At 44.0% G+C, this 144,179-nt stretch overlaps 2 protein-coding genes across 2 annotated transcripts; both read left to right on the plus strand.

Moving 5' to 3' along the window:
- The first annotated feature begins 11,401 nt into the window (after positions 1 to 11,401).
- On the plus strand, positions 11,402 to 89,078 carry LOC103161642 (protein phosphatase 1 regulatory subunit 14C). The gene is made up of 4 exons (XM_027400991.2): positions 11,402 to 11,704; positions 60,223 to 60,306; positions 62,017 to 62,049; positions 89,004 to 89,078. The coding sequence occupies exons 1-4, from the start codon at positions 11,402 to 11,404 to the stop codon at positions 89,076 to 89,078; spliced, it is 495 nt and encodes a 164-aa protein (XP_027256792.1).
- A 51,025-nt stretch (positions 89,079 to 140,103) lies between these two features.
- Sdhaf1 (succinate dehydrogenase complex assembly factor 1) lies at positions 140,104 to 140,434 on the plus strand. Its single transcript, XM_035440036.1, is given in 3 exon segments — positions 140,104 to 140,179; positions 140,182 to 140,313; positions 140,316 to 140,434. Coding segments are annotated over 3 exon segments (327 nt in total).
- The last annotated feature ends 3,745 nt before the right edge of the window (positions 140,435 to 144,179 follow it).

The raw sequence follows: 144,179 nt of genomic DNA on the forward strand, positions 1-144,179 counted from the left end.
CTCTTTTCCAGCAGTATGTATTTGACATATTACAATAGTTTTTATTTTCCCTGCTACCTCAAGTGTGAACAACAGAAGTATCGTTATGTTATTTACTTAAAAAAAAACATAGTATGATTTCTAATACCAGTGGAATTCTCTACACATGCTTATGACAGACTATATTCTTAAGCTTAAAATTTTTTAGAGAATTTCATTCATGCATGCAATGTATTTTGATCAAATCTACCTCCTTTGCTCTTCCACCCAACTCCTCCCCTTATCCCACCATTTTCCTTCCAAAGTTCATAGTTAATTTTTCCCTCCCAAGTTCTACCTTCTCTACATCAATCCCCTGCTTCCACTTAATGCTGCCTGTATGTGCATGCGTGTTGGACCACCTACTAGACCAAATATAAACTCTCAGGGACCACATCTCTGACACAACAACAACAACAAAAACCAAAAACCAACCAACCAACCAAACAAACAAACAAACAAAAAACTGACCTGCCAATAGCTCCTTAGCTATGCACTGTTTATTTTGAGACACAGTTTCTCTGTGTATCCTTGGCTGTCCTGGAACTCACCTTGTAGACTAGGCTGGCTTCAAATTCAGAGATCTGCCTGCCTCTGCCTCCCAAGTGCTGGGATCAAAGGTGTGCACCACCACTGCCAGGCACTAAGTTTGTCTTTTAAGATATGACTACATCTGAATACTTGACTGACTGATAATCTAGATGTTTATACCTTTCTGTAAAATTCACTCAAAGGCTAGATAGGTATCTTAGTGGGAGAAGGTATTAGTTTTTCAATCTTGACCACCTTGGTTTGACCTCTGGAATCCATGTAAAGAGCAGATTCATGGTGTACATCTGTAATCCCAGCACTCCATTGGGGCATGGGAGACAGATCCAGGAGGGTCATACTGAAGCTCTAGGGCCAGTTAGCCCGGAAGACACAGCGCAGCAGCAGGGACAAGAAAAACCCTGTTCGCAAGGTAGAAGGTGAGAACCAACTCCTGAAAGTTGTCCTCTGACCTCTGCATGTAATTTGTGGCATGCTTAGCCATGGGCACAACTGGATAAAGACTTATAGGGAGATGGCAGTGGTGGCAGAGATGCTGATTCAGTTTTCTGTAGAGCAAAGACAGAGAAGAGAGTGTCTTTAGGAGAGGGAAGGAAGGCAGGAAGGCTGAGAAATTAGAGTAATATTTGGATAATGTAGTTGTCACCCAAAAGATGGTCCCTGGTGGTCTAGGACACTGGTTCCCAATCCTAGGTGCACAGTAGAATAATCCAAGAATTTTCAAATGACACCAGTGCCAAGGCTAAACACCAGAGACTTTGTCTTGTCTGTCTGGGCTGGGTCCAGCATCAGATTTGTATTCTACTCATCAAGGAGCAGGGGGCTGCTGGCTAGCTGCTGTAAGTTAAGAATGTAGCCATTCAGAACACAAAGAAGGAGGAAGAAAACCCACTTTTATTAAGGACAATTGGTGACTCCACATTTGGAGCTCTGATTGCAATCCCTGAGAGGGTCGTGTGCTTGTTTCTCTGAGGCTGGTTGTCCCCAAAAGATTTTCTCAGGAAGACTGCAGACTTGACCAATCCAATCTAGAATTGGAGAAAATTGGTCCCATGTGGCCATAACCCTGAGATTCCAGCCCAATGGACAACATTGCCCTAAAGACCACTGAGGGGATGGGAACATTCCAGCAGGATCTTATAGATTACGGGATCAGCAGATGAAAAATACAGTCCCAATTAAACCTCAGTGTAGGGGATTGTTTAGCTTCTGGTAGCTGCTCCCCTACCTCTCTCAATATATGGTCTCACTATGTACCTCTGGCATTATAGATTACAGACATGATTTTTTTTTTCCCTTGGCAGGGGAGAAGAGTGTATTGGGTTGAACCTGGGACCAGGCATATGACAGGCAAGTGAGTTCTCTATTATTAAGTTATATTCCCAGCACCAAATAAATGCTCTATTTCTTTTGCTCCCTCCCTCCCTTCCTCCTTCCTTTTCTCCTCAGTATCCCTCTTTTTCTGAGGATCAAACCCAGGGCCTTGCATATACTAAGCACGAGTTCTACTACAGAGCCACACTCTCAGTCCTCCTTATCTTCCAGCAAACCAGCCTTGAGGGTGTGCATCCAGGGTGTAACATCTGAATGTGTTAGAAATTGGATCCTCAGGGCAGCAGTGTTGATAAGTGGGATCTCTGAGAGGTCAAGAAGGCTCTGTAATCAAGACTGGGCTGTAGTAGCATCTTGTCTTCCAAAAACAATGTTCTATCTGTTAGCTTGTCATTAATCTTAGACATGGAAGATTTTTTTGTTAGTAGTTTAATATCATGTTCCATTACCCACAGATGGCCAGCCACGTGGGCTGATCGTGGGAATTTAACCCACATTGACGCCAATTAAAGGCAGGAGAATAAAGAGTTCATGAGACCCAAGATAAATAGGTGTTTATTGGGGAACAACTTACACAGATAAGAGTAAAGAACTGCTGTGGCCTTCCTGCTCCAGAAGGTGCAGTCACTGCTCTTCCAATACTTTCTGAGACCCAAGAGAGAATCCCCCACCCCTTCTCTACATTAAAGCAGTCACATCTGCACCTGAAACCATGCCCAAAGGGTGTGGCCACTGCTACAAGTTTACTGGCAAGGCAAGATGCCACTGCACTGGACTAATGTACTCAGGGACTAACGGGTTTATCAGAGAAGTACTATTGTTATAAAAGTGAGCTTGCTCTGGTTGCTTGCTCAGTCTCTCTATGTGGTGATCCATCATGTTATAAGGCAGTGAGGAGGAGGTCCTCACCAAACGCCCTTGGACCTCCCAGCCTCCAGAATGTGAGTGGAGTAAACGTTTGTCACAGTAGTGGGGGGAAAAGATGAACTAAGGTAATTGTCTTGCAGGGTTGTTGAAAAGTTTTTATGAGATAACATTATAATAGGATGCCTAAGACATAATAGGTCAGTGATGGGTATCATGTGGTATCATTAGATCCAAACTACTGTAAACATAGGTCATCCAAGCACAGATAAGACTAGCACAGGACTTGCCTACCCTGAATGTTGGCCCATCTCCTTGAGATGAGTATACACAAGCATAGGGAGTTCTAGAAATCTCCAGAATCTAACCACAAGACCATAGTAAGAGCATTTCCCACCTGCATTGGCAGCAGCTGGGGAGTTCTAGCTTTTAGAAGAGCAGCCCAGTTCTCCAGGTAACCGATATTGGGGGTTACCCAAAAGTACCCTCTACAGTTGTGTGCCCTGTCATCGAATTCAGACTGTGCAATGACTCTGACAGATAACACCTAGGTCCCCAGACGGTGGTGGTGCTCACACCTCTAATCCTAGCACTCAGGAGGCAAAGGCAGGTGGATCTCTGTGAGTTCAAGGCCAGCCTGGTTAACAAAGTAAGTTCCAGGACAGCCTCCAAAGCTACACAGGGAAACCCTGTTTTGAAAAAGCAACAACAAAAAAGATTGACATAGGCCTGCTGATTTCTAAAACAAGGAATCCACACTGTTCTCCTTGGCATGTAACGATCACATCATCTCAGTGGGAAGGCTCCCATCTTTCTGGGTCACTAGGATCACTGGCATTTTAATGAAATATCTTCAAACAAGAAATTAAAACCAGTGTTTCATTCTCTTAGGCTGGAGGGCAATGCTCAATTCCTATTGCTATTATTATGGTTATTAAAATTTATAAGCCATTTACAATTGCAAAATGAGACTGGTACAAAGTGTTTCAGGGTGTGGCTCCCAAACTGGTTCTGACAAACTGATTCTGAGTAGTTTGCTATTGGCCAATGGTGACACAAGTAACAAAATGGGGATGGATGCTTATGTTTTTTGAGGCATTTGACATAGAACACAGACAAATCCAAGCTAGTCAGAACACTGTCATATACAGTGACTCACAGTGACATGAGCTACATGTTAGCTGTAACTACAAGACCACACATTGTTCTACAGTAAACCTGGCAAAAACGAAACAAGGCCTCTAGGGCCTTAGGGGCAGCTTTGAGGTTATTCCTACTTATACAGTGGCAGGAGAAAGAGCCCATGGGACTCCTGGGTGAGGTTACAGAGTTGGAGATGCAAACTGGCCTTCCACCTGCTTCCTTGGCCACCTGCACACAGTGGTGTCTTAGAAAGCTAAGGTGAATGCTTGGGGAAAGGGAGAGGATGGATTCCACTCATGGGTAGGACCTTGGGAGGACTGGGAGACAGTTGTGTCTTTGTTCATTATGGAAATATAATAAAACCAAGGGGAGTGTCGCTCTGGAGCCAGGAACATTGCTTCCTAGGATCTGAAACCATTGCTGCTCTATTGGAGCCTGTACTGGGGGGAGATGAAATGAATCCAAACTCCCCTCCCCTTCCTTCATCCTGCCTCCCCTTCCTTCCTCTCCCCTCCCCTCCCTTCCCCTTTCCTCCCTCCCTTCCACTCCCTTCCCCTTCCTTCCTCACCCCTCCCCTCCCTCCCCTTCCCTCCCTCCCTTCCCCTCCCCTTCCTTCCTCACCCCCTCCCTTCCCCTCCCTCCCTCCCTTACCCTCCCTTACCCTTCCTTCCTCACCCCTCCCTCCACTTCCTCCCACTTCTCCCTCCTCTCCCCTCCCCTCCCCTTTTACTTTCCCTTCCCATCTTCACTCCCTCCCCACATCTTGGTACTAGGGATTGAACCTGGAATCTTGTGCATGCTCAGCAAGTGCTCTACCTTTGAGCTAAATCCCTGGCCCTAGTCCTGAGCTTTTCTGTATTTGTTTTGGAGAATGAGAAGAAATAGAGTGTGTAGACAGGCCTATACTCTCACTAGTTTGTGGCATCTACCATGTGTGAAGCATTGTTCTTGTTCTTGAAGATACACACAATAATTAGCTGTGTCATTGTCTCTCCAAGAGCTTTCAGTTTAGTGGGAGAGGCAGATGACCACTAAACCCTGTCATTAATGAGATACAGGGGCCATTATTTGTGTCAGAGGCATAGGAAATAGAAATACCAATCTGAGCCCCAAAGTCTCTGTTCTTAGGAATATATGTTCTGCTGGGACAATGAACATACAAATTTACAACTTCCAAATAGACATAGAAAGGGGAAGAAAGAGAGGGAGGGCAGGAGCCAGAGAGTATAGAGGCAAGGTCTGTCTGGGGAAATGACATCTGAGCAGAGAGTGGGTCACACGAAGGCTTCCCAGGTGACGTGAGCTAGACTGGCATGGTGGCCATGAACACGTGTGAAAGCAGAATCTCCCTCAGACTAGGGCAGTCAGGAAGGACTTTGTCAAAGGTATGACAGCAAAGCTGGTGCTGAGGAGGAACAAAGGCAGGCCTGACACCAGGGAACCTGGGGAAGAGGCAGGTCAGAGGCACAGGCAAAAGAAGGCTGAAAGTATTTCCTGTTGAGATCAGGGTGGCGGGTGTTAGACAAGACACTAAAACATAGAGCAAGGGCCACCTCAAGACAAGCCTGTGCACAAGGCCAGCCTGTTTTAGACTAGCATGAAAGGATTGGGAACTCCGGAAGGCATTGTAATCATTTCAGTCATCACAATATGGTCATATTTGCATTTAACAACAGCACTCTGTGGTTCTTTTGTGGCACCTTTATCTAGAAGGATCTTACATGTGATCTGTGTCAGTCACTTGAGGTCAAAATTGCTTGCTAGGATGTTTAATATTGTTGGGAAAAATGCCAAGTGAATCAATAAGCAGCCTGAACTTCCATCAAGAGGAAGAAGAACTGGGGCTGGACCATATAGGCACACTCTGTCAACAGCAGTACTAGGCATGCTGAAGTCCTTGTGGTAGTGGACTGGGAAATCAGTTTAGTAGGTGTGACCATCATTCTTTAAACTCACTGGAGCAGAATAGATGATAGACTCCAGAATGTCAAAGTGGATGGCATGCAAATAAGGAATTGTATGTGTATATTTGGGTCACAACAAAAGTATATTGCTTATTGTGGCTGTGGTTAAAAATATTTGAAAAACACTGGGTTGGAACACTTTTTACATTGCTGGGCATTTGTGGTCCCAAACATTCACTATAGTTCTTTTCTCTATTGAAATGATAAGAGTATATACTTGTTTAATCATGTTTGCCCAGTGCCTTGGCCTTGAATACCTGCACTGTCCATCTGAAGCTGGGACCTAAGACCAGCTCAGTCTTGTTGTGGGATATCTGTGGCAATAAAAACTGCAGGAAGCTACAGTTCAGGCAAAATGACAGCCTTGCACAAGGACCACTGCAACTTTAACCAAAACTCATCTCTGCAATGGCATCTGTCCCATATCTCCCTGTCTGGGATTGTCATCACCCTCGCTGTTAGTTCCTGTGTCCAAGGATTATTTCTACAAAACAGCTTGTGCAATATGTCTCATCATGCCTTTAGAATTCCCCCTTCGTGCTGTTTCTTTGAGTCTGCCTACATGTATTTCCATTCACTGCTCCTCCAGATAGACTCATTAGCTTTGAAGAATCTATTTGTTGTGTAAGTTGCCATAAATAATGAGCAGGAAACAGGTCATGAGTAGAGCTGGGAATCACCTACCTTTAAGGGAAAAAAAGCTCACAAAAGCCACTGCCAGCCCTCAGTAGGTAGACAGCAAAGAACTAGGAGGGTGTTGGGACAGAGACCTCAAAGGAGAGGGCTTGGAGATCAAGATAATTAAATGGGGCAAGAGGTCAAATCACATAAGTGGTGAAATGCTGTCAAGGACTCCTGTGACAGGAGTTGGCTGGTGACCTTGTTGAGGGCACTTCCAGTAGTGGCAGGACTGTGGAGGAGAAGACAGAGACATGGGGGAAGGATGATGCTTCCAGCAGAGGAAGGGGAGAAGCCAATAGCCCTTGACTAGACAAGAGGATAACTTCCTCTAGAAACTTGAATCTTGTTTTACAGAAAGAGACAAGCTATTTTATGAGTTAGAGTCACTAGACTAGGAAGGATATTTAAACTTTGTTAAAGCTATGAATCCTCCCACCCAACCCCACCCCACCCACCCCACACCATCCCTTCTATATTGTGTGGGCAGTCAGGAAAGAATTTTTGTGGAGACAAAACTTTAGACTTGTGATTAATAACTGCCAATTTTTATACAAGTAATATCTGGTTCGTTTTGAAGTTCTGACTAAATTATAGAACCAAAAGCCTAGAATTAGAAGCTCAAAACAGATGACATAAAGATCAAAAGAAAGACTACAACTGACATACTGGGAACAACACTGTTCTACTTAACTTTATTCTGACAACTGAAAATATTGTGTGTAATGGAAAGATTCTGAAGGCACATACTTGATTTCTTCCTTGTTTAAGGTGAAAATCAGACTTAAAACTACTGCTTAATTGTCTGCCTTACATGTCCCTGGGAGAATTAACACAGATGTATCTTCTAGTGTGTGTGTGTGTGTGTGTGTGTGGTGTGTGTGTGTGTGTGTGTGTGTGTGTGTGTGTGTGTAGCTGGTGTGTAGCTTGTGTGGGGGTCAGAGGACAACTTGCTTTGGTAGCAAGTGTCTGTAGCCACTGAGCCATCTTGCCAGCCCACAGATTTAAACATCTTATTACTGGTATTATTACTCTAGCTAAGAACACTGTGTTTAAGTTTGTGGCCTTAGGCTGTAATTATAACATCCCCAGGGGAGATCACCGGGTGTTGTGTAATTATGATGGTATCTGGTCTTTTCAGGGTAAGGAAATTTGTGTCTGAGCATAAACATTAATATAGCATCTGTTTCACTGGGAGGTTGAAGAATGTCCAGAACCGCTTATTAAATAATTCTAACTTCAGACATAAAGATGGTATTCAGGTAAAAGACCTATATAACTCCAGAAAACAAAATTACCTTCACCCAAATCAAATATCAAGAGGGGGGAAAACATCCAAAATAAGAAAACAAAGCTGTGAAGAGAGGAGAATGACAAATGCCACTTCCTTAACCTGATCTCAAGGAGGAAAGCTCAAGTCTTGCATTGTAAACTCCCTCCATTGCATTCACTCAAAACAAAAACAAACAAATAAAAAAAACTGTTCATTTTTGACTCACCAGAATAAAAACTCCCCCCCCCATCATGTATATTTAATGTAGATGAGAACAACTCTCAGTTTTGCTCAGTTTGCTACTGTTTTGCTTTCTTTTGGTGTGGAGATGGGGCCCAGGATGTTGCTGATGTAAGGCAAGAGCTCTTGAAAGCTGAACCCTGCTAGTTTAACTATCATCTTAGCAAAAGGACCCAGCCCGAGAAGAACTACTTTACTTCCAAACACTTTCCCTGTGCTTTTGAGAACATACAAAGCAGTTTGTGGAGTGTCTGTAGAGATCTGTGTGTGGAGGCTTGTGTTTTCAAGCATGGAATGAAGCATGTGTTTGGTGGTATAGGGTGATGGAGCTCACTTCCAATGTCAGTTATGGACTGGTTAGAGGAGAATGTGTGTATGGAGAGAGGAGATCTGCATTAGTTCAGTTCTCATTTGTATATAAGAGTGACCCATTAGGGGACTGAAGGCTATGAAAAGAGCCTGTCTACTCCTGATGATTTTCCTACAAGGTCTGGTGCATGACGGCTACATCTCATCACTTTTAAAATCAAGTGAAAACTGAGTTTTAAGCACCAAGGAAAATACATCCCATGCACCAAGAAAGAATTGACTTCAGCATTCTTCAGAAAGAACTTAGTGAAATTTCACAATTTCTTTGAAGCCTTTCTCGAATGACTGACTTCATTGTCCAAGGCTCCAGAGCAGGCCTTGGGAATTCCCCACTGTTTGCCATACTTTAGGATCACAACAGTTTCCAGAATAATTTGTATTTCAGGGTCTCAATACCAGGCCAGGGCAGACATGTTGTATAGTTTCTGCTTCTTCACTAACATTTCAGTGCTTTCTGTTTTGATTTAAATTCTAGTTAGTGCAGTTGGTTATAGCTGGTCTTGAGAACTTGGCAAGGAACCAGCTGTCTGGCAGGAGAGAAACTCAATGTGGCAGGGGTGGGGGTATCACTGTTGATGGTTGTACTCTTTCTACTTTGTCCTTGCAGACAATTTGATTTTGTGTAGACACTCACTGCTTGGCTATGACTTTGCTGTTTAAGATGGTCAGAAATACCCTACAAAGCAGCCAGGGTGGATGTTTAGAATGGCCCTTGTCTACAGGGGCTCATCACGGTAAGTCATTTCCTTCATCTCTGATAGGTTTGCAGGGAAACCCATTCAATGATCAGCTGGCCTCTTCTTTCTCCCAAGATCTGGTCTTTCAGCTTTGGCTGTCTTCTGAGAGGAGTTCAAGACCTACCTTAGCCTCCATAATGAGGGACACTGTTGCGGAATATTTGTTTAACCAAGCAAGGCTGTGTTACATTTGTTTATGCTGCAGAATATTTCTTTAACTGTGTAAAGGTGTGTTAGTTTCCTTTATGCTGCATTTGTTTAGTTATGTAAGGGTGTGTGTTTAATTATGTAAAGATGTGTTGCATCTGTTTCACCTTGTCTGCCTAAGGCACCTGATTGGTCTAATTAAGAGCTGAACAGCCAATAGCTAGGCAGAAGAGGGGAGGCTGCCTGGCAGAGCAAATAAATAGGAGGAGGAACCTAGGATCAAGAGAAGGTAGGAACAAGAAAAGAAGAACGAGAGGAGGAGAGAATGAGAAGGAGAGAATGAGGGACAACCCCCAGGGCAAGAAGCTAGACAGCCACTATCCAGCCAAAGAGAAGAAAAAGGTAGACAAAGAGAAACAGATTAATTTAGGTTAAAGGAGCTAGCCAGACATGAGCCTAAGCTAGGCTGAGCATTCGAAACTAGTAGTAAGTCTGTGTCATGATTTGGGTGCTGGCTGGTGGTCCAAAGGAAAAGGCCTGATACAGGACACCCTCTCTAAAGGTCCTTCCTTTGTGATATTTCAAGGCTTGATGGTGCCCTCTCAATGAACCGCAGGCACAGAACCCTGGGAAAATCCCCTCTTGCTGGAAAACCCCACATCTAAGAAACAAAGGCATCTAAGAACCTGGGTAGGACTGAGGTGCCAGGGAGTGATGCCCAGCCTGAACTGCTGACGTCGGCTTCATTTGCCCATCATACCGTGGAGAATCCACCTAGACATTTACCCCCACGGCAGAAAATGCTCCAAGGAAGCTGACATGATGGTTTCTTTTCTTCTGTGAGCTTCTGGGGACTGTCACCAGCTTGTTTTAACAATCTTAAACGCTGGTTACTTCTCTTTGAATGTCTTTGTGGTTTCTTTCAGTTTCCCGAACAGAAATGAGTTGTTATGTGCAACAGGAATATGTTATTGTCTCCCTGTAATTTCACACACACACACACACACACACACACACACACACACACACACACACACACGTGCGCGCGCGCATTTTTCTGTTTATAATTCCACATCCCACATTTTTGCCCTCAGCCTTATAATAAGCTCATTCATTCGTAATTCTACTTAGTTGCATGATGTTTTTTCAAGTAAGCTAGTCAATACGGCTGCCTTTCTGGATAGAAAATAAAGAGCTTGTTTAGCAAGGGCCCTGGGAGGAAAGCTGGCTGAGCTGGGAACACAACAGTAGGTTTTAAGCCCAGCTAACCCTGAAATGCTCTATGTCTTGATGGCTCTAGCCTCTTGCCCTCTGGGCTGTTCGAGCCTCCGATGCCTAGCTTAGGGTGAAACAAGCGCTTCGTAAGAAAACGAAAAACCAGTCTGGAAATAATTTCTCAAGCGCGGTGATTGCCTAATTGCACAAACATCGCCTCATCAATTTTCTTACCAATCTGACAGAGGAAGTGGCATTGGGGGTGGTCATGGCGTGAATAGGAATGTGTGTTTGGAACCGCCGGGTGGGGCAGGCCGAAGGAGAAGGGAGGAAACACTCCTCGCCATCCTGGGAGACCCACGGGCGAGAGGACCCCGCAGCGCGGTCATTTCTTAAGACCTTTATCCAGTGGGAAAGAGCTGACCCAGACTGAGGGAGTCCACAGATTTCGTGCACCCCAGGACTGCGAAAGAAGCACAGTTCGAATCTGCAGGGCAAAAGACGAGGACTCTGGTGTGGTGTAGAAGACCGCCTCTCCCCTGCCACCCAACGATCGACGCCAGTCTCCCCTCCGGACTACACAGCCGAAAACCGGCCTGTCTCCTGGGCACAGATTCTCCACCTCGGACGACTCTCAAGCCGGGGGCGGTCTCTGGGGCTAGATCACCAGGGTCCTTGGAGGCGTCTTTAAGGCTGAGGTCCCCGCCCTCATCGCCCGCCCTCCTCCCTCCTCCCTCCGCGAGGATCCAGCAGCCAGGCTCGCTGAGCAGGTGCGGGCTCTCGTATGCGGCTGCCGGGGCCGCGGTGGTAGCGGCGCGGGGCGCTCGCCCACCCCTTCTCCCGGCCACTCTTGGGCTCCGGCACTCGGGGACATGTCGGTGGTGACTGGCGGCGGCGAGGCGGCCGGCGGGGCCGGTAGCAGCGGCGCGCGCGTCTTCTTCCAGAGTCCCCGTGGTGGCACAGGCGGCAGCCCGGGATCCAGCAGCGGCTCGGGCTCCTCAAGGGAGGATTCGGCGCCGGTGGCCACGGTAGCCGCCGCTGGGCAGGTGCAACAGCAGCAGCGACGCCACCAGCAGGGAAAAGTGACAGTGAAATACGACCGCAAGGAGCTTCGGAAACGGTTGGTGCTGGAGGAATGGATCGTGGAGCAGCTGGGTCAGCTGTATGGCTGCGAGGTACTTGGGCATTGGCGGGGAGGGTCGGGATCTCTTTCGCCCCTCTGTGCCCACCCGGGAATTTTCCGTGACTCTGGCTCCCGGGTGTGCGCTGCCCCAGCTCTTGGGGACCGAACCCCAGAGCGTGTCTCGGAGCGATCTCTCTCCCCTGGGTGCCCTCTGGCGCTGGGGCGCAGCGCTTGGGACGCCTCTACTTGGGCTCAGCTGCCTAGTACCCGGAGAGCTTCGGGCTCCCTTGATGGCGTGGGAAGAGGGTTGGGTCTCAGTGCTTTCCTCCGAGTTCTCGGAGCTTGTCCGCACAGCCCTAACTACACCCAGTGGGACTCGGAGTGGCTCTCCTTGTCTGCCTGTGCCCTAGTGGAGGCTGGGGAAGGGAGAGCGCTTAATGAGTGTTCTGATCGAGGTAGCCTGGATTTCTGTGGCGATGAAGAGGAAAGACCATAAGGTGCTCACAGAGAAGAGAGGGGCTGGGGATCTCCCCCATAGTTCCTTAAATTGTAAGTCACAACCGTGAAACCAAGGCTCCCTCTTTTCAGCCACAGCTCTTTCCCCAAGCTGTTCACGTTGAGCTCTGTGGCCCTGCTTTCCCTTCCCAAGCTTACTTACCTCCACCGATAGGGGCCCAAGAAAAGCCCCCAAGAGTGCCTAAGCAGGTGGTGTGCAGGATGCTCTCTCTCTCTCTCTCTCTCTCTCTCTCTCTCTCTCTCTCTCTCTCTCTCTCTCTCTCTCTCTCTCTCTCTCTCTCTCTCTCTCTCTCTCGTGTGTGTGTGCGTGTGTGTAGAAAAATGACCAAGGCCAAATGATTTCCCAAGAGTCTTTAGTAACACGGATTCTCAATGAGTGTTCTACTTCGGTTAGCCAAGTGGAGTTTGGGAGGAGTAAAAGCGTGGAGGAGATTAATAATTAAGAATGTGGTTTTCAAGTTAAAGCTAGATTTGTGTTCTTGCAACTGATAGGTTTTTTGGCAAAAATGAAGGCCAGATGAACTCACTGGCTTTACCAATGCATGTGGGCAGTCTTGTTTTCACAGATTTTATGGCCTATTGTGAACACATTTTCTTTAGCATTCATATTGCACAAGGCAACAGCATTCTCCATGCTGGCTACCGACGAATGATTGAGATATAATGACGTTTGACTGTATAAGCAATAAGCTTGTAAAAAATTATTTTTCTGGTCTAGTGCTCACAAAAAGCCCATTTAATTGCTTAATTAAGAATTGGCAATATTGGACATGATCATCACTTTTTAAAATAGGAAGTTGGTGAACTCTTTAAAGAAACAATGTATTTGATTGAAATGAATTCCTGTTGGATGAATGGATGTGTTCAGTCGTGCCTCTGTTGAATTAAATTAATTTTCCTTTGCTTTCTGTTGGCTTTTATATTCCATTTTGGGCTTGGAGAAGACTTGAGTTACTAGAGGAACTGTTGTGAAATTAGCAATGCTTCAACAGAGGCACCTTGGGAAACCAGGACGACTTCTATCTGCTTAGCTTAACAAATGATACATTCTGCATATTCTTTCCAGTAATGTTCATTGCATTGAACATGTAGTTTAGCCCCATATTTCAAAGGGTAAATAATGACTTTGAATGTTTTCCTTGTATCTCTTTCTTCCGAGCGTTTAAGCCTTCAACCATAACAAACAACTAGAATGTTTATGAAATCATTTAAGATGTTCTGCATGCATTGCAGTGTCAGTATTTCCCCTCAAGAGGCTGGAGGGTTGGAAGTTGATGAGGGAGTGTTAGCAATTAGCGGGTACTGTAATGATGGTAACCCTGCTAACTAATAAAGAAACATGTGGAGTGCTACACAGCCATGGATGGCCCTTTCCCATCTATTTCTCCACTGAGGGGGCTAGAGCTTCTCTCTTCTGAGTATGTCTTCTTGCTCACTACTTCAAGTGCCTCAGCCTTGGGTCATGAATGAGAAGGACCTACTCTGACTTGTAGCTTTGAACCTCATAAATATGAAGGCTAGGAAGTATTCTTTTAATATTTAAAATTGGAAATTGGCCACATCCTTCAAATGTTTCCTGGCACAGCAAGCCAATTGGCTAGACTTCTAGCTTCATACCAGTGATAGGCCTGTGTTATCTGCTGAGTTGGGTAGTAAAGAACTCATATTTAATTTTAGAAGGACTTGTGCCAGACAGATCAGCAGTTAGATGAGTTGTCTTTTTGAGGATGGGAAATACTTTTCTTTTGCAGGGAATAAAACATTTAAAGTTAGAAAGGAATGGGGAAGAAGAAACACATAGGCCTGGCTAGAGTTTTTACATAGAAATTTGCAGGAGCCAGTCAACTTTGTTTGGAGAATAATGGAGTGGACATTTGGAGAGCCCTTCTTCAGTCCTAGGTGCTGTTTTAACCACTTGGCATGCACAAATTCATTTCCTGTTCACAGCACTTCTGAGATGAGAGGGCTCTTGCTGTCATTGTTTTTGCAAATAAGAAAACAAACTCAGGGAAGGTTAAGAGGCTTGACCAAAGTCACATAGGTGGGAGTGGCTTGGGGGAGAGGGGCACAAACTCGGGCAGTATGACTCTAAGACCACTATGTAACTACTGGGCTCACCTGTAACTCTGTACAGAACAAAGGACTTATATAGGTTATATCTTAATATTAGAAACTATGTTATTAAGCTAATAATTGTGACCATAATTAAGTTAAAAAAACAATAGTATGATCTTGGAATACTAATAATCACAGGTCAGTCAGTCAACTCAAAAAATAAAAAATAAAAGCTTGGAGGTTGAGGAGTTGGCTCACTTGCTCAGCAAACACAAAGACCTGGTTTCAGATCCCAGCACCCAGGTGAAAAGTTGGATATGGCTCCACTTGCCTGGAACACTAGCATTGGAGAGGTCAATCAGAAGACCACTTTTAAAAAGCAGAAAGACCTCAAATGTAGCTAACAAGACAGCATTGGAGAATGTTCATGGCTCGGGTACTCTGCCATCCCAATGATTTGTGCTTAGCAACAGATTTTAATTTCCAAAGCAAACCGAATTGCAAAACTGGAAATACAGATGTTATCTTGAGGCTGGGCAAGATTGGAAAAAAATGACATGATTTACCCAGTAAACCATCATGCAACACTTGTCATGGTAGACAGTATGCCAGATTTCAGACACTTTTAAGAAACAGTTGGGAAGACAACAAAGATGCCTTAAAACAGAATTCCTTATGTATGGATGCAGATTTAACCTAACAATTCTGTTACAATCAGATTCCCAGCTCAAAAATTTCACTGTGCAAGCTTTCCCACAAGATAAAAAAAAAAAAGAGGTATAAACCCATAAGCAACCATTGCAGGATTTAATGGCCATATTTATCTGTGAACACAAAAGACTCTTAGGCTCCACTCCTGTCATGACTCTTCCCTGAAGCCTTTCTGGAACCAAATGGGCCTCCAAATGATTTTTAGCTTATGTTCCATGTGACCAGAATTTCTTCATCAATTGTCAAGAAGCTTCCAGAGCAAGAACAAGCTCCTACATGGGCATGAGCCAGAGGCATGACATAGGAAGAAAAGAAGATGTGTACAAAGCCTGACAAGATGGCTCAGTGGGTAAAGTCACTCACCATCAAGTCTGAGCCCCCAGAACCCACATGGTGGAAAGAAAGCCTAGCAGTGCATGTAACCAAATGCCCTCCACTAGCTAGGACTGTGCCAAGGGTGGGTACCAAAAGAGAAGACACCTGGACCTGGAGAATATTCTCCCAAGTGCATTTCAGTCCAGAGCTCTGGGGCATATAAGAACTCAAAATTCACATGTAGCTTTATTGTTCATTATAAGGATGCAGTTATCAAAGGATATAGGTGGAGTAGCTAATAGTTACTGTTAGTGTGTGTGTGTGTGTGTGTGTGTGTGTGTGTGTGAGAGAGAGAGAGAGAGAGAGAGAGAGAGAGAGAGAGAGAGAGAGAGAGAAGAAAAGAGACAGACGCATATGTGCCATGGCCCCCCAGTTGCCAGTGGACAACTGGCAGGAGTCAGTTTTCTTCTTCCACCATGGATTCTGAGAACCGAACTCAGACAGTCAGGCTTGCACCACAAAGACTTTTACCCAGTGAGACATCTTGCTGGTCCCATCCTATTATTTTTAAAAATTAAAAATAATCATGATCACACACATAGACATGTCAATTGTACAGATTAGCTTGTTCCACTGCGACCTTTCCGTATTTGTGTAGATCGTCTTATGGCCTTGTGTTGCCTGCAGGGCACAGCTCTTTCAGTGGGTTTGTTCAGATGAGACCTGTCATTGTCAGCGTAAGTCCTTGTTTTGGGCACACCTCTCTCCTCACTAGCATCAAATTAGCCTGCCTTGCTGCATCATTTGGCCTCTCAGCTGGAAGACAAGCTGCTGCTTAGAACTCAGCCTGTGGGCATGTGCTGAATCCTCATTTTCCAGGTATTTAGGAACAGACTTTACAGCTTTATTATTTTTTTAATCACCATAAATACAACCTACAGAGAGTACTAAGGTGTGGAGATCTATATGACCCTCACCAGTAGTGAAGAGATGAGCAGGAAGAGGGAGGCAGGAAGACAGCTCAGTCCAACACAGCTCAATAGCTGGTGCTGGTGCAAACTCTGAGAGTCTGACCCCAGGTGGTTTCTTTTAGGCATATTTAAGCACAGATCAATTTGGTGAAAATTGTTTTGCTGGTGATTAACTCAATCTTGCACGCACAACAAAGCATTCATACATCTCCTGGAGGAGTGAAGTAAGTTATATTCAGATCAGATATGGCTATGTTGAAATTCTTTGTGAAGTTCATAAAGACAGGTTCTGTGTATTGACTGAGAAAAACAGGTTTGCAATCTACTGAGAAAAACAAATTTATGATCAGTGCCTGGAGGAGAGCATGATGCCAGCTCCAGCCACACAGACATCACACAGGTCATCAGGCTAGAAAGCACGTCCACTCCAGCTGCCTTCCCTGTGGAAAACAGGCTTTTCATGCCTTCCCTGGAAGAAACAGCCCTGTAAGATTAACATTCCAGGTTCCCCTAGTGCGTGTCTGTGAGCACAAAGGCCCCCTATAATAAGGAATAGATTAAACAGGCAAATAAAAAAACCCAAAACAAAACAAAAAACAACACTATGGACAAAAGAACTCTGAAGTAAGAAAGAAAACCACCCTTAGCCTTATGTGATAGTTAATGATTACCAGTCTGCCAAGATTTAGGATCATCCAGGATACAAACCCATGGAAGTGTCCTGTGAGGGTGTTTCCAGAGAGATTGATGGATGGTGGGAAGACTCAGTCTGAACTGGGATGTCTGGGGTCCTGGGCCGAGTAAAAAGCAGAAAGCCAGTGGAATGCCAGCGTTCATCTTCTCTACTAACTCCAGAGGCAGTGAGACCAGTCACTTTGTGCTCTCACCACAATGGACTGTGCCTCCTCAAACTGTAAGCCAGAGTAAGCCCTATGTTTCTTTTTGTCAAATATGTTGTTGAAGAAATGGGAAAAGTAACAATCATATCTCCCTTTGGAGGTGTGAGAAATGGGTAGAGCTGAAGTTAGGAACTTGTGCCCTAGGGCTGGAATAACTTGCATTTATATTGTTGTTCCTCATTTAGCAGGTTATGAGATTACACCATTCCTTTGATCTCTCGAGTCTCCTTTAAAAAAAAAAAAAAACTTTGCATTGTAGGGATCGTAATTTGTTGGAGGCCTGGCTGGCAAAACATCAAGTACAGTATAGTAGTTGGTGTGCATTTGTAGTTGCTGTTGGCTTTATGACTGATCACTAACTCTTGGTGATGCTCTGTGATATGGAGAAAGTGGACTAGGAGGCAGGAAACAGGGGTTGATGTCAACTAAATGCTAAGTTGTGGTAAAATATTGTTTCAAGGTGTGTGGCTTTTGTTTATGCTGCATTTGTTTAACTCTGTGAAGCTGTGATTCTTTGCCTGTCTAAAACACCCGTTGGTCCTAATGAAGAACTGAACGGCCAGTATTGAGGCAGGAGCAAGGGTAGGCGGGGCTGGCAGGCAGAGAGGATAAATAGAAGTTGAGGAAGAAAGGGGCAGCAAGAGAACAAGGAGAGGAGGATGTCAGGGGTCAGCTACTCAGCTCTCAGACAGCCATGGAATAAGAAGGAAAGTAAGATATACAGAAGAAAGATGAAAGCCCAGAGGGAAAAAGGTAGATGGGATAATTTAAGATAAGAAAACCTGGCTAGAAACAAGCCAAGCTAAGGCCGGGCACTCATAACTAAGAATAAGCCTCCATGTGTGATTTACTTGGGAACTAGATGGTGCCCCTCTCCAAGCCAAAAGAGCAAAAGGAATACACTACACCAAGCTTTGGGGAAGCCTGTATGCGTCCACTGATGTATGTGTATTTCAACTTGAACATAAGTAAATATGTTCTAAGGCCTTTCTGGTCTTAACTACTTTAGTGGATTTAGCCAAGGACCATGTTAATTTTCATTGTGTTTGTTTCCAGTAGGACACAAACTTTTAAGGATTTGTTTGGATGAAGGAAAAAGGACTAACCAGAAAGTGCTTGGTTTTGTATGTCAACTTGACACAAGCTAGAGTCATCAGAGAGGAGGGAGCCTCAGCTGAGGAAATGCCTCCATGAGATCTAGCTATAAGGCATTTTCTCCATTAGTGATCAATGGAGGAGGGCCCTGTCCCATGGTGGGTGGTGCCTTCCCTGGGCTGGTGGTCCTGGACTCTATAAGAAAGCAGACTGAGCAAGCCAGGAGAATCAAGTCAGTAAGCAGCACCCCTCCATGGCCTCTGCACTAGCTCCTGCCTCCAGGTTTCTGCCCTGTTTGTGTTCCTTTCCTGACTTCCTTCAGCGATGAACAGCAATGTTAAATTTAAGTCAAATAAACTCTTTCCTCCCCAACTTGCTTTTTCATCATTGTGCTTTGTCGAAGCAATAGAAACTCTAACAAGACAGAAAGTTATGATGTTTTAGTATTAGAATTAGCTAATAATGTTTCTTTATTGTAAATGCAGTAATAAAAGAAAAGTCCATCTACTGTTTTGTTATTGTAACTCATGTCTTATCCTGCATCCTTACTGTTTCATTTTGGCATTGGAGATATATCTGTATCTGTGTCTGTATCTTTATATCTGCTCCAAGCAGTTATGTTAAGGTGGTTGTAGTAGCTAATGGCCTTGTGCATTTAAATTGAGGGACTGCATTAGGAAAGTCAACCTTTCATGGCTCTCCAGGCTGCTCTCAGCTGACCCTGCCATGCTACTCTGCCAGGCCCATCTCTGATGTGTGTTTGCTTCTGATGTGTTCTATTCTCCTCTCAGTCTGCACACAGCCTGGCCTGGCCCTGGGGTGGGAGAAGTGAGTGCTAAATTGTTTTGAATTTTATTTTCTGCGCTTTCTCTGTATGGTTTAATTTTATCCACTGCCCCCCCAATCTCTCATTTCCAGCACTTGGGTATTTCAAGATTCCTGTCCTGGAACTCGCTTTGTTGACAGGCTGGCCTGGAACTCACAGAGATCTGCCTGCCTCTGCCTCCCCGAGTGCTGGGATTAAAGGCGTGTGCCCAGCTAAGATTTGGCATCATTTTAAGGCTCTTGTGATCTCCTCTTTCTCCACTGGTATCTTAGTTGGTGTCCCACGAGGCTGCTCCAGGCATATCTCTCCACTGACTATGCTCTGTGTCTGTATGGTCAGCCTCTTTTATCCATTTCACTTTCAATATAACTAGCCTGCAAATGAAAGCTTTCTCCTCGCTTTAAAGTAGCTGCCACCACTTTTTCTACCCAAACAAAAGCTGATCCTTTTCTGCTGTGTACCCTTGGTACCATCCTATCTTTCTCCTTCCCTTTCTATTTTTCCCAGGTCTTTCTCCACCCACGACACAGACCTCTTTTCAGCCACAGTAAACTGACGTCAGCTCCCACCTCAGCTGGTCTGAAGGACTGTCTTGTGTCTCAGTCGATTGGCTTTGTTTAGCCCTGACTTTGATTTGACCTTTGGCAGCATAGGCAGATCTCAGCTCCTTCTGAAGTTCTCTCTGGTCCCTGAGCGTCTTAAGCCAGGAGTGTCCCTGAGCTTTATCCTCCCCCCTCATTGATTTCCCATCCTCAGACCTTTTGAATCTGCACTGTGTCTGCCTCCACGATGACACCTCCAGTGGCCCATGTCTAGCCCCACTCTCTGCCTCTCTGCCTCTTTCATTTGTGCATAGTTGTTCAGGGTCATGTGATTTTCCCTACCCATGCCTCCAGTTGACATCCGTCTGTTGACAATGTCTAAAATCTATCTTTTTCATCCTGAATTCCAGGCATCTATCTGCAAGGCGCTTTGAAATGGGCATCTTCCCCAGATGCGTCAAGGGAGGCTCTTGGCCAGCTGTGTGTGTGAGGGCGTTGCTTATGCTCTCCTACAAGTTTGTGCTTCTTCCTCAGTTCCCTCTGTGTATTCATAGCGGTTCCAGGAAAATATGTGGCATCCTTGTCTCCTGCATCTCTCTAGCCCGACACACCCAGTAGTCCTGAAGTCTTGTTGGTGCTTGTTGCTTATATCATTCGTGTCTGGTTTTCTTGACTTCTCCCAGTTACCACTGCAGCCTGACACTTTTTCACTCATCACTTGCTTTACAGCAAGGGCCACTTGTTTCCTTTAAATGGCAGTACCAATGCATCCATCAACACCCCTCACCATGGCTACTTCTGTTACTACTGCATCCACCACTGATGCAGGACTCAGGTGACTCAGACATTTCATTTCCCAGTTCTCTCAATAATTCTGTGAAGTGCGTGCGTGCGTGCATGTGTGTGTGTGTGTGTGTGTGTGTGTGTGTGTGTTTCTGTACAGGATATTGTCTTCATTTTATAGTGATGAAACTGAGATCAGAGATGTCATTTGTCCTTATTCAAGGCTATACTCATTCCTAAATCACTTGGCCAGGATGCTGCCAGCTGCCATTGTTCCTGACATCTGAATGCATGAATTTCTTACTGTATTTCCCACCCCTAAAGAGGAACTGAGGAGGCCAACGTTCAGAGTGCTTGATCCACTCAGGCCCTAGTCAGAGGCCACATGCTTTGGTCCTTGGGACATGGCTTCCTTTACCTTCATCTCCAGCCCTCTGCCTCTATGTCATGGTGCTTCAGGAAAGTCCCTCCAGAATCTTGGTTGTTTTCTAGAATCCAAATAAAATCTTCATTTCCCTTTCTCCCCTGGCCTCTTAGGACAGAGCATTCATACCTTAGCAGGCAACCCAGGGCCCAGAGGTCTGCCCTATTCATTTCTCTGGAGTTGTCTGCTTCCTGCCTCACACCAGAGTGTTCTTTTCAGTTTCTCCACACAGGTCATAAGGGCTTCCCTTGGCCAGATTCACATGTCCCCATTTTCTTCATGTTACATATTGCTTTTACCTTTTTTCAAATTGACATAGGAGGTTTCTCCTCCAGGAAGCCACTCTATCCCATCTTCCCAGTAGGCTGGCTGATAGGCCTTCTAGGCAGCCTTCTCTACTATCCTATCCTAGGCCCTTCTAGGCAACCCTCTCTACTACCCTCTCTCCTGCCCCTGCCACACCTTTGTGAGGGTGGACTCTTGTGCTATTTGCAGTTCTAGTCAGTCATTCACCCTCCTTGCTGCTTCTGCATGTCCCTGCTATGGAATTACCATGTTTCTTGGTCACTAATTCCTAGGGTAAAATATTTACTTCTAAAATGATGGTATTTGGACATGGGGCTTTAGGGAAATGACTGTGTTCCATAAGATCATGAGTCTAAAGCCCCTCTGGTGGTCTTAGTGCTTCTACACAGGAATGGAGAGATCAGAGCTCTCTTTTTCTGTCCTCTTCTAGTTTGCTTGTGCTATATCCTAGAAGAGGGCTCTCAGCAGGAAGCCAGCATGTTGACACACTCTTAGACTTCTAGCTTCCAACAGCATGAGAGATAAATGACTGGAGTTTAGTCCTAGTCTGTGGCACTGTGTTGTAGTAGTCAGAACAGGTCCCCAAATGTCCCATATCTGACAGTGGAATGAGTGAGGTCAAAAGGGGCCCTTAGGAGCAGCCACTGCATTTCTGAGCTTAGTGCATACCCTAAATTAACTTAGTTGACATCATGTTGCTGGGCCTGCCTTGAAGTCTGCTCTTTCTTTTCTTTTTATTTTAAAATAATCTTTTCTCATTTTACATACCAATCGCAGTTCCCATTTCCTCCCCTCCTCCCGCTCTCCCATCTTCCCTTACTCTACCATCCACTCCTCAGACAGGGTTAGCTGGAGCCTGCTCTCTCATGTTGACTTGAAGTCATGGTTCTTTGGCATGGCTGTAAATTGTAACTGTGTTCCTTTGAACTCTGGATCGGAAGGAAGTTGCCATGAATAAAGCAGAGCCTCACGGGAAGGGGTGGGGGGGATGAAAGTCTTCAGAGGAGGCCATTACAGGTTGGCACTGTCTCCTCTGTCATTTGAAGCTCTTGGTATTCATGAGGACACTATCCTACTGCACTGGGATACTACCGCTTGCTGGTGCTGTGATGGGGTTAGCACCTGCCCTCTGCAAGGGAGATTCAGAATGACATGACCAGCTCTCTCAGGTCTTCACAGAACACAGAATGAAAGCCCAGTTTCTGTCCAGGCCAATAAACTCTCACCACATTTTTCTTAGCATTGATGCTTTTTGGAAACCTGTTCCAGTAAGAAAAAAGTGTATATTAGTCTCTAAAGCATTGTTTTCATGATGGAAGGGGGGATGACGAAAACAGGGCTTTTCTTTTTTGTAGGATTCACTTAGGGCAAACATGGAATGAACTGTGGAGAGTACAGTATCACTTCCTTCCTTCCTTCCTTCCTTCCTTCCTTCCTTCCTTCCTTCCTTCCTTCTCTCCTCCCTCTCTCCCTCCTTCCTTCTTTCTCTCCATCCTTCCTTCTCTCCATCCCTCCTTTTATCCCTCTCTCCCTCCTTCCTTTTTTTCCCTCCCTCTGTTTCCCTTTCATAGATCAAAGGGGAGAGATGGATTCATTGCTCTTCTTGTTCCTGTGACCAAATAGCTGAGGAGAAGCAGCAATTTAAGGAACAGAGGGATACAGTCCATCACGGAGGGGAAGGAATGGCAGTAGGAGGCTCCATTGGTAGCAGGGGTATGCAGCTAGAAAACCTCACATCTTCGAACGGGAAGCAGAGGGTGGACAGGCAGAGGAGCTAAGCCTATACAACCTCAAAGCCCACCCTTCAGTGACCCACTTCTTCCCATGAGGCTCCCTGTAACGATAAGTCTTTCCACCAGCTGCCCGAGCCCCGCAGCCACATGGGACCCCAAATAACACACAGAGACTTACATTAGGTACAAAGCAGATGGCCAATGACTAGGATTTCTTATCTGGTAGCTCAGTCTTAATTATCAACCATAACTATTAAACTATATATTTTATAAACTTATCCTATTGAGGACACCTGTGGCAAGCGTCCTGTCTTCCGAGGATCACATGGTGACTCTGTCCCTTTCCTACATTTCCCAGAATCCTCCTTATTACCTAGTCCCGCATAACTTGCTCCCCTATTGGCCAACATTGCTTTATTTATCAACGAATAAGACAAACGTATAGGAAGAAAGACCTCCCTCATCAGCCCCTCCTCCTAAAAGTTCTGAAACCTTTCCAAAATAGCACCACCAGCCTGGGGCCAAGTGCTAGAGCCTCCGAGGGGCATTTCACATTCACATCAGACGGAGAATGAGAAGACTTCATCCTTCTCAGACATGCAAGGACAAAGGTGATGTTGCCAAGAAGCCTTGACAGGAGGAGGAAGGAATTCTATAAGGTTGAAAGCATATGACAGCAGGGCCAACATCTTGTTCCCTGTGTGTCAATGAATTTATTAATACATTTATTCACACCATTGTATCTGTTAGTAACTTCTTCCTTTAGCTCCAGCCAGTTTTCCAGGGAGATATGACAAATTCATTGAAGTTATAATGCAAATAACCTGAAGTGATTTAATTATCTTTTATTTAAGTGGGAAATGTCAGGTCTCAGGGGAGAGAAGGTGAGCTGTGAGCACATAAATTTGGGGATGGGTGCACCAGGGCAGGATGTGCTACTGCTTGGCTGTGGAAATCTCTCTGGCATCTCTGACATCAAATCAGGCTTGCTCATTTTCCCTTGATGCAAACGGGAAGGGCCCTGGACACCACAACACTCTTCTAACCAGGCTGTTGTTTATCAGTTTATACCCCTGGGAAATCATTTTCACTGTTAGGTTTTTATCTTCAGGTTTTTTTTTTTTTTCCTCATGTGAAAGAAAAAATGAGGGAGGCTGAAGAGATCGATCCTCAGTCCACAAGGCTAAGGTTTCTTTATTCAGATAAACACCAGCCAAGCGCAAGCCAAAGCGTGCCAGGGGCAGCAAGGCAGCCAGCCAGAGAGAAGGAAGAAGGGGGCTATCCACGTGTGTGCGGTCCCTTAAGAACCTTTAGTCCTCCCCTGACCACGCCCTCATGGGCATGTCCCAGCACACCTGTCCAGGCTAATAGGAGGCGGGGCTACAGTGTCTCCCTACAGGAGGCCTGTGTCTTTGTAGCTTCCTGAAATTAGAGATGTTTCCAGAAAGCTGTCTGTGCATGGGAGAGAATGGAGTTTATTACAGGAATGGTGATTCCAAAAGCATAGAAATAAGAATGAGGGACTCCAGCAAAGTAGTTCACCAAACAGCCAGTCAAATGGATGCAGCCTCTAGTTATATTGGGAGTGAAACTGTCCTGCCCTGGGCATGGTGACTCCATTTAGAACAAGAAGGTAAGGATGAGATGGTGTGTGTTTGTGGTGGGGGAGGGAGAGGGAAAGACAGATGACAGACAGACAGACAGAGGGGCAGACAGAGGACACACACACAGAGTGAGCTACAGGCACACATAAAAGTCAATTTCACAAGCAGTTTCTCAGGTGCCACTCACCTGGTTTTTTGAGACAGGGTCTCTCTGAAGCCTGAAACTCACCTGTCAGGGAGGCCAGCTGGCCATTGAGCCCCAGGAATCACCCCTTTTCACCTCCCTAGTGTGGGGTTTACAAACATACTCCACCACATCTAGATTTTTACAATGCTTCTGGGGATCAAAAGCCGGGACCCTATGCTTGCATGGCAAGCTTGTTACTTACTGAGTTATCTCCCCAGAGCCATTGAAAACGGCTCTAAAATGACTTTCTCCAAAACCAGCCCTTAATTATCAGCTTTTGAGTTAAATTTGAAATATGACAGCACAGATACTTAGCATCACCCCTGCCACTTTATTTATTTATTTAATTGGGTTAGCATTTAAGAAAAGTGACATATTTGACTTAAACATTTTAGGCATATAACTTATAATACTGGCCAGCAATGGTCTTCTCTCTATTATTTGTCTTTGACCTTGTCAGCTCACAGTGAAATAATGGTGGCATTTGTTTTAACTGGAGGGAAGTTTAAGATATAAAATAAGTATCAGAGAAGGAAAAAAAATCACAAAAAGCTTAAGGCATAAAAATTCAAAAGGTAAAATGTACGTTAGTTTGAATAGGAGTATGAACAATTACAGATTAAGCAAATTAATTTGTGATGGGGAATCTTAAAGTTTGTTTTAAAATTAATATGACAGGATAACACAAAGAAATTGAGGGTTTATTGTGGTTATTGTGGCAATTTGAAAAAGAATGACCCCTAAAGAAGACTCATATATTGGAATGCTTGGTCACTATGGAGTGGCACGCTTAGGAAATGTGGCCTTGCTGGAGGAAGTGTGTCACTGGGGTTTCAAGTGCTCAAGCCAGGCCCAGCATTTCTCTCTCTCTTCCTGCTGCTTGCCATGTGAATATAGAAGTCTCAGCTACCTCTCCAGCACTATGTCTGTCTGCCATCATATTTCCTGTCATGATGATAATGGACTAAACCTCTGAATCTGCAAGCCAACTCTAATTAAATGTTTTCCTTTTTTGAGAGCTGCCATGGTCATGGTGTCTCCTCACAGCAATAGAGCCTCTAATGAAGATAGCTATGGTAGGAAGTGGGGAGCAGAATTTGATACTCTTTATACTGAGTGTTTATTTTGCATAATGATGAGATGCTAAAGTATCGTCAGGTAATATCACCCAACCCCCACCAAAACATTGGGATGTAAGTGGTTACCCCTTTTGTAGGATGAGAAAACAAATCTCAAAGAGCCTTCATGACATGCACAAGCTTAATTAGCCCAAGGAAAGTAGGAGAAAAGGGAAAGCATGGCCCCTGGGAGCTATAGACCTCAGCCTTGCTCTCATGCCGACACAGCCATGAATTGTAGCATGTTTGATCCTTCCACCAGGCAAGTTTTTCTGCTATCTGTCTGATACATTTTCCAAAGGATTTTGTCTTGGTTTGAACTATTAATGGGATTCTGTAATTTCTTAGATGAACCATTTCAACAATTTCTTTAGGGAAAAAAATCCAAATTCATTTGCTCCAAAATATATACCACAAAAACAAACAAACAAACAAAAAAAAACTGCTCGTTTCTTTGATGACCAATTTGCATCAGTAGTTAGCAATAGATCCTATGCTTCCCATCCACCTAGTTGGACAGAATTGGCTATAGGCTTAGTTTAGTTTGTGGTTAAAAGCTGGAAGTTCACTTTAGTCATTATTATTGTTATTGTGAGTGCATTGTCTGTGACCAAATCCAGGCCATTCACATGCTACTCTTGCACTTTACCACTGCACACACCTCAGCCCCCTGGAAACTCACGGTGAGTAAGGCCTAGGTTGCGCATGTGTTTTGTCCTTCATACCTGAAAGTACAAGATATTATCTTTGATGGACAGAAATAAAGTTATCTTTTTTCTAAATAAAATGTGAAAACCCCTTAACTTGCTTATTGATATTAGTAGATACTTTTGTTCAGATCCTGGGCACCAGTGGCCAATTTCTCTTAAATTTTACATGGGAGTGTAACTGGTATGACAGGTATAGTCACTTCCTTTCTGCTCATATTATTGGAATGGAATCTGTTCAAGGCAAGGTAAGGTGCAGAATCTTTAGACTGGTGAGTGTGCGCGCCCGCACGCACGCACGCACGCACGCACGTACACACACACACACACACACACACACACACACACACACACACACACACACACACACGGTACATGTTTTTTTCTGCCAAGTTCCCATGAGGGAATACGCTACAATTCTAATTAGTCAGCTGAATTCTTATGTTTGCACTGGGTGTGGCAGTTCCCTAACAAGTCAAAAGCAAATGAGTCACTGATTTGGTGCTAAAACACGACTATGCTTGTTACAATGAAAACACCTTACAAATATCACAACTCCAAGAACAGCATGGAGTGTCTCTGGGAGACAAGTGCCTTTTGTTCAGCTAAAATATTCCGTGGCTTCATCAGACTCCAGGAGGCTAAGAATTTAGCAATCTCATACTGGAAGCAGTTTACATGGGCAGATGTTTAGTGAATGAAGGAATGAAACCTGTCTGCTTTTGGACAAGCTATCTCCTAATGGAGACTTAGACTCTGAAAACAGTGCTTGGTCATTCTTCAGGACTCTGAAACATGCCCATGTTAAACCTTGAGATGGATGAGTGGTGGATGGTAGCCAGTAAGTGAGCTGCCCTGAAGTTGAGTTAATGCTTCAGTTTATAACTAAGCAAGTGAGGAACTGCTTTTTGGGTTTTGTTTTGTTTTGTTTCTGATAATTTGTGAAACTGTGAAAGGAGGCAAAAAAGAGACAAGGGAGATTCAGGGTACCTAAGTCAGAGATTCTCGTGTCAGTCATTGCACAATGGCATTGCTTTACTCCCAGCTCCTCCATATCAGGGGTGCAAGGCTTAGGGAGACAGGCCTTGAATGCACCCCAGTTTTCCACGCCAGACCTTTATCTAGGTCATTATCTGCCTCCTTCTGGCCCAACTTCATAACATCAGGACTGAAAAGTTCCTCAATATATGGCCTCTTGATATTGGTTTGAAGCCCCCTGTTGGTCACCACTAGGGTTTTATGTGACCCATGTGGAAGTTTTGCCTTTTAAGATGAACTGGCCCACCCACTCCCATCCACCTTCACTTCTTGAAGAGCTACAGATCTCTCTCCTGGCCTTTCCCTTTAAATGTTCTAGTCTTCTCAGAGATTACCTTAAAATACAATAAAATATTTAAAACATTCCCAGGAAAAGCCCAGGGTGTTAATGAAATCACCATCAGCAGCATCTACTGTTAATTTATCACACCTTATCCTGTTTTGTTAAAGCATGTATTTTAATTAAAGTTGTATTATTTGAACAATGAGGAAGTGGAGACTTATGAAGTCTTTATGGTGTTCTGTTTTGATGTTTTTGGAGCCTATACTGAGTTCTGGAACATAGAGTAATAACCAGTATGTCAAAATGGAAAATCTTCATTGGTCTCCTTCAAGGAATTACCTCCTCAAAGTGTCTACATATGTGAGTCATAAATGACTTGGGTATGTTGTGTATGTGTCTAGAAAAGATACTGGGAAACATATAAAAACATTAATAGTGTTTTTTAGTGGCTGGAGGGGTAATTATACTTTTGTTTATGTTTTGTGTGGTAAACGTGTATCTCTTTTACAAGGGAAGAACCTGAGGGTTATTTGGAAGAGGTGGTGGCCTGCGTATCCCACTCCTTTTGTAGTCATGGGTAAGAAAAGTACATAGTTTGGGACTGTTCTGACGCTGGAACAGAATATTGAAGACAGGCTACTTTGTAAACAATAGACAGTTATTTGGTTCACATTCTAGAGGATGAGTGGTCCAAGGGTGTGGTGCTGGGGGCTGGCATCTGGGGAAGGCCTCAGAGATGCTGGATAATAAGATGGAAGGACAAATGAGTATGAGAGAGAGAGAGAGAGAGAGAGAGAGAGAGAGAGAGAGAGAGAGAGAGAGAGAGAGAGAGAACATATACAGAGAGAGACAGCAGACAGCAGACAAAGACAGAGAGACAGAGGCAGAGAGGTTGAGGTGGATGGAGGGGGACAGGGTGATGGGGACACAGACGAGGAATGGGGGAAGGAGCCAGAGATGAGGGAGAGTGAGAGAGACAGAGGCAGAGGGAGAAAGAGACAGAGGGAGAGAGAGAGAGACAGACAGGGCACATAGAGAGACACACACAGAGAGAGAAACAGGGCACATAGAGAGACAGAGAGAGAGAGAGAGAAACAGGGCACATAGAGAGACAGAGACAGAGATTGGGCCAAACAATCACAGCCTTTATATAGGAAATTCTGTATAACTAGCCCTTCCCTGCAGTAATAGCATTGGTGAAGGCAGAGCTCTCATGATCTCACTGGCCCTCTGATGTTCTGCTTCATAACCCAGCTACAAAGCTATATTCAACAGGAGTGGTAGAGGGACTTGGGACTCATAGGTAACACATGCTTAGAACAGCCGAAGGCTGGGGCAAGCAGGCCTGGTGGGATGGTGCTTTGGCATCTTCTCTTTTTGAGGAAGGTGGATGATAAAATAATTTAATTTTAAATACTTACAAAAATAAGCTATCCTATTTATTCAAATCAGTTACTTCATATTTTTAGAATGGACACCTAAAGCAATGTAGGGTGTGTGGAAAGACAGAAGGACAGGCAGATGACTCTCTACTTGTGATTGAGAGCCTGACCCTCCCACCTCCTCAAAGTGTGCTGAGGGCAGCCCCTATGTATAGAGATTGGACTTTTAAAAATCCTCTTCATAAAGTGTCTGTTGAAAAAAGAAAAACAAAATAACAAAAGCTCCTTTGGGGATTGGCATTGTCTGTCTAGTGGATGCTGGACTTACTTGTATACAACAGACACTGGAGGAGCCATTTGTCAGAAATAAGCATGGTGAGTGTGTCCTCCTTCCTACTCTGAGTTGCCCTTTCCACTGACTTACCGTGTGTTTTGATCAACAGAGCTCATTATCTTACTCTTTTCCAGTCAGTCCATTTCCCCTTCATTCATCCTGCATCCTTGAACATCCTATGTTCCAAGTCATGGATGTTCTCTCTTCTGTGTCTTCAGTTGTTTGCTTTGTACATTTGGCTCCATCGGCCACCTGACATTGGTTTTGTGTATGATGTGATACATGGATTTGGGTTTAGTGTTTCCTGCTTGGGCATTCATTGACCCAGCACCATTCATTTGAAAGTACCATGCTCTTTCACTGCTGTAGCTGTATGTCAGAGGATGGTGGTGGTGGCGGTGGTGGTGGTGGTGGTGGTGGTGGTGGTGGTGGTGGTGGTGGTGGTGGTGGTGGTGTGTGTGTGTGTGTGTGTGTGTGTGTGTGTGTGTGTGTGTGTGTAGGACCAAATGTGCTTCCCCTCCCCGGTTAATATGCTGCAATCCTCACACCCATGAGTAGCACATGATGACATTCACAGATAGTACCAGTGAAAAGTATGTCACGAGGGTGGGACTCCCATGAAGAGGACTAGTGTCCTCATAAGACACAAAGAGCTTCTCCCTCTCTGCTCTCTACCAGAGATCAAGGAGGACCCAAGGAGAAGGCACTACTACAGAAATTTGGAAGTTGGTGTTCACTGGGCAAGGCATTTGTCGGCACCATGATCTTGCATTTTCCAGTCTCTGGAGCCATGATAAATATTTTATTAAGCATTAATAGCCCATTCTATTCTGTTATATCATCCCCAAACTGACCCAAGCAAAGGGCTTTGCATATGTGTCTCTAGATAGAGCAGTGGTTCTCAACTTTCCTTTAATACAGTTTCTCACACTGTGGTGACCTGCCCAATCATAACATTTTCCTTGCTACTTCATAACTGTAATTTTTTACTGTTATGAGCTGTAATGTAAATATCTGTGTTTTCTGATCATCTTAGGCAACCCCTGTAAAAGGGCTGGTCAACCCCCAAAGGAGTTGAGAACCACTGAGATAGAGTTTGGTGTGTATGTTTTAATATTGGGTGGTGGCTTCCTATCTTGTCATCTATATTTCACTCTATGGTACCAAGACCCTTGTACCCAAAGTAGTCCATAAACATCAGCTGGTTGATAAATGAGTATGAAGTTGCTCTTAGCATATAAGTCTTTTTCTAGAAGTTTTAGTCTCAGAGAAAAGACATTTAAATTTTGTTTTAGAGAAGAATTAACTAGAACAGATATATATATATATATATTTCCCAAGAAACCCAAATGTGCCTTTTGACCAACCCTGCTCACCAGATTCCTTGAGAAGGCCAGCCGACCTTCCTGTTGCCCTATTTGGTGCCAGGCAGAAAGTGGAATTGAATAATGGGAATCTATCCAGAATTTCTATTTTTACTTTTAGAACATTTGTTGATTCTTTCTTTACAAGTTAAATGCTCAGCACAGAGAAGGTAATTTTGGAAATTTTATTTCTGGGGTAGCTTTGTGTATCATAGTTATTTAAATTTTTTTCTGTGGGTGACAGTCTGGGCAAACATGCAGTTAGCTGAAGAATTAGTTTTTATGTTGCTATCAGACCACATTCTAAAACAAATAAACTCCATGAAATGAATGTATTTTTTTAAATGCACAGTGTTTTACACAGTAAAATATGCTTTTCAAAATTTTGTGTTGTAATCAATGACTCAGTTCAGAGTAGCAGAGAAATGTATTTTCAGGAGGTTAGTGTGGGCTCATATTACAGCATCAGAGTAATTACATCAGATTGCGTTGGAGGGTGTCCATGCTGCTATTGCTCATGGGTCACTCAGAGTCAAAGAGAGACACCATTCCTTTGGCCACTGTCTTGCTCAGTTACACTATGGCAGTAGTTCTCAACCTGTGGGTAGTGACTCCTTTGGGGGTTGACTGATCCTCTCACAGGGCTTGCCTAAGACCATCAGAAAATGTATTATGATTCATAACTAGCAAAATTACAGTTATGAAGTAGCAATGAAAATAATTTTATGGTTGGGGGTCACCACAACACGAGGAACTGTATTAAAGCGTTACAGCATTGGGGAGGTTGAGAAACACTGCCCTAGGACCTATCCAAAAAGCCTGTCTTCTCCTTCCTATCTGGAGTAACATGAGGAAAGTGTAGCTGGACTTTCTTTGGACCGACAGCTCCCAGATAATGACATGGAGACTTCTTATTAAGTATAAAAGCTTGGTCTTAGCTTAGGCTTGTTCCCAACTAGCTCTTATAACTTAAATTAACCCATTCATAATTAACCTACATTCTGCCACCTGGCCCAATACCTCTCCCCCATAATGTACATCCAACTCCCTCTGCATCTTACTGGCAAATCCCACCTGCCTCAGATTCTTCTCAGAGTTCCTCCCTCTCCCTGGAAGTCCCACCTCTTCTCTCCTGCCTATCTACTGGTCATTCAGGGCTTTATTAAACCAATCAGAAGGTGCCTTGGCAGAGACACCTTCACAGTGTACAAAAGATATTATTCAACAACAGTGAAGTGTGTCAGGTCAGGGAAGTGGGCAATGTTAGTATATTTGTACTGGCCTGCCTTTGGAGTTCTGACAGAGTATGCCCTCAGCGGCTGCCACGAAGAGCACCACCTGTGCCTATTCACTATGTTCCCTTTGAAAAGGGCCCTGCCCACCTCCCATCTCTTTTTCTTTCTCTCCATATGTTCCTTTATCTCTTTCTCTTCCTCTCTTTTCCACTGCTCCTGTCCCTGGAGGCTGGTTTTCCCCCTCCCCTTACCTCTTTTTAATGATCTTTCTCCCTCAATTAAAAAAAAAAAACCTCCGCTTGAACTCTGTTGCATGATGTCTTTCTCTGTTGAACCACTTTTTAAATTACAGCAGGGAAGGGAACCCCAACAACTCCCAGATGCTGGCTCTTGGAAGGTGGGGCTGCCCCATCAGCATTTCTTGTCTACCTCTCACTCTGGCTGATCGACACTCTGCTGCCTCAAAGCCTCTGTGGACAAGAAAGAGAGGCAGCCATGGAGCTGTGTCTACCTTAGGAAGAGGAAATACCCCTGCTAAGGGACCAGGGCATCTAGTGCTTTCATTCACAGTGTCTGACATGATGAAACTTAAACTCTTGTTTAATTAATACTTCTCCATTTTCTTTCCATTGAATGTTTTATATAGTTAATGAAACCTCACCCACCCAGAAGCCACCACTTCTACAGAGTCAACCACTTGGGGCTCTTGGAGAACCTAAAAGAAACAGGAATGACTTCAGGGACCCAGCAAGATCCTGGGTTGTGTTCATTCTTTACTGGAGAGAGCCTTGGTGGTCAGGCAGAACTTGTTTATTTTAATCCTAACAAGTTCATTCTTCTAGCATCTTGGTTTGGAAGCAGTAAATCAGGTTGCTAGATGGAAACGCTGTGTGTGTGTGTGTGTGTGTGTGTGTGTGTGTTGGGGGTGATAGCTGACAGCCTGATAGTAAGGGGGGAAGACAGCATCCAAAAGAAGCTTGAAGACTAGGACCATTTTTATATGAGATAAGAGAGCTGCCTTTGTCTGTCAGAAACCAGAGAGGGCGCTGCCACAGGGCAGTGCAATGGGACATTTGATTATGGGAAGCCTGAGACAGTAAGGAAGCTTGATTGTATTGAAGTTCTCCATCAACAAAAGCCAACACATGGGGAATGTATTAGAGACTTGCAGAAAAAGGGCTCGAATTATTTCAAACAATCTACTTATCTGTAACCAGCATTTTCCTCATAGTAGTAAATAAGCCAAATCATTCTTTTGGGGGGGTGGCTCCCTTCTCCCCCATCCTCCTTGGGCTCTTTTGTTTCCTTTTCCTCTCTTTATTTCCTCATTACTCCTGACTCTTCTCCTCATAATTGTGCTGCTTTTCTTTTACTGTCCCTCCCCCACCTCTCTCCCTGTGCCTCCCCCACACAATACTCTTTTCTGTCTTCCCTGTCTTTGAGTCTTACCTCTATCCAGTGGTCTGCTGGTAAATGTTTAACAGCTGGTTCCCAGGAAGAAAGGCCCCGGGATGATAACATGCTCCTGTTTCCTTGGGGTGAGCACCCTCTCCCTGGCTTTCATTACAAAGCTGGGTGTGGACCAGGAACACAAAAGTCATGGATTTAAATAACCTCAACAGCATAGATCATAGAAAAATATGACAACTTGAAAAGTAATATTTAGTTACTTTGTTTTAATATAGTTAATCTGTGTACATGTTTACATAATGTAATTGTTATTTAACAGTGAGCTTTTGTGCACATGTGTGCATATTTGAGTGTGTACACGTGTACATTCCATGGCATGCGTGTGGAAGACAGAGGAACGCTTTCAGGAGTTGTTTCTCTCTTCCCATCATGTGGGGGTTAGGGATCTAATTCAGATCTTTAGGCTTGGTTGCAATTATTTTTTTCCACGGAACTATCTTGTGGGCCTCGGATTTCCAAAATACCTCATTTAATTCAATATATCCAAAATGGTTAGCAACCACATTTCAAGGAAGAGAAACATGGGTCTCCCTTTCTGATAGGAGAAGAATCAAGCCAAGCCACTTAGTGAGATAGGGAGCTAGAATGCAAACTACACTGGAAGCCACATTAGGGAAATGTGAATGGCCACAAGAGGAGTAAGACACAGCGATGAGAATGGAATTGAAATATTCAGTAGACTATCATGTGCTAGAGCCCTTGGATGTATCTATGATGCAGAAGGAAACAAAAGAGATGAAAGTCACCTCCTTCATTTCTTCCTTCAGTGAATGAATGAGGACAGGAGGGATAGAAAGGAGGGTCTACAGACAGCCTAGGAGGTCATGGTGAGGCTTGGCTAAGGAATTTGAAATTTGTTCCTAGGTAGGATAGCTTTCATAGAGGGAAGTTACACAATCATATGTTTTATTACTCTAGCACTTCTCTATTTGGCACAGTTTTCAAAGCACATGAACTCTTTAAAATTTGTGTTTAAATTATATGTATAGCAAAACTGAGGGGAAGGTAAATTCTCATATACTTTCTCCCCGCCCACAACCCGAGACAGGGTTTCACTGTGTAGCTCTGACTGTCCTGAAACTCGCTCTGTACACCAGTCTGGCCTCAAACTCACAGAGATCCACCTGCCTCTGCCTCCCACATGCTGGTATTAAAGGTGTGCGCCACCATCACCTGGATCCTATTTACTTCTTGCCTCCACATATATATAGCTTCCCTGACTGCCACCACCCCAAACCAGAGCAGCACCTTTGTTATAATCAATGGACTTACATTGACACTCATTGTTACCCAAAGTGCATCGTTTATGTTACTGTTCACTCTCTATGTGGTCCTTCCTATAGATGTCAAAAAATATATGGCATATGTCTAATATTATAGCATCATTTAGAATAGTTTCACTGCTCTGAAAATTCTCTGCCTACTGTGTTTAACAGTTGGACTGTGACATTTCCAAAAATATAGCAGTCTGTCTGGTAAAGCCAGCACAGTATACCACTGCACACTAATACTTTGTGGCTGAGGAACACCTTGCTATTTTATTTGGCCTTAATGATATTCTAAACAATAAGAATATCCCAGAAACCCACAGTGAGAAGAGATGCTTGAGATGGCTGCTTCTAACCTTTCTGATTGACACATTGATTCCATCTGTAGTCTAGTAAAAGGATCTCCCAGGGTTGCCAAGGCTCAGATTTCTCACGCCCACCTAGAATCTGTGATTGACACACACATTTGAAATGTAGGGGACCTTATTAGGCACAGACAAGGGTTGAAATTCAATCTCTTTCTCTTGTTGTTTCCTAATTTAGTCTAATATAAACAATCCCATTCCTGGTTGTATAATTAGTCCAAGACATGTTTCTTTAAAGTGGGGATTATTTCAAAGACCACAAAAATCATGCAATTAAGTAGTCTGTGAATATCTACTAGAGCTTATTAGGTATTTGGGTTGGTTTTTTTATTTTTAATCATGAAGAAATAGGTTATAGGCAATCTGTGTATACTAACTATATAGTATACATTGTATGTATAAAATATAAACAAAAACATCTATTGATAGTGATTTTTCATTTAGACTAATGGCTCAAATTGCCATCTGAAGAAAATACTTGATTTTTTCAGTTCAGTTAGAACAGGCAGATTTTTGGAAGATCTCTTTAACCCCCAGTGTTAGTGTTTTCACAGTGAGATGAAACACTTTTATAGTGTGTGTGTGTGTGCACCTTTGATTTTATATGGCTTGTTGTTTGAGGCCCCATGGTAGCATGGGAAACACACAGGGCACAGCAGAGCTGAGTCAAAATTACAGTTCAGCTGCTTGTGAGCTGTATGATTATTCTTCATTTGGACTGTTGAGAGCTGATGGATTTCTTTTTCATTCTTTATGTTTATTATGCTCCCTAAAATAGACACTTCTCACCTGCAGATGAAGGCATTTGCAAATGCTGCTTGTCACCTCTCCTAGTGGGCAGCTACCATAGCACGAGATGAGTTGTCTACAGTGTGGGGACACACCTATTGCCAGAGGACGAGAATCTGGAAACCTGAGACGGCAGGCAGCCACTCCGGGTCCCCCAAAGCTATATTAGTGCATATTAGTCACATAGCTGGATTCCACAATGGTGTGGGCATCTCCTTAGCCTCCTCATATTGCTTTGTCAGTTCTCTCAACCAGCTCATCACTTCTATTCCAAGCTGGGGCTTGCCCTGGCCTCCCTCTTCATGTGTTGAGTCATAGGAAAAGGCCTGGAGGGTCTTTGTCTTTGTTTTTAAAAGACATTTTAGATATACAAAGCTAGGGCAGAGTCTCCCCATGCACCCTTTGCTCAACTTCCTCAAATGTCAACACTTCATATAAGCTAGTACACTCACCCGAGGAGTCAGCAGGGGTCTCAGAAGAAGTGTGTATAGGGTTCCGTACCATATATGGCTTCTGCATCCACTCAAGGTCTGAGATTGTAACCCTGTGCAGAAAGGAGCCCACTTTATTATTAGTTCGGTTTCAAAGGATGGAACCCAGGTAGGGAGGGGTGTAGTAACTTACTCAGAACCACACAGGAGATGATAGACACACAACAGCTTCTCTTGTGGGCTAGTTTCTGTGTGATGGAGTCTTTGCCAACAGAGGTCACACATGGACACAGAATGAACCTATTTTTTGGTAAGGGAATAGTAATCATTCACTAAAGATGTAAAAATTTGTATATATTATATGCATTTTGGGGAAGGAAAGCTTGTTGACACAACCACTCTATAAAATCCTTTCTCTTTATGACTGTTTAGTACTTAACAATTTTTAAAATCACTTCAGTAACAAAAAGACCCGATTTAAAAAACGAGCTCCTGAGTACGTGGGTCCCCTGACATTTCTCTAGGAGTGGTTTGGCTACTGTGTGAGTGTGTGTGTGTGTGTGTCTGTCTGTCTGTCTGGAGGGGTAGTTGCCAGGACTCTGGCTTTGTATACTTTACCTGGCCAAACACACGATCATCTCACATCACCTACCCATGTTCCTGGGTAACCTAACACATAGCTTTTGATGCTATGCTTAGGGCTTCTGTTTTGTTTTTTTTCTCTCAGCCAGATCAACTGAACTGAAACCTGGATATCAGGCTCTAGCCTGAGGTAGAAAAATGCAGTTTGAACCACAGGTGCAACCTATCTGTTTTGCTTCAAAGAGCTTCTTGGTTGGCAAGATTTGTTTGTTATGGTGGGTCCTTAGAAATTTCTGGAGTTCTCTCTCTCTCTCTCTAACAGGACCTCTAAATGTGTTGTCTGACATATGTTATTTGATTAAAGAAAAAATTCTGAAACTCCACCAGTGTGTTTAGAACACAGATTCCTAAGGTTTGGTCCCATTTTCCCTTTGTGAGGCATCCCCCCTGAGTTTTTCTTCAGTGTGGAAGTGGGATCTTAAGACTAGAGTAGACAGGAGGGACCCTGTAGGCCCTGTGAGGTCAGGCTATGGAATATGGGGTAGATCCCAGGCAATATGGGCAACTAGCCCAGCTGGCCAGTCTGGGTGGCCCAAGCTTGGCAGGCTCTTATTTTCCTTCTCCAGGGGTGCCCATGGCCTTCCAGAGTTCTCAAGCCTGGAATTGGCTTCTAAAAATGAAATGAGGCAGGATGCCATGTGCAATTTGTGTCTGACTTCCTTGGCAACCATCTCTTGTCTCATTTCCTCCTTCAAGGCAGCAGTGTCTTTCAGATTCAATTCAACTGTTCTCTTGCCTGACTGTCTCAGGCCACAGAGACACAGGGGATAAAAGCTCTGCTTCCATCCATGCCATTTTAGCTGAAATACAGAGAGTCCAGGCCTTGGGGAAGGTGAGGCCCTACTTAGGTTATTCGAGGGAAATATTCCTAGTCCAATTCATTACCCATGCCTTCCTACTGATATTTTGGAGGCTTAACCTGGTTGTCTCTGGGGATAGGAGACTCGTATCTAAGGTAATCTATAATCTAACCATCTCTTGGATCTTGACAGTGAGCTTACTCTTAGGCAGTTTTCAGGAGCACAGCCTATATAAGTGCATGGCCCTATCCTTGCCACAGGTGGTTTTGTTTGCAGAGGACTTGAAGAGTGGTTTAAATCAGGAGAGTCTTGGTGGTGTGGGCATGCTGAGGCAAAGCAGTGGCCTTTACCTCACTCAGAGAAGCGAGTGAAAGATCACCAGTGATGGCTAATTCTCTTTGATTGGTCTGACTGCCAAGTGATCTGGCTTTCTCTGTGTGCTGGTTCACTAGTCTCTCTAATTTCTAGCTTCATGTGTTCCTGACTTCACATCCTGTTTGCCGTCCCCTTGTACCACAAATCTTAAGTTCTATGTGCCCTAGCCTGCAACCAGAGTCCTGGCTCTCAGAGGCTCCCTGTTGGGTGACGGTGCTATAGGTGTTCTTGTGTGGCATGGGACTGCCCTCTAAGCATGACTGAGCCAGCTTCACACTCCGCAGACAAGGCAGGCCTGCCCTACACTGCCCACCCATCTGAAAGGAGACATTTTCCCAATAAGTCCAAAAGGATGAAGATACACCATTTCCTTGGTGGTTGCTGTGTGTGTGTGAAAGGGTGTGGGGAGAAAAGGCAGGGAAAACAGAGATCATCTGTAGCCCATACATAGTCACACTTCATGGCAGTTTAGGGCCAGGTTTATATTGGGAAGGGAACTATCTTGGTAGATAAGTGGGAATTCTTGCCAGTGTGCCTGAAGGCTGGAATGTGTTGACAGCCAAGGAAAGAGGCATGGGGTCATGTATGGAATCCTGGGGCTGTAGCTTCAGGAAGGATCCAGTGTTATCATTATAGCCATGCCAGCACCCCCACCCCCTTCTTCTCCCTTTCCATCTTTTTACCCAGTAGGGCTGTGGGGTGCATGTCCAGGAGCAGTGCCAAATCACAGTTTCCTCTCCCTCCCCCTTCACAACCTGTTCCCCTCCTGTCCCATGATCCTGTATTCTGCTCAGAGATTAGTTTGGCCTGGTGCTCTGGGTTCAATTCGGGACACATGACAAGGGGAAAGAGTAAATGGGAAGTCTGTCTTAATCTGGTCAGTCAGAGTTACAGCTGGACCCCCAGAGACCAGCCTACCAACCACTCATCTGGGGATAGACTCATCAGAAAAGACCCATCTTGATTTCCTGTTACCCTTTGTTTTAACTTTCTGGCCTCATTCATGAACATTTTGCCCTCTGCTGATGTAAAGGCGGTGGAGCCACCCAGTGGCTAATGCTACTTACTCATGAATGTGTTTTTCCCAGATGGCCCTGGGATGTGGCATGTCTCTTAGAATGCTTGCATGTTTCCACTAGAGTTGACCGTGTTTCTGCCCGACTTTGCTTGCTATGTCCTCCACAGGCTTCTCTTTGCTTTTTCTTGGCTATGCCTAGAAACTGCATCAAGAAGTCTGGGTACCAGCTGATCTAATCATGTCAGAGGCTGGAGGATACCCAAATGCAGGCAGTAAAGTCTGCTTCTGTGGCTGAAGAGTAAGATGGCCTTTGATAGCTTTAGGAGACCCTAGGGTAGGTCTGAGAGGAAAGAGGTTAATGTAGGTGGAGACTGCTGATTGATGCCTGGCAGGACCAGATATTGAAGTTTGATTCTCCAGCCTAAGCTAAGCCAATAGGATTGATTTACACACCTACCACAAACATCCCAGACAAAGGCCTGATGTTTGCCTCTAACCTAAGCATAGTCATGGATGCTGCCATGGCTGTTTTATTTTCTCTTTCATTTCATGCAATCATTAAGGATATAACCACTCTTTGCTTTCAAAATTTCTGTGGGATACAAAATAATATAACAGAAAGACGGGAGGGTCATGAGGCCATTGGCTATTTTTCTGTCACAGCAATGGTAAGTAGAGAGAAGAGAAGAGTGGGTTGAGAGGACACTGGAGCATCTAGGTGCTCTCTGATAAGGAGACTCTCAAGGCTCATAGGTGACAAATTTCTTCATCAGCAGGAAAAGACAGAAAAAGATATGGGGAGACGTTGGGGGAACCACCGAGTATGTAGATGCTAGAGGCAAAGCAAGCTCTCTAGGGAAGCCAGGCAGCTGTGCTTTCCAAAACTGTGCTCCACTTCCTAAAATATCTCATAACCCTCTTCCTCTGGGGACAAATGGAGTTCTGTGGTGTCTCCCTGACCTCAGATTAGAACTGGGTAGGGAGACCTGGGGAAGTCACAGGGAGTAGAGAGGCAGCCTGTCTGAGAGGAGTCTTTATCTTCATGGGGAGGGCCACAGCCATGGTAACCCACACGTGGAGAGGCAGGATACTCACGTAATATCCAGACCTGGCCAGGTCTAGAGATTCTGTATGTGCCTTTTAAAATGGAAATGAACTGTACAGAGTTTCCCTCTCATAAAATCTAAATCCTGACATCAAGTCTCATGGTAAATCTGTGCAGCTAATCTCATGGGCGATCAGAAAAACTAATCATATACACCTTGACCCTGTTGTATATGTGAAACAAAACAACTTGAAAAAAATCCCATGGCTATGACAAAACTGAAGAGCAGTGTCCACCTGTAGGCTAATGAGAAAGACAAGGGCTTAAGTCCTAGCTCTGCCACATACTTAATGACTGTCACCTTGGAGATTTTCCTATCTATAAAGTAAGTGTCTGTGTCTATGCATGAGTGTATATAGTGCAGTTTGTGCCTCAGTTTGCCCTCCATCTCTTTTCTTTAATGTAGGTATTCTAATGTCTTGAAGATGTGGTAAGGACATACCAGCGGGCGGCATGGATACCTTAACACAAAATAAGTCCCTGGAGAATTTGTAATGTGAGAGTAAAAGCCACACAGAGACAAAAGGAGTGTGTGATGGTTTGGGACTGTATCCATCAGTGTAGCCAGGGTATGGTGAGCAAGGTGTGAGAATCCCAGTTTAGATGAAATGAAAAGCAGTCTGGCTGCTAAGTTCTTTGCTTGAGTGATGTCCTCAGAGCTGAGTGACTGCCCTGGGCCATATGAGTGGGTCCTAGGGGACACCTGGATGGAAGGAGACATGACAGGGGCAAATCTACAGCACTGCTAGCATCAGTGACCATGTTCACAGGGCAAAAGTCACAGCTGAAGTTTGTTTTGCTAAACGGAAGTTTGAAGGACATGGTTTCTAAGTAACTGAAGGTCATGTTTACATTTAGTAGCAGTTGGCAAAGTTGTCTTAGATGTGAAATTCTGTAGTGCTCTCTTGAAGTAGAGTGTTTACCTCCTTTAAACTATGTTCAGCAGGTGCTATGTCAGGTGAGTTTCTGCCAGGTAAGCAATTAACAAAGATTGACCGGCATAGCGTCCCCTGGAGGTCATCACATAGTGCCTGATTTTAGGGCCTGGGGTGACCTAATGGGTATTTTCTCTTTCTATTCTTGGATTCGGGTTGTCTTTCTGGGACACTCAATTTGTTGGCTGGTTAATTAACTAACTGTGGCTCCAGAAATAAATTCAGAGTACCACACGCTAGGTAAGTGCCTAAGCATTGCATTAAACCCCCTGCCCGAGACATATTGATCATATGGTAGGGCATTCAGAAACATCACCTTGACCTCAGGCCATCCAGTTCTCCAGTTTAAAAATGCTCATCGCACATGTTTTCTGTTCTTTTTCTTGTGTGTCTAAATGAGAGAAAATGTCCTATGTGAGCGCAGCCTTGTTTCCAAACCTAATATGATGCTTCCTACCCCTGTGGCGGTTGTGTCTTACTGGAGGGCTAAGTGTCTGGCTTAACTCAGTCTGTGTGAACCATCTTTCTAATAAGCATACTTTCTATGTGTGCCTGTTGAGATCTTCCATTAGCTGTGATGTGATTAATTTAGGATTTAGAGCCATGGCAGGTTTCCCTTCTCATCGCCACTCTACTTTGTCTTGAAATAGAATTGCTTTCTCCAGCAAATGGTTTGTAGTGTGTCTGCTTGTTTCCTCCTCTTCCCGAGCTGTTGCTAGTTGAAGTGGGAAATGGGATTCAGGAGTGGAATAAGAATTAGGTTTTTTTCTTTCTTTCTTTTTCTTCCCCTAAATCCTGAGTGTCAAGTTGGCAACATAGCTAACTAGTGTGGGTGTAAAAGATATTAAATAAAATTTAAACTCAATCTTATTATTTGACTAAATTCAGGCACTTTTACCAAATGATATTTGTTACCTCCCTGTAGTGGAAGGCAGACGCTGCAGTTTTAGATAGTGTAGCCTTTAGATACACAGAATCCATCCCAGCAGGACCTGCCGGTTTGTGTCTGCCTCCCATTTCCAAGTTGTGTACTGAGAGGCAGATTATTCGGTCTCTCTGTCTTCACCTGCTCATGCTGCCATTAAGAGAATACTATAGATGATGCAGCTTAAACAGCGGCTGCTTGCTCTTCATAGTTGGAGGCTGGGAAGTTCAAGGCCAAGATGCCAGCCGATTTATCATCCCACGAAGCTGCTTCTTGGTTTGCAGACAGCCACCTTCTCCTTTTGTCTTCATATAGTACATAGGTTTAACCCCTCGCAGCCTCTTATGAGGGTACTGATCTCATTCTTGAGGGACCCACCCCCATGACTGCATTGCCTCCCCAAAATCACATCTTCTAATAACAGGTCTGGGCTAGGACAGCAACACAATAATTTTGGTGCACATACACTCCGACTCCATAGTGTTGTCTGCTTGTAAGCTGTAAATTGGCGAGAATAAGGGCATAGACACATTTTAGAGGGTTGGTCTCTGGCTTAAATAATACATGCAAGACCCGGAGGACCATGCCTGATACCACAAAAGTGCAGATGTTGTAGAAATTGATGAATGTAAATGAGCATTCAATGGTTTTCATGTTATATCTTTCATAATTACTGTGGTATATTAGACTTTCACATTGGGAAAAGAATGACTTTTTTTTCTATATGAGTCATCTCAGACTATTAGCAAGTAATTCCGGTTGATGTTAGTCATAAGCTTCACTTGAATTTGCTGTAGTACAGTTAACACTGAAATTACTGAGATTTAAAAAAGGAATGAGTTGATGAAAATGGTTCATAAACTCAATTTTATTTCCCTCTCTCTACAGAAAATAAGTAGAATAAGAAATGTATTTTCCTTTAGGAATTCAAGGGGTGGGGGGTGGGTTCCAATGTTCAAAAAGATCCTTCCAAAAGTTGTATTTCATAGAGTCATCATGGGCCTGCTGCTAAGTCACCAAAAAGGGACATTTCCTAAAATGAGTAAATGAAACAGGAACATTGCGATGATGTACATAGTATTTAATAACATGTCTTTTCCATTGTAATGTGTATATGTGTTATGCATGTGTGCACACACATGTGTGTGTGTACACTGAGTGTGTGTCCATACATGTTGTGACTCAAGGTTGATGTTCATTTATCACTCATCCATCTTATTAATTGCTCCTCTCGGCCAAAGCTAGAGATCACAAATATGGCTAGACTCACTGGCCGGCTTGCTCTGGGATCCCCCATCTCGGCCTTTAGAGGCCAGAATCCCCCTGGTATTTATGTGAGTTCTGATGATCTGAACCCTGGTCCTCACATTTGAGAAAAAAACACTTAACTACTTAGCCATATCACCAGCCCAACACACACATGCACATGCATACATACTCACATACAACACACAACATACACACACACACCCCTACACACATAGTGTGCCCCACACCATACACACCACACACATGCTACACATCCATTCACACTACATATACACACCACACACACTATACACACGACACACATCACATAACACACCATACTACTTGCACCACAATACACACCATACACACTACACACACAAACACACACCACACTCCCAACACACACACCATACACAAACACACAACACACACCCAACACATACACCACACACACCACATCCCCAACACACATGACTCTCTCTCTCTTTCTCTCTCTCTCTCTCTCTCTCTCTCTCTCTCTCTCTCTAAGCAATAGCTGAGATTATTTGGGGTACAGTGTTTATTTGGGGTAGTTCACACATCTTTCAGTGTTTGAGTTGTTCCTTTTGACAACAGGGCATGTGATTTTTTTTTTTGGCTTTTGAAGATGAATCAGTTATGGTCCCTATCCTGGTTAGCTTTAATTGTCAATTTGACACAGGCAGGTGTCACCTGACACAAAGTATTGATTGAGGAATTGCCTAAATCAGATTGATCTGTTTCCTTGTCTGTGTGGGATTTGTCTTGACTATTAACTGGTGCAGGAAGCCAAGCCCACTGTCCCTGTGTGTAGTACCATCACTAGGCTGGTGATTCTGGCTCTCTCTCTCTCTCTTTCTCTCTCTCTCTCTCTCTCTCTCTCTCTCTCTCTCTCTCTCTCTCTTCTCTGTGTGTGTGTGTGTGTGTGGTGTGTGTGGTGTGTGTGTGTGTGTATGCGTGCGCGTGCACACGCGTGCGTGCACAGCACCATCCCTGGCTATGGGTGTGTATGTGCACACACTCAGTAATGTCCCTAGGCAGGTGGTTCTGGGCAGTATAGAAAAGCTAGCCAAGCATGACCCTGAACATGAGTGAACGAGTAGGTAGCATCCTCTGTGGTTTCTGACTAAATTCCTGCCTGAACTCTTGCTCTGAGTCAATGATAGCTTGTGACCTGGAAGTGTAAGTCACATAAACCCTCTCCTCTTCTAAACTGCTTTGGTCAGTGTGGTTTTGTTTTGTTTTATTGAAGCAATAGAGAGGAAACCAGAGCAATCCCAAAGCCTTGAGTACAATTTTCTCATCTGCTTTGAAGATATGATGCCACCATCTCAGAAGTTCTGCTTACAAGTAGACAATAAGCACTTGCTTGTTTGGTTCATTATATTTTTTAAATTTTAGATGCATGAGTTCCATTGCATGAGGCGAGGCTGGGAAAGTTGGTTGTGTCTGGCCTATCTTGAGAACTCCATGGGCCAAGTAAGGGGTCAGAATTTTAAGGGAAAGCTGTTGATGGAGGGTTGATAGCCGTACAGCTTAAATTTCTATTTTAACTCAGACTTACCCTTTTTATTTTATATTTGCCTTAATTATTATTATTAGAATTTATGCTTCCACAACTAATTTCTACAATATTTGTGTTAAGTCCAAGTTTATATCTTACACAGAATAAGCATATTCTCTTTACTGATACTTCTTTCCAGTATTTTCCATCTACATAAAACATAAAATAATATAAAAAAGCAAAGTGGAATGTTACATTCTAATATGGCTCTTGGGGGAGGTTAAATTATCGAGGTTTCTTATTTCATTAGGTGAATGTTGTGATTGGTTGTTCTGTCAAAACTGGACCTTGTGGTTATGTACTTAAAGCATCGGAGTTTCTAATTTAGAACAAATTAATGCACTTCTGGTTTTGTGGTGATGAATCTATTTGTGCAAATCTTTTGCTAATAGCTTAATTAGATGGTTGGAGGAATATTTACATGACACATTCTAAAACCAAAAATATCACTGGTAAGTGGTTTCAGGGGATTAAAATTTTCAAGAGAACCTTTTACCTTCAGGAGATGAAGTGGAGTGGGCAGTTCTTAAGGTTAGGAGAGACGAGGCCTCATAGGAGACAGGAAGCCATAAGGGCTAGACAGAGTGTGGCTGCAATGATGGAAAGAGACAGGATACAGGGGCTGGATGGTGGTCATGTGTTCATTCCACTGGCCACCTTGTGCTGGAGCCCAGGTCTGCTTGAGAAATGAGGAGACACTGGTTAGCATGAGCACAGAACAGTACATTCCTTTCTTATGGGGCATTCTAATTGGCTGTTGTTCAAGTGCTCAATTCTCCCTTCTTATAAGTTCTGTTTTCTTACATGTCACTGAAGTCAGTTCTTAAGGGTCTTACGAACCATTCCTTTCCTTCTCATTCTGTAGGTCAGGCATGCCTGGAGCCCACTATGTAGCCCAGGCTGGCCTCAACTTTACAGCAATCATTTATCTCAGCCTCTAGAGTGCTGGAATTACAGGTACAGGCCACCATACCTGGCTCTATCCCAACATTATTTGGTGACCTGATTTATAATTGATTCTATTTTCCGTGGTCACTCTTACTAGATGTGAGGGAGACTCTGGTCTCTTGATTGGATATGATGACAACTCCAGTGTGACCTTGAGTGAATCTGGGAGACATTCCTCTATTGTGTGGGTGGCTGGTGAAGGCACTTAGTCTTCAGCACAGTATGTCATCAAACTCTCTTTCATGCAGCAAGGATTTCTTGTGACAGCTAAGTTCACTATTCCACTAGTAGTTATCTCAGCTTAACTCTCAGTAGGAACCTTTCCTGACCTCATCTTCTGTAAGGGTCCACACTTTGGAGCCTTTGAAAGCTTTTTTCAGATCAATGCTTAATGCCTTGTGTACAATCATAACATCTGTGAAACTTCAGCTGAGGCCACAGCCTACAGGGTGCAGACTCCATGCAAAGGTGGAGGTACCGATAACTAAACAGGAAACATCGATTAAACAGGAAAGCCCAGACCGTAGAGCTAAGCAGCCCAGGATTTTGGTCCCAGCTCCACCATTCACTATCTGTGCAAAGAGTCCAGTGTACCTCTAAAGTGGGAATAGGAAGTCAGAGTGCCTACTTGAGACAGTGTGTTTCCCAGTGAAGGTACAAAAGAGATCAGTGACAAGAGAGCCACTGTCCAAGTCTTCGGCATTCTGGGTGACATTTTGTTTAAAGCTCAAACTGTATTTCAGTAGGACATTTTTCAGTTTCTGGTCTCTGTCCAAAAGCCTGCCCAACGGGGACAGATTTGCACTTGTGAGGGTCACTGAGACTTAGCTCCTATTTCATTCATTGATTAGTAATAAAAGATGAATTCCTCAGCCTTAAATCTGTGTCTTAGAGGCTGTGAGTTTATTTTTCTCTCAGCAACGTGCTGAAGTCCTCAGTCCTGTTACAAGGGCAAAGCTGACAGGGTTCACTTTTCAAATTAGTAGTAGCTACCAGCTACCCAGAGCTCTGTGCCCAGCACGGTGCTGATGGTTCTCACGATCAATGGATTGCTGTTCACACCAACACTAGTTGAGTAATGGGTGCTATGGTTACACATTAGGAAGACATGGAGAGGAGACATGGGTTTGTCCTGGTCAGGCAGCTGGAGTGGGATGGGCATGGGTGTGGAGGAGGGTGAGTGGCTGGCGATGGGTGAACCAAAACCACTGGGGTGTTTTTGTTGTTGTTGTTTTTTTTGTTTTGTTTTGTTTTCTTGCAAGTGGGGATCGGGGTGAAGCTAAGAGCCCAGAAGCCTTGCTGAGCCACCCCAATCCCAGATTTGGCCCTTTTGTGGGTTCCTGAAAGTGGTCTGCATGGATGAGTATTTCAGGGGAGAGGGAGTTATAATCCCAAACAGTTCAGTGTGACTCCAACAGCAAGGGGCAGGAGTGGGCAGCAGCTGGTTCCCATTTAGAGTTAGCTGCTAGCCAGACTGCGCTTCCAACACCATGTGACAGCTGCTTCATTAAGGAGTCAATGGCTTCCATACTCTTCAGTCTGTCCACTAACCACCAAAAGCCAAAGACCCAAGACTCTCGAGTTTGGCCCTTGTCTGAACTAAAGACCATGTCACCATGAGCAGGAAACCAGCATCTTCCTTTCCTGGGACACACAGACCAAGAACCACGGTCCCCTTTCTAAATAAGAGCCTTGACCTTAAGTGAACCATCACAATATACTCTTGTAATGTTCACTCAACTATTAGCTGAGCCACCTGGAACAGCCTAGAAGCAAGCAAGGTTTATGGTGGGGCAGCTGAGCAACCATAAATTACGAGCCATGCTTACCTTCATGACAACTGAGCAAGCTCCCTAGAGCCACTGGGACACCGATCAAACCACACAGTTGTCACTTGGCAGCGGATGATTATGGGACTTCCACTAGGTATGAGGGGTCCTGTTGCCCTTCCTTTTCTATTAATATTTAGCTGGAGTCCGAGCAAGGCATTAGAATCTTGACTCTTTTCGTTTCACCCCCCTCCATCCTCTTGGTTAAATCTGTTGCATTTGTTTCAGGATCCAGCTTGTGCAGTGGGAAAATGAGATATCACAGAGAGATTTTAAGCTCTTAACGCCTCTTTCTGGGAATGAGAACAAAGATTATCGCAATGATCCTGCCCCTACTTCTTGTCACCTTTCTTTTCTTTGTAAAATAAACACACAATCCAATGGGTTCACGTGTTAAAACTGAAGCTTGGTTCTTCAATCTGCTGGTGCACACATCTAAACTTCTCATCAGAGTGTGTGTTGTACTAGGGAGAGGGACAGATGTAGGGGGCAGTGAAAGTTGAAACTTGCTTTGCTACTGGGGGCTCTGAAGTTGAGTGTGATTAGAAGATGCTTGCCTCCCGTATAAATGCCAAAGTGGCATATAAAGGCAAATGTGTCCTCACCAGGCTGACAGCATCTGGAGAGGAAAGGTAAGACTTTCCTGGGGCCAGGAAGAGCCCAGAGCCTCTTACTTTCCCCCTATGGACTACAGTTAGCTCTCTGTGAGCTAAACCTTGAACTGTTGTATCTTTAAAATTTTATTTTATTGATTATTACTGGAGTCAGGGTTAGCACATATGCCACTTTGGTGCATGAAGAAGTCAGAGGACATCTTTGTGTGGAGTCTGTCCTCCCTCTCAGGGCTCAGAGGGTCAACTCAGTGTATTAGTTATGCTTCTATTGCCGTGATAAAATGCTGTGACCAAGGCAACTTTTATACATTTACTTGGGGCTTATGGTTCCAGAGGGATAAGAATCCATCACCATTACTTTGTGGCTGAAGCAGCTAAGAGCTCACATCTCAAACTGGAAGCAGAGAATGAATAGAGCTGACTGGGAATGCAGCTGACTTTTGCAACCTCAAAGCCTACCCTTGGTGATATATTTTCTCTAACAAGTCACACCCCCTACATCTCCCAAATAGCTCCATTACCTGGCAACAAGTATTTAAATGCCAGATTATGAGGGACATGTCATTCAAATCACTCTACTCAGGTCATCAGGCTTGTATAGAAGGGTTTTCACCCTCTGAGCCATCTTGCTGGCTTGAATTGCTGCCTCTTGCCATGTAACCTTAGGGGACACTCATTCACACCAAAGACTGGTAGAAGGCTCACAAGGACTGTTGGCTATCCTTGCCCAGGCAGGCAGTATAAGGCAAAGCCCCTGCCTTCAGCCATTGGGGTTAAACCCAAGGCCTCCCACATGTTAGACAAACACTCTACCACTGAGCCTCATCCTTTAGTACAGTTCTTTATGGGGGCAGAAAAGGTTGGGTAAGAAACGAGGCACAGGCTCCGCTCTCCTCAAGTTAGATTGCAATTGCCTCAGGCCCACACTTGTGAGCAACCTGTCTGTGGCACTTCCCCTTTGTCTAGAGAGTTAATCAGAGTACATCTTTCCTAAATCTTGTCCCCAACAGTTACTGGTAGATGACTCCAGATCCAGGCTCTGCAGTCACTTGCCTTGCTTGGCTTGGCAATAAGTGTTTGAACTAGATTGAGGGTTCTCTGTTTGCCTGGGGTCTTTAAGGTTAGAGATGAGGGAACAGATGGCCCAAAGCTGACAGGCTGTTTCATAGAGTGGCAAAACTGATTTCCAGACTGCCACATGATGCCTGGGGTGGGCAACCGTGTTACTGAAGTCGGGTGGATAAAAAGGTGGTCCTGTTTCCAGTGTTGAGGCAATCTGCTGTGACACCTGTCCCCTGCCTGCTCAGGGGAGGAGGGGACATGAATTCCTGGCTTTGCATGCATGTGCTTTGGCTGTGTGGGCATCAGTAGTTCTCCTTCCTCAGAGGATGGACAGCTTCCCACCAAGGCAAGTATGAATCTTCCCACCAAGGCAAGTGTGAATGGCTGAGCGGTAACCCCAACACACACACACACACACACACACACACACACACACACACAGAGAGAGAGAGAGAGAGAGAGAGAGAGAGAACAGCCTCTTCACAATTTGTCACTGATGTCCCTTCCTCCTAGGGGGAAGACCCACATATATACTTAAAGAAGCAATAGAAGATGATTTCCTCAACTCTCTTTCCAATGGAGGTGCCAGCAAGTTCTGAGAAGTACTAAGGTGGCTGCATCAGAGCCATCTGTTCTCAGAGGGTCTCTGAAGAAGCCAAGACTATTAGTGGCAGAGTGATGCACTCCTGATAGCAACCCTCGGGCTACTGAGTGTTCCCTCTCTGCCAAGGGGAAGAGCATCTCACGTAGCAGCCATCTGCTTCTTTCATCATTACTTGTTTAAGCTCTTCTTGCCTGCTGCCCTAAACTGTAGATGTGGCTCTTAGAGCTTGCTGACCTCTGAAACTCAGTCCCTAAAACGATGCCTGAGCCACAGTGTGTAGTCAGAAAATAGGGCAGAAACTGTGGTTTTCTCTAAAAGCATCAAGAAAATCAGTCTGGGCGCTGGTGGCACATACCTTTAGTCACAGCACTCAGGAAGCAGAAGCAGGTGGATCTTTGTGAATTTGAGGCCACCCTGGACTACAGAGCTAATTCCAGGACAGCCAGAGCTACACAGTGAAATTCTGTCTCTAAAAACCAAAGCCAAAAACAAAACTTTCAGTGCCAAGAATTAGTTACATCTTGTTAAGTCATTGGCCAAAGGGGTTACCCTCTTCCCTTCCTTGCAATCTGTATTGAACCCTGTGCTCATCGAGTCTACAGACAAAGATCACCTATCTAGGTCCAGGTAGTGGAGGCACACTATCTGGTCCCCTAGTTTATTTCCCATTCTGGACCCTGCTCTTAGGAGCAGACATGGCCTCCTCTCTGACAGCCTAGAAGACAACAACATGCAAAAAAATCAGAGAAACAAAACCTTTCGCAATAGCCACATAATATAACATACCTTGGGATAACTCTAAGCAAACAAGTGAAAGACCTGTATGATAAGAACTTTAAGTGTTTGAAGATAATCAGAAAATGGAAAGATCTTCCATGCTCATGGATAGGTAGGATTAACATAGTAAAAATGGCAATCCTACCAAAAGCAATCTCTAGTTTCAATGCAATCCCTATCAAAATCCCAACACAATTCTTCACAGACCTTGAAAGAACAATACTCAACTTCATATGTAAAAACAAAAAACCCTGGATAGCCAAAACAATGAAGACTTCATTCTTAAGTGAAGTCGGAAGCCACTCAAATGCTCTGGGAAAGTGACAGACCTTTTGTGTTTTTAAAGTTGCCTAGCTGGCTACAGAGTGGAGATTGGACTAGAGAAGGGTGAAAATGCATGTATGGAACGAGCTTGAAGTGTCCCACAGTAGCTTAGCTAGGAGGCAGCAAACTCACTGATCAAAGTGCAGATTCAGGGACACTTGGGCCATAAAGTAACCAGTCATCGTGGAGAGTTGCACTGTGGGTTAGGAAGAGGAGGGTCCTTGCAGGGGTCCTGTGAACAGTCACTTTGGCCACACGGAACACATGGATGAAACATAAAGGGTTACGCATATTGTTTTCAAAGGAGCCTGCCCTCATTTCATAGGCCAACTCTGGTAGTAGCTAGCTTGTTTTATGACCGGCCCCTCTAAGATTGGAATTTGACCAAAGGCAGTGGACAAAGTATACCTTCTGACCCTAGTGTACCCAGTGGGAGATCCTCTCCTCTGTGCTCTGAGGGAAGTGAAGAAAGGAACTTTCCAGCAAGTTCCAATAGCCCTGCAGGCTTACCAGCATGGAGTCTGAGTTTCTCTCTGCCCCTCCCCCAGATCTCAGCCACCATGCAGGCTGGGCACTATAGAAGTGCCATGACTCAGCTGCTCCCTCCAGACCATGCTCTCAGTGCCGGGCTCCAGGCTCCCTGGGTCTCAGGTTGGTCTCTCTGGATGTTTTTCATTTGGACTCTTGTCTGTGTTGACATTTGGCCAGGATGCAGTCTGTCAGCTGTGGCCCTGGCATCTCTAAAACACTGAGTGGAAGTCCCTTTCTGGGCAGTGCAGGCTCTTTTCCTGGCACTGTTTCTTGGGATTTTTCCATACTTTTTCTTTTCTTTTCCTTTTTTTCTTCCCTTTTAATCCTTGTGACTTTGAGCAAATTGATAATGTGTTAGGCCTTCATTTGTGTTTTTCCAGATATTAGCAATAAAAAAATCCCTCGTAGAGACTGTCACTGTCTTTCCTCAGATGCCTCCCATCTTCCTTCTTGAGTTTTTGTGACAATGGAGATGGTGTCTCATTGGCTTAGAATTTTCCAAGTAGGCTTGCAGGAGAACCTCAGGTATCTACATGTCTCTCTTTCCGTGTGCTCTTCTGGGATTAAAGCATGTATAACCATGCCAAGTTGTTGCTGTTGTTTTAAACACAGGTCGTAGGGCTTGAACTAATGTCTTCATGTTTGCAAGGCAAGTACTTTGTCAACTGAGCCACTCCCAGATCCCTCGGAGTCCATTAAAGGATTTTGTTTAGTCATGTTTGGAGAGTGTAAGTAGTTCTTCAGATATGTTCCTAAAATGAATTGCTATAGGTAGGAAGGGTTTTAGGGGTGAAAGATGTGATCCGTGGGGTACAGTGATACCTGTTTAACTCTGAGGAGGGAGAACCTCCTACCTGGTGGGTTGGAAAGAAAAAGCTACATGGCCAGTGGTGGCAGTCTAGGGGACCTCTGCTCAGATTGTTTGCTCGGTGCTCAGCCCATGTTGAATAGTCTTGTTACCTTCTAAGACTAGGTGTCTCCTCAGCCAGTGCCCTGTCTCACCCCTGGATCTTCAGGGCTGTCTCACAACCTGCTGCTCTGTTTGGTCGGCGTGTGCTTGATATTCATCTCCATTTAAAGACTTCTGCCCTCACCCACTTCAGTCCCTGGAGATGCACAGGAACACCTCTGTTGGCTGTGAAGTTTGGATCAGGCAGCAGTGACCCACATAAGAGCCTAGATGTAAGGGCGGAAGACATATCATGTGACTGCTCTGCTCCGAGCCCGTGTTGTCTTTTACCAGTTATTTCTGGGGCTGTGTAAGTGGTCTCTGCATATGTTCTCCCTTCCCTAAAGCCTATTCTTTGGCAAGCAGCAGGGGTGAAAACTTTCAAAGGTAAACCAGGTCTCATGTCATGCCTCTGTATAGACACCAGTGGCTCTTCCTGCTTCTCGAACATTCTAGATGCTTTATAGGACCCTGTGATTCTCTGTAGGTGACCCCCTCCTCACTGGCCCTACCTGCACTGGGGACCCCAAGCCCCTGCCACCTGCAGCTTTTTAGATGCAGCTTGGTGTCTGTGCTTCCCCCAAAGAGTGACTGTCTCTCTTTCTTCTCAAGATCTTTTAATGAGCTATTATCTCACTGAGCCCCACCCTGTTAGCATCCTAACCCCCACTCCCTCCTCCCTTCTCCCCTTCCCAAACCTTTTTCCTCTGAAATGCTTGTCAACACTTGCCACACTATATATTATGCAGTTTGAGGGGCCCTCGTCTGAAATACTGCAATCCAAAATACTTACAAATCCATAACTTCTGAATGTCATGTTAACACCCAAAAAGCATTGGATTAGGGGGCTGGGATGTAGCACAGTGGTAGAGCATTTGTCTCATATGTGTTTAACAGTTTGAGTGAGAGTGTCCCCTTCAGATGTTTGAACACTTGATCCTGAGTTGGTGCTGTTTGGAGAGGTTTGGGAGGAAGTGTGTCACTAGAGGTGAGCTTTGAAAGCTTAAGCCTGGAGCCATTTCCTGTTCGCTCACTGCTTCCTGCTTGTATTTGAAGCCACGAGCCCTCAGCTGCTTTCTCCTACTGCCATGCCTGCCACTTGCTGCCTTGCTGTCCTGCGTCCCTGCCATGATGAACTCATACCCTCTAGAACCACAAACCAAAACAAGCTCCCCCATAAGTTGCCTTGGTTTTTTGTTGTGGTTGTTTTAATCACGGCAATGGAAACATACTTCATACAGTGTGCCAGTCCCTTGTTGCTCAAACCCGATGACCTAAGTTCCATCCTCATGGTGGAAGGAAAGACCTGACTCTCACAAGTCGTTCTCTGACGTTCACATACACATCATGGCCTACATACATATTTGTGTGTGTATACATATGCACACACCACACATACAATGATGACAAGTCAAATTAAACATTTTTAAAAACGGCATTTTGGGCGTTAAGGTTTTCAGATTAGGGATGGTCAACTTTACAGTCTTTGCTGATATTTCAAAACCTGAGAGCAGATTATCCCTGGCCCTGTGCATCTCAGAGAAAGAACCTGTCTCACCCTAAAAAAAAGCAAGCATGGTTGACAGTGGGTCACTCCCCTGGAATCCTGACATCCTTCTATAGTTGTGCCTCCTTCTAGGAAGTGGTTCTCAATCTTCCTAATGCTGGGACCCTTTAATACAGTTTCTCATGTTCTGGTGACTCCCCTGCCCCCAACCATAAAATTGCTTTGTTACTACATCATAACTGTACTTTTGCTACTGTCATGGATTGTAATGTAAGTATCTGATATGCAGGACATCTGATATTCAACCTCTGTGAAATGGTTGTTCAACTCCCAATGGTCTCAACCCACAGGTTGGGAACCACTGTTCTAGAATAATCTAACATCACCAGGAATGTCAGTCTTCCTGTCTAGACAGCAGCATTTGTTTGATTGATGCTATAATGTTGAGACAGCACTGAGATCTGGGCTGCTACGACACGCTGGTGTGTCATAAGTCATTTGTTCATAAAACTGCAAGTGCTAAATGGAGCCTGTGAGCTGTCAAAAACTCAAACACATTCCAAGGTGTTGGTAAATTAATGCCACTCTTGGTCAGTTGTATCCTATGCATTTTTACGAGCAGGAAGCAAGGGAGACAGAATGTTCGGGGGTTGGGATGGCACGTGTGGTGGCCGTCTCCCATCTGCAGCAGTTGTCACTTGTCTTTGTGTTGAGCGCCTCAGAAAAAAACATGAGCCAGGGGATGTGCGAAAAGAGTGTGCTAAGCCTTGCTGTCTTGAGAGACAAGAACAATAACTCCAAGAATAGAATGTGAAACATCCCTTTACCATAGAGTTATCTGTGGCCAGGCGCACGCGCGTGCGTGCGTGCGTGCGTGCGTGTGTGTGATTCAGGTAGCCAAGGATAGCCATATAACCCAGGATGAACTTGAACACCTGATCCTCCTGCCCCACCTCCTGAACACTGGGGTTACAGGCATGTGTCAGTGTGTTTGATAGTTACGATGTTTTTAAAGGAGTAGTTGGTGAGATTGGTTGCTCACCTCTGAGGAGACTTCAGCTGTATGAGTTCATTTAGTTTTTAAAGCAAGTGTGTGCTAGGAAAATATTACAGTGTGCCGTCAGACTGCAACAAGGTCTTCTATTTACTCCTGCTGTTTAATGCCCAAGATGAGGATACCCCAACCCTGTTAGGAGGTTATGCTCCCTGTGAGATATGTATGTGTGTGTGTATTGGGCACTGGTCCCATGTCTGATAGGCTCCTAGACACACTGCTGGCCCAGCTGTGACTCTTCAAGCCCCTGCCTGCTTGTCCCTCCTAAGTCATGATTTTATTTGTCCCCTCTGACCTTTGTCAGCTAGCACTCCAGGTGGCTTCTTCCTCAGTTGATTTCTTTGCTTCCCAGAGTTTTTCTTTCCACAAAGGAGGTAATACTGTTAAGATGTAAGACCCAATGTGTGAAAATGCCTGTGGTTATTCCTGTCATCCTTGACTGACCTACTGGGAAAGAGATAGGCATCAAAGTTAGAAGACATCTCTCCTAGGGATTCTAGAGTCCCCACTTGCTCTGCTTTGGATATGGTTTGCTTCTGAAGGCTCATGTCCTCCAAGCCTGGTCCCCAGTGTGGTGGTGCTGAACTGATAGACACTTTAAGAGGGGAGAGGGGGAAGGTCCTTAGATCATGGGATTGTCCCCCCATGAAGAGGTTAGTGTCAGCACTGCAGAACAGAATGGGTTGGGTCTCACAGGAATGGGTCAGTTCCAAAATGAGTTGGCTGTCATTATAGAGTAACCATGACCCTTCCCCTGCCTCTTGCTTTCCACCTCTATCTGGCTTCTTTCATGTGTCCTGCCATGTGATGCCCCCCCCCCCCGTGAGCATGCTAATATCATGCTTTTGGATGCCCAGAATAGTGAGCCTAATAAATTCCTTTTCTTTGTAAATCTTCCAGCTTCAGACTTCCTGTTACAGCCACACAGATGAAGGACTTGCTCGTGGCTTCGAGCATTTGCCTTTTCTGTTGGGAAGCCTGTTGGCCTTGGCTCTCTAACCTAATATGTGCAACCTGTTCCCTCTTGGAAGCCTCTGGGGTCTGCCTCTAATTCCCAATGTTCTGATACTTTTCTGTGAGAATAATTTTTTTGCAGATTGCTAATTTAAATATTTAATATTACAATATCTTTTACATATGCATCACTTAAAGGCAGGTGTAAACTCCTGATGCTTATGATTCTCCCAATTATGAAATTATACTGGGTTGCAAATTAAACATAAGCACAACCATCTTACTATACACCATTTATGAACTGTGAGGGCTGACTTCTTTCTTTCAGTAGCAGGGAGTCCACACCTATTGCTGTGGCTCAGAGTTGGCTGGATGACATCTCCTAGCATTGCTTGGTATGAATGAGTCATTCCGATTATTAAATTTGTATGTATTTAGGCTGCCCTCTGACCTTTGTCTCAGTAGCCCAAGACAACTAATGTAAATCCTGTGTGTAAATGCACTTGGCCCAGCATGATGTGGTGATAGGTGGTCATTCCAAGAAAACGGGAAGTTTGGGGCACTGTCACTAGAAGGAAAACTTGAAATATAAATGTTTTCATAGAGAGCTCACATAACCCTAAGTGTTCTGTCCTGATCTTGTATCCCCTCTGTCAATCGCCCCTTCTCCACACAGGCTCATACAAAGGGAGACATGGATGTTTGGCTGGTTTTCTCATGAATGTTTATTATGGGACAGCCCATAATAGCTGATGTTTGCCAGGCTCCTCAGACTCCACCATCACTGCCCACCCCTGTTTCTGTGGAGATGCCACAGTCTGCATAGTAGTTCATACCACTGTGTCCTCCCTGTGCCTGCTTTGGGATAGACACTTCTGAGAACTGCAGAGCTGTTATATAAAACTAGAAAACACAACCTTTGTTCAAATTTGCGTTTAGCTTGAGCATTCCTGCTGGTCTTGCTCTTCTGGGACAGGGTTGAATTTATATTTTGTAAAAGCTTACTTGACCACTCTCAGAGTTCAGTGTGCACCCTCTGGCTAGTTAGAAATATGTATATATGGGAGGGGGAGGCACGGGAGCTTGGGGGGAGAGAGGAGGGGGAGAAAGAATATGCATGGTGTGGTGTATGGCAGTGAGACTGCTGTACTCAAGGTAGTTTGCATGCAAGTGTGTGTGTGTGTGTGAGTGTGTGTGTGTGTGTGTGTGTGTGTGTAAGAAACTATGCATGTGGTGGTGTGTGCTGGTGTGGAACAGTATTCATGGCAGAACATGTGGATGTGTGTGGATGTGTGATATGGTGATGTTGGATATACATGTGTGAGTGTCCATGGTGGTATGTATGTGAGTACATGTGTCATTATTTCACTTGGGCTTGACTTGAGAGGCTGCCTCAGTTGTATCACCATATACTAATGTCAGAGCCTGTGTTAAGCTCCTGGTTACTGTGGCTGCCTTTCAGGGCCACATGTTGTCACTCGGTGCTACAGTGTGGCCCTGAGCATTGCAGAGTGAGTGTCCTGCCTCTACTTCATAGCTGCATGGATGCTGGTCCTGCTGACCTCACAGATGCTAGGTAGGGTTAGGAAAGTCTTGATGGTCCCAATGTCCCTACTGTTTCCCTTTCTCTAGAACATCTTGGGCTCAGAACCTGGGTCTGCTCTTTACTTTTTCCCTCTCCAGCGTCCAGTTCATTCTTGACCTCCGTCTGTTCTCCTTCCCTGGTTTTCACACTTCTTAACTCTTTCTGCCATTCTTGAGGACCCCATTCCAGTCCAGACACCTCACACCTGCATGAGAATAGCCCTGTCCACACAGCCTCCCAACTTCCCCATCAGCTATAACTGGCCCAGCTCCCTCCTTTGTCCTTTCTGGCCCTTGCTCAAGGGCCTTCAGTGGCCATGTTCTCATCAAGGTGACATCAGCTTGTGACTGTCCAAGTTCATTTCTCCTATCCCTACTTCCTGGTGAGTTTTTAAAAAGTGAGATTTTTTTGTTTGTTTGTTTTTATGTTAAGGATTGAAGTTTGGTCAGCTTGGGGGAGGTGGTGGTATCTGATTCTTTCTCACTCTGTGACTGGCCATCTTACAGCTTATGGAAAACCATGAGACAAAGGCTGGAATGCTCTAAGTTTAACTGTTGGAAGGCTAAGTGGTTTTTGTTTGTTTGTTTGTTTTTCACTCTGGCGAAAGGAATCTGGGCCCCCAGCTGCCTCCCTTCCTCTGTTACAGACACTGTTTTTATTGGAGTCCAAGCTGAGAAAGGGTGTGGGATGTTTTAATGATCTCTAATTTTTAAAAGAGCATCATCCTTGGGGTTTTTGTGGGTGGTGCAAACCACCCACAGAAGCTCCCAAAACCACAGAACAAAACCCATCCATTTGGGTTTTGTTCTGTGGCCCATTCCTGGGCTAGGTGGTACATGGGAGCTTTGCTATATTTCCTTTCCATTCCTGGGATAGGCGGCGCATGGGAACCTTTGGTCTATTTCCTTTGGACATCAGGTTCAGCTTTCAGTCTTGACTGCCTGTTAAATGCATTAATTTTATATTTGAAAATAAAAAAAGTGGTATCTTGATAACTGAAGGGAGAACACAAGTATCTCTCAGAATCACTTTTCTCCCACTGGGACTTTGGGCTAGCATCACAATCACAGTACCAGCAGAATGCATGCCTAAAGAAGAGGGGGGCTATTAACATTGTCCAGCACTCCAAAGACCATTGTTTCACTTCTTGACTCCACAGTCTTCTGGTGGGCCAATACCCAAAGGCAGCCAAACTCTTGTTAGGCTGCTGTAGACTCTGGGAGCCTTCGCTGCCCTGGAAATGATTGACTCTGTCATTGTTCTAGGATTAACATCTAGAATCCAGTGTCAAGAGAGCCTCCATGCCTGTAGGATCAACAGCCTTTGACAGCCTCTGATGCATGCAGGCTGCATGTGGCTGCCTCAGGCCTCTGAGGCATCTGGTCAGGCAGAGACACCGTGGCTACCTGAGGTGCCTATGATTATTACTCAGTCAGTCCTTACCATGTGTCAGTATTACCTCTTACAAAGGAGCCCACAGTTTTCCAGTCACATGACCTCCGGTCTTGGGAGTGACCTGGGAATGACCTTTAAGACTCAGTATTTCCTCTGCACCTCTTAATCTCTTTGGAGAGTCAGGCTTTTTAGGATTGAGACTTTGATTCCTGACTTTGGTCCAGAGGACTAGTGCCTCCATAGTCACACTGCCCCTCAGGACCTTTCATCATGATGAAATGTTCTAAGTCTAATATAGAAACCATGAACAGCGTGAGTTCTCCAGCACTTGAAATGTAGTTGGTACAAATGAGAAACTGAATCCATGTCTGACTCTCATGGTGAGGAATTTAAATACCACCTGTGGCAACCATGTTAGACAACTTAGCTCTCCAGGTCTGGGGAGATGGGTCAAGCCCAGTAGCTAACAGAGAGCCACAGTCCTGTGCACTCCTAACGAGAGGACATCTAGCTGAGGTGCCCCTGAATGGGGCAAACATCATCACACAAGTCCAAGCTGGTTTGATAAAGTTTGGATCAGCATCAAAGCTGTTCCTGTGATTTTTGTGTGTGGGGAGACTCCACTGCTGTGCTGTTCTGAGGAGGTAGTCATTATGACTGAGCTTTTCCAAACTGCCCACGGCTCCCATTTCTTGAGCAGGGTCTGTGCCAGGTTCCTCAGATGGATTTACAAAGCCATGACATAAATGTTCAGTGTCCACACAGGATAAACACTCTGCCAATGTATGATCTACTCAAGGGTGTGATTCACTGTTCGGGGCAGAATGTGATGTTGAACGCTCTTCTGATTCCTCCTCATCCCACTTTTTCTTTCTTCCCTTCTTTTCCCACCACTTATTTCTTCCCCCTTTTCTTCATCCTTCTCCTCCGCCCCCACCCGTTCCTCTAGTCTGCCCTTCTTCCCATCACCCTCTTCTGGTTGGATAATCAATTCCTTAGTATGCAACACTTAGTTTCTCCCTGCACTAAAGCCCTCACGTTCGTTCCCACCAGGAAGAAGAAATGCCGGAAGTAGAAATCGACATTGATGATCTTCTTGATGCTGACAGCGAGGAAGAGCGAGCCTCAAAATTACAGGTAAACAGCTTTCAGAATCTAGAATTTTCTGATCATGGCTGTTTGGGTTTCCAAAGCCTGGGCATAACTGGTGCTTGTCTGGTGGGGACACTGTCAGTCCCCAGGAGTGGAGCAATGGCAGTTTGCAAATCAGAAAGCATTGCTGCTAGCTTGTCACCGTCTATTGCATGTCTGATAATAAAATATGTTGACAACAGACAGTTTTCCAGGGACCTTCTGGCTTCTGGGTGGTGCTCCCAAGGCGTATTATCTTGGGAGGGAGAGTTGGCTCTACCTTGAAAAGTCAATCTCCAGGGATGGCAGGGATGCCATGCAAGCAGGTACAAAGGAAAGAGACTATACCAGATTGGGGAGTATCCAAGTCTTGGGCTCTGGTCTTTCATCTGTGGATTAAATCATTCATGAAAGCAATTTCTAGAATTAGATGGCTTGGAATGTAATTCTGTTTAGTAAAGTACCTTTTTATTAGGTACTCACCTGATTGTATTCTGCCGGAACAGCTGGGATTGAAGTGCCTACTGTTCCGTATCAGAAACGGAAGGTCAGGCCTACCACTTCTCAATCTGCACTGGGCAGCTTCAAAAACTAATTAACCTGTGACTTGCCATTGTTCTTAACGTCCACTGGCAATTACTGTTAGTGGCTGTTGGCTATCCTCAGTGGCACATGGTGACTGGAGCCAGTCAAAGTGCACATTTTACTTCATTGATGTGATTAATGTGTTCATAATTACTAATGCCCTGGGAGTGGCAAGCAGTCTCTGTAACAATAATTATTCCTCATGTGTAGATTTCATTGGGAGACAATAGGGTTTTTATTTTGTTTTGTTTTTAAAGATAAAGTAGACATCAGTTCTATAGAAAATAAAATGACATACAAAATAAGCTGAGAACTTGAAAGGGGCTGTTTTTAGTTGTCCTCCTGTCCTCCTTCCTGCTTGGTTCCCAGGTAAGTGAGAAGAGAGGAACTTAGGACCCTCTCTGTGTGTCCACGGTGGTTACTACCATCTTGCATAGGCAGAGTCTCAGCATTAAGAATGTGCAGTTTGATATTAACCAGGCAGGGAGTCCATAGGGAAGGGTGTGTGCACATGCCTGTGTGCAGAAAGGGGTAAAAAAAAAAAATTCACCCTTTAAAGCAAGCTCTGCTCAGTGAGGCATTTATAATCTAGTGAGGGTAATATTTGATTTTCAAAACCGTGATAGCCCCCAAAGCAAGTATTTTGGAATTCAAAAACCCTATGCAGTATATATGTGCATATGTACCCACGCTAAGGACAAGATACGGCTGCATATGAATGACATTTTTATGTCTTAGCTGACCAAGTGGTGCTGGAATAAGATGTGATTGTAGATAGTCAATAGGAAGCCCTGGCAGACTTATGTAAAATAACAATTTAAAGATGAAATGAAGGCCTGAAGAGAAGGTTCAGCAATTAAGAGCACTTGCTGCTTTTCGAGAGGACTAGAATTCAGTTCCCAGATCCCATGTCAGGTGGCTCACAACTGCCTGTAACTCCAGCTCCATGGGATGTCTGACATCTTCTATGGCCTTTCATGGGTACTGCACTCCTGTATACACACTCCACAGACATACCCACACACATAATTAAAGATAACATAAATTAAATTAAGAATAAATGATTTTTATTGCACTTTGAAGATGATGAATTTAAAAATAAAAACTGACTTTCCATGTATTTAATTCTAGGAAGCTCTCGTAGACTGCTATAAACCAACAGAGGTAAGCAAATTATTCTACCTAAGTGCTGTGTTAGAATTGGGTTTTGTCAAATCAATTTGTCTGTTTTGAAAGCTAAGCTACAACAAGTGAATGCAAATTACCAGTTTCCACCCATGAGTGCCTGTGCCCTCGCAGTGCTAACTTCGTCATTTCTAAGCCTAAACCTGTTTTGTTCAGGAAGATGCTAATGGAACAGGGTGTGCTTATGTTTTAGAGAAAATCATCTTCACAGAAAATTGTCAGGAGGTGCAAAGTCATTATAGAGGAAGAATATAGCTTATGACTTTATAGGTATGCCTTTGGAAAAAAATGCTTAAAACCAGCGCTGGAGAGATGGCTTAGCGGTCAAGAGCACTGGCTGCTTTTCCAGAACTAAACTTGGGTTCAGTTCCCTGCTGCTCACAACCACCTGTAGCTCCAGTTCCTAGGGATCCAATGCTGACATCTGTGGGTACTAGGCATGTACATTCTGACATCTGTGGGTACTAGGCATGTACATGGTGTACATACACACATGCAGGCAAAAACATGCACATAAAGTACCTTTATTGGGAGGAAAAATGTTATGCTTTGTCTGGGTATTTCTCAAGTGATATGTATTAGCATAAGAAACAATGGATATTGCTGATTAGACTAAAGCATTCTATGTAGAATCTAAATGATTAAAAGCAAAAACAGAGTAGATATTAAGGTTTTAATCAGTTATAAACTATTAGCACCCCCCCAATACTTTGTTTGTTCCTATGGTATATCAGAGAAATTAGAAGAATGATCAGGTGTTTGGGAGTCACTTAACATCAAAGCAATGGTGGTCACTCTTCTGATTTTTGAAGTAATAAATATGGAGAAAATACACTTTTAGAAGTGTGTGTGTGTGAGTTTAAGGTGTTTTATGATTACTTGGGTTAAGTTTGAGTTACATATTTAAAACCTCTAGTTTTGATTACATTCTATGAAAATTTAAATGTTTAATTTTATCTATTAAAAACTGTATTTTGGTGAACATAACACACATTCTTTTGAAAAACCTCCAGATGTTATAAAGCTGAGAAAACAAAGGTTGTCTTCCCCTCCCATCTCTCTAGAGGCATTTATATAACACATTTGTCTATTTCCTTTCATTTACTGTTATATCCATAGATACATATTATTGCTTTTATTCCTTACCTATTGATTTGAGGGGGAAACTGATGGTTTGCTTACTATTGATATAAGTCATATATATTCATTCCATCAATAAAATTATATAGCCATATTTTATTAAATCAATAGTTGAAGTCTATAATTTTATGACTTAAGTGTTTTCACGACTAAGCCAACAGCAAACTAGGACTATGGCTCCTTGTGTGTGTGTGTGTGTGTGAGTGTGTGTGTGTCCTTTTGTCTTTCCTGGAGTTGATAACTACCTGGTCTTTGATTTAGTCTAGCCCCTGTTGCTATTTTTGCTGACATTCCACTGTTTTTGTCTATCGCATGTTTTCCAAGTGATTCATTCTCATCCTTTTCCCTAAAACCTTCCTCCCAGAGGTGCTGCTAAGCGGTTTGGAGAAGCTGTTCTTGGGTTCTGCTGAGTAGATAGACTTGAGATTTCTGTTCATTGCTGTCCTGGATTCCTTAATCCAGCACCTTAGACCACTCGGCCAGCTTGTTGTCCTGGATTCCATCTTTAGCCTCCACACCCCAGTCTCCTGTGTTTCTGGAGATGGTTGGATCCTACCATCCAATAATATTTTTGCAAATGATGTATATAGGTACATTTTTAATCCCTGTATATGTGACATTATACCTTAATCAATATTATGGATGACATAGTAGAAGTCAAAGATAAAGTCCCAATTAAACTCAAGTGAAAACACACTATTCTATGATGGTGTCCTTTCTAGTGGTAAGAAGTCCAAAGCCATTTCTGTTCTTAGACCTTTGCATGTGACAGTTCTCCCCAATGAGCTTGTGGGGTTCTTTCTATATTTGGAAATTTCATAGTGACTTGCTCTGGTGTGACACTGAGTATTTTGTTCGCTCTTACAGTTTGAAGACATAACTTTCTGTGTTTCAGAAATTGTCTGTTTTTTACTCATTGTTTTTTTTATTTATTTCTTCCTCAGCTTTCTGCATATCAGGTTTTTCTTCTTACTTAGAAATTAACTTTAAATGGAACCTCAAAGCTCATTCCCATTGTGTTTCCATGTGCTCCAACCTCATCCCAGCTTCTAAAACACTTCCTGGACTTTAGCTCTTCTAGTGTTTTTTATTGACATCTTCAAAATGTTATCTGTCTCATATCTAACAGCCAAGATTTCTTTCTGGACTAGTTTCCATTTTTTTTCTTGTTTCAGGGGTCAATTTTATTCCCTTTTACCTGTCAGGATTTTAAACAGGTACCTTATTTTTTATTCTTTTTATTAATGGGTCTTACTATGGGGTGAGCAGGCTGCTAGTCAGACTTTCAATGCTGTTTTATGAGGGCTGGACATGTAGCATGTGCAGGGCCATGTGTCCCATCCCCAGTGCCGAGGTAAAAAGCAATGGATTATGCAGACGGGCAGCCTGCACTGTGGAGAGGCACTGGTGGCTGCTGAGAGAAACCAGATTGGCAGGTGCAGGATGTCATTTCTCAAATACTCACTCCCTTTTTGTTCTGTTCCCCTCTTACCTGGATGGCTATTTAAACGAGGAGGCTTGGACTGGCAGGTATATATTTTGATCAGCCCCACAGACAACATCCTGAACAATCCTCTTTGTGTTTCCTGCTTTTTGCTGTGTCTAGAGATCAAAATCCTATACTGGTTCACAACTATGCAGATAAATGAACAAGGAGGGTCCTGTTCCTGCAACAAAACTCATCTAACTCGTCTCCCCCTCTTTTGGTGTGTGCATTTGTGTATACCTCTTCACATAGGTGCACACATGTATGCAAGCACATGTGAGGCATGGAGATCAACCTTGCCTGTCATCTCCCAGGTGCTGTCCACCTCTGCCTGGTTTTGTGGTCCCCTGGTTCTTTGAGAGGGGCTTCCTCACCAGCCAGGAGATCTCCATGTAGGCTTGTCTGGCTGGCTATCGAGCTCTAGGAATCCTCCGTTCTCTACCTCCCAAGGGCAGGGATTAGAGCATTAACCTGGCTGGGGGGTTGAACTTGGCTCCTCCTGCTCCTCCACAGCAAGTACTTTACCAGCTGAGTTATCTGTCTCCTTAGCCTCAGCCTCTGCTCTTGATGGTGGAGGCTTAGATGATGATGAAATGCAGCCTCTGACTACTCCCAGTGGAGGGAAACGAGCTGGAGTTTCCAAGCAAACATCTCTGGGTTCTTGTTTTAGATCATGATCTCGAGGAATGGAAATACTGCCGAGTAAGGGATTCAGTTCAATTCATTTATCCCAAAGAACCCTCTGGGGAAGGTGGAGTGTTTTGCGACACTTCGACTATGAGAGAAGCTACTGGCTTCTATTTTCCAAAATTAAATAGCTCACACTGTATGAACCTACATTGTTCTATTTAATCCACACAGCCATCAGTTAGAGTACAGAGGGTTTGGGTCACTTGTCTACAGTGTCAGAACAGTGGGCCAGTCAGCCAGTATTTTGACCTTGAAGTCTGCCACTGGGTCTGGAGTGCTGCCATCCCATCCTGCCAGTCTCATAGAGCCTTGCTTTAGTGAGTGATTCAGAACTTTAAAGAGTGTTATCCGATCTGAACTAGATGCTGAATAATTTAAGCATCCTTCTCCCCTTTAAAGCAGTCATCTCTGGAGGGGCTACATTTGATCAAAGTCACTTTATATAAAATCCTGTCATTTGAAATTCTGAAATGTAAACAAGGAGTCTTTGCTGATGGAGATGGGTTTGTTTACAGCTTCTTCTTGCTGCAGAAAGAGCATGGGTGGTGGAAAGAAGAATGGGTTTCAGGTTGAGTGCTATGTGAGTTTAAATCATGCTCTCAGCTCTCTGAGCCTCCATTTTCTTTTGTCATAGAGGATCCTGTAGGTGGAAATATCATGGCTGTCCTCCTGCATTTAAGTTAAGGTTATTTGCAGGAATGATTTTAACAGCAGTAACAACAGTAGTAGCTAATTAATTAATAAGCTGGGCATCAATCTAATCACAACTCATGTACTGACTATTTCTATGAACATTTTAGACATTTGTTAAATCATTCATGACTTGGTATTTTACATAGATTTCCAGAGTAATTTTAGATCCACAATGTAATAGACAATAGAATATAGCTTCACTACGTGCATTCTGCCTTCTTCCTTCCTGGAGCATAACACTGATGTCTCCATAGTTTCCTCAGCCTGTCTTCCAGGTGGAGTCTTATAAAATGTCACCCCCACAGACTGGCAGCTTCTTAAACATACACCTCAGTCTCCTCCCTGTCTTTCCATAGCTTGGTAGTCCACCCCCTTTTAGTTTTGGATGATAATCCAAGGTCTGTACATTCCACTCACCTATTGAAGGATGTCTTGGTTGCCTTCAAGGTTTGGCAATGCTGCTCTGAATATTCGTGTGCAGATTTGTAATGATAAGTTTCCATGTCTTTGGGGTAAATTCCAAGGAATGTGATAGCTGTATTGTATCTTAAGACTTTATTTGCACTTGTGGGAAACTATAAAACCCTTTCAAGGTAGCCAGATTGTTTTTCATTCTCAACAGGAATGGATGTTCCTTCTGCTCCAAATCCTCCCTAGCATTTTGGTAATGTTGGTGCTTTGGACTTTCAGCCATTCTGAGAGTTGCCTATAGTGATGTTTCATTGTTTTAATCTAAAATTCCCCATGACATATATAATCTGAAGCATCTATTTGTATATTTGTTTGCTACTTATGTATTTCCTTGGAGAAAAGATGTCTAGTGAGGTCTCTGGTTTATTTAAACTGGGTTTTTCTTTGTTTTTTATTTTTGCTGTTATTGAATTTAAGGATGTATTACTTTTTATTTTATGTGCACAGATATTTTGTCTGTGTGTATTTAAGTGTATCACATGCATGCAGTGCCTACAGAGTCTTAAATAGGTCATTAGAGTCCCTGGAAATGGAGTTCCAGGCAGCTGTGAGCCAACATGCAGTGTTGGCAATGAGACACAGTTCTCCTGAAATAGCAGCAAGTGCTCTTAGCCACTGAGCTGCCTCTCCAGTTCTTGCTGTTGAATTACTAAAATTCTTCATGGTTGGGGATATAGATTGCTGGTGGAATAGCTGTGTATCACACACAAAGGAGAAAGAGTGGGAAGGAGATTGGTTATTTTGGCCTCCAGGCATTTTATTAACTGGTATGTCTCTTAAAAGTCTCTTCCACACTGTGGCTTCCTTTATTGTTCTCTTTGTAGTCTTTTTTTTTTTTTTAACAGAACAGAACAGAACAGTTTATTCTATGGAAGCCCAGCTTATCAATCTTTTCTCACTGGGTTTTGCCTTTGCTGATGCTAACACTCATCACCATGGATAGCCATTGCTGTTTCCTTCTGTGATATCTTAGAGGAGTGTTATTGTTATACATTTAGGTCTGTTTCATCCATATGAGCTAAATTTTGAAGAGAGAGTAAAGTTATGTCTACCTTATCTGCTTTTATATTGAATGTGCACGTCCAATTGTCTCAGCACCATTTGTTGAAAAGTTTATTCTTATTTCACTCTATCAAAGATTAGTTGATTATATTTCTGTGGGTCTATTTCTGGGCTATCTCTTCTGTGTCATAGATGGGTTTTTCTTTCTTTCATAATACCACACAGTCTCAATTACTTGAGCCTTATAGAAAGCCTTGAAGACAGATAGCATCAGCTCTCTAGTGGCATTCTTCTATTGGTGTTGTGACAACTGTTGTCGGGCATGTGCCTCTGCACTTTAGAGTCAGCTAGTGATAACCACAAAAACACTTATGGGAGTTTTGAGTGAGATTGCCTTCAATCTGTAGGTCAAGTAAGGAAGGGATGACATTTTGACAATAGTGTGTCTTCTCACCAATGGAATTAGAATTTCTCCCTCTCTGAATTTCTTTAAACCCTATTGCTGTGATAAAACACCCTGAAAAAAAAAACAAATTAAGACCAAAAGGGTTTCTCTTGGTTCACAATAAAAGGTACAGCCTATTATGGAAGGGACATCAAGGCAGCAAGAGCTTGAAGAGGCTGGTAATGCCACATCCACATCCAAAGCAGAGGGCAAGATGAATGTCACTGCTCACATCTCCCTCTCCATTCTTATATGGTCCAAGACCTCACCCAGAGAATAGTACCCTCAGAGTGGGAAAGTCTTCACCTCTCACTTAATCCATTCAAGGTAATCTCTCACAAGGATGTCCACAGGCTAACCTAACCTAACCTAACTAATCCCTCATAGGTATGCCTGTAGGTACCTATAGTCTTTTCTCCTTGATGATTCTAGATCTTACCAAGTTGACAATTGAGGCCAACCATCAGGCCTGCTATCTGTTTTTATTGATATAGCCTCAAGTTTAAGGATTCCTTCCTTTGCAGTGTCCAGTCTACTCTTTAGCCACCAAAGGTTGCCTGTATTTCTTCAAGAATGTTTTTTATCACCAGCACTTCTTCTCTGTATTTTCTGCTTTCTTTGTGTGCTGTCTGCCTATTCCCCAGAGCCTTTGTACAGTACCATAGTTGTTTTAGATTCTTAGCCTGCAAAGTTTCCTGTTATATCTGAATCTGATTATGATGGTCTTTAAATTGTGACCTTTGACCTTTTTGTTGTCTTGTATTTTTTCTTGATGAAATTGGGTACAAGAGACTACTGTTAATAGTCATTGGTAATATAGGTCTTGGTGGGGAAGGAAAGCATTCTACAGCCTAATGATATAGTCTGAGACTTTAAGTGAGCTTTTGTCCCTGGATTGTAGAGTTCACCAGTTCCTTTCAGTCTCTACACTAGCCTTACTGCATCTTGCTCTAGCCTTCCATCCCCACCCCAAAATTTAGCGAGCCAGCTAGAGTTGTTTTTTTTTTTTTTCCTTTCCCCAAGTTCCTTAGATTCTAGAAACACAGAACTCACAAAATGATACCACACCCAGACCAAGAATCCCCCTTGGGTTTCTTATCTCTTCCATAACTTGTCATTTGCGGTTGGGTCTCCTATCTGGGTGTCGGTCCCCACAGATATTGCTGCCTGTGGTTTGCTACTTCAAGTTGTGATTCTGTATATTCGCCCACCAGTCTCTCCATTCATGGTATTGGTTTTCCTGTGGTCTCACCTCTCTTACAGACCTAAAAGGGGTTGCCAATCTTCCATTTACCTGTTGGTTTTCTGCTTCTTGGCAGGAAGGAGTGGCTATAGGGTTGCCTCTCACATCAGACTGGACACAGGAAGACTATCTAAATCTTTACATCATAGCTAGGAGATAGACCCCACTGTTATCAGTTAAGGAATATGAGACATAGAAAGGCTGCCAAAGGCTCCAAGCTTGTCTAGGAACAGGTCAGAGTATGTATGAAAACCCACAACGTAAAGTTTGGTACACAAGAGAGCTGTAACTTGCTTGCTGAAATTGAATCTATATAAAGTAACACCCCACTTATATGCAAACATGCAAGTTGTCCCAATTCACCCATTATATTCTTCAATTGCTAATGTCAAAAAATGATTTTCAAAGAATCTGCTATTTCTCAGAAGTATATTGTTTTGGGCGTGTCACCCTCTGTCATATTGGCTGTGGTTTCCTCGTTTGTGTGCCACAGACTTTCATTTCTTCATGTTGTTTTAGATCCAAACTATGGCCTCTTGATGTATGTACATTTCTTGACTTGGGCACATCAAAACTCATAATGTGATTAGGGCCAGCTCACTGTGTAGTGAGTGGATTATAAGATCCATGTTTTATTTGTTTATTTATTTTGTTTTTTGTTTGTTTGGTTGGTTGGTTGGTTGGTTTTTCAAGACAGGGTTTCTCTGTGTAGTTTTGGAGCCTCTCCTGGCACTTGCTCTGGAGACCAGGCTAGCCTCGAACTCACAGAGATCTGCCTGCCTCTGCCTCCCAAGTGCTGGGATTAAAGGCTTGTGCCACCAACACCTGGTGTAAGATCTGTGTTTTAAAGGTACAAAGTGAAGACTAATACATGAAGTTGTCTCGTGATCTTCATATATGTACCATGGGAACAGCAGTGGCCATATTCACACACAGAAATGCCACTCGCGCGCTCACACACACACACACACACACACACACACACACACACACACACACACACACACACGGAGGGGGGATATTTATGAAACAAGGAATACTGTTTTGCACTTTTCCCCATGAGTAAATGCCACTTTGAATATAGTTGATATAAAAATAGGTCTGGTTTAAGCAAGCAAGGAAAAGAGGACATTGTCACATAGTACAAGTAGTTTCAGGTTACTTTGGATTGAGGAGTCAGTATGCCAACCTACTGGTGTTTCTGGGATCAAGAGAAGGATCCAGCAGCTACTAACAGCCAAGTTTGAGCCTCTTTCCTTATTTCTCACTCTTTTGTGTGATTTTCAAATCTTAGGATCACATAGGCGTGCCTTCATTATGTTGGGGTAATGGACCGAAAATGTGCTTGTATGTACCTGAGAGAGGTCTGCCCCCTGGCCAGGGATAGGCTGTTCTGGAAAGTGTTGACTTCTAGCTGAAGGTGCCCATGCCACTGTTCAGGGTATAGACATCAGGTTTTCCTTTCACTGCCTTGATGTCGATTGCTCCCCTAGTGGTTGTGCTACAAGCTTGTCTTTGAATAATAAAAGGCTGTCAGTTGCTGTGCAGCCGAGGGCCTCAGGATGATTCAGCCTAAGAAGCAGTGCTGGTAAGAAGCATTTCCAGGTCATAGTCATCCGTGAGGTCATAGGAATGTCAGGGCTGTGCCATGGTAAACGTGCTGTGGTTTATAAACAGAAACTGACTGGTATCGTCTGAAAGACATCCTGGTAAGAAGGCAGACTCTCCTTGTTCAAGCCTGGTGCATGTCACTTTTCTGAGGGACTTTGGTAGTGGCCGTGGTTAGCTCATCATGTGTGTATCAGCTCTCTGTCCCTGTATCATGCTTACCTGTCTTGTAAGTGGTTATCTGCTTTATGCTGATGCTGACTGACCTGTGTAGTCTTCCTTGAACAGGCTATGGTGGAGAGATCATCTGACATCACAGAGAAGCTGTGTGGGTGCCTCTAGTGGAGGCACGGCCATTGCTTTTACCACAACCTCTTCATTCGTTTGCTCAACAAATGTTTATGAACTGAAACTAATTTAAGGAAAAGGACACAACGGTGAATTCACAGCACTATTCAGAAGGCGATCTCTTTAGAAGGCAACTTTCGTGGGGAGTTAAATGATCAAAAGAGTATCAAAATGGGAAAGAAGGATCATCACTGCCCTTCTGTCAGCCCATCAGGGCTTTTCTAAGCCAGAGTGGTTGTCAGGGTGTGGCTTAAAGGAACTGCTCCAACACAGGGCAGCCACACTGCCCAGCTTAACAGCTGTGAGTTCTCAGTGAGGAAACGCTGTGTTAGCCCCTGTGAGGTCCTTCCCATCTGGCTTCCTATGAAGACATCTTCTAAAAAGACATCAGTTTTGGGGTGCAAGAGGGACAGAGCTTGACTATGTAAGAGACTAATGAGTCAGAAACTTGCCCTCCTCCCCATGGGATGCCTTACCCTTTCTGAGGAGTGGGGAGGTGGAGGAAGTGGGGGCAGCCAGAGGAGGGGAGAGAGGGGGAACTGTGGTTGGTATGTAAAAATGAATAAAAATTTTAAAACGAAAAAGGAAGAAACTGAACTGAAAAGGTATCACTGAACCCCTCAAAAAGATCTGCAGGTAACTCCTTATATATCCCTAGTTAATAAAATGATGAGACAGAACTGGATACTATCAAAGCAAAGCCAGAGTCATAAGGAACTATGTTCGGTGCTGTAGCCATTGGTGTGACAGCCCTGGATCACTGCAGTGAATTTTAAAGGGTGAATCTCACTCATCATAGTGAGACACATATGAGGCTTTATCAGGTGGCCTAAGGGATCTCAGTCCCTGAGTCTCCTGACTGTTGAATGCACATTTTCATTCCTAGCCTTTTGTGTTGTGTTGTTCTGAGGTTTTATGTAGTCTAGGCTGGCCTCAAAGTCACTCCAGCTTCCACCTGCAGAGTCCTGGGGTTATAGGGATGCCTCATGCTGGGCTTGTGTGGTGCTAGGTCTCCAGCTTGCTAGGCAAGCATTGTGCCCACTAAATTACAACCCCAGTCACCTCCTACTCTGTATGCCCCACGCCTCCCTGCCCAGTGGGTGCTGGAGCTGGCATTTGGACTGACATTTAAAATAAACCTCATGCTCTCTCTTTTCCTTGATACTTTTCTCTGTATACCTACATGGTGAACATCAGCTCCCTGCTAGGATACCTATAAAGCCCATTAAGACTGTCTTTACAGAGAAAAACAACCCTGAAATGTTGCCTGGCAAGTGGTCAGGGGACAAAAGTCTGTGTTCATTTCTTGTTTAGTAAAGATTCAGCACAACACTGTCCTCACTGCAAAACCAGTTGTAGGTTTAGGGCTGCCTCGGGCCAGCTTTGGGCTTGCTGATTGATGCACTAGAGAAGCCCACAGAATCACCGAAATCTATTTATTGTTCTGATTCATCAGGTCAAGATAAAAATCACAGAAGAGAAGAGATGCAGGGAGTCAAAGCTGGTAACTTTCTAGACATACTGCTTCTCTGCTAGTTTTCTCCTCTCAGTGGAATAGACAGTTAATCTTCTCAATCAGTGATGTGTAACTTTTCAGAGTAGCATCATGGGAGGCCCCTCTGAGCTTAGGTGTCCAGAGTTTGTCTGGGGGACCGAATGTGTAAACATGATTGATCACCCACATAGCTGACCTCAGTCCCCAGGTGACACTCTGGCCCAAACCCTCACTTAAAATCACCTTATTAGATCATTTTGGCCCAAAGTAAATAAAAAAACTTAGTTACGGAAGAAATCCTAAGGGAGGTGACCTTTCAGGAGATGAGGGCAAAGGGCAGACCTATTCTTTGCTGCATATTCTTAGATCCTACATGTTTGAAAGAAAATGGCCCCCAGAGGGAATGACACTATTAGGAGGTGTGGCTTTGTTGCAGTAGGTGTGACCTTGTTGGAGGAAGTGTGTCACTGTGGAGGTGGACTTTGAGATCTCATATATGCTGGAGCCACACCACAATCACAGTCTATTTCCTGTTGCCTGCATATCAACCTGTAGCAGCTCCTTCTCCAGAACCACGTCTGCCTGCATGCCACCATGCTTCCTGCCATGAGGCTAATGGACCAAACCTCTGAACTGTAAACCAATCCTAATTAAATGTTTCGCCTTATAAGAGTTGCCATAGTCATGGTATCTCTTTACAGCAATAGAAACTATAACGATAACTTTAAGGCACCAGGTGAGCATAGGGAAGTGACAGGGGTGATGATGAGGATGATGATGACCACGATGACAGCAGTAACAAAAGGAAAGAGTAGATGTTTTCATTGGAAGAGCCACACACCTTGCTTTTGGATACTTGCCACCCACAGTTAATGATGTTATTTTTATGAAACAGTCTTTATTTTCTCTGAGCTGGGAGTAGACTGGGGGCCTTGCTAGAGTGAGGCTAGCACTCTACCACTGAGCCATGTCCCCAGCCCTAAAGCATAGCCTGTAAACAGCAGTGGGCTCAGTTGACATTTTATAATGATTGGCAGTGACTTTATGGCCTCTTCTTCTTAAATTCAAAATGGTCACTCTTAAACACGGCCCCACTTCTCTCTGGGTGTTTAGAATTTCATGGGCACAAATAAATAGGAATGAAAGACTGTTGAACATGGCATTTTAGATTTCTGTATCTTTGGTAAAGAGGCTCAGGATAAAAAGAAAGTAGATATTTGAAGCCACCACATAAAGTTACAGTGCTGGATCCTCTGGTAGTAGGGCTGTGAGAGAGCTGGTCCAGCTGGTCTCTTCCCCGGGGCTGAGCAGGATGGTGAATGTTGGACGACCCAGATCCCCTTCTAGTTACAGGAGAGAAACACACTGAATGGGGAGACTTGTCAAAGCAGGATCTCATTTTAGTGCAACAGGCAGGAACTTACATAGGGTTAAGGTAGGACACGGGAATCTTAGGATGGGGTAAAGTGATGCAAGGAGTTAGGGCCAATAATATTCCACCAAGCTGGCAGGTAGCTAGGCAGGGGGCAGTCTTATATCAGGCCTTGCTGAGTAACCCCCACGTGGCGGTTACAGGCCAGAGACAAGTTGTCAAACTCTAGCCAGGCTCAGGAGGTTACACTGGGCCTCACACTGGAGCCTTAAACTCAAGTCAGGCTCAGGAGGTTACACTAGGCCTCACATCCAAGCTGTTTTAGGCCCAACATTACAGCACTGACTTCATTTTGTGACCTAGACTCCCTCCTGTGCTGTGGTGATTAGTCGGAACTTGGTGACACATCATAAGAGAGCCATTTCCAGAGGGAAAATCTCTGAGGATTGTGTAAACTGGACCCTTTCTTAAAACAGCGATATCACTCTATAGGATTTGTGCTGGGTCCTGAGCTACAGAAGTAGACTTATCCTGCGATCATTGTCCTTGATAAGCAGCCCCTGTAAGCCACTTACACCCCTTCTTATTTACCCTCCCTAGGGGGATACATTCTGGTTTCCATAGGAATCTGTGCATTCTAAATTACAGTTCTGGGACCCCAAATAAATGCCTGTTTGCTTTACAGACCACCTGAGCAAATATTAAGACATGGCTGATATTCTTGTGGTGAAATTACTTAAGTCTCTTTAATAATTAGAAGGTAGAAGAATTATAATTTTGTTTTTTTTTTCTGTCCTGTTGATTGCTTTCCATGGCTTCCATATTTATGAGGACTTTACTTCGTGTTGCTTGAATTCTAAATGCAAAGATCCCAAGAAAGCCATTAGTAAGCGAAGAGGATTGCACATCCTAAGGTTGAAAATGTGGAGTGCGTGAGCTCCTTATGCAAACACAGGTGGACTTCTAGAAAAACAACAACAACAACAACAAAAAACCAAATGCATCAAGGTTGAATCTCTGAGATTAAGGGGGGCTGCCCTCACAGCAAAAAGAATTTGCCTTTAAAGGCAGATAGTCCAGAAATCAAGCAGACAATGTAGTGTCTGGTTTCAAGTTAAAAGAGAGAAATCAAAACCAGGCTGTGGTTAAGGACCTTTGAGAATTTACATTGGCAGAAGTCACTGTGACAGTACCCACAACAGGTCTTACCTGGAGCAGGTAAGGTAAGATTCCTTAAGCCTTTTTTAAAATAATGAAACCTGATCAATTATGTTGTGTCATGCCAGCACAGATATAGACTAGAAATCCTCCCCTGGCCCCCAGAGGAAGTGAGCACTCATTCTTTCAGCGATGAGTGAGACTGAAGAGAGCTTGCTGTAGGTCTGTGATGGTTGGAAGTATATCCCATCATCCCCTGGGTTGAACATATCTGGAAGCAGGGCTCTGACATGGTGATTTGCTGTTTCCTGATTGGTATCCTGACAATTTGAACAGTTAAGGTAGTAAAATTTTGAAGATATATATATATATATATATATATATATATATATATATTCTAGCTGGTTCTCTGTGACCAGATTTTGCTGTTTTGAACACTGTCCAGATGTTGCCATCACTTGTCCAAAGAGGTGTACATCAGCTGTACACACATTGCCTGATTCTTAGCTTAGCTACAATTTTAGTTAATTTTCTGTTGCTGTGATAAACATCATGAGCAAAAACATTATGACCACACCAACCATTTGTCAAGAAAGTGACCCAAGCTCTTACCTAAGGAACAATCTGATGGAAGCATTATCTCCATTGAGCTTCTCCCTTCCAGACAACTCTAGATTTCACCAAGTTGATGAAAAGCTAATTAACACAAACTTGCACTTCAAGCCAGTTGTCAGTGAACCCCTGGAATTCCAGTTCTTGAGAGACTAAGGCTGGAGATAGCTGAATTTAAGTCTAGCCTGGGATACATAACAAGACCCTGGTTCACAAAACAAAACAAAAGCAAATAATGACACACAAGCAAAACCCTAAAGAAACTCTTAGACTTCTAGTAAGTTGACAGTGAACCTGGGCTAGGGGTAGGTCACTCCTGTCAATATGCAGTTTGGGGACAATGGCTGTTCTTGTGAGCAAAGAGGGGAGGGCACAGAGCCATGTGGGCATGGGCAGGATTGGTGTCCCTGTGTGTCTCGTCCTTAAGAACTCTCATCTGCTCTCAGCTCTGCTTCAGGAGTAGGTGGTATTTTCTAGAAAAACAGGTTGAACATCCATAGTTCTTCCGGGCATACTCTGTCAGAGCTTGCCTCATTGGCACAGTTACTGTGGCTGGTGACACCATTCTCCGGGGAGTGGCTTTTTAGAGTCCTTATATTGGGAAATACTTCTAATTAAAGGGTGGTTACTGTTTTGTATCTATTCATCGTCTTTCTTTCTAAGTGGCTCAGAATTCAGGAAAGGATGACCCAAGTGTCGTTTATCTACAGAGCAGAGTTTTGTTACTTTCCTGTTTTCCCGGCACCGATCTTCGAGGAAGCACACTGTCACCAATGAGCTAAACAGATTAATTACTTTGAATAGCCAGGGAAGGCCCCCAGACACCTGGCTATGGTGACAATTACAAAGCATGTGGCCATCTGCTGCTCTGGCACAGGCTGGGGCAAGCATGAATGTGGGCAGTGGGGGTGGATCCTGAAAGCCAAAGGGCCCAGAAGGGACATGGAGAATAGACCGAGTAGACATGGTACAGACTCTGGAGCTAGAAAGAGCCTTCTGTTCTCAGGGCTGCTGCCAGGACACCTCACAACTTGCATTGACTTTGTCCCAGCAAAGAGATGTAGAGATCTGGTGATGGCGTGCTTTGGGAGTTAACTTTGCAAGCTCCTGGGAAAGCTAGGCTTTCCGTGGCTGTGTTGATTCCCCTCCACTCCCCTCCCCAGCCCAGCCCAGCCCTGCTGACCCAGCCCTCCCTGGCCCTGCCCTGCCCGTGCCCTCCTCTTCCTCCTCCCCTATTTTCATCTCCCCTACCATCCAGTCTTCTTCTCTGCTCTTCCCTCCCTTTTTGCAATATAAAAAGAGCATCTAGGCTCCCCTCTTCCCTTACTGTCCCAGACTCCTTACTTATCCAGGCTTAAAAAAATACTCCTGAGAGCCTTCAGAGTTCCTTGGGTCATTGGGAGCTTTCTATGGTTTTCTCCCTAATGGACATCAAAGACATTAGTGCTGCCTACCCTCCCCCCAAAATTATGTATTTTCATTTTATGTGCATGTGTGAGTGTTTTGCTTACTTATGTGTATGTGTACCACATGCATTCCAGGTGCCAACAGAGGCCAGAAGAGGATGCTCGATGCCCAGGAACTGGAGTTACAGGCAGTTATGAGCTGCCATGTGGGTGCTGGGAACCAAACCTGGGTCCTCTGCAAGAGCAGCAAGCACTCTTAATTGCAGAGCCATGTCTCTAACTCTCCAAAGTCCTTCCTTTACTTCCATGCCATGACTGTATGCATTCACTCATTCCTTCAGGTAATTCTCTACAGATCTTTGCTGGGTTTCTCCTAATATCTTGTCTTGACCAAACAGCAAGGGAGAACCAGGCTGTTGTGACCATATAGCAGAGACAGGTATACACATAGATTATTTTGTGTTCTCTTTCAATTTATAGTAATATTGCAAGTTCTGTTTTTTGAAACCTTGCTTATTTTGCCTATCAATGGTATTAACAATTGTATTAATTATTAATACTATGGGATGTATAATTTGTTCATTCATCCTCATAGTCTTTTACTATATAACATTCTTTTTCAAAAACTATTTCTGTCTATTATTATTAGTGTTTTGGAGGATGCACATGTGTACCAGGCACTGGTGTGGAAGTCAGAGGACAGTCTTCAGGAGTTGGTTCTTGATGCATTTATCTAATTATTCTTTATCAATAAAAACTCAAGAGTCGTGTAACAGGGTAAGAACCTGAATGATCAAAGAAGTGGCGGAGAAACGACCAGTGACGTCCTATCTCTGTTGTTCTTTCATCCCAAAAGACCAAGATCCTCTCTAAATCCCACCATACTACTTCCTGTTTATGTATCTATCCAAAACCTCTATGGTTAATGTTGGTCAGCTAATAGCTAGCTCCCACTCACTGAATCAAAGCAGACTTCATTGTCAGAATGCAATCAAAATACCACATTGCAGGTTCTCTCCCTCCACCTTGCTAAGACAAGGTTTCTCTTGTTTTTGCCATGCTGCGTGTTTTAGACTGGCTAGCCTGCAAGTGTTTGATTGTTTCTCTTGTGTCTGCCTCTCAGTATAAGGACCACAGATTAACACCACTGGATCCAGCTTTTTTATGTGGAGAATCTGGGGCTCAAACTCAGGTCACAGCCTTGCTCAACAAATGCTTTTATCTGCCAAGACACTGGGCTGGCCCTGTATAGCATTCTTGTCTTCTTTCTCGTTTATTTGCTGTGAGTGCTTTATGTGTACACTTTGGTGCTTATGTGGAGGTCAGAGGAATGCTTCAAAAGTCACTTTTCTCCATATGTCACTAATATAGTTATCATTCTCTACTGTTAATTGTTTGTGTTGTGTTCAGCTTTTAGTTATTGGAACAATAATGTTACTATTGACCTATTGTCTAGTGTACAAGAATGTCTTCAAGGAATATAGGGAGACACGGCTTTTGTCTTCGTATTTTGGCTGGCTCCATGCTTCACACCAACAATTGTGAGGATTTTCTTCACCCTCATTATTACAACACTTAAAATTATTAATCTTTTAAGATTTTGCCATTCTGATGAGATGTTGTTTCAGTAGATCTTTCATGCCTGCTGGCTAGTAAGACTGAACCGTGTGTGTGTGTGGGGGGGGGGGTATGCTTAACTAGCATTATGTCTGTGTGCGTGTGAGTATATGTGTGTGTGTGTGTGTGTGTGTGTGTGTGTGTGTGTGTGTGTGTGTTCAGAAATTTCGATTTTGAAGTTGTTGCCCATGTTTCTTTTGAGTGTTGGCATTTTCATTATTGATTTTTAAAGAATTATTTATATATGTGAATATCCAGGAAGACAATTCAGACTAGAGCTTTAGAAATTTTAAGTTTTAATGTCAAGTTCATCAGTGGCATCTTTCTTGATGAGTAATGTTTTTAAAGTTTATTTAAGAAGCTGTTTATGGGGCTGGAGAGATGTCGCAGTGATTAAGCCCATATCCTGCTCTTGCAGTTGACCTGGGTTCAGTTCCCAGAATCCATGCAGGGCAATACACAACTATCTATAACTCCAGCTCAAGGGAATCTGGCTTCCATGGACACCTGTACTCACATACACACACCCCACCATATACATGATTAAAAGTACTAAACATAAAATATTTTTAAATGACATTGGTTACTGCCTTGGCTGCTTTAAGTATAGTCTTTCTAAATTTCATTTTAAGCATTAACATTTTATGTATTAACTTTAACCATGCATTCAAAGCCCCCTTCAATTTATCTGCCTGTAGAGTGTGAGGTAGGGATCTAATTTGACATCTTGCTGTGTTATTCCTTGCTGTTCCTAACCCCCCTCCCCCGCTGTTCTGTAATGCCTTTCTGGAGGGCACCGAGTTTCCCTACACATAGGACCCACTTTGGGCTGCCTGCTGTGGGGAAGAGGCAGTGGGCAGCACTGGAAGACAGGTTCATATTCCAAGTACAGAACGCAGTCTCCCTGAGGACACAATATTTTTATCTTTCATCCTTTCTCTGGCACCATGCTTTTCATGGCATGTGTATCATAAGAAGTTTTGTTTGTAATTAGACTGAAATCACTTAACTTTATTGCTTAATAAAAGGAATTTCTCATCCTAGGTGGAGACAGGGTTACCCCAACCAACCACCAGGTGGTGATTCTACGTTCCTTTTTTCTTTTTATCAGCATGGGGTTTGAACCTTGATCTAATGACTCAGTAGCTGCCTGACATCAAGAAAGCCTCTAGAGCAGTGGTTCTCAATCTTCCCAACACTGCAGCCCTTCAATATACTTCCTCATGCCGTGGTGGCCCCAACCATAAAATTATTTCACAGCTGCTTCCTAACTTTAATTTTGTTACAGTTATCAATTGTAATATAAATATCTGATATGCAGGATATCTGATTTGTGACATCTGTGAAAGGGTGTTTTGACTCCCCAAATGGTTGAGACCCACATTTGGGATATGCTGTTCTAAATCGACATCCTGTTTTCTGTCATATTGGTACTGATTAAGTCAGACAGTACATGACATGTCTGGTGAGCCTGGCACATGGACCAGGCTTCTTAAGCTTTTTCTACTTGAGACGTTTTTTTACATACCCATTATTACGATGACTTACTAATAATAAGTCAAATTTATTTTAAAATAGTCCTTATACCTATAACTTAGCATTTGTAAACAATTAAAAGGATTTGCATATGAATGAGACCAATGTGCTTTTTATCTAACACAATCCAATCCAAAGATTTGATGCTTTCACATTGAAGAATGACAGTAAGGAAATATAAAAAGTCTGTGTTTTTCATAATTAAACCGTTGTGTTCTACAAGAGCAGAAAACTCTGTGCAGTGAAACCAGTGCAGTTCATAAAATAAAGTAGCCACAAATCTGAGCCAACAAACCCACCAAGGCTACATAGAAATAGCCTATCTCAAAACACAACAAAGCAAAACAAGCAAACAACAAACCCCAAATCTGTGCCAAGGTGCTTCAGGGAGCATTGGCAATGTGTGTTGCAAGCACACATATGCACAGTGCAAAATGTCAATGTTTTCTGATCATAACCAAGGCTGCGGTGGAGCAGTGGTCTGCAACACAGGCAAACACTGCCACAAATCCCTCGGCTTCATTCCATGTTGATAATTAAGCTTTGGTCACTGTGAGTTCAGAAACGTTTCAGTGTTACCTCTCACAATCCCCACACTCATTTGAGTGACTCCACAAAGGTCTGCAGAGCATAGTTTAAGAAGCATTGACCTGGAAGATACCCAGTGAGTTGCGATGTGAATCTGAACCTTAGACAGAAGCTGAGTACCAACGGAATGTGGCATGATGCCAAGCAAAGTGCACACACCATGAGAAAGAAAGGGCTTTGAATGAGCTAAAATACATTAAGACTAAATGTGAGGCATTCTTAGATACAGAGGCAGTCACTAACACTGAGCAGGAGGGGCAAGTGGGCCCAAAGGTCATTTAGAAAAATGGAGATGAATAGTTTTTTGCTTTTCAAAGAAGCTAGTCAGGTACAGTGTGACATTCTCAGGCTCAGATTCAACAGAAAGAGCTGGAGGTGGGAGATGGTGGGTGGTGTTGCTGCTGGTGGTGGTGGTGGTGGTGGTGGTGGTGGTGGTGGTGGTGTGTGTGTGTGTGTGTGTGTGTGTGTGTGTGTGTGTGTCTGTGTCTGTGTATATGTGTCTCTCTGTGTGCTGTGTGTGTGTGTGTGTGTGGCATGCCCGTGTCTATGTGTAGTTTGGTTGTAGTCATGTAGTAACTGTTGAGAGATGCCACTGAAGGAATGTTTCCACATTCACTTCAAACTCTTCATGAAAAAGAGCAAACACACTCACTTGTAACCCCTCCATAGGGGAAGTTACTTAACCCAAGTGGCAGCTTGGAGTGGCCGATTTGTTAGCCACTGTCCTTCAGATTGTGGAAAGAGAGGGAAAAGGCAGGAGTCTGAGGAAATGTAGCCCTGCTTTCAGAGGTGCTGGGAGAGGCTAGTGCGGATATTCTTACAAGGGCAGCCTCCGTGTCTCCTGGGAGGAACATTTACTCAGCAGTCACTGGTGGCTTGCTAGGAAAAAGCACTCGTGCAGGGTCCCTCTCGGGTTCCATCATGTATTTATCTGCCTTCATTGAAAACCTTCCACACAGGGTTGTGGCAAGATGAGATGCATTTTCTTAGTGTAACACACTCTCTGTAGGAATTTGTATAGATGGTGTCATGGCCCATTCTATCCTGTTTCATCAGAATACTTGAGAAAGCAAGTGAAGTCCCAATGTCTTGAGAGCGGAAGATCTAAAAGCATGTGCTGGCCTCGGGCAGGGGCCTCTATGCTGTGTTGACATAGCTCAGAAGAAGAGACCACAAGAAAAGGATGGAGGCAAGGGGGGGGCAGCATCTCTTTTATGACAGCCCATTCTCGGGATAACTCAGGATGACTAATCCACTTACAGAATAACTAATCCACAGTTGAGATAACTAACCCACTCTTTGGATCATGGAATTAATCCACTCTGAGTACCTTACAGTCCAGTCACACCTTCTGGGCTATATCTCCTAATACTGTCATAATAGTGATTAAAATTCAAAATGAATTTAGTAGGGCATGTTCAAACCAGAGCAGACTGGACATAGTCTTAAAGCTCAGTATGGAAGTCTTGATCACGATGGGGGTGTTTGCCAGACCTCACTGTGTGGTGATTTATTTTATTCGAATTTTTGGGGCCTCCATCCCCAAGTGCTGACACTTGTGCTCTTCTTGATAAACCATCATCAAAGTAGGGGTGTGCTGTAGAGAAATGTCTTCATGTCATGGCTACCAGGGATGAGAGAACAGGAACAAGGTACCCCGTGAGCTAATTATCCCCACTTCCTAAAGTTTGGAGCACCTCCCAAAATAGTCCCACTGCAGGAACCGTGCTTTCTATACAATACCCTTTAAGGGAACACTTCTTGGCCAAACCATGACAGTGGTGACAATGATGACAGTGGTAACAAGGATGAGCATTTGCACAGCACTTAACTGTGATCTGGCTTTTCCTAAGTATGTTTCACATGTGAACTTGCTAACTCCTTCCAGTGAACTCCAGGGCAGTTTCACTAACATCCCTCCCCACTTACAGGAGAGGGACACTGGGTAAGTGTTTGTTGTGTGACTTCTCCTGGGGAGACAAACAAATATCTATTCACCCCAGATATGGCACTGGTGACAGAGCAAAGAAAAGAGTCCCCAAACCCAGCACAGGGAACCTGTGACTTTATCAAGGTTGCTTACAGGACACAAAGGAAGCTGTGTCATTGAAATCCCCCTTAACAGTGACAGCCCAGAAGAGCTGTATCCTGGAATGCCCAGCATAGCTCAGAGGGGACTGGCTGGTGGACAAGTCTTCCCTGTCTGGCTACTGTTACTGCTTATGTAACCTTGGGACAGCATCTTGTGACTCTGTGAACTTCTGGAACCTGGTACTTCACACCAGGTCCTCTGCTCCCTTCAAGAAGGGATGCTCCAAGCTGGAGGATTCAGCCACGTAAGAATGCGTAACATTTTAACCCAGTCAGCCATTCCTGGATGAGGTTCACCTCTCCTGGCCACATAATTGCACCATTTATTGCTGAGTGTGTACAGAGTGACTCCTTTCTTCTGCAATAAATCCACTGTGGCTTTTCTAGGCATTCACTTCAAAGGGTCCCGTGTTTGCAGCTAGGAGTCTTTATTTTCTGTTCTCTGCTTTTTCAGCCTCAACTCACATTCCAGTCTTCAGCACTCTGGGCTTCTACCTCGTTAAAAGCAGCAAAAAGGTGTTTCCAGCGGCTATAGTTTGCCCTGCCCCCTCCAGTTGTCCCTTAGACACGGGCAGTAGCTGGAGGACAATTCTCTGGTGGTACCAGGTGGTACTTTGGGAGCATTTGAGCAAAACCTGCTGAAGCAGCTAGAAATAAAATATATGATTCTTCTTGAAATGGGGCTCAGAGAAAAATATTTGTTTGCCTCTTAAAAATTCTGTCAGCCATGTCAGTTAGTCCAAACAGTCTTTTAATGGTTAGGGAACAAGAATAGTCAGATCTTAAAAACTACCAGGAGATGGCCAGCTAATACAAGTTTCTTAAAGAGAGAAAGAAAGGGAAAGTGGCTAGAGAACATATATATATATATGTAGCCTGGCTGGCTGGAACTCATTGTGTACACCAGGCTGGTGTTGAATTCATACAGTTCTACCTCTTTCTATCTCCCAAGTGCTAAGGTCAAAGGCATGCACCACTATACCCCAGAATTATCATTCTTGATTCTGCAGCCCTTAAACTCGCCAAGCATCTCCTATTTTAGAAACTCTTAGGGCCATGACCCTCTTTGACCCTGTCATCAGAGAGAGAGTCTAAGTAGAAGATCCAGGTGCTGGCTGGATGGCATGAGCTGTCCCTCTGCCAGTGTGTACACAGACACACTTAGCAATGCAACTCATGCTTTGTTTGATGGACCTATCTATGTATCTTCCTCCCCAGCTGGCCTAGGAGCCCCTGGAATACAGGCTTTCTAACCATATCACCTAGATATCTCCATACTCAGGACAGAGTCTGCCATGGAGTCCACTTAGAGCCAAGTATAGGCTTAGCCTGTATTTGTCCAATTCAGATGGCATCAAGTCTTGTATTCAAATATTTGCCTTCTGACTTCAGACGGGTAATGTGTACTGCAGTAGAATATCAATCACTGTTATTTTTCTTATTTCTTGTGTGCAGCCCACCCAGGGCTAGATCCTAGTACAGAATCCACACCCACCAGGGAGTACCCCATCCATCATCACTCATCTATGTCACCAGGGACTGAAAGTCCCCCCAAAGAATGCATTGCCCCTTTTGAGTATTGCAAAAGTCACATCCTTTGTGGGTAGGGTGTTGCCTTGAATGGCCTTTCACTTTCCTATGGGAATCCTGCAGCTTTCAGTGGAAGCAAATTGAATCCATCCTTTCTCTCAGCATATTCAGTGCATGGGGCTTAGGAGAGAGGAAGCCATATAAAGGCAGTGGTGAATTGTGGGGCTTGGAAGCAGCCTGCATTGTTAAAGTAAAAGGTGCACAGGACAGTAGCCAGTATAGAAATGTTCTGAACCAAAAAGCAAATCTCACATTGGCAGGGATCCAAGTATTACAAATATGTTCTTTGACAAAAGTGGTGTTAGTTATGATTCAGTAGTAGAAATACCTTGAAAGCCCTCCAATATAGGGGAACCAAACAACACATTTCTAAATAACTCACACCACAAATAAGAGGGAAATGAAAAGATACTTTGAATTGATTGCAAATGAAAGCCCATTGTCTCAAAGCACTGTTCAAGCAGTGCTTAGAGGGGAATAAGCGTCACCAAATGTCTTTGCTAGAACATGCCTTAAGTCAGTCTGAAGTTGTGGCTCAGTTGGTAGAGGGTTTGCCTAGCATAATTGAAGCCCTGGGTGTGATCCCCAATACCATATGAACTGGGTGTGGTGTCCTTTGCCTGTCATCTCAGCACTAGGGGTGTGGAAGCAGGAGGCTCAGGAGTTCAAGGTCATCCTCGGCTACACAGTGAGATTGATGCCAGTTTGGGTTACATAAGACTCTGCCTCAAAAATAAAAATAAAAATCTAATTAATTATTAATAGATAATCTTAGATTTTCTCTAAGCTTATCTAGTCCCCAGGTTCATGGATGCTTCCTTGAAAGAACTGATTAGTAGACAAGGTGTGACAGATACCAAGAAGAAGGTTTGCCTTTCTAAAAACCAAGATACCAAGTCAGGGGGACAGCAGAACCCAGACCCCTGTGGTCACAGATACCCTGAACTGGCCAAGTATTTGGACACAGCAATCACCCCTCAAAATCTAGCATCACTCCTTTGGGGAAGCATTAACCCACACATTCCTCATTACCCAGTTATATAAAATAAACACACACACTCCTTTTCCTCCCTGATTTTTGTCAATAAATCTTCCAAATTGTAAATAAGTGGTGATACACCCATTTGGGAATTAAAGGTGATGAACTTTAATAGGAAGATTCTATGTTTCACGCCTGGCTGGGAAACATGAACAAGGTGCCCCCGGGGTCCTGTGTGAAACTGCAATGTGAAATCTGTGTGCAATTGTAAAAGTTAACAGAGGCATGGAAATGGGGCTTCACCCTCTATTTAGAGTTAGACAAAGTGGTGGGGGAGGGTTCTTTTAAACTCCATGGAGGCAGAACAAGAGAGCCAAGGGGTTATAGGAAGTCAAGCATGAGAGTGTGACATAGACTATGGCATGCTGTTAGAAAAGGGCTGTGGGATTGGGACAGCAGGGACTTCCTGGAATAGCATGAGCTGAGTATAAACTCAAGCTTATTCTGGAATTCTTAAGGTAATTTAAAGGACCTATAATGACCAAAACCATTTGTAGAAAAGTCACCAAAATTGGCAGAATGACATTACCTAGTATCATTAGGACTTACAGATTATATTTGCAGAGACAGTGTGCGATTGTTTTAAAGAAAGACAAATAAATAGATTTAGTTCTTCTACACCTACCTTATGCCAAACAAATAGACACATATTTCATTCAAAGACTTATATATGTGTTTTAAGCAATCTTATTTGTGATAGTTCCACACCAGAAACAACATAGCTTTCCACCAGTGGGTGAATGGATAAAACAGTTGTGGTACATCTATAAAGTGGAATACTACTTGGCAATCTAAAGGAAGGAACTCTTACTATATACCACAATATAGCTAGATTCCCAAAATAGGCTGATTGAAAGAAGTTAAATAAAAGAACATACAGTGTTAGGATTCCAATCACAAGATATTCTAGTAAATGAAAACTAATGTATAGGCAGAAAATGAAGCCGTGTTTCCCTGGAGATGGGAGAAGGAAGGGAATATAGAGTCATGAAGAAATTTCTGAAGCTGGGTATGTCTGTTATATTGATTACCTAGATCAATGGTTCTCAACCTTCCTAATGATATGACCCTTTAATACAGTTCATCATGTTATGGTGACACCCAACCATAAAATTATTTTTGTTGCTACTTCATAGCTGTAATTTTACTAATGCTAACTATTTTTAGATAGAGGTTTGCCAAAGGGGTTGTGACCCACAGGTTGAGTGAAAACCGTTGGTCTAGATAGTATACTTGTGTTAGTTGTACACCTTAATGTATTTAGTGTATAGCTTGTTGATTAAACCTTAATAAAAATGGGTTAGGTTTTTGTTTGTTTGTTTTTTGTTTTTAAGACAGAGTTTCTCTATGCAGTTTTGTAGACGAGGCTGGCCTTGAACTCATATAGATCTGAGTGCCTCTACCTACCAAGTGCCAGGATTAAAGGCATGCACCACTATCACCCAGTGAGGACAATTATTGAAGCATACAGATTTCAGTTGTGCCATTGTTTATGATTTGGAAAATCCAGAGGCATCTGGGGATCTAGTGCTGGCCAATTTAGTAGTGATACTGCCCATAAAATGACTGTGTAGCAGGAACATTTGCTTTTTGGAAGACTTTCATGTAGTGGGGAAATGCTTGACAAGGATCACACAGTATGATCTAAATAGCTAAAATCAATGTTCATGGCACCAAACCTGTTACTTGTGATTAATTATAAAGAGTATACCATTGCTGGTTTGTATTTTCCAAATATTTAAGCAAATTAGTTTTATACTAGCAAAGACTTAAAAATCAAATTGTGGTGTTGGTAGGCAAAGTATCACATGCTAACGCTTATGGGTTGGGGCCAGAGAACAGTGCAGGGCTCATAGAGCCTAGGTGTTTAAGACTGCAGGGTGTAGCTGGCAGGAGGAGACTGCCAGAGAGCCAGTTTTTGGAAGGTCTCCGCATAATTAAACCATGATCCTTCCGTAAGATCAGTTTATCTGTGTCTGCTCTTGGTTGGCCCTGGTATGATTCTTGATTCTATCTTTCCTCACTGGCCAGGAAGTCCAGCTGGCTACCAGCTTTGTCTTTACAAATACAAAATAGGAAAGGAGACAATTATTTCTTAATACATGTGATTTTGATGGCAGCTAACATTATGATATCCTCTTAATGGTTCAAGATAGGAATTGTAGATCAGTGCTGAGGTATTTGGTTTCTGGTCCACCAGGAAATCACTGGGACTGGAGATATGGCTCAGTTTGCAAACCAGTCATGGATGCAAAGAGATCAAGAAACCACTTTAGTGAGTCTCCCTAGCTTATCTTTGTGAATAAATTTAGATTAGAAAAGAAAGCAGAATCATATACGTGGCAGGAATTTATCCTGTGAGTTTAAACGCAGGTGTGTGTAGGCACTGAACTGTAACATCAAATGTGATTTTGGTTATGTTTGTTTGTATGATTTGTGGAAGAAAGAACTAATTTGATATTTTTATGATGGACAATAGAAATTATTAAAAGTCTTTTTCCCCATAATTAGACTATTATGTTTCTAAAATGTCACAAAACTTGAGATGTGCTGTAAAAACACTGCAGTAGATCAGTTACCACCAGGAATGCCTGGGATTTGTTATATACGTGACTCTGCATTCATCTTGGGTGTTGTGTGTGCAAAAACCTTGCACTGTTGACAAATATTTCATGACTGCCAGTCTTGTTTGCATGACCTCACCCAAATGAGGTCACTATCACAGCTAGAGAGACTGGTTTTCAGCAGTGTCAGTCTCACTTTGGAGCTTGCCAAAAGGGCACCTTGTCACTTTCCATTTTCATGTACTGAACCATGTCCACCAAGGTAGATCCAACAGCCTGTGACTAAGTCCCCTGGGTAGATCTGATATTCAGCTGTGAGAACCAGTGGCTCAGCTTTGCTGATCCAGGCGCAGTCTAGAGATATCTCCAACCTAGTTGGAAATGACAGACTCTTAGGTCCTAACCTGGCCCTACACAGTAGGGGTCTACGAGATGTCCAGGTGCATACACCTTACAGTGCTGAGTTCAGAGGTCACACGTGCCTGTAGAGTCCACGTGGGTAATGTCTGTCTGTGACATCACCTGGATTCTTCCCTATAGAGAGTAGAGCAAGAGAAGGCATTGTACTGTGAAATCTGAGCACCTTCCAGTTTCCTAAACTTTTGTCATTTTACATTGGAGTTTTAACACCACCAAGCAGGTTCATTCACTGCAGCTGACATCAATGACACTAGGCACATGCTCAAGCACAGGTTTTAATAATGTGGCCTCTTGTATTAACTCCCTTGATGTCTTTTAGGAATTTATCAGAGAGCTGCTTTCCCGGATAAGAGGCATGAGGAAGCTGAGCCCTCCGCAGAAGAAGAATGTATAATTTTGGAACAGGGTAGAATTCTCTCGGAGACAAAGCGACCTGGGATTTGGACTTCACGAATACTTTTATTAAATAACCATAGTTGTCTTTTACAAACAACGTTTTTTTGGTGTGTATGTGTGTGGGGTGTTAGACATTTATTCAAATGTGTTTCTTCTTTTTATTATTTTAAAGGGTTTTTGTTACTGTAATTTTTTAATGGCAAAGCTATCACAACTTGGACTACAGCCCAAGCAAGGCCTGTCAAAACAGATGCATCCGAAAGGATGGGTAAGGCCAGACGGTGTTTTCTGTAAGGAGTCAGCTGTAATTAGGATATTACTCTACAGGGAAGATGGTTTTCTTACAGTCAGTTTGTAAGACACTTTTAAGTTATACATTTGACTGAGATGTCAAAAATGTCTCATGGTTGTATAGATCTACAAACATTAGAAATAGAGATGTGAGCTTTATCTCATGTTAATGGAATAAACCTGTGCTTGTCCTGTTAGAAGAGGCCACAGCACGTGTATTTTCAAGATGCCTCCAGGCATTTCTTCCTACAAATTCGGTCCACCTTCAGCATCCACTTTCTGCGCCAAAGTGAAACAATTAAGTGTGTCCATTATCATAATGAGCCATATGACACACATGTTAAGTTGGTCAAGGGCTTAATTTATGGACTTTCATTATTCCATTGGTTGAGATGCTTCGCCAGGTCATGTACTTATTGCCGCATTGTGGTATTTTAAAGTTTTATGAACTCTTAATTTCAAGAACCAACCTGATTTTCTAAAGAAATGTCCACACTTCCTGAGGAGAGTTTTGCGTTGGAGAAAGAAAGCCCCGTGTAGCAGTGGGCTTTTTGCTTTCAGTGCAATACTATGTACTCTCTCTGTCCATGAAAGTGGGTCAAAGGGAGACCAAATGGATTGAGCCTCTTCCTTCTTAGAGGTAAATTCTGGCCCCTTCCGTGCCTGGGTACCATCAGTCCGGAGGTGTAAACTGAGTATTGAGAAAACGTAGAGATGGGAAGGCCCCTCAAGACGCTTGTTGGTTTAGAAGTGTGACTTCATCTCTGGCTTTTCTCAGTGGTTCATGGTCCTAATTGTGACCTTGATTTCCATGTCAAGAGCTAGGCCTGAGTGCCTACTCTTACCCCTCAGTTACATACCAGCTCTTTAAAGAAGATTCGTATGGGATGTAGGCAGGGCGAAAAGTGAGTAGAAACCTTTCCTTCCTTCCAGGAAGCCCCTGCTGCCTCCCCCTGGAAACCCTGCCTGCTGTAAGAAGTCTCCAGGTGGCCCTGTCTGAAGACAGGGACCAGGCATTTTATATCAAGGGTGCTTTGAACATATTTTATTTTTTAAAAGAACTATGTTTGTGAATTTTCCGTATACTGGCAAGCTTTTGAAAATGTATTTAATTTTGTAATGTTTACCAATGATTTATTTACAAGCTATTTACTCAAATAAAGGGAACTGCTTACAAGCTTGTCTGTGTGTGTGATTGTGGAATACACAAGGCCAGGTTCACTTTGTAACATTCTCTACAGACGAGGATACTAAGCACCTATAGAGCTAGCCTCTCATTTTCCAAGGATGTGCAGGCATTTAATCATGACGTTTCTCATGCTGTCTTCAGCAGAGGACCCACCATGTTCTTGGATTGAGAAAGAAACAAGGCTAGCAATGCATACTCAGCCCTGCAGGCTCCTACTCCAGGGCTCTCCCAGGCTGTGCCCCATTCATTTTTCCATCTGAGAGAAACCTGTAAGGATTTAAAATTAACAAAGCATTCCAGTTATCGATAGAATGCCTTGCACATTAGGAGTCTGGAAAACATGACATGTGAAGGATTTCTACTAAGCTTGACTAGCCCAAGTTATGTTTAGCAGATGAGCAGGAGTCCAGTTCCCACCACCACCACCAAGGTCTCTCGCCCCACTTGTACATACCCTGGCCTTCCTTCTCAGCCTTGCTCAGTCAATGGCATCACCAGATTTCTTGGGTGATCCTGCTAGGTACTAGGCTAAATTATTGGTTCCCATCCCTTTCCAAAACCCCCAGCCACCAAGCTTATCTAATCCTCTTAAGTCTGTCCAGGTTTAGCCTCCTTATGAAGGAACCAGCTTCCCTTTTGGCAGCCATAACGGCCGAACACATGCTCTATGACCTTGTCTTAGTCACTAGAAAGTCAGATGCCTGTCTTGTGACAAGGAACCAATCAGAAGTTAGATAGTCACTAGAAAGTCAGATGCCTACCTCATGACAAGGAACCAATCAGAAGTTAGCTGGTGGCGCTATGCTTTAAAGACCCTGGGTGTGCTTTACGGACAAGCGCACAGCAATGGCGCACAAAGCATAGCAACCACCCTAGGAGGGCCTATGGGCCATAACAACCAGTTGGCCAATCAACACAGGGCAAGCCCTCCAAGGCTGGAGGCACACCAATAGTGAGCCTGTGCGTACCCCTAGACACTCCCCTTACGCTGCCCTATAAGATCTCTTGGGAGGCCCTAGGAGCTGTCTTTTCTAGCCATACGCCATGGCGGATGGGTGAAAGACTGGAGCTAACACGGGGTTAGCTCGTTAAATTACAATAAAGTCTCATGCAGTTTGCAGCAAGCTCTCGAATCCGCCTGGTGATTGGGGTGACCTCAGTTGTGGCCTGGGACCCCGATACCTGAGTTTTCTGGGGGTCTAACACTTAGATTGCAGCAGCCATTTTAGAACTGCTTTTTCCATGTCTAATCTTATCTCTTTCTGCTGTTTCTCCCCAGTAGTTAGAATGATTCCATCACTTTTTTCTTAAAAACTGACCCCTCATCACACCTTCAGAGAAGTTGGCCCTTGCCTCCCTGCTTCAGTTTTTGGCCCTGTTCAGTACTATTGAATCCTTGGGGTTTCTAGAATGCCCCATGTAGTTTTCTCATCAGGGGTTTGTAAAATAGTTAACCTCACATAGAACATCCACCAGCAGGCTCTGCTGAGAGGGGCTAGAACAGATTCCCCCAGTCCTTCAAGGTGTTCACTTACAGCTCGACATGGGCCCCATCACAGCATATGCGAGCGAGCGAGCGAGCGCACGCGCGCGCGCGCGCGCGCGCGCACACACACACACACACACACACACACACACACACACACACACACTGTTACTGCTGCTGCTTTGAGTAATAAATTTCCCTTCTTGAGGAGGTTTATTAGTCTTCTCTAAACATCCATAAACAGTGTTAAGTTGACTCATGAGCTTACGGGAGGGCAAACTCTCAGGCCACGCTCAAGCCTGACACTGGTCAGCCTTCTGTATTCTGCAATCTCACTGTATCTTTCTCTTTGTCCTCTTCTCTGTTTCCCTCTCTATCTCCCATTCTTTTTTCTTTTTTCTTTTGACAGAGTCTCACTGTGTAGTCCAAGCTAGCCTTAACTTTACAATCCTTCTGCCTCAACCTTGCTAGTTCTGGGTATATTGTTCTTATAATGAAATTTTCCTGTATGTAGATTCTAACTTTGTTAATCTTCTTTATATAAAATCAGACATTTTTCTTTGCCTGGGGGATGGTTCTTCTGTGGCCAAGATTGACCTTCACGGAAGCCATCTTATACCCTTCCTTCCAAACAACTTAAAATGAATGCTGCCTGGAGAAGGGAGGCAGGCCCCACATTCTAAGAATTTATAGCAAACTGTGTTCTTAGAAAGAGGCAGGGAAGACAGTTTTGCTGGGAATCTTCCTCTTGAAAATAAAAAAGTTAATAATACATTTACCTTATGATCCAGCTGGCTCACTCCAGGGTATGTCTTGAACGGCACTCAAGTCAGTCCTACTCACAATAGCTAAGATGTGAATAACCTACAGCCCACCAACAGACAACAGTTGTAGTTAGCCATGGAGAACAATGAGACCCTGTCATTTGCAGTGACATGGATGGAAATTTACACTGAGACAAGCCAGGCACAGAAAGGCAAGACCGCAAACTCCCTCACATGTGCAGAAACTGAAAAGGTCAATCTGAAAGAACAGGGGTTGGCAAGACTGATGCGGATTGGAGTTCATGGGTGTGTGCTTAGGCACATTTGGGCATATCATGCAGAAGGAACTTTGTCAGCTTGTATAGGTGGCACTTATTTATAAAAGTGCACGTGCCCAAGTAGTATAAATAGCTTGTCTTTCCTTGCTGTTTTTGAAAAAGTAAACCCAGGAAGACATTAGTGAACTGAATTCATTGGCTGCATCACAGCTCACCAAACAGTCATTAAAACCTAAACAGAAACTGAGCTCAGGAAAGAAAAGTCTGATGCCACTAGATCGGTTCTTCTCAGGTCTCGAAGTGACTCAACACTCTCTCTGTCACACTTTTCTGGGGGTAAGTGACTTAGTGTTTGTTTTATCTGTGTTTTGGTAGTGGTAAATTATCCATTTGGTACCCAGCACAGCTTTTAGAGGAGTCTTACCAACTCAAATGTCCCTGCAGATAGCTTGCTGACAAATGGTCTGCAAGACTCTTCACCTTTTAAAGGACACTTTGGGCAGTGTCTTGACCACCAAGGCTGTATGTAATCCTAACTCAGTGACCAATATGCACATTTTGTACTGTCAGCTTGTATCTTCATCCAAGACTGTCCCAAAGACTTAGCCAGTTGCCTTACTTTGTAAATGGCATTAGGCTTAGAAGAAATCCTTCAAACAGATTATTTTTAAAAGTAGCATAGTTTTTTTTCTCCCCTGAATCTTATTTTCTGTTTCAAGTTGCTGTTCCCTTCAGAGCTGAATTTACCAGAAGTGCCAATTTACCAGAAGTTTTTAAAGCTATAGTCCATGGAGATCTATAGGGTCTGCAAACAATTGAAACTGTGAGAAAAATACATGATAGTCATGGAAGAGAGAGGGGGAGGGGAGAGGCTAACATAGTGACTGGGAGCCTTGAGAGGCATGTGAATGTCGGGGAGGGGGGACCCACACTGCCTTCATGTCCTGAGAGTATCCACAGCTAATGTAGGTGAAGAACTAGGCCAAGAACCATGGAGCCCAGACCCATGGGGAAAATTGAGGTAACAACTTGTCAGGAGTTCTGGGGCCTGTTCCAAGTCCCAGACTGCAACTGGATTGGATTTCCTGTCCCTTCCTTCCTTCCTTCCTTCCTTTCTTCCTTCCTTCATCTCTTCCTTCCTTCCTTCTTTTCTTTCTTTCTTTTTTTTTTGTTTTTTGTTTTTTGAGACAGGGTTTCTCTGTGAAGCTTTGGAGGTTTTCCTGGAACTCACTCTGTAGACCAGGCTGGTCTCAAACGCACAGAGATCTGCCTGCCTCTGCCTCCTGAGTGCTGGGATTAAAAGCGTGCACCACCAACACCCGGCTTCTTCCTCCCTCCCTCCCTCCATCTCTCCCTCCCTCCTTCCCTCCCCCCACCCTCCCTTCCTCTCTTCCTTCCCCATCACCATGTTCCGCATCTTCATTTCCTTCTGCGCATACAACCTCACTCTCCAGGATGCTGCCCAAAGGAAGACCTGGCCAGGCTCCCATCCCCCAGGCCTCAAAAGGCATGTCAGGGCTCCTACAGGGGTGAGTATTGAGTCTCCCTTTTTCCTGTGGTACCTCGTCCCTACAGTTTCTCTTGTGGAGATCCCCCTCAACGTCTGTTTCAACAGTGTACTCTCTGGCCCACTGCCATGACCTTCCACTATCCATTCTCCTGTCTAGCTCATCAAACAAGCAAATTAAGACAACAACATGAACCATAGATACAAGAGCGAGTGACAGACACAGGAAAATTGACATATTGTCATCTTGTCCCTAGAAAAATAATTGAGGAGCAGAATAGTAACAAAGCTTTGTCTTGATGAAACCCATGTTTCTGTATCCTTTTATTGTTCATGTTTTTATTTGTTTATCCTTAACCCTACAAAGAGACAAAGCTATTGCATTATACTTTGCTGGGAATTTTAATTCCATAAAACACTGCATACCTTCCAGGAGGAAGTACACTCTTAATTGCCCCTTTTTCCCACTCATGTTTTATCACTCTTAATTGCTCTTTTATCATTCATGTTTTATCTTGACTTTCATTTACTTTAAGGCACTGCTCTTTAATTTGTGGTTTTTATCTGGAGAAAGCCTTGAAGATATTTCTTTGTGCTATCAGACAGTGCAAGTTGATAATATATTCAATGCTAGGAACAGCAACCGCCCTGGCTTCCATATGGGCTCAGCTTTCCACCACCAGTGTTCAAGAAGGACTCACAGTGGGATGAACAAGACAAAGCCTTATTTCTAATGAATGCCAAAGCCCCAAGGCAGAAAACATGTAAGAACTGAAATCCTCTGTTTGTTGCCAAGAACAAAATTTAGACAGTATTCATTCAATGAGGATTACCCAGGGAAAGCCAGACAAAAACGAAGGAGCTTTAAAGTCATAAGCACTGGTCCAACCTCCCTCGAATACTCACTTTATGACCAAGAGGCAAATTCATTTTCCATGGACAGAGCATTGGAGGAAAGCCCTTGGGGATTAGTTATATCTAGCTGGGAGAGTGATGTCCCCTGTAGAGAGGAAAGAGTGTGTCACAACTGACCTGCTAGATGTTCATATTGAGCTCCCCGAATTTGAAGGTCTCATAGACTGCCCGCAAGGCTTCCCAGAAGCATTTAAGGACCACGGAGTACCACAAGGAAGCCTCTATAAGAAAATGGGTGGAGCCTGACCACTGTTGTGCTTCGACTTTTAAAGATAACCCAGCCATAGGCCAAGTCTTCCCCTACTACCTCATTGCAATTTGTGGTTCTGAGGCCAAGCTATAGAGCCACAGATCTTAAAACAAAGAATCCACAGGCAACAAGCACTAGTTACTACTCAGAGTGGAGCTAACAGGCACCTTCCAGGAAGAGGTTTCAGTAGCTTACAGGAGGCCTGTGTGCATCACTGTCCCCTACCACACCCAATTTGTTCTTATCTAGGGCACAGTCCTGGACCCCTGCTGTGAGCCTTCAGCATCCATCACTTCTGCTTCTGCTGCATTCCTTATTGAGGGCGCTGTTTGGATGTGAGGGCTGCTAGAGACTTGTGGAGAATAGGGAAGGGGAGGGGGAGGCATTGCAACTGTCACTCGGATATCATGAGCTACAGCCTTATAGGGTGAGCAATACCATGCCCACATTTAAGACCATGCTGCCCACTGATGGAGCAGGGGAGGGGTACTAATGGGACATAATTTTGGAAGGGGAGTTGGAAATAGCTATGAAACATACCATGCAGGGGCTGGAGAGATGGCTCAGCATATTGTTCTTGCAGAGGACCCGAGTTCAATTCCAAGCACCACATAGGAGGGACTCACAGCCTCCTGGTAACTACAGCTCCAGGGGGGTTGGATGCCTTCCTCTGATCTCTTTGGGCACCTGAACTTGCCAGCATATCCGAACACACATACACATATTTAAAAATAATACAAATAAATTTTTACAAATATATTATATGCGAATACCACCCAACCCACAAGTTCTGCTTCCACAAATATGCCTAAGGTATATGCAAATATAAATGGTTTTTTATTTATAGTAAAAATGGGGAACAAGCTGTGTCCACCAGGAGAGAGTTGTGTAGAGTCAGCTTCAGGTGTGTTTAAGAGGAAACAGGAAATTTCAGGAGAGGAATCAATAAACAGCAAAATTTGAAGGCACGACACCTTTGCCAAAAGTCACAGAGCTGAGCAGGGCTACTGGCTCGTGCGTGAAGCTCTTGTGCTCACACTAACAGTGGTCAGCAAAGACTATACATATATCTAGCCCCATACACCTGCGCTCACATTAAATGCTTTCAGTGCTCTGCAGAGTAGGAGTAACCAGAGGGCTTGCTTCCCAGAGCCCTTCCCCTGATCCACAGTGGGTGAGGATGCACACTGAAAGGTGGTGAGAGTATCCATGAAGATGCTTAGAAGATACAGTGGCTGGGCTGAGAGTACATCCATCAATAACATTGGCCAAGGGGGAGAATTTGTTTATTTTATCCAGGTGATCTGAAGTGCTCAAAGAGAGAGTGTTTCAGGAAGGCTTTGTCTCCCTTTTACTCCTAGCTCTGACAACCCCACCAGCATCCTCTGGCTTTTGCCTGTCCTGCCTGCCCCGTGAACACCCATGTACTTCCACTTAAAATAATGGTCAAAGCAGAGCAAGTGATGCCCAGCTGCCTGCTACAGATTACCACCTGATGTGAACTTGGATGCCTGGTCCACAGCATCCCGTAGTCAATACCTGCTGCTGCCGTTCTCACTAACACAGACACGGAAAAACCACACTCATCTATCTCTTGCTATCCCTGGGGCCTCACCTCCAAGAACCCTCCCAGAATAACAAAACCCAGTACACTCAAGTCCATCATAGGAAGTGACGTAGCACTTTCTCATGACCTGCATACTCACTCCCAAGCTAGTACCCGATCATCTCTCAGTAACTGTAGTTATTAACAATGAAAATGCTGCGGAATTATTTATTATTACGAAGTATTATTGTTTGCGGAATAATGACAAACATATCTATACATATCCAGTTTAGAAACCAATTCTTTTTTTTTTTTAATTTTTCAAAACAGGGTTTCTCTGTGTAGCTTTGTCGACCAGGCTGGTCTTTGAACTCACAGAGATCCGCTGGTCTCTGTGTCCCAAGTGCTGGGATCAAAGGCATGTGCCACCACTGCCCAGATTAGAAAACAATTCTTAAAAATCCTTTTTTGACCCCACAGTTACTTGACTCTGTGGGGGTGGAACCCACAGATGCAAAGAGCCACCCATATTCTAAGCTCATACAGTCAGCCGGTGACAGAGCTTTGATTTCCAAGACTGATAACCGAGTTACATAGCTGATTCTGCTAACCCATGTGTAGTTTGTGGTGATAGTTGGAGCTTAGAAAGTGCTGGTAGCCCACTCCCCTGAGACACTGAAGTGTTGTTCCTCATGATCACACTGCTGGCCAGCTGCTAGATGCTGCTTCTGTCCAACGTGGAGTGAGAGTTTGACGGTATACTGCTAGCCTGCAGAAAAATCCTAAATTCAATGTATGATGGTTACTGAATGCTCGTCACAGAAAGTAAAAAACTGGAGAAATTAGAGGTTTGTCTGTCGTAAGTCAGAGCCTGCCTATGTAAACATGTATATTTACACTTACATGTGTATGTATATATTTATGCACACATAAAGTTCTTTACTACTATTCTGTAGGTGGCAGAGTCTGCATGTAGGTACATAAAATATTCTCACTCATTTTCAGTTTTGAAAGAAGTCACCACTGCCCCAACTCCTTTGTTTTCTCCTTTTCTCCAGGCTCTGTAACTATCACTTATCTGATACTGCTTAGCAACAGGCATTAAATCAGGGGATCCCAATGAGGTTGACATCTCATGGTATTCCTGCCAGGTTGTAAACTACCTCCTAAGAAGCAGGGTGTAGGACTTGTCCCCCAGGACCAGAGACTCTATCCCCACACACATACACTTTCTAGCTCCTAAACTCCATAGTTGGTGATTTGGATAACCTGAAAGGAAACACAGATCTATTTAAAATTATAATATATATTATATAATATGTAATATATATTGTCCATGTGCAGCACTTTATCCTTTTAAATATTGTAGTGTGTTTGGTTTTATTCTTCCCTCAAAGGGTCATGGTTTGGCCAGGGTGAAGGCTGTTGGAGAGTAAGAATCCTAAATCACAATTGGGAAAAGTAGAGGTGGGGGAGCAGCCCACCCTGTCAAAATTCAAAGAACAAAAGACGAATCTAATGAGCTCACATCTCCCAGGCATTTCCAGGGCCACTGTTTTTAGATCAAGGACAAGGTTACAGATAATCATCTTTAATTAACCCTGCAGTTGGTCCCTCTGGGGCTCCGCGCCGTGTTTACCTTTGCCTTCACATACTCCAGTTAGCAGCAACCTTCCTCCTGGCCTCCAGGCCTTATTTAGAGCTGTCCCTTCTCTGCAACTGTAACCTGCTTGGCTCTCCCTGGAAGCATCCTCCACGCAGTTTCTCTGTAGTCTTAGGTCACATTCATTTTCCTTCTGGATGCATCTTTTTGTTGAGAGCCCTGCTGAGGACTGCTCCATCTCAAATTGCTACACTCAGCCCAGTGCTGCCATACCAGCTACCCTACCTTTATCTGTCCATGACATTTCAGTAAAGATGTTGAACTGGGCTTTTGGTAACTTCCTTTTGTTCAGGGACTCTCTGAGTGGATGGGGTTTGCAGGGTGGGTACAATGGGTATTTCAGAGACAGGGGTGAGCTGGAGGTTCCAACCAAACAGAAGTGAGGGATTATCTAGACAGAGCTGGCCTGTGGGTGAGTGACTTGATTATTAATCAAGTTAGGAAGAGCTAATCATTATGGGTAGCACCATTCCCTGGGTGAGGCACTGGACTGTGAAGATGTGGGAAAAGTGATCTGGGTACTGGGATGCATGCTGTCTTAGTCACTGTTCTGTTGCTGTGAAGAGACGCCATGACCAAGGTAATGTTAATGAAAGAAAGCATTTAACTGGGGGCTTGATTACCATATCAGAGTCCTAATCCATTCTCATCAGGGCAGGGACCATGGTGACACACATGGTGCTGGAGCAGTAGCTGAGAGCTATTTCTTCATCCACAGGTCAGGATAGAGACTCTGTACACGACAAGGACTTTTGAAACCTCAAAGCCCACCTTAGCAACACACTTCCTCCAACAAAGCTACATCTAAATCCTTCTAATCCTTTCAAATAGTGCCACTCCCTGGTGGGTAAGCATTCAAGTATCTATGTCTGTAGGGTCTATTGTTATTCTGTTCCTCATGATGCTGCCACTGTGACTTCCCCACTGTGATGGACTGTAACCTGTGAAGGAAAACAAACCATTTCTCTCCTAGGTTGCTTTTGCTCTTGGGTGTTCTGTCACAGTGACAGGAATGGAACTAGGACTGGGTTCAGCTCCCCTCAGGTGTCACTGCAGGGATAAATGTGAAAGACAGTCCTCATAGAACTCATGGGCACAACATAGCTGAATTGCAAGCAACCTGCACAAGATGCTCATTAAGGCTTTAGTTGTTATGATTATCTAGAGAGGGAGATATGGATGGTGGATGGTGTACAGTTAGAAAGAAAATAGCCCCAAAAGGGATTGGCACTATTAGGATGTGTGGCCTTATTGCAGTAGGTGTGGTCTTGTTGGAGGAAATGTGTCACTGTAGGGGCAGGCTTTGAGGTCTCATATATGTTCACAATATACTCAGACACATATACACACATATGCATATTTGCATTAGTATATATTTGTATCTTTGTAAATACACATATGTGTGCCTGTGTATATGTATATGGACACAAGTACAGAATTTATTATTTTATGAATCTGGCCAATGGATTGGTGAGAGCTGGCAGGTTCAAGATCTGGGCACCCAAGCAGAAACTCATATTTCAGTTTTTAGGGAAAACAATTCTTTTCTCTGGGAAGCTTCAATTTTCATTCTTACAGCCTTCAACTGAGTGAGCAAAGCCACAATGACAACAGAAGTAACTAATGCAAGCCAAATATGTTTCAAAGAACACCATTACAGTCTTACATGCTCCAAGACATTGTTTACTGCACTTTAAGTTTGTTTCCATGTTGAAATGAGTTTGGGTTCTACAAGGCCTTCTGCCTGCCTTGGTAGATGTCACTCTGAACCTGTGTGGCACTGCACACCTTCCCCACGTCATCGTGAGCATCGCCTGTTCCCTATAGGTGTCTGCTTGTGTGATATTACCCTGAAGTACACGGGGGTGGGGGGGTGGGGACTGGCTGTTCCTGTCTCAAGTAGGTGCTGTGACCGGGACACAGAGACGAGGGAGATGAGCTCTCATTCAGGAGTGTGTTCCATGGCCTCAGCAGAAGATGATGGTTGGAGAACAATAAAACCCTTCAGGACAGAGCATCTCTGAATTGAGACTGTATGAGATATGAATGTGCTCCAAACTTCTCATGACCCAGAAACACATGTGATGGTGGAGAAATCCAAAAGTGCCTCTGTTGTGAGTTGTCCTGTCTCTCCCTGCAGCTGAAATTAAATGGTGGATAATTAATAGTCCCAGGGTCTCCTCTGTGTGAAAATGATTTGCCAAGAAGCAATGGCCTGACTGAAGTCACTCTTGCCATTAGCTGACTAATGAGCCGGACTACAAGGGTCAATGGAAACAAGTGCTGAATGCTAGTAGCACTATCTCCCAGAACAGCTGTTCTAGGTCATGACTGCTTCTTCAGACAGCTGCCTATGTTGTCTCCCTCTTCCTGAAGATGTGATCAAACACTTTCCCTTTCCATAAATGCATTCACAGGGAACTGTGCAGTGCTAACAGGTTCTGGAAGAATGGGTTCCCTGTCACTGCTGGGTACAGGTACATTTGGTTACTGGCAGAACAGAAACAGGGGGTCTCAGAGGTGGCCTCTGGATCAGTCAAGAGGCTTTGTTGAATGAACAAATGTGCCAGGGCTGGAGTGCCACACACTGAGGGTGGTGTGGTAGTTTGAATGAAAATGGCCCCCATAGGTCCATGGGGAGTGGCACTATTAGGAGGTGTGGCCTTGTTGGAGGAAGTATAACTCTGGTCTTCCTGCTGTCTGAGAATCCAGATGTGGAACCCTCAGCTACCTCTCCAGCACCATGTCTGCTTGTGTGTCACCATGCTTTCCTCCACGATGATTGTTCTAAACCTCTGAAACTGTAAGCAACCTCCAATTAAATGTTGTTTTTTTTTTTATAAGAGTTGCCATGGTCATGGTGTCTCTTCACTACAATAGAAACCCTAACTCAGACAGATGGACAAGAAGCCAGCCCAGCCCCGAGCTTTAATCTTTAATCCTGGTGGCATTCCTGTGAGGTTAGGAGGTGCTACTACTCTGCTTTTGTACAGCTAAGCGATCCTCAAGGTCATTAAGGAAGCTCCTCTAATATCCAAGCAGAAAGTGGGAGAGCTGGCACGTGAACACTGTTGCTCTGATCCTACCTAGAGGATGGTCCTAAGAGCCCTTCAAAGGCATTCCATTAGTCAGCAGGGTTCTCTAGAGAAACAGAATTGAAAGGTGTGTGTGTGTGTGTGTGTGTGTGTGTGTGTGTGTGTGTGTGTGTGTGTGTATGTGTGTGTGTGTATGTGTGTGTGTGTGTATGTGTGTGTGTATACATATACATATACATACATACATACATACATACATACATACATACATACATAAAGAATGACTTAAAGGCTGTAGCCCAATTATTCCAACAAAGGTTGTCTTCCAATAGAAATCCCAAGATACCAATAATTGTTCTGTCCATGAGGCTCAGTGTCTCAGTTGGTCTTTAGTATATGCCAGAATCCCAAAGAAGTAGGCTCGAATATTAGTGAAGAAATGAACTTGCCTGTGAGAGTGAGGGCAAGCAGGCAAAGAACAAAAGCTTCCTTCTTCCATGTCCTTTATATAGGCTGCCACCAGAAAGTGTGGCCCATATTTAAGGAGTGTCTTGTCACCTCAGATGACCCAGACTTAAGGTATCTTCCTATTGCAAATGATCCAATCAAGAAAAATTCCTTGTAAGTGTACCCAACAGCTTGAGTTTCAGTTGATTCCAGATGTAGTTAAACAAACAACCAAGAATAGCTATCCCAGAATCAGATGCATCGTCTAATGGAAAATACAAAAAAACCAACGGGTATTTCTACGTGACATGATGTGATATGAACTTCGATGAAGACCATATGGCAGTGAGAAAGATGCTGAGTGGAATCCTGAGAAAGCAAGATGCTCAAGTATTTACAGACTGGGGTTTAGCAAGATGTCCCTCTGATACACTTGGTAGTTAATAATGAATGGGTAGAGTTTACTGGACCTGAAGATGCCCAGATATTTGGTTAAGCATTATTGATGGGCCTCCTTCAAACAGCCAAGGACCTGAATGGAACAAAAAGCTGACTGACCTAGGGGTAAGAGTTAAGTCCTCTTTTTTTTAAATCTACTTCCAAATGGGCCTCGGCTTTATCCTGTCATTGGGCTAGAACTCAAACATCTGCTCTTTCTGGTGCTGAGTTCCCCTCTCACCCTGAGGGGATTTGACCATCTTCATCATTGCATGGGCCAGTTTCTCATAGTAAGTCTCTTTGTATGTGTGCACACACACATATTATTGGTTCTCTTTGCATGTGTGCACACAGACATATTGGTTCTGTTTCTCTGGAGAGCCTCTGACTTAGTCATGGCTTGGTACACCTTGCTCTTATTCTTCCACGTTGTCTGTCACAGAATCTTCTCACGGCCTTTTTCAGCACTTCTCTTCCCTGCCTTACTGATCCCTAAGCTCTGGGTATGCAGCAGCAGACCTTCCTGTTTATTGGTGTGCCCTCAACACCCGGTAGAGGATATACACAGTAAGCAGGGCAAACGGCTGTGGAAAGACTGACCAACACACAGAACAGCATGCTGGAACCTGGAGGCTGCATATGGCCATCCAAATAGAGAAATGAAGGCTTGAGAATTGGCAGGTGAGTTTTGCAGGGATGAACATGGAAGAGAGGCAACCCAGTGATGGGTTGGCCAGGAATGGCTTCATCTTGATGCTAAGCAGCCAAGATCTTGTCCTGAAGGAAGGACCACAAAATAATTCTGACCCACTGAAGGGTGGCCTGGGGCTAAGATGTTTCATTCTGGATTTAGATTTTGTGCTCATTTGTTTCTTTTTCTTTTTTCTTTTTCCTTATCACAGGGAAATACATCGAGGAACAATATATGCTTATGGTGGCTGTGAGAACTCCACAGGGATTGGTGGGTACTGTGATGGGTAGCATGTTGGGAATTTGGAGGTTGCTAAGGATGGGGCCTAAATGTGCCTGTGGGGACAGGCCAGGCATCACCAATGGCACCCAGATAGCTCTGTGTTTTTCTGCTATGGAGGCGGCAGTTATCAGAGTGTGCTAAATGAATGCCCACAACCTTGGAGTTCAGAAGCCTTCCCAGAGCACCCGAGCCCTGACTTGGGAACACTGAGATGAGTAAGTGATGTCTAGGAAGAATTCCTGGGAGGGACTGGCAAGTACACAGGAAGAGGGTCAGTGTTAAAAGCAAAGCCTCATGAGTCCCAAATGTAAGCAGCTCGATTCATTCGGGCATTGTCTCCTAGTGCTAGCTGGATGTTTATCCTCATTCATAGCATGCAGGTTGGCTGTGACAAGACCTTTTGGTTGGTCAATATATTACTCTATAGAGGAAAATGCAGAGATCTACAATATTTGTTTAATCTGAGGATAGATTGAGTTTCTGTCTTGGGAGCATTCAGATAAATGAATGATGTCCATTAAATAGGTTAAACATTATAAAGTAAATATTATGGGTCACATAACTATTATTACAAAGTCTACCAAAGCCCAATTTGTTCCAAGAAGTATTTAGATTTTTTGAAGACCAGGAGAGGAAGAGGTAGGGTTGCTTTCCCAGCAGGGTGGTAGACAGGATATCATGGTTCTAGGGAACCAGCAAGCCCCTGTAACAAAAGCAGAGTAGAGAGTCCTATCCCTTATCAACATAACAAGGATCAGGAAACAGCCACCGTTAATATTGGTTTCAGAACTATGTCATCCCAGCTGAACTTAGAGACCAAAAGCTAAGACTAAATCTGTTGGCTACAAACCCCCCCAAGCCCTGCCCACCTCTCCACTCATTCCCCTTTGCCACCCTGTGCTACATGAGAGTCACCAGTCAGCCAGCTTAACCTTACTGATGAGCTGCAGGGCAATGAGAAACCCTGTCTCAAAGGGGGATAGGCAGTATTCTTAAGGATGACAATGAGGTGTTATCTGGGACACACACACACAAACACATACATGCATACACACAAACACACACACACACACACACACACACACACACACACACACACACACACACGCACATGCATTCACCCACACCTGTTACAAAAAGCAAACTAACCCAATTATAAAATAAAAGACTGTTTTAGTGGTGGTCCTGCTGCTATTGTGTCCAATCACTCCTTGGTTGTTCACCTGTTGCTCTCTTTAAGCCCATTGAAGTCCCTGGCTGTGTGGCTAGATTCATTCAGCTGCCAATGTGAATGCTAGCAATTGAATTGTTCTCATGGTTTTTGGCAACAGTCATTAGGCTAAAAGAAGCTTTCTTTTAATGGTAGCAGGAGACCAGAACTGACTCTATATGCAATCATTCAGTTTTGGTTTTTTTTCAGAGCTTCACTCTACTGCCATCTGAGACACCTATCACTACAGAGGAATGAAGAGCAGTATCTGGAGAGATGGAGGGGACACAGGACCCCACATGGTCAGCCTGAGATCATGCTGCCTATGTATAGAGGACACTGCTCTTTCTCCCTTGAATACAAGTTGATGCATAAGGCATGTGATTTGCTAAAGAGCCTTTCTCTATAAAGTCAAGGGAGTTGCCAGGAGCTGGCACGACCCTGTCACCACAGCCCTGCACACGATAAATCACTGTGAGTCAGCTTCTGTTTCGGTCCTGAACTGGTACTAAGATGCCTTATTCTATTTTTGGTTGTCAGCTACCCCAAAGACATCAGACTGAGGAGATGAGAAAGTAGAAACCTGGGGTATGGTCCTCTGACTCCATGGGTGCTAAGAATCTTGCTGACACACATCATAGATGGCAAAGTCCCTCAGTCTTTCTGGTTATGCTACTCTGAGTTTTTAACCCATGTGTACTCTAGAGTAGAGGCCTGACCATTGAGACAGAAGCAGTGAAGTAATGCCATTGCATCATTGGTACCATCATCAAGAAGTATTTATCACATGTTCTAGAATTTCAGTCAGTTTTTAGAAATTCACAAAAAAAATATTTCTCCTGCTTGTGAGTGTCTAAATGACACAGTTGAGTTTGACATTTTAGTCTACACACTTGCACTATTTACTGTTTGTCTGTGTTTGTTAGTTGCCCTCACCTACTTGACACAACCTAGAGTCACCTGAGGGGGGGAAAAAAAAAACAAAACCCTCAACTGAAGAGTTGTCCAAAACAGGTTGTCTTGTAGGCGGATGTATGGGTGCATTTTCTTCGATGTTGATTGATATGGGAGGGCCCAGCCAACTGTGGGCAGTGCCACCTCTGGGCAGGTGGTCCTGGGTTGTATAAGGAAGCTGACTGAGCAAAACTAGAGAGGCAAGACCATTTGGCAGCATTCCTCTGTGGTTTCCTGCCCTGCTTGACTTCTCTCTCTGATTCCCCTTAACCAACAATAGGCTGTGACCTGTGAGATAGAATGATCCCCTTTTCCCCAGTTTGCTTTTGGTAGCAGTGCCTATCATAGCAAACTAGGACACTGGTCATTTCCAGAAAGCCCTGCCTACGGTCTTCTCACCTTTCCACCCCATCTCATGGCTTTCATGCCCAAGCCTGTCTTTCTAATCCAGTCAGATCTAATCCTTGCTGCAGTGACAGTGGATCCATGTGGACATCACTAAAGATCCATGTCCAAGAGACACTGTTTCTCTCCAGTCCTCCCCCAGCCTCTGGCTCTTACAGTTTGTTTCCTTTTCTTCTGTGATGGTCTCTGAGCCTTTCGGAGAAGGAGTGATACCGAGGTCCCATTTGTGGTCAAGCACACCCCTGACACTTACTCGATAAACTTTTACCAATTGTCAGTGTCTGCATTAACCTCCGTATTCTTCACTAAGAAACTTCTCTGGTGAGGTCTGAGAGCTGCACTAATCCATGGGTGGAGAGGTACAGATTTAGAGGGCAGTTTAATGCTGTATCTGTCTAATAAAATAATAGCAGTAGGGTCATCCCTGGGGCTTGTAAGCCCCCTCCTCTGGCCCATTTGTGGATTATTGGTCTTATTTACAGTACTGAGCATGCATTTCCTCTTGTGGAGCAGACCTTAAACCCAATCAGAAATCAGTTGGTTGCCCCATAACATTTGTGCCTCGGTTGCACCACATAGCAACCACACTCAACATCCACACCATCTGTCTGGCTCCAATAGTCATATTTATTATTGAATAGGCATCCAAAAGAATGGAGTCTTCTTTGGGTATTGTGCTTCCTGTGAGTTGAGTCTTCAAAAAGAAAACTCTTTAAAGAGAGCAGAGTCTTAGAAAGTGATAGATAGTGATTATAAAACTGAGTCAGGAGAGTCAAGGTGAGAATAAAGGCCAGAAACCTTTTCACAAAGGCTATAGGGTTAGCATATGAAAGAAATCAGTTGACAGAGCTCCTGAGTGGAGACTCACTAGAACTGTCTGGAGCCCCTGGTGCAAGAGCATAAGCACTCCTGAATCTAAAGGTGACCTGTCACTCATTATGATACTAAAATGCCCACCCTTGTGTGGAGATTTAAGATGCTAATGAGCCACACCATGTGTGAAGTTGTATGCAAAATTAATGACAGAAGGCGCATGAGCAAGAAAGTCCATGCCAATGTAAATGTCCCCTCCAAATCCAGGCTATATAATTCATGCCCAAAGTACACACCGTGTAACAAAACCTCCTGTGTTTAGTTTACCACTGTTGTCTGAGCTACTGAAACCTCCCCCTGTTCTTGTTGGCTTCCACTCCTTGGAAGTATATTGTGTTAGTAAACTGCTGGTGCTCCTGCACGTGCCTCTATCCAATTCCTAGGTGCTCCTTGAACCTCAATATCTACCAGTGTCCATACTGGTCATCATTGTTGAGCAAATGTCAGATCCATCAGGCTCAGTGCTTGATAGATGTGAAGATCAGTTCCTACAGCTCTGCATACAGTGCCTTGACCTTGCCCGAAAGTCATACGAGCAAAGACTCTGAGAAGTAAAGCAATTTGCTCTGTGTAACACAGCTGTCCTAAGTGGCTCTGCCTAACTTTCAGAATGCATTCTATTTCTGGTGATTTTACACTCACTCCCTTCAGAAACTCACTACTTTTTATGTCTTTCTGGTCTACAATTATGAGTCCAAGAAACGGATGTGAGAAAGGACACAGCCTTGGCCCAGGGAACACAACAGATGGATTGCAATTCTGTCCCTTTTCATAAATAACACTCCATTTTCAGTCTTGCCCTAAGGAATGACAACTTGAAATTACCCCTGCATGCCTTCTAGGGTCTTTCCGGATGTGATTGTTTCCTCCTCTGTTGTCCACATTTTTACATCCTCTGCAGATGGAATCTGTCCCACAGTTGTTATTCATTGGGCTGGAAATCAAGTTTTTCGAGAGCACTTGCAGACGGCTGTCTAAAGTTGCCTCACTTGGCAGTCTTACAATTTCCAAGGAATCACTTTCTCCCTCACCCTCACCAGGTGCTAGTGAGACTTGGAAGTCTTCTGCTACTCACCTCTGTGGAGTGGGCTTAGTGAATTCACCTGCACTGAAGGCCCAATGTTGGTGACATAGTTAGCTTCAGCTGTCAACTTGATGCTAACCTCTTGTATCATCTGAGGAGAAGGAATCTCAGCTGAATTTTCCAGATCAGATTGCTTCATGTCAGTGTGGGGGGGTCATTTTCTTAATTGCTAATTGATGTAGGAAGGTCTTACCCACTGTGGGAGATGCCATCCCCAGGAAGGCAGCCTGGGCTTTATAGGAATGTAGCTGAGCAAGCCACTGGAGGCCAATAAACAGTGTTCCCCTAGGGTCTCTGCTTCAGCTCCTGCCTTGAACTGCTACCCTGGCTTCTCTCAGTGGCAAACTCTAAAGGGTAAGCCAAATTAAACCTTTTCCTCCCCAAGTTGCTTTTGGTCATGGTGTCTGTTACAACAGAAACCAAATTAGAATACTTGGGCAGTGCTATTTTATTTGAAGTCTCCCAATATCGAACAATATTATTTTCTTTCTAATTGTTATGTGAAATAATGTAATCTTACAGCTAACAGTTACTTTAGGTCTAATAAGGAAATTCAGTATTGATGTCTGATGCTAGCTTTGAGAGGTATTTATTTATTTATTCATTTATAAATGTCCCATAGCAATTACAAATGTTTATGAATATGAAAACATAATAACTTGATACTTAGCAACAATATGAACTAACCAAATGGAGAAAAAAAAAAAGCATTTCCATTTTCCTGCACAACTGCCATTTCTGAGTTGAAAGCTACACTGGTTGGTTTTGTATGCCAACTTGACCCTAACACAAGCTAGACTCATCAGAGAGGAAGGAGTATCAGCTGAGGAAATGCATCCATGAAATGCAGCTGTAAGGCATTTTCTCAATTAGTGATCAATGGGGACAGGCCTAGGCCATAGTGGGTGGTCCTGGGTTTTATAAGAAAGCAGACTGAGCAAGCTGTGAGAAGCAAGCCAGTAAGCAGCACTCCTCTGTGGCCTATGCACCAGCTCCTGCCTCCGGGTTTCAGCTCTGCTTGAGTTCCTGTTCTGACTTCTTCCAGTAATGGACTAGGATTTGAAAGTGTAAGACAAACCCTTTCTTCCCCAACTTGCTTTTTGGTCATGGTGTTTCATTGCAACAATACAAACCCTAACTAAAACAAATTGGTACCAGTGTAGTGGGATATTGCTGTGACAGGCCTGATCATGTTTTTAGGAGGATTGTGGAAGAGCTTTGGAATTTTTGGCTAGGAGAGCTATTGAGTGTTAATAGCTCAGTGGGATGTTTTTTCAGAAGCTTGGAAGATAAGAAAGTTGATCAGTGCAGAAGATGGAGGCCTGGCTTCTGAAGTTTCAGAGGGAGGTTTAAAGACTCTATCTTGGCTGTTTCTTGCTTTGAATTAGGAGTCTGTGGTTCTCATTTGCTGGGGCTGAAAAGTCAGCTGTGATTAACAAGATACCAGAAGTATTAAAGCAAAATTTTGCTTTGCTGGGATACGTGACACTGGTCAGCTAGAGCTAAGAATTTAGCAATGATTAAGAAGAGACTGGCATAGCTATGCAATGGCGGCTCACACCTTTAATCCCAGTACTTGGAAGGCAGAGGAAGGTAGATCTCTGAACTTGAGGCCAGCCTCAAGTTCAAGTACAGAGTGAGTTCTAGGGCAGCCAAAACTACACAAAGAAACCCTGTCTTGAGGGAAAAAGAAGGGAGGAGGAGGAGAAGGAGAAGAGATGAAATCTGGGAAGTGTTTTCTGAGAGCACAGAGAAGCCATGTTCCAGGGTTGGCCATGTTTGAGCCTTTTGCTGGCAGCTGGACTTGGTAATGTGCAAGAGTCACCTAGGTGATACTGGATTTGAAGGCACAAAGCTGTCAGGGAGAGCAGCTAAAATTTGGCACTAGGAGAGGCCATTTCCTCAGCCAGGAGAAGCCATTGGTGAAGGTGCAGCCTCAGTGGCAGTTGAAGGCCCAGAACTGAAGGGGTCATGCAAGGAAGTTGAGGCTTGGCACCATGAAGAGATCCCATGAGGGACTATTGGTGAAAGTGAGCCTAGTTGCAGCAGAAAACCCCAGCATTTTGGAGATGCCAGTACCACAGGATGACCACCAAGAACAGCAGTAGCAGTGGAGTGGAGCCAGCCTGAGCCTAGAAGACAAGCTGTGTGTGCTGCAGAGGGCAGAGCTGGATAAATAATGCAAGGTCCTTGGAGGAGCCCAGAAGATGGTGAGTAAATCTGAGAATTGGATATTGAGTTATTTATACTGTTGGAGTTCAGCTTTACTTGGTTCAGATTGTGATGGTGCCCTGGTCCTTCCCTCATAAACAAGGTGTTTAATTTTGATTTTTTAAAGGATCCACAGCTGAAAGACCTAATCTTTTAAGAGATGTTGGGTATTTTAAAGAGACTGAAATTTTAATGTGTTGGTAAAGACTGTGGGACTTTTAAAATTATGATTTTAATGTGAGATCTTGGGGATGAATAAGGAAGGGTTGTGGTTTAGTAGTGTTGTGTTTATCAAATTGACAAGGGGTCAGTTGTACTAGGTGGTTTTGTGTGTCAACTTGACACAAGCTAGAGCCATCAGAGAGGAAGGAGCCTCAGCTGAAGGAATGCCTCCATGAGATCCAGCTGTAAGGCATTTTCTCAATTAGTGGTCAAAGGGGGGGGGCTCAACCCATGGTGGGTGTGCCATCCCTAGGCTGGTGGTCCTGGGTTCTATAAGAAAGCAGGTTGAGCAAGTCAGGGGAAGCAAGTCAGTAAGCAGCATCCTTCCATGGCCTCTGTATCAGCTCCTACCTCCAGATTCCTTCCCTGCTTGAGTCCCTGCCCTGACTTCCTCAAATGATGGACTATGATGTGGAAAGTGTAAGCCAAATAAATTCTTTCCTCCGCAGCTTGCTTTTTTGTTATGGTGTTTCATCACAGCAATACAAACCCTAATACAAAGGCCTTCCAGTCTTTTTTTTTTTTTTCAGATATTTTAAAATATCACATGATAGTTTTCTTAAGGAGAACTTTCTAGTGATGGATATAAGTAGGAATGGAAATGTATCTCATTTTTAGATTGGATAAACAAATGCCTAGCTTATTTTTAATTCAGAATGAAATATTTTGCTTGCTGAGGTGTAGGAGGGTTAAGTAAAGAATAAATGACATAAGTAGCAGAATTCCTGATTGTGAATCATAGCCTGAGAAGGAGGGTCACTGGTAGGAACTTGAGGTCAACTCAAAGGTCATAGGACTCCTGTGGACACCACCAGCAGTACTTCTGACAGGAAGGTGCAGTCATGAGAGAGAAGGTCTTCATGGGTTACGGCTAGGGAAATAGGCTATGGTGGCTTGTGTTGTAAGGTGCTGATTTGAAAGCCATTTGGACTCTACTTCCTGGCATACAGCTCCTAAAACTCTGGGGATCTCCAAATATAGTCCAATGTCTTTTATATGCTAATAAGGTAGACGGGGTCTTCTGGACAGTTAGGCATGGAGCTGATTGATAGTGTCTCAGTTAGGGTTTCTATTGCTGTGAAGAAACACCATGACCACAGCAACACTTATAAAGAAAACTTTTTTTGGTTTTTCGATGCAGGGTTTCTAAAGAAAACATTTAATTGGGGCAGCTCGCTTACAGTTTCAGAGGTTCAGTCCATTATGATTGGAAGCATGGTGGTGTGCCAGCAGATGTGGTGCTGGAGTAGTTGAGAGTCCTACATCCCGCAGGCAACAGGAAGTCGACAAAGACACTGGGTGGTATCCTGAGCATAGGAAACCTCAAAACCTCACACACTACTTCCAACAAGGCCATATCCACTCCAACAAACCTTGCCTCCTAATAGTGCCACTCCCTATGAGATTATGGGGCCAATTACATTCAAACAACCACACAGAGGAGCAGCTTTGTGGTGAAAAAGTTAAAAATTCCATTTCTACATTCCCCTCCTATCTTGTCCTCGTAGGAGAGGTTGAATTGATCAACAGCTAATGATTTAGTCAACCACTAATGATGTAATCAACCACACCTATGTGCCTATGTAATTAAGGCTCTAGAAAAACCCACAACTTGGGGTTCAGAGAACTTCTGGGTGCTGGCAGTATGGATGATATCCCATCTTCCACACCCCTTCCTCCAAACCCTGCCCCATTCATCTTTTCTACATGTCTATTCCCAAGTTTCATATGTTCTAGCAAATGACTGAACTCAAGGATGACTTGGGAGAATGCTCCAATTGACAGTCAGTTTGTCACAAGTACCTGAGGCCCTAGTTTTTTCCCATAGGCATTCAAAGGGGAAGGAGACTGTCTCATGGAACTGAGGGCTCGGCTTGTAGGATTTGATGTTAACTCCAGGGAACTAGTGTCAGAACTGAACTGAGTTATTGGACACCCTATTGGTGTTGGAGAGCTGATCACTGAGAACAATTTTCCTCACATCTGCTCATAGAAGGATTCTATGTTGGCTATCCAGAGTATATTGTTAGCAAACAGACAGTTGGGTTGCCCCAGCATTAACATATGATTCTTTGGAAAAGTAGAGTATATATAAGTGTTTATATATTTGTGCTCATAAAGAAGATGGGAGTGTGTGTGTGGGGGGGTCAGAGATCAATACCAGGTGTCTTCCTCTATCACTCTCCATTTTATATTTTAATGTATGTATGTATTTCCAGTATATGTGCAGACTTGTGGAGGTCAGAAAACAACTCATAGGAGTCTGCTCTGTCCTTCCATTGTGTGGGTCCCGGCAACAGACCTTGGGTCATCAGGCTGTGTGGCTACAAACAGCTTTATCTTCTGAGTTATCTTATTGAACCTCCACCTTAGTGTTTTTTGTTTTGTTTTGTTTTTGAGTCTCCCACAAAACTGGTGTTTACTGATTGGGCCAGACTGGCTGGCAAACAAGTCCAAAGGATACTCCACCAATTGAGTGTCAGAGTTACAGGTGTAGGCCTAGGTCTGGCTTTTTATCTGGGATTATAAATCCAAGCTCAGGTCCCCATGATTACACAGCAAGCACTTTCCTAGTGGAACCATGTCCCTAGCCCCTTCGATGATCTCAATCCTTTTCTCTGGTCTTGTAATTTTCAGTAAAGTGCCTGCAATCCTCGGTAATCCATGTTGATACTTTGGAAATGAAGGGAGAACAGCATAGGTTAAAGTGATAAATCATGAGGATATGAGGTTCAGCTGAAAACGGGAAGGAAGGGGGGTATTTTTATTGGACCCCTAGGAAGCACAGGGCACTGGACTTTCGAATAAATGTACAGTGGCTCAAGCTACATCTCTTGGGTGTTAAAGCAGGAATGATCTGACAAAACTTGTATTGCTGCCTGAACAGCAAAAGCATGGGCTATATCAGGAAGGCTGAAGTGCCAGAGCCATGCTACCCTACATACATTCCTCCCATAGAAGTCTGGGGTCCTGACGGATACCCCTCCCCCAGAGAGGCTGCAACTGCCCTCTCCGATGCCTTCCAGCTGTTCGGTGGGCTCATTTCAATGCTCCCCAAATAATAATGCTTCGGGTACTCTATCATGAGGAAGACGGATTTACAATAGCTAGGGAGGGGCCAGGGTTGTCAAGGGTTCCCTCCAGCTCTTCTCAGCCTGTGCTCTATGATTCCTGGCAAGAGAGGAATCAAAGTCTAGTTTATATAGAGACAAATACAATGGCAGGGCTGCTTGTCAGCTGGACTGCCAATCTGTCCACTGACAGGGATAGAACTGAGAACTTCCAAGGAAGGCTCCATCTGCCTATGAGATTCGTTCATACCCACTGTTTGCTTATAGACCATAGAATGTCCGTGACATGGACAGAAGGGCTGAGGCATCTTGGGAAGGAAAGAAGGTCAGAAATGGGCCCTCTCTAGGACAACACAAATCAGCATAGAGATTGGGGTGTCACACATGGGGTGATCTGAGCTGCCAGAGGATTCTTTGCAGCTAGGGAGGCACTGAGGACAAAGCAAGTAATTGTCCTTAGTCAATGTCCCAAGCCAGGACCTAGAGGATGTGTTGCCTAGCAACAAGTCTCCTTATCTTTCCCTTCTCCCCCATCCAAAGCATAATAAGGTGTTTCCTCCATTTTTTCTTCTTCAACCCCTCACTTTCCTTCCAAATTTTGTCTGAAATTTGTTGGGAACCCAGGGTAATTTGAGACTTCATAGGGATGCTGGTTAGAGAGAGGTCATTCATTCCCCTCAGGAATGGAGGGCCTAAAGGAGTTCAATCCAATTCTCTGATGCATCTATTTGCATCTACCAGCTTGTCAACTTCTACTGTGGGCATAAAACCAAGATGGCAAGGGCTCCTAGCCAGGAGCAGGAAAGCATCAGAGACCTGAAACCTACAAAAACAGCAGGTAGCTTACTAAGTAATTAGCACAAATATCCCTACCGTGTGCCATCCTGATGTTTTAGAACCAGACATTAGTTACCTGCCCACAGTGACTTTGCCCCTCAAAGCCATTGTAGAAAATCAACCCCCAGCTGCCTTTAGTGTTGTGTTATGCAGAGGCTTGGTGAGATGAGAGAAAACCCACTGGATACAAAGCCTCCTGGAATGGCTCACCACTTATCACCTCTATGCTCTTAACAGACATCTAGCTGAATACTCAAAAATATCTACCATGCTGTCATAGAAAGCTGTTGTGTAGCAAGTTCCATCATGTAGGGACACTCACTAAGACCCAAGAGGTTCTAAAGCAGGGGTTCTCAACCTCCCTAATGCTGTGACCCTTTAATACAGTTCTTCATGCTGTGGTGACCTCAACAACAGCTATGCCACTTCATAGCTGTAATTTTGTTACTGTTATGAATCATAATATAAATAACTGTTTTCTGATGGTCTTAGGTGACCCCTTGAAAGGGTCATTCAACCCCAGGGGGATTGTGACACACAGGTTGAGAACTGTTGTTCTACAGGGTGGCTTATTGAAACTCAAAGTAAAGAACTCATAAGTCCTAGGAAGTCCCCGAAATTAATAGAATGTACAAGAGCACTCCTTCCCCAAGCAGTGAGGACACTAGGGAGACTCAGACTGACTGAACTGCCTGGAAGAGGTTATTTGACTTGTTGAGCTACTAGAACATTGTGCGTAGAGCTCTAGGTTTCCAACTTTCATGGGTTTTCATCTATGTTGAGGTGAGCATTTGGAAGTATAGCCACTTTTGAGCCAACCATGCTCCCGTAAGTAACCCCTCACCCAAGATCATGTAATTCCAATAAGCTCACCAAGCTAGACTTGGGAAGAATTACTTCTTTGGTCAATTGCCGGTGCCCTATCTGAGGTGAATAGACAGCTGTTCCTATCTCCCTAGGAAAAGACGCATAACAGCTGGGCTGCATCATACTTGGCCTTCAATCCCACCATTGTTCTTGAATATTGAAAGAAAAGATGACTCCAGAAGAAGGTCTTGGAAAGTGACATCTTCATAGAAAACACTCAGATCACACTATGAAAGATTTTAATAAAATTGGAAGCATGTGGGCCTATAAAATGACTCAGCAGGTAACAGTACTTGCTGTGTAAGCCTGATGATCAGAGTTCAATCCTCACAGTGGAAGGAGAGAACTGACTCCTAAAAGTTGTTTCTGGCCTCCACACATATACCACATATATGCACCTATACTCATGCACAACACACACACACACACACACACACACACACACACACACACACACACACACACACGATGATGATGATGATGATACAATTTAAGGTTAAAAAGAAATTGGAAGGCTGTGACTATGGTATGGTTCCAAGTACTTGAGTATACTAAGGGGTCCAGCTATATATTTACCTCCAGTGCATTTGTGCTGCACAGAATACTGTAGGCACCAACAGGGAGTCAGCATTTCTAGCAACTTGAAGTATTCTTGAAATGTATTCTATTCTTGTTTGAGTCAGATCATCACAGAATCCCTTTGCGGAGAGATGTCTTTTGTTTCCTTAAAACTTTGAGCTTGTAGACTCAGGAGAAGAAGGGCAGAGGTGACTGGGAAAGGAAGTATTGCTGCTAAATCAGGGACATTTCCTGCCAAAGTGAAAGCAAAGCAAAGGAGGAAGCCCTGTAGGAAGCCTGGTCTGCATTGTCTGTAAGCTCAGAGGGGAGACCTCTGTTGGGGACTCTTGCATCAAGGTCCATAGTTCTTGTTGCTCATAGTGGGGTCCACTAACTTTTTACATTTCTTGTTTTGAGCCACACCCCCAGCTTTAAGTTATCGTTGCTCTTTAAAGATCTGAACCATTAAAACAGCAATAACAAACACTAGCTGTTATCCTTTAACTGTACCTCAGATTCCTGAGTCTTGTGAAAGTCTGTCCCAAAGGAAGTCAGGGTAGAAGCAAACACGTGGTTCACTTCTTTCTGTAGGCAGCCTTCATTCCAGAATGTTTTGGCAGGAGCAGATTACAGCTCCTAGCAACTGAGCCCTGTTCTCATCCTTGTTCATTCTAACAAGAAGCAAGGATAGTTCTGGTTTGCCATTTTGTTAATGTTTGCTTGTTTTGGTTTATTTTTGATGGGTCTCCCACTTTGGGACAAAACATGGTGTTGGTTGTCAATTTTAGTGTCTGAGAATGGCTTTTCTAAGTTTGTCTTGGCAATTTTGTTGTGACTTTCAAGAAAATGTCCATGCAAATGGCTTGCATAAAGCACACTTGCTTGGTATTTTCTCAAAAGGCCTGACAGTACTCAACTCAATATGTGTAAAAGCTGGCAATTAGAAATAACTATGAGAAATCTCAGAAAGTAAATGATGATTTTTTAATAACTTTCTTAGCATAATTAAGGTGGTTTTCGAGCGCCGAAGAGAAAGTTTTAACTACATGGGATACAACTGTCTAGTTAATCCTAATACTCTCCTACAGCTGTAGTGTTCCAATGTGTAGATGCTACAACTAGTACATGACCAAGCAGGCTTGGTAGCCCAAGCATAAGGAGGTGGGGCTTTGCCTATTGGAACATAACTAAATTCTAAATGAATAATAAAGTTACAAATGCAGTATCTTCATATTTTAAAATACAAGTATATAAAATAGCATTAAGACCTATGATAGCAAAACCTATAAGTGAAATGCAGAAAATCCTATTCTACCTCATGAAAATTATGGATTAATGAGATATGGTTGTCAGTGGCGAATACATAGCTGGTAGGAAAACATCTGGTCACTATTTACTGAAGGGGAAGATATATGCACACTCTATGGTCTAAGAGTCTTACTCCAGGGTATTTTCAACACAAAGAGAAACATAGAGTGCTTATAGCATCACAACATCTATGGAGGAGTAGCGTATATGGTAATCATCAGTAGGATGGGTGTATGGTAGCACAATGTGGAGTTCTGAGTGGAAGTTCAAGTAAGTTCATCACTACTGCGCCCCTTAAAAGATAACTGTTTCTCAAATACATGCTGAGCCAAAGAAATAGAGAACTAAACAGAATAGTTGTTTTTTGAGTAGGCATTTAAAAAATACACAAAGGTAAATGAGTTTTAGAATACAAGATGGCAGTTACTTCTGAAGGTGGGAAGAAACTAGGTAATAGCCTAGGTTACCCTCTACAACTCTTCTGGGTTTTATTTATCTGAGTGGTGTTTCATGACATTCATTTAGTTGTAACCTATTGATATATTTCAACACAAAAGATATAAAGTGTATCATCAGCATACTTCCCCCAAAGAGTACCAAAAACTAAAAGACCACAAAAGATTCAAGTTTTGACTCTCACTACCCTCTGTAATAAAAGACTGGATAATTTTTTTTAAGTAGCACTTGGCAACACATTAAAAAGAATGCATCATATACAAAAAATACCAAATAATACTTGGGTATTTGGAATAATTGATTCAGAATATATAGTGCTGCAAAGAATGACAACCATCATGGAGAAAGACTTGGCTCAGCCTCTCTGAATTTCAGATGTCGTCTGTGGCAAACATACTTGCTGTCATTGTCAACAGTTGGTTTACAGATCAGTCTCCTGAGGCGGATTGGTATGACTCAGCTCATCAAAGTGTGAGTCCCTCTGAAATATGCGTAATCTTCCCTTCAGATGTGCAATTGGAGGACTAAGGCTCTGTGGTAAAATTCCTTGTGGCCCACAGGGGCATATTTGTGTAATATAGACCATTTTTGTGTAATATAGACCATTCAGACCACTTCCAGACTCCTGAGTTAGTACCTGCACTCTTCTCCTGGGCCCCACTGGTAATGTAGAGTGATTTGCCAGAGAGATAATTTCATGTTGCCAGTTCCTAAGCTGGCTTCTCTCCCATTTCTGCCATTCCCAGGAAGCAGTAGAAAATACAGTATTGGGGTGGGAAGGGGGGTGTCTTTCCCTAACTTCTTTTGATGCCAAGAATCACAAGCATATCCTGTGTTTCTTAGATCAAGGTCAGAAGTCCAGTGCCAAATGGGGACAGAATAACTGTGATTGCATGGGACTTCACAGGCTGTCCCACCCCATGCCTCCATCAGGCAAAATACTGCTTCTGTTGTCACCTCTCTTGACCCCCTATATCACACTTAACACAGTTCACACTTTAGTGTTGTGTGAAAGGGCTTTGTGAGTGGTTTCTGAGTGATGTCCCCAGCGTGCTGTGAGGAGTAGTGTTTTGAAGGAGGTGGAAAAGAAGTAACTATAATCCTTGTGAACTGCAAAGGTCTAGGACATCTGAGACCAAGTGTTCATGTCCATTGCAACGCCTGGGTGAAGAGTTTTCCATAGCTGTGGCAGACATCCAGCATCTCAGGAACAAGATTTGATACATAAACAGGAAAAAGCAAGTACTGTGTCAGCCATCTAGGGATGAGGATGCCTTCTTAACTATATCAGTCTGCATCTGTTGCTGATAACAAAATAATGCCATGCTGCTTTTTCAATTAGGTTTATTTTGACTCATGGTCTCTAAGGTACCATTGAGTTGCCACATCTAGTGATGGCCTTCTTGCCAGCAAAGTTCTCATGGGATGAGAGAGGAGGAAGAAATGGATGCATGTGACTTTTCTATGGTTCCACTACCTCTTCTTATAAAGCCAATTATGGGAACTCAACTCTAACAACCTTAATCTTCATTAGGCCCCACTTCTAAACACCAAGGCCAGATTAAGCTTCTACCCTTTTGATATCTCATAATGTTATAGTTGGGCTCAAGTCTATCTGCTCCCGGTTCAATAGCCAATAATAGGGAGACAAGAGTCAGCAGGAAGAAACCTAGGTTTATTGAGGGACCAGAACCCTGGAAGATGGAAGCAATCAGTGTCTCAGAGTCTGTTGTGGAGAACTCAGGTATGTGGAAGTGATTTCCTTTTTGTTTGTTTCTGTGCTACAGTTTGAACCTAGGACTTCCCATAGGGTAGTCACATGCTTTACCACTGAACTTTATATCTTTAGCACCTGATGTGAAGGGAAAGGAGGTGCAGAGGGCACATGGGAGGGGTGTGTGTGTGTGTGTGTGTGTGTGTGTGTGTGTGTGTGTGTGCACACGCGCGCATGCGTGCAAGCGTCTTTCTCACCCAGGGCACACACCTTAGATTTGTTTTTTCTGGTTAGAATCAGTTTTGACTTCCTGGAGTGGCTTTCTAGACAAAACATTTTACTTTTCTGAAAGTTAAAATCCACAGTAAGTGACACACTTTGTGTTAGATAATTTAGTAGGAGAGGGACATTATACATTGTCACCTGAAGATCTAAAAGATTGTTCAGTTTTCAATAGTTAGCCAATTAAATGTGGTTTTTCTTTAAAATTTAGAATGTCTGTAAAGGAAGAGAGGCATCCTTGAAAGGGAATTACTCTTATAGTGGAGATTGCATTTCAACACATTAAGCCTTGGGCTGAAAACCTACTTGGAAGCTGTAAGAGAGAAACTAGGGGTATTGGTAAAATTTAAAATCAATGAAAAAATTATGGAAAAAATATGACACAAAATCAGCAAGCAGGACCTTTTGGGGGAAATGATATATATCACATAAGACCATTATGTCTTAAGTGACAATTAGCAAGGAATCTCCATGAACAAGTAAGGGAAAATGCCAATGCTCACAACATTGGTGAATTTATTTATTATAGATTTATTATATACCTTTACTATTATAGGTAAGAACCTAGAGTGAAATAAACATTTTAGAAGGCTGTCATTTTGGACTAGGCTCCTGCACCAAGCCCAAAGAGAAAAGATGAAAAGGAAAATGGAGCCATTCGTGTGAAGTTCCATGCCACTAGGATGAAATGTCACTATTTATCTGAACTTCTAAGAAATCAGAACCATACAGATAATGGCCAGGTTTCCCCAACATGAGAAAATCACTTGAGTGATTTGAGAGCAAACTGATCAATTCTTTTCCCTGTTATCTGTGCCCAACCCTGTAGGGAATGTAGCTTTGAAATGACAATTCACTGGGTTTCATTTCTGCTGCTTTAGCCCTTTTCTGAAAACAAAACAAAACAAAACCTTCCCCTGCTCATTGGAGTGCTTATCCATTTATTCCATTTTATGGTATCAAGTATTGACTGATTCTAAAAATAATAATAAAACCAAAAAATATATTGAAATTCTTGTGATTTTTTTGTCTTGCAACTCAATTTAAAAGGACTGTGTCCTATGGCCTAGTGTTCCCAGTTCAGATACTGTATCTTATAAATAAAAGCACTCAAGGATGAAGTTTCTTATAAGAACACATTCACCATTTATTCAGCATCAAACATAAAACCTATCAAGAAAGAAACTTAAAAACATTTACAGAGCTGAGCACAATGCATGGCAGAAACAGTGTTAAATCTTCATTTAGTTCTTTTCAATGGCATGAGGAAGCAGGCACCACTTATATTTCTTATGAGATGAGAACCCCAGGAGTAGGGGTGTAACAAGACCCTGCCTCATAGAGATGGAACCAACCAAACAATAACAAAAGGTAAGATCTAAAAGTTGAATAGGAAGACTAAAATGAAAACCTAACAACTTAAACAGAGAAAATAAGAATCAGAAATATTTTGTATGTGTGGGTGTTTTGCCTTTGTGTATGTCTAACTCCCTTAGTAGACTCCTTGACCATTGGTCCATATTGACCACAAGAGACGGAAGATTCTGATATGAACATCTTATCTTTCCTGAGAATGAAATACAACTCTGGGGTGAAAGAGGAGGGAAGGTGCTGAACAACTTGTGAAATCAGATTAAGGTTTACCCTAAAGGACCACACGAATCTTCATCAGTCTGACCATCTACAGAAATGAGGAAGCCAAAGAAATTCACAGGGCTTTTTTAGTTACCATGACCAAGTCAACTCTTATGAAACAAAGCATTTAATTGGGAGCCTTGCTTACAGTTTCAGAGGTTTAGTCCATTATGATAAGGAGCATGGTGCTGCAGCAGTAGCTGAGAGCTACATCCTGATCTGTGTGCCAACAGACACTGGACTTGTAGGCTTTTGAAACCACAGAGCCCATCCCCAGTGACAAACTTCCTCCAACAAGGCCGCACCTCCTAATCCTTCTAATGTTTTTAAACAGTTCCATTCCCTGGTGACTAGGTATGGTAGTTTGAATGTAATTGGCCCTCATAAGCTCATAGTGGCACTATTAGGAGGTGTGGCTTTGTTGGAGTAGGTATGGCCTTGTTGGAAGTATGTCATTGGAGAGGTGAGCTTTGACCTTTGCTCAAGCTTCACTCAGTGTGACACTCGGATCACTCCCTGTTGCCTGTGGGTCAAGATGTAGGACTCTCGGCTCCTTCTCTAGCACCATGTCTGCCTGTGTGCCACCATGTCACACCATGATAGTGTGATGAGCCTATGGGAGTCATTCTTATTCAAACTACCACAGAGCTAGATATTGAAGGAAAACCTTCAAACCAAAGTGTTCTGATTAAGAGCCAGAGTGGAGCTGAGTGAGGCAGAAAGCCAACTGGTACACTGCCCAGTAGGGAGAGCAAACAGCCTCCAGCAGGAAAGACGAAGCAAGTCTAAGTTAGACATCCCTAATTATGGGACAACTGTCCCCCATGAGTTCTCATTTTGAAAAATGAACACTCTGGCCGAGAGGACTCACACTTTAATGGAGTGGTTGAGTGTGATGAGAGACCTCGGGGACCATGATGAGAATTTAACTGTGACCTACTTCTCCACACTCATGAGTAATTACAGGACAGCATGTCAGCTGGCACATGTAAGTCACTGTCGAACACAGCACAGTGAAAACTGCTCACACAGATGCTCCATGAAAAACCGTGGCTTCTCCTCAATCTCGGGGTCTCCCAGCTTTACTCTGGAACAGTGTTAATATGCAAGCCCTTGTCATGGGGTGTAAGCAGATAGGACCGAGGAAATGGCTCAGTTAGCTAAGTTCTTACTGTCCCAGCATGAGGACCTTACTTCAGCCTCCAGGAAGCCATGTAAAAAGTCAGACATGGCAGTGTGTGCTGTAATCCTAGACATAGGGTCCTGGGGGCTTGCTGGTTAGCCAGTCTAGCTAAATCAGGAAGTCCCATGTTGACTGGATGTCCATTTCTCAAAAAATAGAACACAATAAATAGAGGAAGACATCTAATATCCACTTCTAGCCTTCAAGGGAACATGTACAAGTATGCACACACACACACAAAGATGTAAACAGATATTCTTAGTAACAAATTTAGGACTCTTTTTTCCAACAGCTGAGAAGTGTATAGTTTTATGTGAAATGGCCCCAAAGGCGCTTAGGATCCAGGCTTGGTGCATAGCTGAAGTTGCCACTCAAAGCTGACTGGATCTTTCACCCATGGGTTAATTCATTCTGAACCCCTATTGCGAGGCAGTGACAGCCTGCCTGGGGGAAGCAGTAACTGGAGGCTGCTTTTCCAGGGAGTATCTTGTTCCTGACCCCTTCTTGTCTCTCTGGTCCCCTCCTCCCCCTCCCTCACTCCAGGAGTATTGTCTCATCACAGACTCAAACGATGGAGCCAGCTGACATGGGTTAACATCTCTAAAAACCCACAGCAAAATAAACATTTCCTCCTTTAAGTTGCTTGTTGTTGTTGTTGGGTTTTTCTTTTTTCTTTCTTTCTTTCTTTCTTTCTTTCTTTCTTTCTTTTTTTTTTTATTCATTGTTGCTGTGACAAAAAAGCTGAGTAACACACCAAAGTTCTGGCCAGTTTGAAGTCCCCCTAAATTATTGAGTTACAGCAGACAGATCTATCCCTGGAACTTCTAACTTCTGTCTTCTGTGCCAACACTTTCCATTGCTCGGCCATGCATATTCATTGGCTTTACTAGTGAGCTGTCCTAACACATTGAACCCAGCCAAAGTTCGCTGCCAATCACTGAGAGCCACAGGGGAGCCTGAAGCCTCCTTCATCAGCCAGATTACATAGACTGCTAACTATCTTCCTTACACGGGCGCTGTATGTCTGCATCCACACCATACCTGGTGACATAGAAGCCTGCTAACTGTGCCAAACTCTTTCACAGAAATAATGATTTGTGCAAACAGCCTTTGGCTTGGGATGTCTAGTGGCTGTGCGCAGCTGTCCCGGATTCCCAGAAACTATTCCCTGTGATCGCTTGCATTTTTCTTCCATTGTTCCATACTCAGGCAGCCTGCAGGCAATCTCAGGTTGCACGGACCTAACTTATTGATGCTTGGGTGAAGCAGAGGTTTGTGCCCCACTCGAGCTTTTGAGGCCTACATGGGGTGGGTGCAGCAGGCACTCCAGGCTATCCTCGGATGAGGGCGAGCTGAGCTAATGGAACTCACTACCACATTAGAGTCAACTGCTCACAATCAAGTGATATGCTCACGGCTGGTCAGTTTTGACAAGGAATAATATGAATCTGTGACTTTTTAACTAGAAGCTGAGCTGGGAGACCAGAGGCGATTGAGAACCAAGTGCTTACAAAAGTGAGTTACTCAGAGCAGGACTCCACTTTCTCTTTTCTTCCACATCTAGGGACAGGCTGTCTCAACTGGTGAAAAGGGAGTCGTCATACACATTTCTAGGCCGATGGGCCCTTTGGGTGTTTCTGAGGATAGAAATAGCTCCAAGTGCTGGCATGCATCTCCGGATCCTGGCCAGGAGTCCTTTCTCACCCTCAAGCTGACATCTCCTGCACAATAATTACTGAGATAACCTTTCAACAAATGTGTAGTCCTCCCAGCATGCATTGCTTCTCTGGGCCAACAATTCATTCCTGTGAAAAGTTGTCGAAGTGGAAACATCAGGGGCTCCTTCTCATGGGCAGTGAGGGAATTGACGGGCACACAACACTGATTCCACCGTCTCTGGGGACAAAGATCAAAAGCTGGCTGCCACAAGTTTATTTCAAGTGAGAGTTTGAGTCTCACCCTGCCCCGAGAGAAGCAGCTGCAGGAAGCAAACACCCAGAAGGTGTTTGTGGATGTAATTATGGGGTATCAGTTCTGCAAGACTGCACAGGTAGGGGTGTGCTAAATTTAGAAGGTTGCTTTATTGGTGTTGACCAGTAGCATCCTACAGATACAGGATGCTAAGCACTGTACCTGGCAGGATGGTCTTGGTGTTTGGCATGGAAATCAGCAGGAGACGAGAAGCTCATTTGTCCCAGTCCTCAAGTACTGCTCAGCATCATTAATAAGCCAGTCTCTCTGTGTTTGCTGGGACCAACAGTGGCAGATTGGCTGAAGCTTGTGGAAGACAGCTTCCCTTCTGTGGTTGTTACAACCTGTGTGATATACTTCAACTCTGGCTCATAAGGGAGGCTGGGCTGCTTCTGACAGCGGTAGAGATATCAAACTGGTGGCCCAGAGGCAAACCCAGCCTGTGGGCATGTGTCCTTCTGGCAGCATAATCACATTTTTCTTAATATCAGGGCATTATACAACCAGGAGGTGTCCCATAATTTCTTGGATATTTGGGCACTCCAGCCACCCTGACCCACTTTCCTGTGTAGAAACCATGGGGTCAATGTTGTTGTGGGCACAGTGCTCACAACTCCCTGTTGTCTCATCACCATTAACTATATCAGATACTTTCTTCCTGATCTGGTCCTTTGGGGCCCACAAGGATGGAGTTATAGGTGGCTGTTACCAGCTTGGTAGTGTCAGGTACAGAACTCTGGTTCTCTAAGAGCATCAAAGTGCTCTTAACCCCCGAGCCATCTACAGCCCCTATTTTTCTCTTTTGAATACAATTGAACACTTTCCTACCATCTGAAAGATTTACTTGCTTTGCATTCCAAGAGGAGAAAAAAATAGACTTTTTAAAAATAATTGTAAAAAAATAACATAATTACATTTCTCTCCCATCTGCCTGTTTATACAGTTTAGCATTGAAGGGGTTTAGTTCCTTATTTAGAACCTACTACAAGTTTGAGGCACAAACCCCCTGCAAGTAACCGAAAACAAACTTCAGCAGCCAGTTAGCATAAAAAGGCATCTGGGGTTTGGCGTGGTGGTGTATGTCTCTAATCTCAACATTCCAGAAGCAGAGGCCTATGGATCTCTGAGTTCGGGGCCAGCCTGGTCTCCATAGCAAGTTCCAGGCCAGCCACAGTTACATAGTGAGATCCTGTCTAAAAATAACAACAGAACAGGCATTTGGGTTGAGTGTCATCTTTGGCACAGTAGGCAATGACTTGGATTTGGAACTAGATGCAAAGATTCTTGAAGAGGTAGCATTGGCTCCAGCAAAGCTGGGGATTGGGAGGACAAAGCCAGCTAGTGCAGCCAGCCTTCTGTATTTTCATATATGTCAAGCGATACTGTTCACATCTTTTTAAAATGCAAAGTGGCATAGTTAGAAAATGAAACCTCCTTCCTAAAGTCTTGGCTATTTCTGTGTGAAAATCATGAATAAAGTTACAGCTTTATTTTATTTTTAGGATCCTTCCTAAGTCACTGGGGACTCATCTTGAGATACCATTCAAGGTGTCCAGCAGCCTCTGAATGGATCTTGGATGTTTTGAGGTTCACATCTTTAGTTCCAACATGACAGAAGTTTGGGGATTGCCCACTGAATTGCTGGCATGGCTGGCCCTTCTTGGCTCTCTTGTTTTATCACACACAAATATCCTTTTTCTTCTAATTTTCTTTACTCTCTGCTTGTTCCGGTAAAGCATTTTTCTTTTCCTTTGGGGTGTGTGATGTATGTGCGCTGTGAGTGTGTGTGCACACACACATATGAAGCTTGGGCACATATATCACAGTGCTCAGTGGAGGTCACAGGAGGACACCTTTGTGTAGCCAGTTCTTGCCTTCTGCTTCTCTGTGTGTTCAGGGCATCATGGGAGTTAATGAAGGAAATGACCCTGAGTTTGGTTTCGGATGTGGCATTTATAGTGATGGAATGCAGGTGAGTATAAAAATAAAACACAAAAAACAGGCTGGCTTCTTTCTCCCAGTAATAAAATTGCCTGGGCTGAGCCCCTAACAGAAAGAGACAGGTGAAAGGCAGGAATGGGAATTAGCTTTCCTCACCGTTCTTGAGGAGCAACCTGGCATTTAGCTGGAGGCAGCTACTGTAAAAAGATTTGTGGCAGTGACTTCAAAAAAGAAATGAAATGTCAGGGTTTCTTTCCAGGGTGGAGTGGTGTCAGGTCAGTGCAAGTGGCATCCTTCACCACGAAGTCTGCTGAAAATCTATTTTAAAGGCTATTTTGTCAATTTAGCAAGCATGCTATGGTACTCATTCAAATATGAATTAATGAGATGCTGTGTGAATGTGTTGGTTGATGTGGGTGCTGAGTGCGAAATGATCCGCTAAAGAAAAATAAACAGAACTTAAAAATAGCACAAATATTTGGATGCCAGCTCCATAAAACATGTTCATTTTTAAATGTTGAAAGAGTTTGGAGCAGCAAGTGGATTGGGCTGGATTCCTCTGTAAGGTGCCTGTCTTAGCTCTCCAGTACTATGATGGATAATGTTGATTGCATTGAAAAAAAAAAAAAAACAGCTAGGAGATTTGGCAAGCATGTCTCTGGGTGAGTCTTTGAAGATTAACTAAGGGCAAAGGACCCACCCTGAATGTGGGTGTGTGGTATCATCTCGTGAGTTGGGATCCTAATGGAATCAAAGCCTGCAATGCAGGTGGCCTCTCTCAGCTTCCTGGCCACCATGATGTGAGCTGCTCTTCCCCATACCCTCCTTGTCACAATGGACTGAGACCTCTAGCAGTGTGAGCCCAAAGAACCCTTCCATTGTTTCCCTCAGCTATTCGTCACAACAGAAAAGCTGACCAGTTGTGACAAATTACCTGAGACAAACAACTTACAAGGAAAGGGTTATTCTGACTCACAGTCCATGGATCAACAGCCTATTGTTTGGGGGCTTCATGGTGGTGGGAAAGCAAAAGGTGAGAGAAGAAGGGGCAGGGATTCTGTGTAGTTCCTCATCCTGTTGCTGTGATAAAATAAAATACCTAGACAAAAGCAGCTTAGGGGGGGAGAAAAGGATCATTCTGGCTCACAGTCCAGTCAAGGGTTCATTCCATCATGGCAGGGAAGCCACAGCAGCAAGCAGGAAAGGCATGGAACAGGAACAAGAAGTCAGGTGGTGACAGTGTATTCACAGTCAGGAAGCAGAGAATGAACAGGAAGTGAGATCCACTTCTTGAAGAAAGTTTTAACTTCTCAAAGGTATCTTAGTCTTCACAAAAGACAGGCCATCTGGGGACCAAGTGTTCAGAAACACGAGTCTATGATGGGTGTTTCACATTTAAGTCACAAGTCAGGACAGCCCCTTCAAGGGTGCGCTCCCAAATGACCCAACTTCCTCTCACCAGATCCCACCCCCTAAAAACTCCACAATAGCACCAGGGGCTGGTAGGAAACCCTTTGGGGGACCTATTCCACAGTACCCAGATGAATTATTTCTCTTCTTCAGTCTTCTCATCCACAGAAAAACATAAATAAAAATTTAAATGGGCAAAATAGAAGGGCTCTGAAGTTCTGTGAAATATGAGGTATAATTGTTGAAGCTGTGGAGTTTTTGCATCTTTACCAACTTTAGCCTTTAAAGTAACTCACCACCAAGAGTTCTCTCGGGGTGTCAACTGAAGAACACTAGATGCTTTTAGCTGGGTATCTATGCCAACCCTGCATTCTAAAGAGCCCCCTGTGTGGCTTTTAATCCTAGAAGTTCAGTACTTTTGCAAGGTGTCTGAATCAATCACCGCATGGGCTGTAATGAAATATACCATGGACCCTGAAGTGCTCTTCATGTGTAAGCCACCCAACTGCCACGTGGTTGGCACAGGAATTAGCTGAAAGGACATAGGGAAGCCACTGCTGACTTGGCTGAAACTGGATCTGGGCTTGGGTCAGCTGACAGATGTGGCAAGGGACCATGTAGTAAATGGCCTGGCTCACCACCCAGGCATAAGCTGCCATCAGTCTCTTTCACTATAATCAGATTGTGTTCCCCATTTCTTATCTTAAACTATGGGCATGGTCATATCCCTGGAGGTTGCATTTTAAATCTACTTTGATGGGCACATCGCATTTATTGCACTGTAGGCTCTGCCCATGCATGCCCCCCCCCATTACAAAGTTTAAACAAAGTTCAGTGCTGGGAAGGTGTGGCCTCCAGAAGGACACAAGCAAGAACCCTCCATCCATAGAGAGGTCGTAAGGAATCAGAGATGTCATCCAAGTACCATACAGACCCACTCCATTGCCATATTTCTCAGAGGACATTCAATAGGGGTCTACTCTGTGATTGACACATGTTGGGTTGAAAAAGCAGAGCTGTCTCTTTAGGGAGGCCTGGTAAGATCAGGTGTCCTGGACAGAGACACCCAGAAACTGGGTCTTAGGAGCCCCTTGCTTAGTGAGAAAGACACTTTTTAGACCACAGGGTCATTATATTTTGGGGGAAGTGGTCTTGAGAATAACCATAGTGGGCAAAAACACAGGCAGTCTGTGTGGGAGGCACTGTACCTGACTTCTAGGGAACAGAAAATCAATGTGAAAGAATTAAATCCAAATCTTTACATTTCCAGCAGCTGTACATGAGATTTGCTACTCATTTACATTTAGTTGTTTTTTTAGCTGCTCTTCATATTAAATAGATACTTTGTGTGTGTGGCAGGGGCTCTTCTGGAATCATCACATGGCAGACTTGGTTCTCATGGCAACTTCCTCTTATATCCAGAAGGAAACTGAAGCACATAGAATGGAAGCAGCCTGTCCACAGCAAGGAGACAGATGAGCAGGCACACAGCCCTGGGGCATGCATGCCCAGCCACTATGTGGGACTGTCACTTTACCACAGAGCTCTGAGGGCTATGGAAATCAGTATGAGTCAGTCTCCCAGCTTTGACTCCAGGGTGTGGGTTCTCAAGAACTATAGTATAGACTTGAGCGGGAGGTATGGGGGCAGGGTATCAAACCAAGGACCTCATGCATGATAGGTAGTTACCCCTGAGCCCTATCTCCAGCCTTTATAGCCCAGATCTGAGATGCCTCCCTTAAGAGGGAAGCACTTGTTGCCAGCTAATGGCTCTACCAGCAGGTGGTAGGACCTCTAGGAAGTGGACCCTCCTAGAAGGAAGTTGATTGTTGGAAGCTCACACTTGGAAAGAATTGGGATAGAGTCTTTGTTTTCCCAGATGCTACAAGGAAAGCAGACCCCTTTGTTTCCTACCCCCCGCCATGAAATACTATGCTGCCTCCGGAAACCAGGGATTGATTCCTCTAAAAGCATAAGTAGTCCTTCCTAAGGAGTTGCTTGTCTCAGGCATTTTGTCATTGTCAAGGCAAGTTAACACAGCAAACCTTAAAATCACGTTACAGAAGGTAGGTAGAGTGGGAGGCATAAGGCCTTCAGCATTAAGATGCTGTCTGGATAGACCATGTGATAGGTAGTCTTCATTGACAATTTGACTGGATTTAGGATTGCCTAAGAGACAAGCCACAGGATATAGCTGTGAGTGTGTTTCCAAAGAGGATTAAGTGACCTACCCCAAACATGGATGACATCATCCTCTATTCAGGGTCTTGCTGTTTAAGAGAGAGAGAGAGAGAGAGAGAGAGAGAGAGAGAGAGAGAGAGAGAGAGAGAGAGAAAGCCCTCTCTCCACTACCTGGTTTTCTGAGATTTGAAGAGGCAAGGAGCTGCCTGCATCTTGTGATCTCCACTCTGGTGAGTGTCTCCTCTTAAACCATGAGGCAAAACAAGCCCCTCCTTGCAGCTACCTCTGCTGGGTATTTTGCTACAGCAATGATAAAGGAGCTAATGAGACTTTGCATAGCTGTTGGCTACTCTGCTGAGCCAGCCTACAGAGGTAGCATTACTTACTCTAGGGAAGTGATCTGATGCCTGGCACCCATTAATTCTCCATGTACTTGGTTTGGTCAAGGCTCTGCAGCCAGCAAACTACCAGGCATGCCAGGCATGCCTCTAATCCCTGCTTTCCACATACAAGGCAGGGTAGAAAAGCCACCACCAAGATTTTGGCTGAATCACAGTAGCACTGCTCTGGCTCCAGTATAGCAGGCCCATGTGCTCATTGAGTCAGGGAAGCCATGTAGGTGGAAGGTTTGTGAACACCGTCATTTTGCAGCAAATGTCCTGAGCAGCCCAGTGTTCAGTCACTTCTGGAGGGTCCCTAAGAAAAGACCCATGAAGTACCAAGTATGGGTACTGTCTCACCAAATACCAACTATGGGTAATATCTCATGCTTGGGAGGAGCAGTCAAGAAGCTGGTCTCTTTGGTCCACCTGGCCTAATGGGACCTTTAACTGTCTATTAAGAGTCTAGAACCAGAAGATGGCTGTCCTTTGCTATAAGTTGACTCTAACAGACAAAAGCATCAGAAGAGAAGCTCCCCCCCCCCAATCAGGAAAGATAAGAGTAGCTTTGGTAAAACAGTTCCTAAAATCAAATGTCAATGACATTCTGATCTTTTAACTTACCTAAAGTACAGGGGGTATTTATTTCTCAGAAGTTTTACCCCAAACCCACTTGAACTGGGCTATATAGACAGAGTGAGTTCTAGGTGTGCCTGTGAACATGAGCCTTGGCCCCAGGCTTCATGTCTCTGCTTGGCCAGGCTTCTTTTTATCTGTAAGAGTTGCCACAAGTTCATGACTTCCTATGTGTCCTTCAGAAGGACTCAGGAGACCTTCAGGGGATGACTGGTCAACATCAGACCTTATGTGCAGGTCCTCAGGAAGCCAGCTGAGCTTTCATGAGATCTGTTTCTGAAATGTAGATACTGTCCTTGCAAAGACCCGAGGCATGAAAACAGGGGGCATACCTCTGAAGGCTAGTAGGCAGTTATTTACAATGGTGAGAGTGATCTGAACACTCCCTACAAAACCTTCTGAGGTACTGTAGGCTTGGGTCTCAGAAAGGGTGGCATTTCTAGTCAGTGCCTCAATTGTTAAAGCCAAGAGAGGAAATAGAGACTGTGAACAGCTTCCTGCAATTATCTTATGAATTCATCTAGTTGCTATTTATAAACAGATGGGTGCTCAAGATGGCAGCCACACCCACTTTCGACAGTTCACATCATCTCCAACAACACACCTTGCTGTTCACATGGTAATTAGTATGACCGAAACAAAGCCAAGCACACTCACAGTGTTTCTCCATCCTTCCTAATGCTGTGACCCTTTAATACAGTTCCTCATGTTGTGGTGCTCCCCAACCATAACAATATTTAGCTGCTACTTCATAACTGTAATGTTACTACTGTTATGAATTGTAATGCAAATATCTGATATGTAGGATTCTGATATGCAACCCCATAAGAGATCAAGACCCACAGGTTGAGAAACACTGTGCTAGATGATGTTCTTGCATGCACAAACAAGGAGCCACCATGAGTCCTTCCAGAGTCTCCCCTGGCTGGGCACCCCTTCCTCATTTTTCTCCATGGTAATACATTGATCTTGGTGATTTCAGGGTTATCCTTTCTCTTGTTGCTTGTCTCCTAGCTAAGATGGCTCTATCCAGCCTCCTTTAAAGAGACATCTCTGTCGGGTGTCAGTGTGGTTTTAGTATGACATTTTTCTTATCACAGCCTCTTCCATCTTCTTTTGGGAAGAGCAAAGTAATTGGTAGTGTTCAAACCCAGAACCTCATCTGTGAGCAGTGACCAGATGGCAGACTGGCATCCAGGGGCCGGTCTCAGTATAGACATTGTGAGGTCACACCTTCAAAGAGCATACAGTGACTCTTATAGCCAGTAGGAAGTCTTTATCCACTGGCTGGCAAGCAACATGGGGAATTTGCCCAAATTATGCATCCACTAGTCTTATTGATCTTGGCTTCTTATGCACAAAAACCATTTCCTGGCCCACACACTTCAATTAGCAAGAGCAGTTGTCAATCAGCATATCTACAGAAGCCAAAAGCAAACTTAGTACACCTGGGAATTTCCCTGGAGCTATGGATTATGATGGATTAAGTCTTTGTTCTCGTCTTAGCAGGAGTTAGAGTCTCTGTGACTTCATCATGGTGTCAGTTGTACTAATATGTGCTGGCCTCTTAGGTCAGAGTGGTGCCTCCATCATGCTGTCAGTGGTGCTAAGATCGGGAGGTCTGTTACATGGAGACCCCATCTGTGAGCAGTGACTTGCTGGCAGGCTAGCACACCAGGAGTCAAGCTCTATGGTTCCAGGAGGGCTTCATCTTAAAGGTCTTGGTGGGAAGGAGAGAAGTAGGTATGTTGGCCAGGTCTCTCAGCAATGTGGGAAAAGCTGAACCCCCAACATCTTGACCACAGGGGCACTCATCTGCCACAAACACCTTGCAGGGAGCAGGCCTGAACAGTGAAGGGCCTTCAAGAAGCTGTCTAGTTCAGTTTCACTCTGGGGTGCATGCACCTTTTTTATCTCTTTATCAGTGACTGTGACTCATTCACAGATTTCAGTTGAGCAAGGTTGTTTGCTCTGATTCTGGAGATCTGAACTCTTAAAAACTTAAATCCAAGTCCAAATGTCATTGTGCAGAGATGTGACCCCCCCAATGGCCTTGACTCCGCCCATCTCACAGCAAAGGCGATCAGGGACCAGATCATTATCACATAAGTCACCAGGAGACAACAGGAGCATGCTTTCAGGTCACAGACACTTCTCTAGCTCCTGTCCCTCTGCCAGAAGCAGGGACAATGAGGCTGATCTGATTGAAATCGCCACAGATTCTAAACCAGCTACTTCCAACAGTAATGTTGTGGAAATAATCCAGGCAAGGCTTGTACATGGCACTCAGAAGAAGAAAGCTTAGTGCTCTTCCTCACAGAGACCAACCTACCTCTACTTCGTGAGTTCTAGAATTAAAGGGGTAACCCATCACATCTGCTCTATCCCCAAGCAAGCTTTTCTAACAGGGGTGTTTACAATCTAACTGGGGAATAAGTTTGGTGTATGAAGGAATGAACAATATGTATCTGAACTTTCAAACACAAGGCAATGAAAGCTGAGATATTGACCTTGACCCTGGGAAGGCAAGGTCATCCAGGATGATCTTCTAGAATTTGATTCTAGAAAACAGGGCAGCAGGTCAGGAACGGGCCTGGGCAGCAAGAAGCAACCTGGGAAGGTTCCAAAGGCAGTAGGGATGCAGGGGAGGGGAGGCAGTGCTGAGAGGATGGCTCCAGCTGGCAGGGGTAGTGATGGGAGTTAGCAACAATTCTCTCCTGCAGCTCATGAGCCTCAATACATGTTCCTATACACACATCTCTGGGCCACAGAGTCAGCAGTCGACTCAGAGCCCCAGACCCAGTGTCCGCCCTTTCTCTCCCTTTTCAGAAAGCCTCCTACCGCTGTTCCCCACCCCTGCACACTACAGCCATTTCTTCCTTGACAATTTGGTATGTTTACACAATGCATCTTCAACATACCTATAACTAGCTCCACCCTCACCTCCAAGACACGCCCCAATGTCCCCATTCATCTCCCTGTTGTTTTTATGGGTTTGTGTGTGTGTTTTGTAACCCTGGATCCAGTTAGTGCTGCCTGTTGGAATATTGACTGATCTGTAGGCTCGTGTGGGTGACCATAGCTGCTGTGAGTTCATGAGTGCAACAGCCCTGGCGTATTTCACTGTGCCCCCCCCCCCGAGACCTTGGGCTTTTACATTCTCTCCAACCCCTCTTTGAAATGTCCCCTGAGCCTGTGTGGTGGTGGGGCTTGATGGATGAGCACTCAATAGTTAGGCTTACTCTCAGTACTTTGATCAGTTAAATTGGTCTTTGCGTTAACTGCTGATCACTGCAGAGAGCTTACTGGTCAAGGTTGAAGGCAGCTTGTGAACGTGTGTGTGTGTGTGTGTGTGTGTGTGTGTGTGTGTGTGTGTTTGGCAATATGTCAGTTTAGTAAAATAACACTACTACTTTCACCCCTAGGGCCTATGACCTCTTAATTCATGGTCCTTACAGTACCATACATGCACCCTCCCCTGTGGGGCGGTCCTCAAATTCAATTCCACAGTGTTTGGTTACCCTCATAACACTTGTATCACTATTTTACCAGTGGTAGGTAAAATACCTTGCCTGGTAGGTCCGTATTATAACATGCAGAGTTCACCATTGATGAATTTTCTTCCTCAACAGCCTGAAGAGTACCTTCTGGCACCTGAAAATTGGCCAGCAAGGAGGAAGTTTTTAGGTCAGTTCCAGATTGATTTTTCTATGTCCTACAACTCAAGTGTGTGTGACTTTACCATTCTTGTCTGTCTAGTTCTAGGAAGCAACCAAGAGCAATGGCAACAACCAGTGTTATTTTTGGAAGCCTCTGGGTTCTCTCTGGACCATGATCCACAGTGAGGTATCCTTCAGCATCATCTTTATAGTCTCCTTTTGCTCCTCAGTCTTTTACAGTGTGCATAGTTAGTGTTTCCAGCAAGATGTCAAGTTCTTCGAGGTCAGGAGTGATGTTGTTCATTTTCTACTTCTGGCCTCTACCTCTGCCCCGGCCCAGGCCTCAACCCTTGCTACTTTGACCTTCATTTGTAATGTGCCAGTCATTTGCAGATGACTTTAAAACTTTACCTCCTCTTCAAGCTCCTTGTCTATCATCCGAGCTCTACTCCTTAATCTTCAGCTGTCTGTGAGAGAGTTCCAGAGCCCTGTCTTGTCATCACCTCAGATATGATACATCCAAAATAGAATGATTTCTATTCAGTGCAAAGCTGATCCTACAGTCAACTTCCTCACAGTTGTCAAATATATCGCGGTTCCTTCGATCACAAAATCATTTTTTTTTTACAAAAATACACGTTATATGTGAAATGTGTATTTCATCACACTCTAGTACACTGAGTCTGACTCAATGCCCAGTTCTCTGACAAGCATGGCAACAGCTGCAATAGATTCAATGTTACATTTCACCTCTTCCATCATCAACTCAATAGCCTCAGCTTGCTGGAAGCCATGTAAGATCCAGTTGCATTGACTCAGGTATTCTGTTATAGCAATGGAAAACAGATTATTCAATTGTGAATCCATCCCAGTCATCAAAAATAAAATCTTTCAAAACTTGAAATGTCAACCTCCTTGCTTAAATCTTCTCCTGGCCTTTTGTGCCTCTTATTGTAAGTTCTGGCCCAAGCAACAGGTCAGCTTCTTTTCCAACCCACTTGCCTTAGAGTTTCTACTGAACCTCAGGCCCCAGTTCTCCTGCTACCTTTTCTGACCCTGACCTGGGGAGCAGTCTTCCTTATTTTTCCTTTGCCCCAGACTCTGGCTCCTCTACAATGCTTCACAGCATCTGGCTTACACTGTGTGCAGGCACCTCGTCTGCTTTGTCAATGCAAACTTGACACTGGAACCTAGTAAGCCTGTGCAGTCAGGAGGGTCAGTGGCTCACCCTGCATCCTGACACAGAACCAGCAAAGGCAACTTGAGCACATAGGGAAAGAATTGTGCAGTGAGACCCACAGAGAAAACCTTCTGCTTTCAAAAGAACAGCCTTGTGCTCAATGGGAGCAATGCTTTATGATTCTAATGGTATACACCACAGTAAATGGTTTTACAGGTCTATATCCAGTACTTTCTGAGGCACTGAAAAGAAAATTGCACTTGCTATTCTTTACCAAACTGCTATATTTAACAAATGCTAAAGATTGTTCTGTTTCTTTCTCTGCTTTTAATTTGTCTCCTTAGAAAAGCTTTCCAGTCAGGTGTGGTGCTGCATGCCTATAATGCCAGCCCTTGGGAACAGGCGGCAGAAGGATTTCGAGTTCAAGGCCAGCAGAGATTATATAGCATGTACAAAGGCTGGCCTGGTTTACATAGCAAGATCCTGTCTCAGTCAACCAAACAAATGAAACCCAGGGAGGGTTCCATCCCATCTCTCCAAGTAACCAAAGTTCGGGAACACCATGATGGATGACCCAAGTATGTGACTAGCAAATGTTGTATTGCCACAATGTGCCTCAGGTCCCCCGATCACTCCCATGCAGGAGGATTTTAAGTCAGCTTAAAGCCCCAAATGTGAGATGGAATAGCACCTCCTCGTTAAGCCATTGAAGACCATATGCCTCTACTGTCCCTATGAGTCATGGCCACTGAAGGCTGTATGTCTCTACTGTCCCTGTGAGCTATGGCACTCAGCACTCACCAGACCTTCATGAAAACTGTCATCTTCATCCCAACCTTGGGTTGCATCCATGTATTTTTAAAATACAGAGGCTAATAAAACACTTAAAGTGTTCAGCTCTTCTCAAGCTAGCTTTATTTTCCAGTATGCTAAAATTCTAAGTGTATATAGGTAACACAGTTTGGTTACATTAAAAGTGGCTATTGCACCTCATCATAGCCTCCATGTTGAAAGTTGTGCTTTTTCTCAGCTGAATATCGGATCTGTGTCTAAAGTTAAATCTGAAATATTTGGGATGCTGTAGAAAGTCAACTTATTACCCATGAGGTACGTCAATTGAGACATTTTTTTTTTTTTTTTTTTTTAGTTAATGGTGAATTTTGAGATGAAAGGCCAGCCAGTACTTTAGAACTTTGATAGCGGGGTCAGTGTGAACTTTAGGCCTTGACTTTCATCTTTCATTGAATTATGATTGCCCTTTTAATTTGGTGCACCAAATAAAAATTGTCCAAAAATATCTTCTTGAAAATACAAAAACAAACAAAACCTGGAAGGGCTTCTTTTTCCTTGGAAGCTGCATTGGAACCTGTCTGTGCCACACCCAGGAGAGCAATGGGGCCTGTATTGTGGGCACTGGGGTGCTTTTTTCCCCCATACTTGAAATTAGAGGATTCAGTGGGAGGGACTGGGACACTGGAAACCTAGGCAGTTGTATGACAGGCTGTCAATCTGAGTCCAGCTGGTCCAGGCTGTGGTCTGCTCTAGGCACACCTGAGGGTGGGAGAAGTAGGCCTTTCTGTTTCTCCTCGACTCCCACATCAGAACTCACAGAAGCCCCTTGCGCCTGCCTTCCCATCCCTACCAGAAGGTCTCATCTACTCCATGCTTCTGAAGGCCATCTAGACTTCAGTGCTAACAGCCATTCCATTAAACACCCTTTAGATGTCCATAAAGTGAGTCAGGCAGAGTGCCAGTGTAGCGACACACAGATAAAGGATATAAATGGAAGCTTTGGCCCTAGGAAAAGTGTGTGTGTGTGTGTGTGTGTGTGTGTGTGTGTGTGTGTGTGTGTGTGTGTGTAGACGCGCACATGTGCGCGTATACTCGAGCAAATAAATGGACAGCAGTCACAGTAAGACAAGAAGGCTGGTGTATTAGGAGCCAGGCACTCAGGCTTCAGACCCTGAAACCCAAGTTAGAAGAGTCTCATCATCCCAGGAAGGCAGCTTCTTGGAAGAAACGAAAAGCTGGGGACCCACACTTCCTGGGGAAAAAGCTCGGCTCCATTCAGGATTCCACTGGGTGCACAGGAGTCAGGGATGGCAGATTTGTGACCAGAGGTGATGGGCGACTCCCCTCCCAAACCTCCTCAGCCAAACTGTTGGGACATTTCTCTCTCTACCCTTCTTTCTCCGCCAATAAAACACAGCTGTGGTGACCTACTCGCTAGCCGTCACTCCACTCCTTAGCATGGAAAGATACTATGGGAGACTCCAAGGATTTGAGGAGTTGGATGCCAAGAAGCAGGAGGAAGACCAAATATACATTTCACAGCATCACACTACCCGGACTCTCTGAGCACGTAAATCCCCTCCTCTGCAGCAAGTGCAGGGAGATCCACAAACACTTGTGGTAGGCACACTCACTATGGGCCTTTTTGGGTTCTGATCCAGCCAGCCAAGCAGCCTGATCCAGCAGCCAATGGACTGTGAGTTCCAGCCTTAGGTGGGGAACCTGCTCTGTGGGCCCTTGTGAACAAAAGTGGTCTGATTTAACTTTGTGTTCCCTCTGCCCTTATTTCCATCATCACACATAAGCCCCAGTTTCTGTCTGTCCTGGTTAGTTTTATGTCGACTTGACTCAAGCTAGAGTTATCTGAAAGGAGGGAACCTCAATTAAGAGTATGACTCTAAAAGATGCAGCTGTAAGGCATTTTCTTAATTAGTGATCACGGTGGGGGGGGCAGCCCATTGTGGGTGGTGCCATCCCTGGGTTGGTGGTCCTGGGTTCTATAAGAAAGCAGAGGCTGAGCAAACCATGGGAAGTGAACAGCTCCCCTCCAGCTGCTTACTATCTTGCTCCTCACGACTTGCTCAGCCTGCTTTCTATTATACTTTACCACTACCTGCCCAGGGGCAGCAGCACCCACAGTATGCTGGTCTTTCCCAGTCAGACTGTCTACTGGCTAATCAGATAAAGGCACTTTCTCAATTAAGAGTTCTCTTATCATAACCCTAGCTTGTATCAAGTAGACAAACCAACAACCAGGACATAGAGGGTGAGTAATTTGTCCATGGTCAAGAATCTTGGAGGTGGTTAAATAAGACTCCGGATTTTGGCATATAGCTCAGGAGGCAGCATGTTGGCCTGGGCATGAGGAGGTCTGGTTAATGACGTAGGTATGGAGAAAGCTACTTGTCATCTAGAAAGTTGGAAGTTGTGATTCCCTGGGGGATCTCTGACATTCTGTGATTCTGTTTGCTAGCATATGTGGCTGTCAGTTTCCACCTTCTACTTATCTCCAGTCATTAGTGGCCCACACATGCAATCCCAGTACGCAGGAGGCTTAGGTGGGAGGTCCATGGCTTTGAGGCTAGCCTGAACTATGGAGCAAGAAGACCCTATCTCTTAAAATTAAAAAACAAAAAAGACTATTGAAATTGGCTTTGTAGGCTAGTAATTACCAGTGAGAATTCATTTCCTGTCTGTTAGGATAGCTGAAGAAAATCACTAAGGAATTAAGAAATTCCTCAGTATTCTAAAGCCTCCTTAAGTAATTTGTGTGGCAGGTATCCAAAATTAAGCTCCAGCTTTGTCCTAGGCCGCTGCAGGCTGTCTAATTACAATATGGCGGGAGTCTTGGCTGAGTGCTAAACAGCTTTCCCAGTAATTCTTTCTCAGGAGAGCTGTCATTTAGAAGGTGAGCAATGAGCCAGCATTACAGTCTGTACTCTTGGAGTTGTGGATCCTTCAGACTTTGTCACACACTGAAGCCATTTCCATGTATCCTTCATTAACCTGCCTGCAACTGAAGTTGACCCTTCAAACTGCCCTTTCGCCATTAGTAGTCAGATTTGGCTCTCCACTATGATAGTCCACTAAAAGGGAAACAAAAATAATTTCTCATCACAAGAACTCTTTAATCAAATCCACATTAAGAAATAGCCTTGTGACTGTGTGTCTGGCCGGTGCTTCGGGCAGGTTTGCAGCTGCCGCCGGCGACCCCAGGGGTCATGAGTCGGCCCAGCCGGCTGCGGAGGCAAGTTTTGAGTCTGCATCTGGAGCTACTGCGCGCCGGGAGGGGGGAAACCCGGTGCTGAGAGAGTTCCGGCCGCAAGCCATCCTTCTGCGCTTCGACTTGCTGCGTACAGCAAGTACAGCCGGGGGGAGGGGGGGGGAGCGCCAGCTGCAGCTGCTGCGTTCCAGCCACGCCACGGCCATGGGCGCCCGCGGGGCCCGACTGAGGACACCGGCAACACGGCAACCCCAGGCACCATGCTGGGCGATGGCGATGGCCCAAAGAGTCCTTGTGAAGGCACAGAGGCACGGGAGACGCAATCCTAGGGATGGTGATAGACCCAGAGAAGGACAGTTGGGGGGAAGATCGGGAACTCATCTGATGGAAAGTGAGATAGATGTCTTGAGAGGCAGCCGGACTTTCTTGATGCATAGTGAGAGATGAGACACTCCCTCACCAAGGAGGTTCCAGGCCTACTGTGGCACCGGCAGGCTAGCTGCGCCATGCATGCTGTGATGCACTAACCCAAAGTCAAAGAGCACACAAAGGCATGGGAGCCGAGATACCTCTCTTGACTTCTGGGAACACACCTACCCCTCGCTCCTGAGGGTCTGCCCTTTGGGGCTTCTAACGTGGAGGAAAGCAGACTTTTACCTGAGCACGTTTAATAAAATGCTCCATGAACCGTGAGAAACTCGTAGTTCGGTTTGGAAAACCGTTGTTCCACTCAGATTGTGACAAACCAGGATTATAAGTGAGGGTTTACAGTAGCTCATCCCAGCTGATCAGCCAAAGACTCCTGGAGAATCTCTCCTGGGTGTTTCTAAGAGGCAGTCCCTACTCCTGTTAGTCTGACTCAGGATTCTTGTATAAAGGGAATAAATGTGAGCTGTGCTTAAAAAAAAAAAAAAAAAAAAAAAAAAAAAAAAAAAGCCTTGCAAGGCAAAGCAGCTGGCAACACCAATTCCCTGGTACTCCACCTCAGCGCAGCACCTGCCCACTCTCCTGCAATTACCCCCTTTCAACATTGCTCTGTTATTCCTTGTTTTAATTCAGGTGATAATAGAGGTTAATCCTCTATTAAACAGATGAGGATAAACCAGAAACATCTGGACCAAATGGCAGTTCAAATCTACCTAGTGTGTTGAGCAGTCTCTCCTGTGATTTAATTTTGTGCTACTGGAGTGGATGGCAGCTTTCAATTCTTGCTCTGTGGCCATTCCCTGTAGATAAGAAATAAGATTGTATTGCTAGAACCAATGGAATAAAGACACAAATAACATTTGTTGAGGGGGGTTAGGAGTTCTCCATTCCTGATAAATAAATTTGGCAGCCTGACAGGTGACAAGAAGAAATGACTGGCACCTAGAACTTGAAACACTACAAAAGGTCATTCTGAAGCAGCAATGGTTAATGCTGATCTAGAGTCACCCGGGAAACACACTTCCTGACACACTGATGAAAGTTTTTCTACAGTACATTAGTTTCTGTACAAGCCTATAAGGGATTGTCTAGATCAGGCTAATTCATGTGGGAAGACCTACTGTAAGTGTTTGTGGCACCATTCTCTAGGCTGATGTCCTGGACTCACTAAATAAGAAGGAAGTAGCATCATCATTTCTGCTTCCGGACAATAAAAGCAATGTGACTGCTGCCCTGCTGTGATGGACCATGCTTCAGAACTGAGTTAAAATAGACCTTCCTTTCCTTAAGTATTTATTATAGCAACAAGACAAATAATAGATACTGGCACTGTGGGGCTAAGTAGTTTGTGCTTTGCAGGAAGTCCTCCTAGATACAGGCTCCTCTTATTTCCTTCTGTTTGAGCATCCAAAAGTAAAATGATGTATGCACCATGGGAAGGTAGTTGATAATAGCTACAAGCCTTATGGGAGCCAGGGAGTGGAACGTGGTGTTTTGAAAGAAAATGGCCCCTACAGGGAGAGGCAGGAGGTATAGCTTTGTTGGAGTAGGTGTGGCCCTGTTGGAGGAAGTCTGTCATTGAAGAGGTAGGCTTTGAGGTCTCATATGTTCAAAATACCACTCAGTATCTGAGTTCACTTTCTGTTGCTGGGCAAGATGTAGAATTCTCAGCTTCTTCTCCAGGACCATGTCTGCCAGCATGCCACCATGTCCCACCGTGATGAGAATGAAGCAAACCTCTGAAACTGAAAGGCACCCCAGTTAAATGTGTTTCTTTCTGTGTTGATATCTGACTTGAACAAATAAAGCCTGTCTGGTGCTCTGCCCATAGATCTAGCCTGTTTCTTCCCACTTATGTTCTCTCTAGGCCCCGCCATCTCACTTCCTGTTTCTATCCAGCCATCTCACTTCCTGTCTGTACAGACCTCCAGACCTCTATAGTTAGCTAGTGGCTAGCTCTGCCCTCTGATCTTCTGACAGGCTTTATTTGTTCAAGCAAGATATCACCACATCTTTTATAAAAGTTGCTGTGGTCATGGTGTCTCTTCACAGAAATAGAAATTCTAGCTGAGACAGGAGTCAAACACACTTTTCTGTAGGATAATTTCTTCTAGTATTGTTCTAAATCCATGCACTTCAAATCATGACACCTTAGGAAACCTGTAAGAAGGACATCCATTTCCCAGGTTGCTCTCCAACAACCAGGGTGGCTTAAAACAACACAGGCTTATTTTTCATGGCTCTGAATGTCAGGGTGTTAACAAGGACTTAGGGTGAACTTCCACGCGTCATCTGGCTTTGTCTACTACACTGTTCCTATGCCCTTAAGGCCCTGACACCACCCTGCCACTTTAATTTCCTAGAGAACCACAGAGCGTGCCACCCACAGGAATGCCAGTAATTAAGGCTGCCAACCTGTTTGTTCCAGCCTAGTGCAGCTCTCTTTTGCCATCTTGTGGTGCAGTCAATATTTTATTAGGTTAACTTTTTTCTTTTCCTTTCTTTCTCTCTTTCTTTTTTTCTATTTCAAAGCCCAAACTCACCTCAGTTGCTCCCTGCCCTCTTGGCCAAACTACATTTTTAAGCTCATGTCCCTAGGACTAGCCCATTTTGCATTTTGTCCCTAGATGTTCTCGGGGTGTTCTTGGTCCTTTTGACTGCTCTAGGGCACCATGGTTTGCTTTACTGTACTCTTAGCACAATGCTCCTCCTCCCTCTCTTCCTCCTCCTTCTCTTTTCAGGCTTGCTACTTAACTCAGCCTATGAGCATCAGCCTTTTCTAACCAGTAAGACCAGAAGCTTTCAAACATTTGTGTTTAAGATCCTCAGGGGGACATTAGCTTTTAGTCCAATGCATACAAGCAAAGATATTTTGACTCTAAGTGCCGTAAAACACTATAGTTCTGGAATGCCACACATTCATTCTTCTATTCTAGCTTGAGTGATTTTGTTAAAAGTCATTAACAACCTTTGACTGTTTTTACAGCTGTTATTCGGAGAGCCAGTGGCCTAAATACACAGACGTCTGCTTTAACTCCCTGTGTGTTCACACTAAATCTGTGAGTCTCTCTCTCTCTGTGTGTGTCTCTCTGTCTCTCTCTCTGTCTGTGTGTGTGTGTCTCTCTCTCTCTCTTTCTCTCTCTCTCTCTCTGTAGCGTGTGTGTGTGTGTGTGTGTGTGTGTGTGTGTGTGTGTGTGTGTAGACCTGAGGTTGACAGTTGGTGCCTTCCCCAGCCTCTTGCCACCAGGGATTTGCAATCTCCTGATGGTTCTGGAGTTATAGATGAGTGTTGCTATGCTGAGCTTTTTAATGTGTGTGCTGGGATTCCAAATTCAGGACGTTATGTTTCCATAGTGAGGACTTTACTGCCCCAACTCCCCAGCCCCTGCTATAACTCTTACTTCTCAGAGTCACAGCCATGTCCTTAAATGACCTTTCTGAAATGCCTATCCAAAGCCCCTCCAGGCTTTATCATTTCCCCCAGTCAATATGATACCCAGTAGAATTCTCCTTCAGTATCCAGGGCTGAGGGTATTCCAGGAAATTCCCTCTCAGCTACTAAGCGTCAAGGCTGCTCAAGCACCTTATAGAAATGGCACACTGTTTTGACACAGCCTATGCAACTCCCTTTGTATGCTGTAAAAACCT

This window comes from Cricetulus griseus, chromosome 2 (genome assembly GCF_003668045.3).
Source record: "Cricetulus griseus strain 17A/GY chromosome 2, alternate assembly CriGri-PICRH-1.0, whole genome shotgun sequence".
In the NCBI taxonomy this organism is placed as follows: Eukaryota; Metazoa; Chordata; class Mammalia; order Rodentia; family Cricetidae; genus Cricetulus; species Cricetulus griseus.

Excerpts from the sequence above, each read along its gene's own strand:
- LOC103161642 (XM_027400991.2), top strand. The coding sequence starts at position 11,402 with ATGTCGGTGGTGACTGGCGGCGGCGAGGCGGCCGGCGGGGCCGGTAGC. Across the intron at positions 60,307-62,016 it reads AGCGAGCCTCAAAATTACAG|GAAGCTCTCGTAGACTGCTA; the intron begins GTAAACAGCTTT and ends ATTTAATTCTAG. Across the intron at positions 62,050-89,003 it reads ACTGCTATAAACCAACAGAG|GAATTTATCAGAGAGCTGCT; the intron begins GTAAGCAAATTA and ends GATGTCTTTTAG.